The 144,179-nt window shown below is 36.3% G+C and overlaps 5 protein-coding genes and 1 long non-coding RNA gene across 6 annotated transcripts in view; 5 read left to right on the forward strand and 1 right to left on the reverse strand.

Moving 5' to 3' along the window:
• LOC117315559 overlaps window positions 1-5,787 on the forward strand; it is a 10,189-nt gene extending 4,402 nt beyond the window's left edge. The window contains exons 2-4 of the long non-coding RNA XR_004529719.1: window positions 4,314-4,410; window positions 5,051-5,137; window positions 5,703-5,787. This is a non-coding gene — a long non-coding RNA (uncharacterized LOC117315559). The remainder of the gene's footprint in view (window positions 1-4,313; window positions 4,411-5,050; window positions 5,138-5,702) is intronic.
• Window positions 5,788-9,650: 3,863 nt separating this feature from the next.
• Window positions 9,651-29,579, forward strand: LOC117315560 (ankyrin repeat domain-containing protein 50-like). Its single transcript, XM_033869799.1, has 13 exons — window positions 9,651-9,730; window positions 14,567-14,650; window positions 20,437-20,520; window positions 22,895-22,981; window positions 23,257-23,340; window positions 23,830-23,913; window positions 24,615-24,698; window positions 25,436-25,519; window positions 26,200-26,283; window positions 27,645-27,711; window positions 28,419-28,849; window positions 29,205-29,264; window positions 29,464-29,579. The coding sequence occupies exons 1-12, from the start codon at window positions 9,710-9,712 to the stop codon at window positions 29,220-29,222; spliced, it is 1,212 nt and encodes a 403-aa protein (XP_033725690.1). The 5' UTR covers window positions 9,651-9,709; the 3' UTR covers window positions 29,223-29,264; window positions 29,464-29,579.
• Window positions 29,580-30,778: 1,199 nt separating this feature from the next.
• LOC117315561 lies at window positions 30,779-33,537 on the forward strand. Its single transcript, XM_033869800.1, has 5 exons — window positions 30,779-31,589; window positions 31,770-31,797; window positions 31,920-32,228; window positions 32,587-32,893; window positions 33,181-33,537. The coding sequence occupies exons 1-4, from the start codon at window positions 30,891-30,893 to the stop codon at window positions 32,634-32,636; spliced, it is 1,086 nt and encodes a 361-aa protein (XP_033725691.1). The 5' UTR covers window positions 30,779-30,890; the 3' UTR covers window positions 32,637-32,893; window positions 33,181-33,537.
• An 11,651-nt stretch (window positions 33,538-45,188) lies between these two features.
• On the reverse strand, window positions 45,189-64,010 carry LOC117315879. Its single transcript, XM_033870289.1, has 11 exons — window positions 63,857-64,010; window positions 63,659-63,757; window positions 60,515-60,643; window positions 58,246-58,367; window positions 57,699-57,795; window positions 57,109-57,270; window positions 48,649-48,897; window positions 47,599-47,720; window positions 46,608-46,704; window positions 45,532-45,693; window positions 45,189-45,193 (listed from the first exon to the last, which is right to left on the reverse strand). Exons 1-11 carry the CDS (start codon window positions 64,008-64,010, stop codon window positions 45,189-45,191), a joined length of 1,398 nt encoding a protein of 465 aa, XP_033726180.1.
• Window positions 64,011-76,048: 12,038 nt separating this feature from the next.
• Window positions 76,049-81,795, forward strand: LOC117316028 (angiopoietin-related protein 7-like). Its single transcript, XM_033870524.1, has 4 exons — window positions 76,049-76,177; window positions 76,686-76,782; window positions 77,297-77,461; window positions 79,423-81,795. Exons 1-4 carry the CDS (start codon window positions 76,073-76,075, stop codon window positions 79,677-79,679), a joined length of 624 nt encoding a protein of 207 aa, XP_033726415.1. The 5' UTR covers window positions 76,049-76,072; the 3' UTR covers window positions 79,680-81,795.
• Window positions 81,796-89,206: 7,411 nt separating this feature from the next.
• On the forward strand, window positions 89,207-96,072 carry LOC117314988 (angiopoietin-related protein 7-like). The gene is made up of 6 exons (XM_033869111.1): window positions 89,207-90,223; window positions 90,545-90,598; window positions 91,293-91,414; window positions 94,321-94,417; window positions 94,605-94,766; window positions 95,258-96,072. Exons 1-6 carry the CDS (start codon window positions 89,977-89,979, stop codon window positions 95,503-95,505), a joined length of 930 nt encoding a protein of 309 aa, XP_033725002.1. The 5' UTR covers window positions 89,207-89,976; the 3' UTR covers window positions 95,506-96,072.
• The last annotated feature ends 48,107 nt before the right edge of the window (window positions 96,073-144,179 follow it).

Consider the following 144,179-nt stretch of genomic DNA (forward strand, 5'->3'; position numbering starts at 1 on the left):
AATAAAAACAGATTAATATAATTTTAGTTGGTACACATAAACATGTGCAGAAAATTGGCAAACAGAACAAGAAGTTTTTACTATTTGTACCTGTATGATCATATACAAATGCATATAATATACTGATGCAAAAGTAGAAAGTTTGAATTAAATTCAAAGGCATCAATATTGACAATTCTGATACAGACTACACAGCAATCATAAAATTTGGTGTAGCACCCCTCCCATCCCTAACAAACAAAAATAAACAAAAAACAAAATCAAAATTAAGAATAAAACAAAAACTAAATAGACCAGTTTTTTATGAATAAATTTTCAACTGGTCAGATTTCATTTGGACCCAATATATACCTATCTTGTAACACAACAAATAAAATGAACATTAGGCCTACATGTAGATACTTGTGACAGGTTTTTCCTTGTAGTTGTGTCACGGGGGCATGTCTAGCTTTATATAAAAAAAATAGTCAGAAATATATATATTATTCATTGACAATAGGTATTTCTAACTATTTTTTAATATAAAACTAGACATGCCCCTTTGGTTTTGTAATGTAAAAATTGAGAGTTCAATTTTGAAATCCAGGAGTCCCATGGCTTTTTTTAAATCGACAAACTTATGTATGATATATATAACAATGTTGCCTTAAGAAATATGATACAGACACAATAAAATACTAGATCTAGAGTCAATTGAAATCAACTGTTATTTCTACGTTGTATGGCAGATTTTGCCCGGAATTACAATGCATCCCAAGTATGCACAGACATGTAGTTTGGGAGTTCTCTGAGGTTTATTCTGTGCCAGGAAAAACACTATCATAAAGATATATATATATATTATATTTATAGAGTTTACATGTAGGATATTGCTGGCACATTTTGTATTCTCCTGATAAAACAACTTTAATTCATTATTACTTAATTTACATTGACTGTTTCGTCTGTTTTTTGTACTTAACTCTTCACAATGTCCAGTGTCACTTCACAGTTTGTAAGTTTAGTTGACGATGACGATTTGTATCAGTAATATGTGAGATCCACGAAAACAATCGGCACCAGTCACATGTCTGTCAACCATTTAGCAACCGATCATCTGGGAAATACCCGATTACAATAAATAGCTTTTGCTGTCGTCGGCTTTATTTATTTATTTATCTTTTTATTATTATTGTTAACAAAATACGTGCTTTTATTTTAATCATCTTGTTACAAAAGTAATGTTTCCTGATGAAACTAAGACCATTTAATGTGTCATGAAAACGACAAAAGTTGCAAGTTGCTGTCGATCGTATTCGCGCAGGTGCTTGTGTTATCAACTCGCTCTTGCATGACGTCAAGTTCCTGCGATGATTTGTTCAAATAATACGGATTTCTGGAAACTTTGATCATTTTTAGGTACGTTATGAATGATAGTATTGTGTACTTTAAACAGTTTTTTCTTGGCTTCCAAATGTATAATGTAATAGTATTTTGAATGTGAAAATCATTACAATTTGTCGATTTGTGTTACTTACATTCCTACTGTATCTCATCAGTAGGTAGCCTAAACAATGGGGATGCGACCATTGCTCTAACGCCGACGTGTTATTGGCGTAGAATTCTAGGTGGGAGTTAAGGGGTTAGGACTAATGCGTGATTGTTTTGGGATAAACAGACCACTGCCGCCATTTTGTTAAACACTTTATATTTTACCCCTAAGAATCACACTTACGACGAATTTTTCATCGTAAGAGTGAAATTTTACACTTACGAGTGGGTTATGTGCTCTCGAAGACTTACGATGAATTTTGCACTTAAGATTTTCGTAAGTTCCTTTGTGAAAACCACCATAATCGTAAATTTACACTTACGATCAAAATTACACTTACGAACTTTCGTGAAAAGGTCCCCAGGTCTGCACGGCTTAATCCGATTTCGGTAATTACGGACAGATAAGAATATAGCAGTTGATGTTTTGTTAGTACTTATCTAACACGTGAGTCAAGGTGTGTGTGCAGTCAACCTTATGAGAGATTCTGTCATAAATGTTCATAGAGTCGCATTTAATTACAGCTTTTAATCATAGTACCGTGTATTACACTTCATGTGTGTAGGTAATCAGGCCGATGTACACAATACAAAGTTGTATAACAGTCAGCCTTCATAACATAAAATCGCTATAAATAGCATTGTCACCATGTATTTTGTGTATATATAAATATAAAAAGAAAAAGAAGAAACAGAATTTAGTTTTTTTCTGGATAGATAGAAAGATAATCTTTCCTTTTGTACATGTTTCAAGCTAGTTCGAATATCAAAATACATTTTTATTACTTAAGATAATATTTGATCTATTAATATTATAAATTGCATTGAGCTGCATAAACATCAGCATCAGAAGGTCTATTTACATCAAGGTATGTATTAATATTTTGTATCAGTGTTGATTTATATCCAAGGATCTTTAGGGATTTATAATTAGCCCTGTCTAAAAATGCCATTCACTAACATTGAATAAACTGGCCTGAAATCACAGTGTTTATAGGTTATAAAGATTCATACAGTGTAAATGATTGCTTAATTTTTAGGGCCGCGGTGGCCCAGTGGTTAAGGTGTCCCGACATTTTATCACTAGTCCTCCACCTCTGGGTGGAGTTCGAAACCTACGTGAGGCAGTCTCCAGGTACTGACGGTAGGTCGGTGGTGTTTCTCCGGGTACTCCGGTTTTCCTCCACCTCCAAAACCTGGCACGTCCTTAAATGACCCTGGCTGTTAATAGGACGTTAAACAAGAACAAACAAACAACAAGTTTGGTTACCATTTGTACCAGACCAGGTTTCTGCAATAAAGGTATCAGTACTCACTTTGTCAGTATTGGAGTATACATTGGCATCTAGGAAAGCCGACGGCCAATGCGGCTGTCGCAGGACCAATGCATAGGGCAATACTGCTAAAGAACATTTTAGTCGATTGAGTGTTGCTCTGAAATAAAAATAAATGACTTGTTATTCTTATGACTATCTAAAGACTGTGTAATGTTTAAAGTTTAATGTATACACTAGCAAACCTCGCTTGGGAATTTGTTTTCGTAAACATTACATAGGTCCCAGTCATTACAGTGAAATCTAGCTGCGTGCATACGAACTCCGGGTCATTTAAAACCCACAAATTTTTATGTAAACAAAAAATTATAGATAACGCCGGGAGAACTAAAGCATTCGTCATGCTTTAACTCTACAAAAAAGTGTGTGAAATTAACATTTAAAAGTATTTTAAATGACATAGGGTTCAATGCATCGAATTCATTGATCTCGTGTTTGTTTGCTTTTGAAATTCTGTCATTTACACATCTTCAATAGAAGACAATTATTTCCAGCAATTACCCTTCAATAAAAAATTAAGATAGATAGATAGTTGGCTTATGATTGCATGTATCAAATATCGTAAACATCACGAGGTTCATTGATTATACTTTAAGACTATCTTAGCGCAATTGGTAATGTATGATGTCAAAGTTGATATAGACGATGCACGATTGTTCCGATATACACACGTACCGTCGACATTGGCCTGTGTCATATAAAAGTTGAGGATTTGACTTACATTTTCATAAATATGAGTTACATTTGTAGCCCTCATGACTTCATTATATGTCAAATTCGGTCACTGATTTGATTTGACGCACATCTTATGACTAGAGGCATGGGCATACTGAACTAGTGAAATCAATTCCATATTATGTATCCATTCAGGGAATATACTTTATATTGGTGTACTCAGCCTGTTTGTTGTGAAAGTAGGAACTACTGAAGAAAACTAATCAAGTGTAAACTTGCATACATGACATAAGGCATTGCACATTGGCTGTATAAGGATTTTTATCCTGCAACTTCCACCGCATTGTCGGAATACACCCACCACATATATATATTTTTGCTTTATACGACAGTGACGCAAAACAGCTGTATTTTGGAATCTTAGCTCGTGCGTCAATTCGACTGACCTACTTCCAAGTGAAACAACGATTAAAAGGGGAGCATATTTGGATCATTGTTGATGCCATTTCACTTCAAAATGATTATTTTTGATAACTGTTGCAGGATAAACAGAATAAATAGTCAGTGTCTTAAAAATATAAGCTGTATTTTTGGTTCAGGACAGAAAGACAAAAGTGGCTTGCAAGGCTGGCCACTTTTGTCTTTCTTTACCCTCGCCAAAATACAGCTTATATTTTAAGACACTGACCATGTATTCTCTATGTTCCCGGATAATATATTTCAATTGACATGAGTTTTGCGCCTCATTCGTTATCATTGTATTATTTCTTGTAGGTTGAGTTGTGTAACTGGCGACATTGACGGAGCTTGCAATAGGACCATATAAGCGGCAAACAGGAAAATAGTAACACAAAGTATGGCAGAAAACAAGGTAGGTTGTTCATTTAAGCTTTCTAATATTTCTCTTCATTGTTTGTCTCTAACGTCTGTGCTATACATTCCTTGGTTTAATTATTATAAATATCACTAAGCAATGTTAGCATGGATGTAGTTTCATTAACTCCCCCACCCTTAAAATAGGTCGACGCAGCTTTTTCCCCGATAATAAGAGATTAGAGATGTTGGTCAAATGGTAACCAATGTCAATTAAATTAACCTTGATCTATGGGAGCAGTTAGAAAACAAGTTTGGATATCGACATTTTGCTTAACTATTGCGAGTCGAAACTGCTACCACCCGATAACAAGCGTTATTTTAGATTATCAGCAGTGGCCAATCGTAATCTTGCAGTACAATATGCGTAAAAAGGTTGGACCACGTGCATTATTATTCCGTTTATTAATGCTGCCATAGTTTTAATTGTCCCCCCTCCCAAAATGAACGATAACATTGTGTATTGCAGATTGATTCACAACTGTGATATATCTGGGGGCAGTATGTGTGTATTTTATCAATATTTATTTTTTAATTCGAGAGTATGGCTGTTTCAATTGTCACTGATTTAAATTAAATTTAAACTGAAATTGTGTACAGGTATATATGTCTTGCATGGACCTTGTAATGTTATTCAGATCAACGTAGACCTGGAAAAAGCTGCTAATAACGGTGACAAAGCCACGGTTCGAGCCCTTTTAGACTGCGGTGCAAACCCAAACAAGGTAAAAGCTCGCGTCCGATTTTAAACACAATGGTATCATCAAGTAAAATGTGATGCTGTATTTTCATTCCAAAAATGCAAATTGTGGTTAGAATAATAATGCTTTGTATCTGCTTTCTAGATGATATTCAATTCAAGCCACTATCATCAAGTTTATATTGATTTAAAACCATAATCAACGTTTTTTTTTTCAATTTTACACTCCGGTTAAATAACGTACGCACAGCCACGCTGCATTTTATTTGGTCTTACAATACCGTTTTTCCAATATCCATTATTACACAAAAGGTGATAATTGCACTTCAAAGAAAGTTTGAAAACAATTTTTTTTTTTGATTTTTGTGATATCCCAGAAGAACCTAAAAGACATTTTCCGAAATATTCTTTCTTTCTTTATAAAATTGTTATCGACCATTCCGGATTAAAAAAGAAGAAACTATGTTATAATTATGTCTTGTTTTTAGTAGAATGACTGGAAATTTAAAGACACACATTCCTGATAAGCTAATGAGTATATTTTTTTTATTATCCATACCTTTCCTCGGTTTCCTGTAATCCTGTTCCAGGTATTGGCGTTGGAAAAGGCAGCTTGTAACGGTCATACCGACATTGTGAAGATGATACTTGCAAGAGGCGGGAACACTAATAAGGTGAATTTTAAAAAGGAATTCTATCTAAAGATTGTCACCAACGAAGCCAACTTGTACGGCAAACGAGTAATTTCTATTTTACCAATCGCAATTATTCCGTTTCTAGTCAAATTTCTGATTTCCCAACTTTTGTCTTAAAATATTCCAGTCGATGTTGTTACTTAAGATTTATTGGCCTTAATAACTAAATCTGAGAGGTAAAGAACTAACCAAAGGGGGAAAGATTTCCTAAATACTTTTTATGACATGCCTATATCACATTCCATATTTGGTTTATCGTTTCCTCAAAAGTATACCAAATTATTCGGGGGAAATAAAGAATTTTGTAATTTTAAAGGCATCTGTTCCTGATTGCCCATACATTTAAGCTTATGTATCGTCCATACTATCACACTGTTTCATGACTATGTTTGTTGTAGGAAATAGCATTGCAATGGGCAGCAGAAAATGGTCAAAAGGAAGTTGTGGAAATAATGTTGGAGAACGGTGCGAATCCTAACAAGGTAATTAAAGAAAGAAGGGTTTGTTTTATAATGAAATCATATATTTTCTTAAGCAAAACGTAGAAATTGAAGGACAACCTAATGGTTTTTTTTTCAGTTATAAATTGCAGTGTAAGTGCATACGAAACGTTCTGTGTTATTTAATTTAGATAGTTCTGAAAGTTTTTTTTCACATGATAATGCTAATTGAAATAACAACACCACAATCGAGAAAATGTCAGTAAATCATGATGTTTTAATTGATATTAGTATGGTGTTCTTCTTGGTCTGCGACTTTTGCCCAACTTTTAGGAGCTATTTTGACACTATTCTAATTCCAGCTGTGAATACACAATTTTATCAATTTTATAATACTTGAATTTGCATATCTGAAATGTATGCCGTATGTTTAGTTGTCTATTAGAATAATGTGTCATTTTGGTAGTGATTACTTTAGAAATAATTAACGATGATTCGTGTATTATTGCAGGATATACAACGAGGACGAGGCTATTTTGCAATTAAATTAATAACGAAGGCCGCAATACACGAGTCAAAGTTGATTATTTCTATTCTACCATGTACTGTTTAGTTCTGAGATCGACCTCTTTCTAATAGAAAAACAGCAAAGAAACCCCGGGAAAACTTTGTAATTTATTTCTTGAGTATTGTATTATTTGTTGATGAAATATACATGCAATAGAGTATACTATCTATCATATGGCATTGATTTTGAAAATTAAAAAAAAGGATAAAAAAAAAAAGAAAAAAAAAAGAAAAAAAAAAGGGGGGGGGGGGGGGGGGGGGGGGGGGCTTCCGTAGGATTCGAACTCGCGTCGTGATAAAAAATTATTGAAAGACTAATCCATTAGCCCACTCGGCCATAGTAACCTTTTATGAAACGGGTGAATATTGGATATTTAAAATTGTAACAGCCGTGACTCACGACCGTGTATTATTGGCACGAGCGTGGGTTATTGGAAAATAATACATGGTTTTAAACCAATAAAAACTGGCGTTACATAGCAAACATGATAGAATTGACAATCATTAATACTGGCATGAACAAAAACAAATATGGCAAGTTATACCATTTTAAAGTTTATTTTCCTTATTCGCATACATGTACATTAACTGGTGTAAATTTTATCTAAATTAAAATTAATATCGATATTCAGTTTCATCATTTTTTTTTATTATTTTAAACGCTACAAAATATTTTTATTTTTGAATTTGAAGAATACTACAAAAAATGTTTTGAAACACTGTCTTTCGGCAACACAAATACGAAAGCTATATGTCATATGAGGTTCATACGGTGGCTTATTAAGGACACAAAAATATTTGTTTCTATCTTAGGGCACTAACTAATTAACCTAGGGCCCTAACATAGCTATGTTAGGGTCCTAGGTTACTATGTTAGGGTCCTAGGTTACTAAGTTAGTGCCCTAACATAGCTATGTTAGGGTCCTAGGTTACTATGTTAGGGCCCTAGGTTACTATGTTAGGGCCCTAGGTTACTAAGTTAGAGCCCTAAGATAGCTATGTGAGGACCCTAGGTTACTAAGTTAGGGCCTTAAGATAGCTATGTTAGGGCCCTAGGTTACTATGTCAGGGCCCTAGGTTACTATGTTAGGGCCCTAGGTTACTAAGTTAGGGCCCTAGGTTACTATGTCAGGGCCCTAGGTTACTAAGTTAGGGCCTTAAGATAGCTATGTTAGGGCGATATGTTACTATGTTAGGGTCCTAGGTTACTAAGTTAGGGTCCTAAGATAGCTATGTTAGGGGGCTAGGTTATTAAGTTAGGGTCCTAAGATAGCTATGTTAGGGCCATTTGTTACTATGTTAGGGCCCTAACACAGAAAAAAAAATCTTTGTATGTCCCTAATCAGCCACCGTAGGTCCAAGCTGAAAGTGACGTAGAAATATATTCGTATGTAAATCTTCATTATGATAACGATATTATTAGGGAGTGAATATAAGTCTGTTTGTGAAATATTTACAAGAACTGTTGAACCATTCATCAGAATATAAATTTTCGACCAATGTGTATAGTATTACATTATTCGTAGTTTATGTCGATGAGAAAATTTAATTATATGACCGGTAACTAGTTATCTGGGTTTTATAAATGCTGATCATTTCGCCATGACAACAATTAAAAAAGCAAAATAATCAAACCAACACCGTTACGCTCTTACTTACGAGAATGATACCGGGGACTGTGTGTGTTACTACAGGAGAAAGGATGAAATACCACCAAGGAGTGAAATGCATCTGAAGATTTACAATGATGCGTGCGATAATTCTCATGAAAATCTACATATCTCATTTTATATTTTTGCCGGAGACAGAATATATGTATTGCAAATACGTTAATACCTAATATTATGTCAATGGTTATAGTAAGGGGCCGCGGTGGCCGAGTGGTTAAGGTGTCCCGATACTTTATCACTAGCCCTCCACCTCTGGGTTGCGAGTTCGAAACCTACGTGGGGCAGTTACCAGGTACTGACCGAAGGCCGGTGGTTTTTCTACGGGTACTCCGGCTTTCCTCCACTTCCAAAACCTGGCACGTCCTTAAATGACCCTGGCTGTTAATAGGACGTTAAACAAAAACAAACAATAACTATGGTTATAGGAACCACTGAACCAAATGATTTCCCATAGACGATAATATTAACCTTTACCACTGTCTTGCTTAAATGCACTTTTCAACACTAGTCCACTAGCCTTAATTTTGAAGAATGTCATCTCGCAAACCCGTAAATAGAATATTTCAAAATTCTACCAATTTAAACTTTTTACATGAGGGCCACCATCTTGTACTGAACTCAGCACCGAAAACTCACCTAAATTTAAAACAAATTACACACTTGATTAATTCTCCTTAACGAAAACAGACTAAATTTTGTTTCTATATATTTGACATCTACATGCATTGCCAGCTCAATCATAAAAGTTTGGAAACTTCTCTCACCTGAATAATCAGTAGACCCCGATGCATTCTCCTTCCTATTATATCTATTTTTGATTTGGTTCTGTGATCCATATAGTATGTGTATTATCCGTATGGTTCTACTAATCCATACTATCCTACTTTCCTATATCAGCCTATTATGTCATACATTTCCATATGATCCTTCTTATTCAATTGTATCAATATGATTCTACTTTGCTATATCATCCTATTATTCTATAACCTCCTACTTATCCAACCATCCTTATCATGGTTTCCAACTTATCCTTAACTTTGTACGCATCCATATCATCCTACTTTTTCATATCATCCTACTTATCCGTATCATCCTCCTGTTTTTTTTATATCATCCTACCTTTTCATATCATCCTACTCATCCGTGGTGATTTTTGTTTCAGTGTGATGCTTTGGGAGCAGCAGCATATTGTGGTAGTATAGAGATTGTTACAATATTGCTGGACATGGGTGTAAACCCTAATAGGGTAAGCATGCTAAATTGTTTAAACTTTATTTCAAAAGATAATGCTATATATAGCAAATCTTGATAATGAATTAGTTATATACATGTATATATATGGCAATTGCAGATGTTTTACAATATTAAAACGAAATTATTAAATGTATTTGAATATCACTTGAAACACCGATTGTATAAATAGAGGTTACACAACCAGTGGTTGTTGTATACGGGATTTCTTAAACTCGAGTTAGTTATTTTTCAAAAGTTACAAAAAACACGAGCTTTAGCGAGTGTTTTTTGTAACTTTTGAAAAATAGCTAACGAGAGTTTAAGAAATCCCGTATACAAACAACCACGAGCTTGTGTGACCTGTTTCTACCACAATACAAACGTAATGCCGAGGAGGGAGTTACCTTATTTACACACGGGTGTTGTTTACGTTTATATTGTATGGGGCACAAGGATATGACCTGAAGTGAAATACGGCTAATTAATATGCAAAAAAGACAAATGCGAAAGTGTTCATAAGTGATATACTTCATGACATTTAATAAAATCTACATCATGGTTATATCAGCCAATAATAATAATGTTAGCAGAAATTAGAATAAAATGTTCCTTTCATACAAAAGAAACTGCGCACTATATTTCGCGGAGTAACTAGCTGCGTGGAGCGGCTTTCCCGCCCAACCGCCCATTCAATCGCTGTCACTGTCACGACACCGTTTGCTTGGTGTGATGGTAGGAGTGGCGTTGTTAATGGTCTCATTGAATGTACCACCATAAATCGGGCCCCCCAAACAGGAATGGTGTGGCGTTGAAGCCTGTGCCTGTCTTCGTCATCGACCCCGACGAACACGAGGATAAAGAATTCACTGTAGGCATTGTGACAGCAGGTTGTTGTGATGACAATACCCGTGATATCGTCCGTTGTTGACTGCAGTTTATTGTTGAGTAGCTGTTGACACTCTGCAGATTCTTATGACCGCTTATCTGAAACAGGAATAATGATTGCATGCATGGTTATCGTGAATTTAGTTTGGTTTATTGTGAGGCATTTAAATGTATCGGATTATTGTGCTTGGGATTTATTTTCGATAATAAAGGTGAGTGTGATTTTCCATTTCATTAGCATCGACTTGATTTTTACATGTGACTTGACGTGAAAACGAACCCGTATATCGATTTAGTGTTTAAAAGGTAATGTAGTGTCTAATGGTTGGACACAATTGAAGTACAATCGACCAATTGCAATTAAAGGCTTTCAAACTGACCTGTACGATTTGATTTGGAGGCGGACCTGTATCATTAAGTTTTTGGACCAAATATTTACTATGGTTGGTTAAACCTTTCCCTACAGCAACGGTTCCAGAATCATCTGATGATTTTTTTGTTAGACCTGACAGTAAATCAGCAAAACACAAACCCATTCTATGATTAATTGATAAAAAACATCGCATTTATGAATGAACCAATCAATCGTAGGTATGCGCGTGGTAGTAGGCTATGCCGTGACCGACGTTTTATTATGTGGGTCGACGTTACGATTGTTAACATAAGATCACGTGATTAAGGAAGCCTATTGACCTATATTTACCTGCATTCTCCGCCATGATGCGCATGAAGCATCCCAGTTTGTTTACACCAACTGGTTGACATTTAAACCATTTGCTGGACTTTTCCGTGTTGGTATTCGTTGATATATAGTAGGGATCATCAGGATTACAGTATGTGGATGGTCGACGTGACTTGTACGTTTTGCAGTTGACGACTGGACAGCGAGTCGGGTTCCCGGGGTTAGTCCAGGCACGGGGAGGGACGGCTCTTACATTTTTTGGATTAGACCCAGGTCTGGTTTTTGTTTGTTTCTCATTAAATTCTATGAATTCATGACCATCGGTATCACGACATAACTTAACATCCCCCCACTTCATATCGCGATGTTCTGTGACCCCCCTCATGCCAAAATGAACAGTATTTAATAGACATCTCCAGTTATAGACGTACGCGGACTACGTGCGCGGAGACGGAGACGTACTAGGTAGTTTCTGGGGGTCGTATCAAAATAAAAAGTAAACAAACACGTGGTGTACGTAAGAATAGAATATTTCCACATTACAATACATATAAGTCAATTAACACAAAGTATAAAATGAAGTTTTCCTAAATTACATTAGTAAATGTGTATATCCGAGACACACATACGAATAATTATCATGTATACTTGGCTATTAGACCTCCTACGCATATGCAAGTCTCCGACGATTTCACATAAGGACTCGGGAGTTTATAAAAAAAAATGTGTATTTTATTCTTAATCTGTTAAGAATCATCATGTTCGATCTTTTCAAAATTAGCTATATTGTTTAGCTACACCACTATTTACCACGTGGGACTGTTGCGGAGATCGGTTTTTTCGGGGGGTCCTCCGGCTTTCCGTCACCTAAATAACCTGACATGCCATTAAACGTCTCTTGCTTTTAACCAATCTAATTAAAATTTGAGATGTTAATAAAATAACTATATCCCATTGAGGGTCACGTAAGGATGAACTTTTGAATTGACCAATCAAATTGCTAATTCCAGAATCTTAGAGTGAATTTGGTCTGGCGAAATGAATTGCATAGACAATATGAATCATATTTGTTTGTTAAGTCATTCCAAGTGGCATATGCAGTTATCTGCAAGTGTTTACAAAACAACTTAATATGTGTGACATTGTCAAACACAATTTCGTCTTCTTAGTGAAGTCATCCTGACATGACTCGTATGGGATGTTTTTAGATGTCCATACGCCGATACGGAGTTACGGGTTACGCTGCAATAAGAAGAAGTGAAACTTTTTTCTATACAAATATCACATATAACATTGAAATTCAGAATGCGTTTACAGGAAAGTGTTCTTCACTATTGATACGACCCCCGAAATCTGCCTAGTACGTCTCCGTCTCCGTGCACGTAGTCCGCGTACGTCTATAACTGGAGATGTCTAATAGCCATACTGTTCGTAACAAGGTTTCTGGATGTTTTGTTCCAAGTTGTCCAGTTTGATATAACTTGTCAATATCTGTATCAGAGATTGCTTCTGCCCTCTTTGGTTGATTCCCCTTACCCTCCCGTTTCAACTGTTTTTGTTTACATCTGATGAAATAGATACAAAGTAACTTATTTAGATGGTGAGGAGGGATGTTTTCAATTTGAAGTTTTTCTTTCAGGTTATTTTGTAAGTATCTGTGGACATTACTAACATCGCTGTCAGTTTTTCTTTCTAGTGTTTTTGTTAAGCTCGTTGTCTAGAAAACCACCAATGTCAAAATCGGCAAGGGAGTCGTCAGACTGAGGGTCTGACGCATGAGCCGATTGAGCGTTGTCAGATTGTACAGGTAGTGGGGATTGAGTATGTGATTTATCGATACCCAGAGACACGTCTTCGGTTACAGAAGTAACTGGTTCATTGAAGCTGTTATTGACATTAGAAGTATTATTAGGCCTATACGAATGTGAAGCAGTTGCGACAGACAACGACGGTGACGTTATTGTAACTGATGGGTCCCGTCCAGGACACGACGGTATGACGTCAAACCTGTGCCGTGGTTCAGTTAATAAATGGCCAAAATCTAGCTGAATTTGATACCTGTCAAAACCGAACTGTTCACCTTTTTCTGAAATTGCTTTAATGACACCCCTTTGCCCACCGACAAGCCTGATTATGTCGCCAACATTGACCACAGGAAGTCCATCTTCGCCCAATTCGGCCATTGTTTATCGAGCAGACGGGCGATGTAAACATCAGCACGTGTTATTGATTCACGTGATTAAAAAGTAGTCCCGTTCAAAGTTCACCGTGTTAGCCAATCAAAATGCGTACAGAGTTTATATCACGTGTGGTATAAACAGATTGTTAATCAACAGCTGTAATGATTAACTGATGGTCTGAGAGTTGAATAACACAGGGTATTGTGGTAGAAATTAAATGTAAACCGTCATTATCTGAAACACCTAAAGGAAATACATTGATGGATAAGCTGTGAGATACATTTCGATCATTAAATCATATTATTGAATGAAGAATTAATGAGTTTGTGCGATCATTTTCGCGTCTTATCCTGACCGTTTATCAGATAAATTACCAAGTTCTTCGAAATCTTCGGCAGGTAATTTTTATTAAAGATATATTGAAACGCTTTTTATCTCTCGATTTAACACAGCTTAATAATCCATAGTTATATTAGATTTAAAAAAAATTGTTTTCTCTTGATGTTGATAGGAAAAGCTCGTCTAAAAAAATCTTTAAATGTTTCATAATATATATACTTATCTTGAAATAAAATGCCTCTAACCCATTGTTATGAAATATGTGCGATTGTACATGTAATGCACTTAATGCAATACAAATTTTATGTTCAGTTAATAAACGAATTTAATTGATTAAATATTAAATGTATATTTTATATATAATTGGAGATGTATAGTAATAAATGATAGGTGTTTCTCATGACGCCGATCTTGAAAAGTTGCATGGCTAGGGTATTCCAAATTCATTCATTGTCATAGTAATGTCAAAGATTGATATTATAATATATTCCGAACCAGTGCTATGGAAACAACATTAAGATGGTATAACTAACGTCATCAATCCAAAGCCTATAAAAAAATAGGGAACGCCCTAAACAAGGAACGATATTGGTAATTGTCAGATATCGCGCATATCGTGATCGTAAAAATAAAATGCATGAGGAACCTTTTAAAAGTTCGATATCGGAACCCCGTATTAAATATAAAAGAAAACCCCATTAGATAATTTATCAAATCTATCTTTTTTCCTCAAAAGAGATTTTCATTATTATTTTTTTTTCAGGGCGATGCATTGGCAAATGCAGCAATCAGGGGCGATGCGGACATTGTTACTTTGTTGTTGGACAAGGGGGTTGACCCTAATAAGGTAATTATGACATGCATCTGTTTCAAAACAATACCTATGTCCTTATACATTTATATAGCCAATAATTTATTTTAAACAATATATCATTTGATGGATTAGCCATTAAACACTTGTTTTCAGGAACAATATCGAATAAAGACCAACGGAATTATAAAATGTGTAATTGCTTCAGACAAGAAAGTAATATTTCATTTTGCTTGTCACAATTATTAATGTGTGTGCAATTAACTCGTATATTGATAAAGGGGCACATTGCCTAGAAAATCCGGCCATTTACTTATCGGTATTACTTCAGTTATGATGTAACTATTTCCGGTAATGCGCATTCAGCAACCACCTGTTTATTATGATCCAGTACCTATAGTGTACCATACTATCGCTATTACTTACAAGACCTTCTAGGTTTTGTATTTATGCTTGTTTTTTGTTGAAGACTTTTATTTTTTTTTTAATTCAGCAATACAATTATCCGGTTAAGCATTACTCACTCAGCGTTTGCTATTCGACGACCATACATACATGTGTATCTTATCACAGACTTCCATCGTCCATAAATCAGTTTTAAATTATTTAATTGGGAATTGACTTCTTGCAATCATCAGATTTATTTTGGTAGACCCTTATAATATAACGTGCTTAATTCAGCAATAAAATTATCCGGTTAAGCATTACTCACTCAGCGTTTGCTATTCGACGACCATACATACATGTGTAACGCAGTGGCGTTTCGCTCGTTTATTTTTGGACTCGTTCCGGAAAATTGTAACATCCGGTTACGCAAGATACCCGTGCTGCTCTGGGGTCAATCACTTTTCGTCCGGGTGTCAGCAGGGTAAGTGGTGTTGACTTTTAATCTGTGAAATTAATTAGATAACCGTCGCCCATCCTTTCCTAAATTTCATATTAATTTGTCTGCTGGATATTATTTGCCACTATCGTACATGTATTTTTATTTTCACGTGTAGTATTTTGATGTATTTTCGATGTATAGAACTTTGTTTAATTTGAGTCTCGTGTGCCTGTGTCATGTCGGAAGTCAGGTTGTTGCTTGAAGGGATTATTCCATTTTGAGAGCACTCGCGGAGTGGCTAGTGAATATTTCCGCCTCTCGGGCTGTTTCTATACCGGTTAAGCGAGGGATGGTTGTTGGTAACCTCGTAAGTAGATACGGGAGAAAAGACGGGTGGTTAGCAAATGTTGTATTCTGACCGGACATGCCACGTGCTTGAGACTCGGGGTAAACTACATTTATTTCATTTATATGGTTAGTTGTGATTAAAAGATGGTTGGTAAATGTTTTAGGCTAGACGTATATAATTGTGAATTCCTCACTGTGCCTCGCGGGTATTATTTTGGTACTTTGTTATTTTTACACATGTTAATAAATTGTTGAACTTTATATGACGAGTCTATTTTCTTTCTCATCAGTTTACTAAATACTGTCTATTACTTGAAAATTCATTTGTGTTTGGAATCTGCAAGCGAAAGCGGCAGTCGAACCCTGGGCAAAAACTTGGTAGCAGTCCGACACACGTGGCACCCCTGCGGTACACGTGCTGCGCGTTACAATTGGAACCTCCGGCGGGACCGGTTTATTTTTGTGATATTGCGGTCTCCGTTTTGTAAAGTAGAGCGGTAGATTTTCTTGTAAGTAATAAATTCGGAAGTAATATTGTAATATTGAGCTTGCAGGGATAATTTTAAATTTAAAAAAAAATTGGTGAGAATGGAAGGTTCTGAAAGGATGGACGACGGATTTATCGAGGGGAAGCCACTCGTTAGTAGTAGGGGGTGGGGGTAATAGATAATCCTTTGGAACTTAAGCCGGAGTTTGAATTTATTGGGATGTCCAGCCCCTTGGACCGGGGGAACGTCGTAGGCGTCCGCCAACTGGATGAGGTCTGGGGCCTATGACCTCACCTAATTAGAATTTTCACTTCCTGTAGTGTAGGATCTTTATCATGTGAGAGAATGTTTTAAGTCATAATTATACAACTAATAGATTATTTGTTATTTACTTTCATGTAAAATCCTGTGTTGCTGGCACCCCCTCTGACCTGGGGGAGGGAACCACGGAAGAGGACCCAGGCCCCTGTGACCATATGGAGCTCCAACACGACTGCATGCAGTAGACCTGCCCGGACATAGACACTCGGCTTCCAGAGGTACCATGATCATGACCTTAGACAGCACATGGCGTTTGATCAACTGATGGTGCATGTGAAATAACCACATAGGAATTGCATACAAACTTTTTCAAAATACCTTGGACGGCCGCCAGGGTTGAGCTGTATGGTGGTGGATGTGAACACAGGACATTGGGGTAGTCAACTTTGCCCCCTGGTTGACCGTGACCCCCAACCGCATAGTGCTTTAATATATATATGTAACGGGAAAGTCCATCGGAGACGTCTGGAGGAACTTTCATAAAAATATAACGGGTACAGTTGTTCTAATACATGTGGTGGTCGAGTGAAGTTGTTCGCACGGGCAGGCAACATCGGCAGGGGCCTGGAGGACACTGGAGTCGACCCCTGGAATTCCTTCCCTTCCCCAGGAGGTGTGTCGGTGACATTTTAGTGACAGTAATACCGTGGACAGTAATTATAGTTGTATTTCTTCAGTAATCTGGATGTGAGGAGTATGGTAATGTATTGAAGTGAATTCTGTTGTATTGTGGGTTGAAAGCTTAGGTTTTAAGGGGGGGGTCTGAAGTAGGTAGAATGGGGGGGGGGGGGGGGGGGGGGGGGGGGGGGGTAGACATAAACTGGATACTGGAGGGGGAAAGAATTTTTCAATAGTTGGTGTATGGAGTCACTTTATTTGTAGTAGTGTGTAAGTGATCACTAAATGTATTTACTAGATATTGGGGCTCAATCAGAGATGACGGGGGGGGGGGGGGGGGGGGGGGGGGGGGGGGGGGGGGGGGGGGGGGTGTTCAGTAAGGGTATTGTAGATTCGTGGGTTTTGGGTTTTTTTCTTAGCTGGGAGGTCACCGGTTTGGGGTTGTCCCTTCGGTGGCTAGAGTTGATATGACCAACACTGAGAGGCAAACTCAACCAAGACACTCCCTCCCCTAAATTGTTCGGGTGGGTTTTCTTTGGCACATAGGTTAGTGTAACCGTTGCAGGAGCTCTGGTCCTTGTGGCTAGAGTTGATATGACCAACACAGGGTATGGGCGACTGCATGGTTGTAGATAGGTTGGGTGGGTATAGTCTGCTACCGTGTCAACTCTGATCGGGCAAAATATTTAGTTCAAGGAGGAAGTTAAAATTGTTTTAGAATGTCTATAGTGGTTAATTATATATAATGGGAGTGGCTTCCCCAAATTTAGTCAGGGAGGGGGGTTAAGTGCTGACACCGGACAAAAGTCCATGTTTTTTCATGTTTTGGGGTTTTATGTTTGTATTGAGCATGTGTAACTAATTTTTTTTATGTGACTAGCTGTTATATGGTTACTATATCCCTATTGAAGAACAGGCTGGAAAATAGAAAAGAAATGTCAATATTCATTTTTGGGATTTGAAATACTTATGTGCTCAGGAGTGAATCAAAATGCTCAAGGCTCAAATATTCAATGCTCAAAATGCTCAAGGCTCAAATATTGAATCTCAAAATGCTCAAGGCCAAATGTCAATGCTCAAGGCTCAAATACTAAACATATACTTTAATTTGTTTATACTTGAATCTCAATATGCTTGAGATCCAGAACTTGAATGGAAATGCTCAAGGTCTACATATTTCATGCTCAGAGTGCTTGAGGCCTAATAATCAATGCTAAACACATTTATGCATTGTTTGATACTGGGCCTAAGAAATGCTGCCAGGGAAAAAAAACAACAACAAAAATATTGTTTTATACTAGGCATAAGAAATGCTGAATCATGTAAACTGGCAAATATAATGGGCGAGCATGTTTTATATTAGGCATAAGAAATGCTTAATCATGTAAACTGGCAACTATAATGGGCGAGCATCTCGGATGTAAAATCATAATTTGGAAGAAAATTTATGTGAAAACAAAAGGATGTTGAGTATGTCCACTATACAGAATTGTGTAATCCGAAATGACACCTTGAACTAGATTATTCCCAGGAGCTTGAAAGAAAGAAACACTGTATAAAAAGCAGCTGAACCTTTAAAATTTAACATTCTCTGAATAGACATTTTATGGAAAGTTTGTCATTTTGTACAATTTTTGATGATCATGACTTAGGGTGCTATGATCACCCCTGTACTAATTGCCTGTAAAACTAACTTTGTCCTTGTAGATTGACAATACAAAGGAAATATAGGTATAATTATTGATCATGAATTGATATTGTGCTAACTACAATGCATTAGAATCTAATTTAAATGATACAAATGTATATGTGTTGATATTACTAAAATTGTGTGGTTGTAAAACCTGATTGCAGGGAGTCGCCTCCATTTTTCTTTCAATATGTTGTACCAGTTGTTACCTGGTGTATTTTTGTGGAAAATGAAATGTATCGTGGGCCAGTGAGGAACTTCTTCTCTTGTGAACTTAATTTTGTTTTCCTGGTAGGCAGTTAGGTAACATGTTGATGTGGCAACTGATGTCCAGCATTTTCACCTAGATTATCTCCCTTTGGCTGTTTGTAAATTATCTCCCCTTTGACTGTTACCGGCTACGGGTCGTAGCCTATTCAGGTGGTTGGGGGGTATGTAACGCAGTGGCGTTTCGCTCGTTTATTTTTGGACTCGTTCCGGAAAATTGTAACATCCGGTTACGCAAGATACCCGTGCTGCTCTGGGGTCAATCACTTTTCGTCCGGGTGTCAGCAGGGTAAGTGGTGTTGACTTTTAATCTGTGAAATTAATTAGATAACCGTCGCCCATCCTTTCCTAAATTTCATATTAATTTGTCTGCTGGATATTATTTGCCACTATCGTACATGTATTTTTATTTTCACGTGTAGTATTTTGATGTATTTTCGATGTATAGAACTTTGTTTAATTTGAGTCTCGTGTGCCTGTGTCATGTCGGAAGTCAGGTTGTTGCTTGAAGGGATTATTCCATTTTGAGAGCACTCGCGGAGTGGCTAGTGAATATTTCCGCCTCTCGGGCTGTTTCTATACCGGTTAAGCGAGGGATGGTTGTTGGTAACCTCGTAAGTAGATACGGGAGAAAAGACGGGTGGTTAGCAAATGTTGTATTCTGACCGGACATGCCACGTGCTTGAGACTCGGGGTAAACTACATTTATTTCATTTATATGGTTAGTTGTGATTAAAAGATGGTTGGTAAATGTTTTAGGCTAGACGTATATAATTGTGAATTCCTCACTGTGCCTCGCGGGTATTATTTTGGTACTTTGTTATTTTTACACATGTTAATAAATTGTTGAACTTTATATGACGAGTCTATTTTCTTTCTCACCAGTTTACTAAATACTGTCTATTACTTGAAAATTCATTTGTGTTTGGAATCTGCAAGCGAAAGCGGCAGTCGAACCCTGGGCAAAAACTTGGTAGCAGTCCGACACACGTGGCACCCCTGCGGTACACGTGCTGCGCGTTACACATGTGTATCTCATCACAGACTTCCATCGTCCATAAATCAGTTTTAAATTATTTAATTGGGAATTGACTTCTTACAATCATCAGATTTATTTTGGTAGATCCTTATAATATAACGTGTACAGTTAAATGACGGTATGAGTACAACTGTTGATATCTACTTATCATATGTAAGTTTCAGATTTTATCTCGATCATGTAACTAAAATAGCTAATCTGAACTTAATGCTACCTTTGCTTTAGGGTGATGCATTGAAAGGGGCAACACTTCATGGCAATACGGACATTGTGAAAATGATACTGGAAAGAGGAGGTGACCCAAATAAGGTGATTTTTAGGTCAAGCTGCTTTAATTGCTCCACTGACCTTGGCTTGTCTCATTAGGAAGAGTAATATCTGAAAAACGACCTATATTTTTTAGTAAAAATCTGTATAGTGAAACAGTAATCAGCTATGATTTGGTCGGTGACGACACGCTGGCCTATTTCTTAAATAAGAGATGTAAATGAGTCCTTATTGAAAAGATATTCTCTGTCTGAAGATTCTGCATATAATAATGTGAATGTTTTGACATTATAATATCAATTGACGATCTTTTGAACACATTTAATCACATGTAGACTTCACAATGATGCAATTAATTCTATGTTAACCATATATATATACCATACACTATGAAAATCGGTGCGTCAGTCAGTTAAACCTTGATACTTCAGTTGATATGATCCTCATTCAGATTGGTAGTTCCAGCTAACCTTTGATGCTATTTTATGTATATGTTATATTTTAATTGTTAAATGAATGAATTTCAGCTAAAGATGATTTCGACAGCTTAAAAGAAACTGTTCATCTGTTAGTAATAATTTTGTCTAAGGTGTTTCCAAAAAAGCTTTCTCTTAATTACAACCAAAGATATATGTTTTACATACCAACGTCCTAATATTCATCGACAGGGTCAGCGTTGCCACCAATTGTTTTCTTACGGCTTGGTCAACGAATTGTCATATTGTATTTGAATGACACCGAAGAGTAGCTTAGCTGACTACGGTGTGCTTTGTTCTAAAACGTACGGCTAAAACATATATATAAAATTCTCTAATTCTGTGGTGTAACTGTGAATGGGAAAACGCTGACAGATACATCACGAAATTATTCAATATAAACCCTATCTAAGTAAATGAATTGATAATGCCACAGACTTCATAAGCATAGCGAAGCAACAGTATGTAGTTTCGACGAATATATTTCACTTTTATATTTTACGGAGTGTGTGCATATATGTTAAGGAAACCTAAGAAGCAAGATTGCATTTAATGGTTGATTCCATGCTATTAGAAAATTACACATATTTTCGGAAGCTAGCATTGCGTAAAATCTATATGAAGACAATGCTATTTGTTTTTGCAATTTCACCAGATCATCTTACTTCGGCAATCACCATTTTAAAACCGTTTGCCATGTCCAAATATGATGCTCTTTATTTACCCTTTATTTCTAATTGATTGTACGGATAATGATTAATTCTTGTAATGGTTTATTGAAAATCGGCTAGCTTCCGGAAACAACAATATATCCATTTAGAAATTTAAAGTCAATGTCCAACATTATGAAACATTATTTCACGTATATAATACTTAATCTCAAATATTGCATCTTAGGTGACATTAACAAATCAAATCTAGGTCAAACCTTCCATATTACTGGGACAATGGACCCACCAAGACAATGGACCTGCCGAGACAATGGACCTGCCAAGACAATGGAGTCACTAAACTCATAATGTAGACCACTAAAAACATCATCAACCAAACTTTAGATTTTCTAAAACATTCTGATCACCTATGTATTGGAAAATTTGAGAGATAAATACAATGTCTATATAATTCATATGCATCCGACATTGTTCACTCGAGGATAATAGTAGATATACCACACATGCTGTCCTCGTTTAAATACATCTTTTACTTCAGGGTGACGCATTGGAAGAGGCAGCAAGACATGGCCATGAGGATACCTTTAAACTAATGATAAAGATAAGCGCTAACCCTTTAAAAGCGAGTTGATACAGTGCATTTTACTTAGTTCCTTGTAATTGTAATACACAAAGTATGCCTAGTTAGATCATTAGAATGTCAATCCTGTATTTGTATCTCAATAATTCATGGAATCTATCGACGATGACACCAAGAATGCAAATTTAGGTGAAAGCAATGTTGCGTCTTACTATGTAAAATAATGCGAGGGTGGTAAATTGTATACACATCATTACCAAACTCGTTTTTTTCCATTTCGACAAGGAAATATAATTAATGGTTTCAACCGCACAATGATAATACTTAAAAAAACAAAAATGAAAAAAAAGACAAAAAAAAAGACAAAAAAAAAACAAAACAAAACTAAAAAAAAAAAAAAAAACAACAAAAAAAACAACAAAAAACAAAACAAGCAAACAAATAAACAAACCTAACAAAAACAACATACAAACAAAAAACAAACAAAACAAACACCCCTTATTATTATCATGATAAAATGTAAATAAATTTCCTGTATGGTATCCAACGTGTTTTTTTTTTACTGTTTCCTGTCACCGATGTAAGGACAATTTCAGATGTGTATTAAATCTCTATCATAAGGCGTCTCATTCGGATAAACAAATAATGACATCTGGTATATCACCCCTGCCTTATATTTTTTGTTTCAGATGAGTGACTTATTGGAAGAGGCAGCAAGACATGGCCATGAGGGCATCGTCGAACTGCTGCTTAAGAAAGGCGCTGACTCTAATAAGGTGAGTTTATGTGGTGAGCCCACATCTAATGATTATATGTTTTATAACAACCGCTTTGCTGTCTTAATTGTTGTTTAAAAAACAACAACAAAAAACAGCCCAGAAATTAGCGAAAGTGGCACATTGCATCAATATAGCCAAGCACGTAGCTCTTCATATCGAACAATGAAATGTAATTTTCCAATTAATGCATGATTAACCAATTAATATACATGTACAAATGTATATTAGAAAGCACCTATGATATATTTGTGTTTACTTATCGCTTGTTTCAGGGTAATGCATTGGAAGAAGCAGCAGAAAATAGCCATGAAGGAATTGTTAAACTTTTACTAGGGTTGGCATCAGAACCTAAGAAGGTGAGATTATCAAGAAAAGGTATGGGATCACCTGTCCGACCACGGGAGTTTCTCCATGGGTCCTCCGGTTTCCTCCCACACTAAGACCAATCGCTTGCTTCAATCCGGGCTAACAAGCGTGATTAATACAAGTTGATATCACTTATTTTACAATTGTTGTATAATAAATGAAGTTGACACTTTTACAGTTAAGATTAGAAAATGCGGCCTAATTTGTTGATTCTGTATATTAGATGATGCTATGATGATAGCCATCAGACATCCCGTTCTGTATATTGCGTCACTATATATAATATTCCTAATCAATTTTCCTAGGATTCAATCAATCTAACTTCATAGAAAACATTTCTTTCATCTATGTAAAAACCTTTTGAAAGGTATATAGCATATCCATAATATAAAATGATCTCGTCTTTCACGACCAATGGTCATAACTCAGATTAGCACCGATAGTTTCTACATGGTTAAAGCTTAAATTTGTTTTTGAAGGCTTACGCTTTGACAAACGCAGCACGTAATGGCCACGAGGGCATTGTTAGGATGATGCTCGAAAGGGGTGCGGACCCGAATAAGGTGCAGTCGATTTTCATTATTTTGTGTTTCATAGCAACTGTTTTCCCTTCCCAAATGCTGTTTAGCCTTCTGAGTTTGTCTTGTTAGTTAAGCATCTATCTTGAGTCAACTGCAAATTATTCTTATGTCCTGTTATGATTGCATCATTTGATTTAATTTGTAAACGTATGTAGCTGAATTGTCATACCCCAAGAATATATACAGGGCTTTTCGGAAAAGGATATTTTGCGATTGTTAATTGACTGTCAGTTGATTGCAACAGAAGTGAAAAACACATTTTTTCCAGTAACAACATTTCAATGCTTTTATCATATATTTGCAAATACTCACTCATATAAATATCACCTTAACGCAATCAATGCATTGTCGAATGACACCCGAAAAGCATGTGTAGGTCAGTTCCTAGTTATATCATGTTCTCAAAGATACCACAAGGGTGGTAGTATATCAACGGGTCTACCAACAAAAGGATTGGTTTTGTCAATTAAGATAATAGTGTAGACAAAAAAAAAAAACCCCAAAAAAAACACTTTCTAATGGTTTCATTAATATTCTTTTTTTAAATGCTGATCAAACATGTCTTGGTCGTTTGAAAAGTATTTATTAAGTATTAAAGACATCAACTCTAGATATAAAAAAAAAATATCTTAATTGATCATTGACACCTATTGTCTTCATTTTTATGGTGCCTTTTGTTCCAGGGTGACGCGTTAGAAAAGGCAGCAGGGCATGGGCATGAACGCATTGTCAAGCTAATGCTAGAGAGGGGTGCGGACCCTAATAAGGTGAAATGTTCACGTAAAATCTTATTAATTTCAAAAAATATTAATACTTTCTAGCATCAATCAAAAGCAGAAACGTTCATAATTCAAATCAGCTCTCCTCGAATTCGTATTATTTATCTAGCACATATTTAAATATCATGTGAGAGGCAGTATTTGCTAGTTGCGTGTTTTCCATAAACCTTTATAACAGGGCATCTTCCTGATAGGCCTATTAGGGAACAACCAACCAATTGAAAAAATAGATTTTTGAAACAGCCCCTGTGTATAGAAAGTTGAGCCAAGGATAAAATGTCTGGCAGCCACTGATTGGCCAGTATGTTATGAAGCGAGAAAATAGATATGTAGCCTGATAGGTAACTATCAATAAGAAATGTTGATATTAATTTCGTAAGTCCGATTGATTTTTTTCCCAAAAGTTCAGGTAATAACAATTAACAGGTAAACATTGAAGATTTTTGAGAATTTTTACTGCGAAATTCACCCATTTTCAAAATGGCTACCCTGGAGAAAATTTGAGCTGAAGGACCCAACTTTTTTTTTTGATTAGGTATTATATCAGACCCTAAACTTTTGTTATAAACCATAATTGTCATATTGAATTCAAGAATTTGAATGAAATACTCCAAAACGTTAACACTAAAGTCTATGGGAAAACAATTGGTTGGTTGGTCTCTATATGGTAACATGGTTACCATACGTACATGCTAACGCAACACTCTATGTTAATTTTGTTGCAGGATGATGCTTTGAGATGGGCATCATTTGGTGGCCATAAGAACATTGTAGCACTGCTTCTAAAGAAGGGGGCCGATCCTAATCAGGTGAATTATTTATATTGATGAGTCTGTATGCTATTAATATATATGTTTATATTGTAAATGTTTCTCTTTCAACTTTGTGTTTAAGAATGCACATTAATGATTTGTAGTTACATTGTTAATGTACACGTGATATTGATAAAAAAACACATATTGATATACTCGTATGTTTTATGAAAAAAAACAATTGCTGTGTAATACATAAAACACTCGTCGCGTTCTCTGCCCCCCCCCCCCCCCCCCCCCCCAAAAAAAAAACAACCTTAGATTCCCTCGCTGACCTCTCATACATGTTATTGTTTTAGCATATCATATGTTTCCAAATCATTTTTACTTTTGATATTGACATAGTTTCTTGACATAAATTGTATCATGCAGCCTTACTACATCAAATAGGTACCTTGGAAAGTAACGAACGGATTTTCCTACAAAACTGTATGTGAAAACAAAATTATACTGATTCAACAGGTTGCAAAAATATATCAATAGGCATCCTTCTGTATCCAAATTTACCGATGCCGCATCACTTGTTGAATGATTGATTTATAAATTGTGATTTTCTGTTGGCATGTTATTTCATCTAGTATGATGTTTCAAAACATGTAAGGAATTTCATAAATGAAATAACTCATTCATGGTTGAAAGGATTTTAAATGAAATATTCCCTGTCAACCATAATTCAGGGAGATGGTCTGATGGAAGCAGCAAGCAGGGGTCACAAAGACATAGTGGCACTACTCCTTGAGAAGGGAGCGGATATTAAAGAGGTAAGTGATTTAATGCTTTGTCACATTTTAGAACACTATCTCACCTTTAAAATCCAATTATGTTCAACTTAATTTTTCAACATGAGTAATTCTGCCGGAACAGTTGAATCAGATCTCTCCTAATTTCAAGTATTTATGGTCGTTGAGCTCTTTGATGTTTTAAGTTTACGTAACAATATTTATTAAACGATTTATATTTTAAAACAACGTACAAAGCATATCATAGTTAAATTTCCCCCATTTTGTTTTACAGCTTCAAACAAAAATTCAAATATCAAGACTCTACATGTCACTGACGCTCCATAAAAAATCTTTAAAAAAGATTTTTTCCCCAAATAATCTGTGTATTCGTAATCTTTACCGTGATCGGCAATGATGCATTAGCATCAATTTGGGCAGATGTTTTTGGTACAGTTAGCCCGCCCCGACTTTTCAGAACGACATAATATATTACATGTAAGTGAGCGAGATTTTTCTTAGTTTGATACTAAGATTATGTAGCATAGCCCCCGCAGAGGCGTTACTGAGATAACTCAATCTAACGCCTCTGATAATGTGATGTTGAGGGATCTTAGCCACAGAAAAACTGATAATTGATACAGGTTTGGTAAGGGATATCGTAATTATACATCCACTTAGTAAGGGGGCGTATAGTCATCACTTTGTCTGTTCGTCCATGCGTACACGTGCGTGTCTGTCCATGATAAGAGTATTACCTTTATACAGCTTTTTATTCACACCATATTATCACACTATTAAGGTCTAAACCCGATTAGAGTTAAAGGTCATCGGTCGCGCTTTACCACGTCACCGTATATGTACAAGATTTAACAACAAATTAGCATGTGTACCTTATTTAATTTTAGTGGACATAGGTTAGGGTGAAAAGTCAAAGACTCACTTGACCACTTTAAGACACAGTTCTTCTCAATCTGATCAAACATGGATGCATTATTGACCTAGTGAGACCATGATATTTGCCTAATACAGACTTTTCTCAAAAAAAAAAGAATTAAATAAAAAGTAAAAAAAAAAAAAAGTGAGATTAAAAACAAAATTGCAGTCCTATATCTATTACTGAGATTAAGAAGGGGCATCTATACAGTTTAATGAATGAAATTATCCACTAAAAGGCTACAACAATACATGTTTTGTTCTATTGACATTTAAAATGTTCCTCATTATGATAAATAATCACCAGCATTATTTCGATAATTTGATTTTCTCTTCATACATTTATATATGAATAATGTGTCTCTGTTAACGATGGATGGGATCATCAGGTCGATTTTGGATTTTTATGCTACCTGCATTTTATTTTCATAATGATATTTCAATCCAACGAATATTTCTATTTATAGCTGGCGGTCGAAGATAAAAAAGCCTCGATCAAAGGAGATATGAGTGAATTAATTAAGAAAAAGCAAGGTAATGTGAAAACACATTCCATTCAATACCATCAAAAATAATACCCATTGTTTGCTTGGGGATTAATATTACAGCCTTTCTGTGTCTAATTGGTGTATCAATATGAAAAAATACATAAGTGTTCGTTGTAACAAACTCTACATTCAAATGACATAATTCTGTTCACATGTTGTGTATGTACCTTATGCCACGAAGGTTACATTCAATGTTCCTTATTAATTAGTTATGATTTTGCTTATTAGCTCATTTTAATTTGCTATGCATAAACGTAGATTTCCGGAAAATTTTATATTTTACAAGAGACTTTTGCTTTTATTAGTCACTATCACAACAGAGTATTCAACAAAACAGTATATTTCCGAAATTAACATTCAGCATCAACTCCCTAACCGTAAATGTAAGAGATTCATTATGTCGACGACAAGAACGGTGATATGCGAGACCAGTTACAAGAAATCCTTAATCAAGTGAAAAGTGCAGCTTTCTGAGGGACTAAGTACCTTTGTGTCGGAACCGGCTTACTGTTTCATTTTATCGCAATTTCTCAAACCTTTGAGAAGGAAAATGTTATAATGTTATGTATATTCACCTTCGCGTCCAGGAAAATTCCAACATATGTATCACTTGATTATATATTGTAAACATGCATAGATGGTTATTTTGCGATTATAAACATTTTATTAGATGTTAAATGTTATGTTTTTTAGAACAAATACGGAAACACCAGCAAGAATTCAAGGCAGGAATCACGGAAAATGATGAAAAAATCCGTAATATTACTATTACGGTCGTTGGCCATAAAGGCGTTGGGAAGTCGTGTTTCGTAAGACAAATTAAACATGAAAGCATACCGATAGGTGGGCCGAACTCGACGGATACCGCCGATTTTTACGTAAACTACATAGCCTACAACCCGAACACCGGATATCGACAAAAACTCGACGAAGAAGGAGAATTGGACTGCGGTCGTCATCGACTGAAACGAATTATCGATCGATATCGAAAAGAGAAAAAGACTACTGGATCGGGGCATGTCCGTGAACCAGAGCGTGGAACCGAGGACAAAAGAGCTCCTTCATCTATGTTCGCAACCGCAACATCTCTGATGTCATCTACGTCCTTAGAAACAGAAAGAGAGGTAACTTTTTAATATAATTTTGGAAAGCATTTAAGGATGTGCCTTGTTTTAGAGGTAGATAAAAGCCGGTTTTCACTCGAATAGCATGTGTGTATTACACAAGAGTTTAATGTTATCTTATCTGCTTACCTTCTGTTGAACAAGAATGACCACTCCTATCTCTAACCATTTCGCAATTCAACGGATTTGTGCTTTCAAAAAAACAATTACAAAGAAAAAAAATATTGAAAAATTAAAAACATTGTGTCAATAATATCAAAATTATCTATTTTGAAAACGAAAACAAAAACAAAAAACAACAGAATGACCTAATTGTCTTTTATGTTACAATAACAATGTATTATTTATACAATAGGTTTGCACCAGACACTAAAACAACTGTTACCGAAAATAACGTTCTGGAAAAGAATAAAAGGTAAGAGTCTATAGCTAATAGTGGATCTCCAATAACGTAGTTATCAGCCTTTCAGGTCATGAAACAACATGCTGGCTACATAATGCAGGATTAGCTGTTAAAACTGAATGCATGGTTTAGCCCGTAACCTCAAATTTGAATGAATTGTTTTGCCTGAATGGATATTGACAATAATGAAAACAATGTATTGATATTACAGAATTATCTGCGGAAGAAAAAGAAGTTAAAACTGAAATAAAGCACATCGAGCCAGTATTATCTTCGGAACAAAGACAAGTTATAGATGAGATCATGCACAGCGAACCAGAAGAAAGTGACGAGGAACTGAAGGCTTTCGTCACAATCTATGATTTCGGGGGAGAAAGGGTTTTCTACAACACACATCACTGTTTTATGTCCAGCAACATGATTTTCGTCCTGGTGTTCGACGTGGCGATGTGTCTGGATCCAGCTAGATCAGTGGAAGGCTACGGTAATTCGTAAACACGTGTTGTTTTTTTTACTTACAATGTTTCGCGAGGTACTTTATTGCTTTAAATGATGCAATGCTTTTACGATAAGACAATTAATCGTTTGGGCTTCGTTATCTATGTTGACAGAAATAACCACATATTGGTTGAAAAACATCGCTACCTATGCGACTGACGACGAAGCACATGACAAAAGAACGCCACCTATAATCCTGGTCGGCTCCCACCTGGACCAGGTGTCATCAGATGTAAGGTTTTAAAGCTATCAATACATCATGAAATATAATATAACGTCAAATCGCATCGATTAATTTGCAGATTGAATAAAAACTAAAGATTGTAATATCCAATAAACGATGATGATTTTATTATTTTCACTATATATATTATTCACTACTGATAAATAAGTTTTTTTACACTTTAGTTATCGCAGTGCCAGCCCAATGTGTTTGTATTTGTCTTAAAGTATCGGTTAAAATCCATATTATCTTCAAAATGAAGTCGATATTAAATTAATTCATTTCTAACGTAGGAAGAAGAACAGAAAGAACTGTTTGCAAAGGTACTGGAGAAGCTTTACGCTGATCCGCAAATACGTGAAGTTATGGACAGCCATGTCCAAGAGATATTCCCAATTGCAAGCTTGAATGATTCCACAAAAAACCAAGATATATACGAATTCGTTTGGAACAAAATAACACAGATCGCTCCACTTCAGTCACAGTGGGAAAAGGCGGTGCCAGCAAGATGGATCGCATTAGAGCACGAGCTACTGCGACTAAAACAAAGAGGGCACATAATCCTGACATATGAAGAGTTGATTAAACTCAACCGCAAATTACCAGTTCCATTAGAAGAAGGAAAAATCAAGGATTTTCTTAGGTGAGTAGAAATATCACAAACATGCGTTTGCTATTACTAATTCGTTGATGTGGTTTATTAAATTTCAAATTCACATATTTTTGCAGAAATCTGAAATTCACACCATCATTCCAATGCTTTGATCTTCATGGGAAAAGTCCATTTATAGTTTTGCAACCGCAATGGACAATTGATGCCTTTAAAGCTATAATCACAGACCCGAAGTTTAAAACCAGTTTATCGACCCTGATGAAACTTCAATGGGAAACTATACGAAAAGTCCGGCGTCCTTCAAATGGAATTCATCACACAACTTTGGGAGGAAAGATTCCTCGAAGACAAAGAAGCACTCTACATTGTCTTGGAAACTCTTAGTCTCGTAGCGAAACCAACTTCAGATGATCCAAACGTCGAGGTTGATTACTTCATAGTTCCAAGTATGCTACAGACAGCGAATCCCGAGGTGATTCATCATGTACTTGATGATCCTGATACAGTCACAACTTCAACACTTTGTCTGAAATTCAACAATCCATTCATCCCACAGGCAGTGTGGGACAAGATGATTGCCTCCTGCATCCACAGATTCCAGCGATTAGATGAATATGACCAAGGTTGTTTTAAATCAATTTACCGCGGCTTCGCTTGCCTGACCGTGGATTGCCTGTGGAACATGATAATCAACTGCAGGGACAATGCCATGAAGATCACGATGTTCAGGAAGGATACGGACAAATCATCAACAACAGGAGCTGGGGTAAACTTACTCTACATTCTCGAATTTCTCCTCCGACATATTCTCGAGTCGAATCACCAAAGTCATCTAGGATTTCAATTTTACCTCCACAGCGACTTCAGGTTCACATCCGGTGACAAGATGGTAAAAGTGGATGACCTCCGACAGAAGCTACGCCTTCAAAGCTTCAGTTCGAATGGGAACAGATGGCTTGATATGGACGATCTTCACGTCTGGTTCAAAGACCCAGACAAAAAGGTATATATATATATCATAATCGTAATTATAACATCAGAATATGAATTATGTAAATAAAAACGATACTGAAATCTTGTTTTATTTCACGAACCATGTAATTCGCGGACTGATTTACTTTTTGTCAACATCATTTATCAGTGATTGTTCTATTGTTCTTCAAGGTTTGTTTCTATTTTGCAGGCAGAGCAAACTGGAACGCGTCAGACGAGTAAGTAGACGTTTTCCAAAACTTTGATGAGGAAGATGCAAATTTAATTTAATCTGCTTCTTTTGGTCCTTATTTCAAGCATCAGTTAGTATTTGATATTCAATGTTCTTCACATGTTGCAGACAGTGCGAATGCTGTATCCGATAGAAACCTCTCCTTCAAAGAAATCGGAAGAGTTTCTGGATACATCGGCAAGTCCTACCAGATGTTCCTCGTGGAACTAAACTGTCGTATGGAGACACTTGAACAGGGGATGGAAGAGAACCGACACCTTGCCTTTAGATCCCGCATCACAAAGGTTTTAATCAAACTTCAAAAAATGAAGCGAGACATTACAGTATCTTCTGTAGCTGATGCAATGTCACTGCATGGGATGGATCCCTCGACGATTCCCACAATTTTCGACTGCAACAGGGCTACCGTGTTCAAAGGTATCGAATAAGTCCCGGTTTACGATTTCTAACAAGTTATGAATCCACAGACTAGATACATAGCAGGTGTCAACGAAATATCATATTTTGTTAATCAATAATTTCAGGAGTAACCGATCATCAGTTGACTGTTACATTAAAGATCATTTTAATGTTTGAACAAGTGCAATGGCTGCGAAGCACACCTGCATCGCCCTTTTGTCTTTTGAAAAGTGAATTTCCAAGATTTCTTTTAACATTAATGGCGAGGAAATATCTATTTTAATCACTTTCACCTTTTTATGTTTATCTTTTAATTTTTAATTTTGGAATTTTGGATACGATTACGATACGTTTTGACATAATGTTGTATTTTTAGATGGATCCTTGCCGGAGGGCTGGGTACAAACACGCCTCTCTGTAAAGTGATGCCGCAGTCATTGCCGAATATGTAGACATCAAGCAATACTTCAATCTTTTCCTTGAGCTCGGATTCACCCCTGAAAAGATAGACGACTTTGACGACGATTACATTTAACAAGAAAAGCCGAGTAAAAGTCGAAGCCATGTTAGAAGCATTCATCAACGATAATAAGCCTCGCCCCACTGTAAACGTCATTTTGTTGGCGATGCAGGAATACGAAATGGACACCAGCGCCCTCATCACTGTTTTACTACCTGTATAGGTAAATGCATTTGCACGAGAAAATATATATCATTGCTAAAACTATTTCTGTCCTGACCAGACGCCTTATGATCATACATACATTGCAGTTTCCCCATGTTTAGTTAAGCTTTATTTTTAGCAAACCCTTGTTGTATGACTTGGATGTTCGTTTAAATTTCAAATTTAATTAGCGTATTATTCAAACAGTAGTTAACGGACAATATTATCGGTATCAGATTGGAAATGTATTACATGTGGATGATATCACTCTTGAAATAAAAATATTAGGCTTTAATATGTTTGTAGATTGCCACCATGTCCTGAAATGGATACATTTGTCTACAGCAATGGACATGTGCCTAGCTACGCTAGAGGTTCTGCTTCAACAAACTTTGCTGGAAGTTCACAAACATAGCCTCAATGCTGACGCTTAAACTGAAAGAGCTCCTATGTTGTGACAAAAATAAAATGTTAATAGTGACAAAGTAGCTGGACATATACTTTCAATGTTATCGGGATTCGGAAATGTAAATAGTTATAACCCAACTGGACTTTTTCTTTGGTTATGAGAATGGTGACATGTAAATAGCAACCGTATGACTGAGATATGTGTTATGATATCAGTATGAGAAATGCAAATAGCATTAATGTGACTTAAATATGTGTTGTAGCATTAATTTGACTGAAATATGTGTTATGATATCAGTATCAGGAATGTAAATAGCATTTGTGATATCAGTATGTGGGATTGTCAATAGCATAAATGTGACTGAATGTGTTTTGCGATTTCATTATGAGAAATGTTAATAGCATTAATGTGACTTAAGTATGTGTTGTGATATCAATATGGTGAAATGAAAATCGCATTACTGTGACTGAATTATGTGTTTTGATATCGTTATGATGAAGGAATATAACATTAATATGACTGAAATATGTGTTGTGATGTCTCAGTATGGGAAATATTTATATTTACATTCCTAATGTGGTTTGCTGATATGAACATACCAAGTGAAAACAACAAACATATGGCCATGAATACACTATGAAACCCGTATGAAACATTGTCTCTCGTGCAAATCACCTGATTAATCGGGTCATATTAATACGCCATCGACAGTAAGACAGGAAGAGTAGCTTCCCTTGGATCGATAACGTTGGTACGGGATAAGTGTTAAAAATATTGAATGATTGTATTTAATATTATTTTTTACTTTAATACTTCTTTCTTTTTGTTTTATACAAAATTAAACAAAAAAGACCGGAAAATGCGGAACGACATTAAAACAATGGCGTGGTGCATAGGCGGGATCTCCCGGCTGTTCTAATAATTTGGCGTTTCGTCGTATACATGTCAAATTTTTCTTTTTAATAAAATGTCTCGTTTTCTCGATATAATTTTTTAAAATCAAGGTTATGTAAATATATTAATTGAATAGATTTTTTTAATTTTCATTGCGGGTATGAATACCAGTAGCTAGCTACATATCCTCCGAGGCGCGCTACTGCGCGCCACGGGATATGTAGCTAGCTTCTGGTATTCATAGCCGCAATGAAAATTAAAAAAAATCTATTCAATCCATATATAACACAAATGTGACTGAAATATGTCTTGTGATATAAGTATGGTGAAGTGTATATATCATTGATGTGACTTTTACAATCTTTCTATCATAAGGATGATTAAATGTAAATACTCTTAACGTAACAGGGACAGTTTCTGTATTACGGCGTTGGTGTAATACACATAGCAATGGTGCTATGAAGATTGTGAAACGTAATTGTGCTGCGTTTTCAGAGAGTTGTAGTACGTGCACTTAACAATGATAAGAGTAATGTGCAAGAAACTTTCGATTTCGTCACTTTAGGATAACGAAACGTATTCCCTTAATAAGCTACATCTGATTCTGTAAAGTTGTGATTGTGAGATGAGATCATATCTCGATTTCGTTTTTTTGGTTTGTTTTTGTTTAACGTCCTATTAATAGCCAAAGTCATTTAAGGACGTGCCAGGTTTTGGAGGTGGAGGACCGGAGTCCCCGGAGAAAAACCACCGGCCTACGGTCAGTACCTGGTAACTGCCCCACCAAGGTATCGAACTCGCAACCCAGAGGTGGAGGGCTAGTGTTAAAGTGTTGGGACACATTAACCACTCGGCCACCGAGTAATTATCGAGTAATTACTGAACAATTACATATCACATGTAGGTATCATGAATATATGATTTAAGTAGTCTCCAGTCTCTGTGTTTATATATAGGCCCGGAGTCAAGGACAACGGGTCGACGCTATATATTGTGACGTCATAATACCAGAGTAAAATCCCTTTGTGTACTCTTCAGTCAGTTCGCAGGGAGCGGGATACAGCAGAAACGCTCCTTGAATGGTGTTGAATAATTGTAACATTAACTTTTACAACAATTAAATAATTACAAAAAAAAAATTAATTTATTAATTTCTAAGGAACTCTCAGGATTTTTGTTGATTGACTGTTTTGTTACAGATTAAATTGTTTATGAATGAATACCTAATGGTCTGTTTTTATTGCATATGATGTGTTCATATTGGATAGATTCGGTATATTATAACAAATACTGCATGGCTTTGAGGGCAATACGAGAGTTTATCAACAGGTCAGTCGCCCTCAAAAATTATATTGACCGAAGGTAAGGTCCATGTACATATTTTTGGGTAGCTGACCAGTCCATTAACTCCCATATTGCCCTCAGTGCTATGCGATATATGCCAATTATGTTACGAATGTTTCAATATCAATAATAGTTAACATAGTTTCGAGTCCCGCATTGTGATTACTCAATCACCAATGAACATACTGTTATAGTAATTTCCGCTTTGTTTAATTTACATAATAAAGTATCTATTACTTGAAAGTTCCCACTCCTTTTTTAAGGCTCACCTGTAAAAATGGCCGATGAGCTTATGTAATTGCACAGCATCCGTTGTCTGCAATCCGTCTTCCATCCGTCGTCTATCAACAAACCATTGAAGACGCTTTTAGACCGGAACGCCTAAATGGATTTCAATGACATTTGACCTTGAGCATCATTGGACAATGACAATCCAATGCTGTATAAATGAAGCGTGTGGCTTCACAGAAGCCGAAAGGATGGGGCTCAATAGGGGAACAGAGGTTATATTCTTCATTACAAATACTCCTCAAAGACCAAATGGATTTTGATGAGATTCGGTCAAGATAATTGCGGACAAATAAGATATAATGTTATATAAACGGAGGGTGTGGCTCCCTTCAGGGCAGATGGTCGGGGCCTAATGAGGGCTAAACGATTTAGAATTTAAATCGCTATTGATCCACCAATCGATAATCACCATGACATTATATAATGTCATACAAATACCAGTCCGGATCGCATTATTGGGTTGATCAATACACAAAATGTCAGATTTTATCAATCAATATATCTGGCAACCTAACCTTATGGCAGGTCAAATACCTTAGTTGAGACTAATTAATGAGTATTCAGAGTATCCTCTTAGCCGAACACCGGAAGTTAGACACTGACAAGCTCTAATATAGTTGTTGAGTTTGGTTTAGGAACACATTCTCAAATGACAGATGATCACAAACTGAATAAAGGGTTGGATTTTCACTAACTTGAAGAGTTGTGACCCTTTGTTTTCTTTCCTATACATCTTATTCCAGCAGTTTGCCATTCATATTTGTTTACAATTGTTCTTCACCTACAAGATGGAGAGTACATTGGGTCTCACTCCTGATCATATGTCGCCACTTCTGCAAACGTTAACATCAGTTAACATTACCACGTTAACATCAGTTAACATTACCACGTTAACATCAGTTAACATTATCACGTTAACACCAGTTAACATTACCAAGTTAACACCAGTTAACATTACCACGTTAACATCAGTTAACATTACCACGTTAACATCAGTTAACATTAACACGTTAACACCAGTTAACATTACCACGTTAACATCAGGTAACATTACCACGTTAACATCAGTTAACATTATCACGTTAACATCAGTTAACATTAACACGTTAACATTAGTTAACATTACAAAGTTAACACCAGTTAACATTGCCAGGTTTACATCAGTTAACATTACCACGTTAACATCAGTTAACATTACCACGTTAACATCAGTTAACATTACCAAGTTAACATCAGTTAACATTACCACGTTAACATCAGTTAACATTACCACGTTAACATCAGTAAACATTACCACGTTAACATCAATTAACATTACCATGTTAACATCAGTTAACATTACCACGTTAACATAAGTAAAAATTACCACGTTAACATCAGTTAACATTACCACATTAACACAAGTAAATATTACCACGTTAACATCAGTTAACACTATCACGTTAACATCAGTTAACATTACCACGTTAACATCAGTTAACATTACTAGGTTAACACCAGTTAACATTACCACGTTAACATCAGTTAACATTACCACGTTAACATCAGTTAACATTCCAACGTTTACATCAGTAAACATTACCCCGTTAACATTACCACGTTAACACCAGGTGACATTGCCACGTTAACACCAGTAAACATTGACACGTTAACACCAGTTAACATTACCACGTTAACATCAATTAACATTACCACGTTAACACCACTTAACATTACCACGTTAACACCAGTTAACATTACCACGTTAACATCAGTTAACATTACCAAGTTAACACCAGTTAACATTACCACGTTAACATCAGTTAACATTACCAAGTTAACACCAGTTAACATTACCACGTTAACATCAGTTAACATTACCACGTTAACATCAGTTAACATTCCAACGTTTACATCAGTAAACATTACCCCGTTAACATAACCACGTTAACACCAGGTAACATTGCCACGTTAACACCAGTAAACATTGACACGTTAACACCATTTAACATTACCACGTTAACATCAATTAACAATACCACGTTAACACCATTGAACATTACCACGTTAACACCAGTTAACATTACCACGTTAACACCAGTTAACATTACCACGTTAACACCAGTTAACATTACCACGTTAACACCAGTTAACATTACCACGTTAACATCAATTAACATTACCACGTTAACACCACTTAACATTAACACGTTAACATCAATTAACATTACCACGTTAACATCATTTAACATTACCACGTTAACATCAGGTAACATTACCACGTTAACACCATTTAACATTACCACGTTAGCACCACTTAACATTACCACGTTAACACCATTTAACATTACCACGTTAACATCAATTTACATTACCACGTTAACATCAGTTAACACTACCACGTTAACATCAGTTAACACTACCACGTTAACATCAGTAAACATTACCACGTTAACATCAGTTAACACTACCACGTTAACATCAGTTAACATTACCACGTTAACATTAGTTAACATTGCCACGTTAACACCAGTAAACATTACCACGTTAACATCAGTTAACATTACCACGTTAGCACCAGTTAACATTACCACGTTAACACCAGTTAACATTACCACGTTAACATCAGTTAACATTGCCACGTTAACACCAGTTAACATTACCAAGTTAACATCAATTAACATCAGGTAACATTACCACGTTAACACCATTTAACATTACCACGTTAACACCATTTAACATTACCACGTTAACACCATTTAACATTACCACGTTAACATCAATTTACATTACCACGTTAACATCAGTTAACACTACCACGTTAACATCAGTTAACACTACCACGTTAACATCAGTAAACATTACCACGTTAACATCAGTTAACACTACCACGTTAACATCAGTTAACACTACCACGTTAACATCAGTTAACATTGCCACGTTAACACCAGTAAACATTACCACGTTAACATCAGTTAACATTACCATGTTAGCACCAGTTAACATTACCACGTTAACACCAGTTAACATTACCACGTTAACACCAGTTAACATTACCACGTTAACATCAGTTAACATTGCCACGTTAACACCAGTAAACATTACCACGTTAACATCAGTTAACATTACCACGTTAACATCAGTTAACATTACCACGTTAGCACCAACAAACATTACCACGTTAACATCAGTAACATTACCACGTTAACATCAGTAAACATTACCACGTTAACACCACTTAACATTACCTTAGGATAAGGTTCTCTCACGCTTCAATAGTTCGAAATAGTTTTAAATTAACTAAGGGACAGGACTCCATTATCATTCAACAGAAAAAAATCCCGCTATGGCCCTTAGTTGATAGCATTCACTCCATATTGCCTTTTGATAAGGTCGATACATGATTTTATTAACATGAAAAAATATATCGACCGGCTATCATTAATGCTATTCAGGTGTTGTACCGTGTCACGTGATGTGATTCTAACCAACAGAATCAATTGAATTAGAATATTAGATATAATATATATTTTAACTAACATGAGTTTTATTTTATTAAATCAATAACGATGATTTATAACACGCATTTATCACTGCCATACAGTTTGTTGTTTGAAGTATATGCCAGTAAATATCTGTAACTTCGTTTTACAAAAAAAAATAAAAAAAAAAAAAAAAAAATTCTTTAACAATGTAGGGTATTTCGTTTTACAAAAAAAAAAAAAAAAAAACAAACTTTCTCTAACAATACAGGGTATTTTTGTTGTTTTTCATTCCTTAAATCAGAATGACTTGTCTCCTTCTAATGGATTTGAGATACTAACCAGTTAACAGTAGCTTAGGAAAGAGCTCTTACAAGTTTTAATGGTTGAATAGCGTAAAATCAGTTAAAATTACCCCCTCCCCCCTTTGATTGATCATTTCTGTAGAAAAAATCAAAAGTTCTGGAGCATGACATGTTTTTATCTATGACAATGACACATAATTATAGCTAAATTATCCCTTTGAGTACAACTGAGGTGTTTACTAGTTGTCAAATGTGTTTTCATTGAAGTCGAATAGGAATATAAACGTGACCTTTCTATGAAAGATAACTCTTAAAACAAAAAGATTTAAACTGTATTGTAACGAATAAGCATTGTAAAATTAAAGATGATAATAATAATACAACTACCACACTGATATATACATAAAGATGACATTGTATATAAAGGAGGTATTTCAAGTCCTATTACATCCCATTATGTATTTTTTGTATTTAAGGATTGAATCTTGATTTGGTCGATTTCATGGGGTCATGAATTGAGTTGCTCTTGAGACAAATTTAATGAACTGCGAAACAGTTCATGCTGAATTTGTCTCAAGAGCAACTCAATTCATGACCCCATGAAATCGACCAACTCAAGATTCAATCCTTATATTTCAATTATTTGGTGTGTTTTTTTAATAGAAAAGTCTGCCTAGAAGCTTGTGCAAGTCCAAATGGGGAAAAGCCCGAGGAGTTCCGGATTGTGCATGTCTAGTCGGTCGAGTAAAATAGTCCGCAATTTTAGGATTAAAAACAGCATTATTTTGTCAAAATAGAAGTATCTAGCATATCTGGTCTTTCATAAAATACAAGAATACATTATCATTTTGATAATTTTAATAATTGTTCTATGTTTATAACAACAATGTATAAAAAGTGAAATAGTTCCGCGGAAGGATTTTAACCATGTATTCATATGCACTGTTCAGTGTTAATCTGGTCAAATTCATGAGCAAATGAAACAGATTAAGTTTGGTAGTTTCATTGAGTCCAACTTGAGTAGAAATTGAAATATACTGTATTACATTTGTTTAGAATTTAATATTATCTGACGTGCATGAATGTTGTGATCTGCATTCTTCTAGATATCAAAAAGACATTTCTGTATACAAAATTGTATCATTCTGACATGCATCACATATACCAACAATGTATATTTAGTAATTGTATATTGTATTAGGAAACATGATAATAACATTAAATAAATCAGACATTAATATCATTTCGACATACTGATCCACTTCGTTTCTATTTTTTTATCCGATATCTTGACATCAAACTTGCAAATTATATTATGCGGTTAGCTATGTGCCTGTATGCACCTTTACATATAGTGTATTTTGGTTTAATTGTGCACTGTGCCTGTTTTTATGTATCCCATCTTTTGATGCTACATATTAACAGAAGTCATTGTACTTTATAATATTATGATATACATCATATTTGAATTCATTGAAAAATTGCGCACTTGCAGTGTCACAATTATAAATGTCATTAATAAAACGACATTTAACAACATTCCAATACCTTGTTGTTTTTTCCCGTGATGTGCAACAAAACAAGCTTCAGTTTCTGAACAAGTTATATAGCTGCCATAAATAAATATATGATTGCACTGAATTGCACATGAGGACTTGCAACAGCGCACAATATAATGTTTATCTGCAGAGCTCTGACATTATAATTCACCATAGATACCATATCAAGACATTGTAATGCTTCAAATTGATGCATCAATCAACTCTCATATTTCTACATATGACTGAATTTATTCATTATGATCATTGAATTATTTATTTTTTATTTTTTTTTGCAAAACACTTTATTTCGTTTGGTGATTTCTCTTTATTCAATGCATATTTTAATTCTGATGATTGACAAACGATCAAGCTTCTTCCAAGCGCATACATTTTTAAATGATTTATTTCTTATAAGCTGCGTAAAAATTAGATACGATTTTTTATGAACTAGATCGTGTTTTTAGTTAAATGTTTTTTCATGTTCGCGTAATGGTTTTGGTTCTATTTACACATAAATCCCCCGTGCCGATTTGAATTATGAACATATGGTTTGTACGTTTCCGAAACAATGAATTTAATAACTCGATCAGGTGTATTTTGATCCAACGTCTTAAATTATTAGTTGGCACAATGATGTAGCTTTCTGTTGATAGCAATAAAGATTGTCAGTTAAGCTTAAAATGTTGATAACTAAGTCATTACCTCTAATATAATTATAACATTATTTGAGAAAAAAAAGTGCAATATCTATAACATCTTTGTACAAGTCAAATATTTGAAATCTTAACATCGTATAACAAACACAAACGAAAAAATGGCAAGAAGGTGACAATACCCATTTCGCCGAACAAATATATTAAATATAAATATAGCAAATAGATTGATGGTTATACCAAAAGTAGAATATTTACAGAGGTTTCTCAAAGGAAAACCGCACGATGTTCATGTTAAATATTAACAGAATAACGTGACGTAACCAAGAACTTTTTTTTCTACATATGTACACTTTCTATATAACTATATATGTACACTTTCTATATAACTACATATGTAAACTTTCTACATAACTACATATGTACACATTATACATAACTACATATGTACACTTTCTATACAATTACATATGGACACTTTATATATAGTTACATATGTATGCTCTACACAATTACATATGTACACTCTCTATACAATTACATATGTAACTCTCTATACAATTACATATGTACACTATATAAATGGAGGATAAAGAAATACAACTTCTTTAATTGTAGAAAAGTTGCATTGAATGAACATAGCCGTATACAAAGTAACCTAATAACCTATTAAATATTCAAAACCCTAATTCACCCAAATACATCGAGAAATAAACTGCGACATTCAAATTTACGCTCATGTAACTAGACCGGAGCAATCTCGATTTACGTTATTTCGATCAGATGTCCGTCAGTGTGTGTATCGTCGTCGAGTGGACGTTTTGCAAATACTGTTAATGACTTATGGGTTAACGACATATTTAGTGATCATTAACGGGAACTTAATTGCTGAACCCTATCGAGATGAGATCCTTATGTCGTATGCTGTACCTTTCATTAGCAGGCAGCATTTGGCATTTCAGTATGATAACGCTAGGCTACACGTTTGTATGGACTTTCTAGCAACCAGGAACACAAGACAGAAGAGTTCGGAATCGGCTTAACATCCAAATTAACCTTCCAATTTTTTCCAACCGACATACCGAGGAATGGAATAATATTTTATAATCACGGACACGAAAAGTCTTAACATCTCCAATGAAACTCTTTCTCTTTTTGTATCATTATATGTGTACCATATTATAACACATGGAAGCTTTCTGTATATAGGTATTACACAGATACATATGGACGCTTGCTGTATATAGGTATTACACAGATACATATGGACGCTTGCTGTATATAGGTATTACACAGATACATATGGACGCTTGCTGTATATAGGTATTACACAGATACATATGGACGCTTGCTGTATCGTTATGTATGTACTATGTATTTACATACGGAAACTCTCTGTCTCTCTCTCTCTCTGTCTGTCTCTCTGTCTCCGTCTGTCTGTCTGTCTGTCTGTCTGTCTCTCTGTCTCCGTCTGTCTGTCTGTCTGTCTGTCTGTCTGTCTGTCTGTCTGTCTCTCTCTCTCTCTCTCTCTCTCTCTCTGTATCTCTGTCTCTGTCCCTGTTTCTGTCTCTGTCTCTGTCTCTCTCTTATTATATATGTACTATGTATTTACATACGGAAACTCTCTCTGTATCATTATATATGTATTATGTATTTACATACGGAAATTCTCTCTCTGTATCGTTGTGTATGTACTTTATACTTACAAACGAAACCCTCTCTTTGTATCATTATATCTGTACTATATAATTACAAACGGAAAAGAGAGTTTCCGTATGTAATTATATCATTATATATGCACTACAGTATATAATGACATATGAAAACTTCCTTTATCATAATATATTTACTATGTATTTACATATGAATACTTTCTTGCTAATCATTGAAGCCTTGATCTGTAAACAATGCTTCGCGCGCCTTTATCCCCAAAGTCTTATCGCATCGAAACAACTCAGTTAAGGACTTTTTCGCAACATTATCTTAGAAGTCTTCATTGGAGCACGAACCGATTTGACAAAAAAGCTCCGCCAATACATCACTTCTTCTGATGTCAGATAGTTATATACGTGTAAGCCATTTGGATTAATCCAGGTGCAGGCTTTGTGCCACCATGGCCCTCGACGTAATTCAGCGCAATTGTATCTATTCTTTTTGTCGTTATCTCTGTCCGGTGTGGTAAACAGCTGATCATTGCTCCCTTTCAAGACGTCGGCTATAAATGATTAAAAATCGACAAATTATAAAGCTTTATTTAACTGAATGTTGGAACTAGTTAGAAGAACATATGAAAGAGGCTATTTACATTACCAGCCCTAAGAAAATTGTCCAGAATACTCTAAGAACATTTAATACACCACTCCCGTTGCCTCAGGTGAAAGCACGTTGTGGTCTTGAGGAAAAATTTAAAAAAAACTCGTTTTCTTGTAACGGTCTGGCGCCCAATGAACTGAGAACCCGGTCTCCTCAAACATAGGGAATACTTTATATTAGTTTAACTTGAGTTTGAAATAAAAAAAAACGAATTTATAGATAAAATTTTGGACGATATAGTTGCATCGACCTAAGTAAATTTTGGTTTTTTTTTTTTTGGAAAACAAAAATAAAACCATGTTATTTCAGGTTGATTGCCAACTAAATCACACAGTCCAAACAATACAAAACGGAAATGAATATCTTTGTAATATTATCTACATATTGACCAAATAATGAGTTTGTTATCAAAGGCTTTTCCGTATGATTTACCGAATTCAAATAATTTTGAGATATTCTTTAATTAATGAAACCAAAGTTCAATGATTGTGTACGGAATTGCAATCAAGCGCAACATGATGACAGGTGTTTGCTCTGTTTTTTAACAATACTTTCTTTCGTATGATATACTGAATTAAGATAATTTTGATATATTCTTTGATTAATGAAACCAAAGTTTAATGTGTGTGCACAGATGTGTATTCAAACGCAACACAATGACAGGCGTTTGCTCCGATATTCAACAAAGACATTTTTTGAGTGATTTGATACATGTATATCAAAATTATGTTGCAATATTTGTATGTGTCCAGATTTTGAAGCAGTATAGAAGTTATCTTAAGAAAGCTCATTCGTATCATTTAGAAGGAAAGAATATATATCTAATTAATACGAATGGGATAAAAAGACGTATGGACAATATAAAAATTGTAAAACGAAAGAAAAAAGTCATACGTACGAGTGTAAAACCGAACGAACGAAAAAAATGTAGAACGAGGAAAATTATAGTAAAAAGATATAAAAAAAGTAACATTGACCAAAAAAGTTGTATATGTATACAAATCAAATATATAGAGAATACATAGTCAGTGTCTTAAAATATAAGCTGTAACAAAGGTGTCGAGCCTTGGCTTATATTTTAAAACACTGACCATCAATTCTATTTATCCTACAAAAGTCATAAAACAATCTTAAAAAATAATCATCTTGAAGTGAAACTGTGTGAAAAATGTCAGAAATATGTTCTCCTTTTAAACGTTGTTTCTCTTTGAAGAAGGTCAGCCGAATTGACGCACGTGCTAAGATTCCTAAATACAGCTACTTTCCGTCACTGCCGTATTCAGCAAAACTATATATGGTTTGGGTAATCCGACAATGCGGTGGCAGTTGCAGGATAAATATATATATAGTATATCAGTAAATCAGCCCTGCACGTTAATGATCTACAGAATTAACTCGTGGAATTCTATCCGACAAACCATGGAGATATAGGAACTATCAACTTACTGATATTTCCTCTATAGCCATCGACGGACAGTTTGTAGCCCTCGACCTCACTGGAAATCTGGAAAGATGTGTATTCGGCGTAGCCTACTGTCCCATTCAAAGATTCCATTTCTAACCGGAAAATACACGGGGTCTTGGTCAGTGTATGTATACGTTCGTTTCCTGGATAAATAGAAAAAAACAAAAAACAAAAAAACTTGATGGTTTAATTAATATTTGTGTCAAATGTATTTGATACAATTTCGCCATTCTCCTGTGGAGGAAAAAGAGAGATATAGTTTTGACTGCCAACAAAAAGGCCATTTAAGCATTTAATTGTACAAAAATGACATATATGGTCGATTTAATATTGCAAGCCCAAATATGACGTTTGAGTCCAAAGCTTGGTCACTAGAATCGACAATCGATATAACATCAAAATATTTCAACATATATCTGTACTTGTTCGGTTTACAAATATTTTAAGAAAAAATAAATGGATTTTAAGATATGATTTAAAATCCCCGCCTTTTCGACAGCTCTGATATTTTGATTCAATAAATAGAACAATCTGTTGTCGCAAGTAGATTTGTCCATAACATGTGTTATTCATTTAAGATGATATAAATTCAATAAGTTTCCACGTTTTACAACAGAAGAATGTTATTTATTAAGAGTTTTTTTTTTTTTCATTGAACAACATAATTATTGTTTACAGAGATATTTTTTTTTTTCGAATACTCATCCGGAGCAAATTTCGTTTAAGGATGATTTAACTTCACATAAAATAACCGCCATTTGACAACAGCCGCGTCGATTTTCGGAAAAACGGAACCTTTGTGTTTGAATTTACGAAGCTATCAATTAGGTGTCGCATCTGAAGATTATGATAGATCACAAATTGAATGGATCATGCGCTTAAATAAAAAAAAATATTCATACGTGTGTAATGACGTCATGGAATTAGTGTCAGTTATTGCCTCATACATCGCAAATCTTTCGATTTAATTGATATCGTGGTTGTATCATCCAACTTCAAATGGAGTTATTAATTAACAAAGATGTAAATTATAATAATTGAAAAAAAACTATCTCACCCAGCCAGAAGTTCCCGAGAAGATCACCAAATCCGTTTTTGTACTGATCCCAGTTCCTGTAGAAGTCCACCTCTTTGCTTTGACGGTTCTGTATGACCTGTGTTTACGGTAATATGTGATATTTTCATATTGGTATATAAACCATTCGGTTTAAAAAAAATAAAAATAAAAAAATATAAATAAATAAATGAATAATGATAAAAATAATAATACAAAAATAAAGATCGTATCAAATGAATGACATTTCGCCCTAAACTATGAAAATGATAAATGCATAAAGAATAAGAACATGAAACTCCAAAGACACTTGAACCGAACAAAATTAATGGCCATTAAGTAAAATATTGCGAATATATCAACGTTATATTTGTGTCGATTGTCAAAGTGTGAGTAAAACCACATACATAATTATCTATACCACAGTGCACTGTACAATGCTGCTTATATTTACAGTCCAAGGACATCCGTCAAAAGCCATCTTACAATATACTAGACAGTTTGTAATACCTACAGTCCAAGGACCTCCTTCACTATCCATGTCACACTACACTAGAGAGTTTGTTATACTTACTGTCCAAGGACCTCTCTCACTTTTCATGTCACAGTACACTAGAGAGTTTGTTATACTTACAGTTCATGGACCTCCATCACTATCCATGTCACAGTACACTAGATATTGTGTTATACTTACAGTCCAAGGACCTCCCTCACTTTTCATGTCACAGTACACTAGAGAGTTTGCTATACTTACAGTCCAAGGACCTCCATCACTATCAATGTCACAGCACACTAGAGAGTTTGCTATACTTACAGTCCAAGGACCTCCATCACTATCCATGTCACAGTACACTAGAGAGTTTGCTATACTTACAGTCCATGGACCTCCATCACTAACCATGTCACAGTACACTAGAGAGTTTGTTATACTTACAGTCCATGGACCTCTCTCACTTTTCATGTCACAGTACACTAGATATTGTGTTATACTTACAGTCCATGGACCCCCTTCACTATCCATGTCACAATACACATCAAATGTGTTTCCTTGTATTGGTGTGATACGATACACTCCAGATTTCATTGTGGGATCGAGATCTCCGCACGTTTGCATATCTAAGTACAAAATATGAGAAAATAAGAATAAGCATTCATATGCTCCGAATTCTTGCTCCTTTCTTTAAAACACTTTGCCGCTCCACCACACTCTACAACTTCACCGCCATCAGTAAACTGCCCAACATCCCAATCACCACATATAACCACAAACCATCTTCACCACCACCAAACATACCACCACAGACACCACCACTACTACACATAACCACCACAGGCACCACCACCACTGCACATAACCACCACCACCAAACATAACCACCGCGATTATCACAACCAGCACGCAAAACCATCACCAACACCACCACCACTACACATAACCACCACTGACACCACCACCACTACACATAACCACCACAGACACAACCACCACTACACATAACCACCACAGACACCACCACTACTATACATAACCACCACAGGCACCACCACCACTGCACATAACCACCACCACCAAACATAACCACCGCGATTATCACAACCAGCACGCAAAACCATCACCAACACCACCACCACTTCACATAACCACCACCGACACAATCACCACACATAAACACTACCGACACCACACATAACCACTACCGACATCACACTTAACCACTACCGACACCACACATAACCACTACCGACATCACACTTAACCACTACCGACACCACAAATAAACACCACCGCCAGACAACGACCACCACCACCACACAAAATAATAAGCTACACTACAACAATACATCAAAATCACAACAACCACCACAGCCACCACCTCAACCCCAAAAGACCTCCACTACCACTATGGCCGCTGTATATCAAAACATATCGTAAACAGTGGCTAATTAAGAATCAATGACATAATTTTATAATTAATTGTTTGTTCGTTATTCAAAAGATCATTGTAAATGGAATCTGTCATTGTAATCCTCATTGTTAGCTTACCCTGTATATAGAGGACTCCCATCCCGTCAGATATTTCTGTCTGGTTGATGTCGTCATACATTAAACACTGGTGTAACGACCTGTCGTACAGCGCCAGTGACCGGTTATACGTCAGAGCGGTCACTGAACACTCTATGGGCGATATAGCCATCATACTCAGATCGTCGCTGTTCTGTAATGTTCCGTAGTCAATTGTTTTTACCTCCAATAATTTGTGGATGGTGGTAAAGGCAAAGGCGACTTCAAAAACTGTAATAAATGTATAATTACGATTAATACAATTATGAAATTTGGTCGGAAATTTACTTTGCATTTTTATGTTTTGATGATACCCCCCCCCCTTCCACCGCTCCCGCTAGAATATTGACATACAACGTAATAAGTTAGTAAATTAGAACCAACCAGAAATATTTACCTGCCAACACGGAAAAGACCAGCATCCGTACCATAGCTACACGTGCAGAATACTTTGTATTAACGACCTTCTATAGAAAAAAACATATCGTTAGCGCTGAAGGATACTTATCTTATAACATATCTTGTTCATTAAATATAAATTATTTTCTGTTTCTTATCAGTCCCCTGTGTCCTTACGTATATACTCTTGATAGTTTTTATTAATTTGTTTCATGGTAATTTCCGTAGGAATCTATTAAATTGGTTCGGTTCAGTGTACGCCAGACCATTGTTTTTGTTAATTAATAGGAATTAAACATATCTTTCCTTTAAACATTTATCGATGAAGCTATGCGTTAATGAATTCTGAAGAAAAGACTCATGCATAACTTACCTCATTAATCCCGCTGTGTATGATAATACCCCCCTCCCCCCGCCACACACACACAATGTACCCGTTAAGCAGAATCAGCATCAGCAGCAGTAATGATAAGTAGATGTTCTTATATATCAACACTTTATGACAACAATATGACCGTCTTATTATCCATAAACATAAACCGACGCCTTTATCATTTTTATGGGGAACCTGTAGCCGGTGCTGCCATTCGGCCATTTCAGAACTGCACTGTCTTAACAGTTTTGTAGACTGGAACACAAAAATGTTAAGCATCTTGTTAAAGGTGTAGCAAGCAACCATTGCCGAAACTCGAAAAAGCGAATATTTGGTATAATGTGAAACGATCAACTCTGGCATGATGTACAAGAGTTCATTCTATTTTCAATTTTATAATGAATACGTTCCCCTTCTGTTAAACTCTCTCAATAATTTAAATGCAATTCTTATGTTTAATTTATGGACTAACACTTCCCATTATTAATAAGAAACTGAATTACCAGTACCGGTTATAATAGTATATATAATAATAGTCAGATACTGAATTACCAGTACCGGTTATAATAGTATATATAATAATAGTCAGAATTTACGCTGTATTGAGAAAAATAGAATTTAATACATCTTAGGAAACCAGACCAGTAGAAAATAATTCCCATCATCCGAGAAAATTATTTTTATGATATACGTCAGTAAACTATCTATAGTAAAGATGAATTCCTTAGATGAGCCCTGAACCATAAATGACCATGACCCATATTAAAAAAAACCTCCTCTACGCAATTCAAATTATACTTTCAAGTAAACCATTTTCCCAGGTTTAAGTAATAGGTATCGTCATTAGAATTAAGACAATGCAAAACCAAGTTAATTATGCGTATACATTAATTTTGTTTGTTATTTGTTACGTCACACTACTTAAATCATTTTACGGGGTTTTAACTTTGAGAGGGTCTGTGCTAGGACGAATTAATAACTCGATCCCAGCAAAATGCGTTGAAGCATTGAGCACCAGTTGAAATTTGACTCACTTCATCATTTCTTAGCACATCACAGCCTTTCTTACGGGGTCTGTTAAATTTACCTTGTCATAGATTTCATCACGGGGTCGGTTTGGTGTACTCTAGCCTTTTTCAAGGGTTTTAATTGAGTTTGGCATACTTTTCTGACATGATAGGTTTGGTTTGGCGTGCTTTTCTCATGGGGTTTTGTTGGTTTTGCGTCCCTTAACCTTTCTCACGAGGATTTATTGGCTTGGCCTGCCTTAGCCTTTCTCATGAGTTTTTTTTTTAGTTTGACGTGTCTTTCTCACGGGGTTTTGGTTGGTTTGGTGTGTCCTAGTATTTATCGTGGTATTTTGTTGAGTTTGGTTGCCATAGCCTTTCTCAAAGGTTTTTTTATTGACTTTTGCGTGTCTTAGCCTTTCGCACGGGTTTTGGTTTGGTTTTGGTTGCCATTGTATTTCTAACGGGTTTTTGTTAGGTTTGACGTGCCTTTCTCATAGGGTCTGATTGGGTTTGCGTGCCTTTCTTATAGGGTTTTATTGGGTTCGGCATGCCTTAGCCTTTCCCATGGGTTTTGGTTTTGGTTTGGTCGCCATTGAATTTCTAACGGGTTTTTGTTAGGTTTGACCTGCCTTTCTCATAGGGTCAGATTGGGTTTGACGTGCCTTTCTTACGGGATTGTGTTGGTTTGGCGTGCCTTTCTCATGGGGTTTTATTGGGTTTGACATGCCTTAGCTTTTCTCACGGGTTTTGGTTTGGTTTTGGTCGCCATTGCATTTCTCACGGAGTTTTGTTGGATTTGACGTGTCTTTCTGTCGGGGTTTGGTTGGTTTGGCGTGTCCTAATATTTATCGTGGTATTTTGATGAATTTGGTTGCCGTAGCCTTTCTCACGGGTTTTTTTATTTATTGACTTTTGCGTGCCTTAGTTTTTCTTACGGCGTTGTGTTGAGTTCGGCGTGCCAAACGTGTTTGATGCCTATAGAAATGTCTGGATTAGATAGAAGAGGTATCCCGTTCTGAACGATCTACTTTTATTTCCATTGCTTTTCGTTAATTATCCTTATGCAAATTTACTTAATGAACTAAGAGTTTTAATACAATTTCGTTTGCGTGCATATCTTGTTTATGTCTATGAGGGTAGCAGGTATGATTTTTACGTTCCATTTACAGGGAATTAAAGTTCACTTTCATGTATATATATATGATATACAATTACATATTTATGATACGCGTGTCATGTATCAGTAGGTTAATGCTTGATAATAATAGGTAATGAAGCATACAACCTTAGTGATGTTCATTGTTTATGAATTTTCGTCCTTACAACAGACATTTCCATATTAGGACTGGTCTCCATGGTGATAACGTAAACAAGAAACACGAGTAAAAATTCGTCATTATTGATTAGTAACCCTTATTGATTGGATAAACAATATATTTATTTTGTTACACATCTCGAACCTATTCTACACGTTCTTTCAAACAGAGAAAATTGTAAAAAGATTCATTCAAGTCAAAGTTATATTGTACATGAAAGACAAAGTTTTCATTATATCTGTGTTCATTCTTCTATCATCAGCAACAACCTGGTTAGCTTGTAGAACCACTTAACTAGACAATATGCCTGGTAGTAAAGTTCCCTTCGGCATATCCTGTTTACGAAATATTATTTTATTGTGTGTTTTAGATTTTTTTATGTGACTGTTTATAACAAAAAAAAAAAAGATTGTCATACCATTGTTGTGATGAACGGTTTGGAACATAATCTACCTTAACATTAAGCTTCATAGAAGATACCAAGTACGTATTTGCAGTTGTCAAGGGTTTCTACCTCCCCAATTGTTTATAGGAGCACGATAAGTTAATACAATGGAATGTTATAATTAATGAAAAAAATTCTCGAATAAACAAAATATATTGAAACAAAAGAAGTAAATGACATTATTTTTTAGGATAGACAATATACATGCTGGCACAGCTAAAAAGTCAACTGTTTTTTTCTTCTTTTTTCTAAATAGGTCAGTTCCATATCATTATCAAAATCGAACAATTAGCATTGTCTGGTAATTCAGATTATGATTTTTGTTTTGTTAAGTACAATAAATATATTCATTAAGATACTTATCATGAGTGGTTAATTTTTTTTTCAGCTGTTATGTATATTAGACATCAAATATTTAAGGATTGATAGTCACTCTTGTTGCTTGCAAGGGCTGATGAAGGGAACTGACCCTCGTGCAAATGAAGTGAACTGCCAAGTAGTTCATCTGCCCATTGCTCGAGATATATTTCGCTAAAAACAACCAAAGTCTTACTTTGAATACTTTCCTAATTTTGATTAAGACTGATTATCGAGAGTCAAGGATGTGGTTTTCAAGATATATATCTATATATGCCAGTGTAAAAACGATGGCGCCTAAGGGTATTCCCCTCCTATTGTTATTGCTTGATGGTCAATAGATATATATTTTACCAACCCTTGATCTATGTACACAACAGCGTAAACTTTACTGACGCGAAACATTTATTTCCTTCAATGTAGGGGCCGCGGTGGCCGAGTGGTTAAGATGTCCCGACACTTTATCACTAGCCCTCCACCTCTGGGTTGCGAGTTCAAACCTACGTTGGGCAGTTGCCAGGTACTGACCGTAGGCCGGTGGTTTATTCCGGGTACTCCGGCTTTCCTCCACTTCCAAAACCTGGCACGTCCTTAAATGGCCCTGGCTGTTAATAGGACGTTAAATAAAAACAAAAAATCCTTCAATGTTAGACTACGGCAGAGAGATGAGTTTAAGGTTATGAAAAAGTATACACTTGTATTATTAGATGTTCAGTTTTATTCTCGGCATCTTTTTTCGTTCTTAGCAGATTAACAGTACAAAACCATCATTACAAAATGTATTTTAAGACATATCTATGATATCATCCATTGTTTATATAGACCATTATATCTAAAATTGACAATTATCAGTCCATTATTAGGACAAACTGCCCATTATTTCCATAAATAATGGACAGTTCTTTGGACAGATGGAAAAATGATGCAAATAACAAAAATGTACACTTCATCTTTAATAATCAATTGATAATGTAATCCAATAGAGTTTCGATATAGTATCAGAAATTGTATATAACCCGACAGAGTTTCGATAGAGTATCAGAAACTCTATATAATCCGACAGAATTTCGATACATTATTATTTGTACAAGCTGTATACATCATCCGACAGAATTTCGATAAAGTATCACAAACTGTATAATCCACCATAATTTCGATATAGTGTCACATGAGGCATTTTCAATGTTTCACATTGATTCCGATACCTGCAGATTAATGTCCTTACTCTATTTTCACTTTCCTTTCTGGGAATTTTAACACTGTAAGCGTTGTTTTCACTAAGAATGTCGCTCATGTCAGACTGCTGTTGGTCACTTGGTGCGTTTTAAGCACGTGCAGAGCGTTTGAACTGAAGATATTGAGCTTTCAAGGGGATTCGGACTCTAGTATCCATTCTCTCAATATCCATTGAGCACTGAACAAGGTTTTCATCATTAGCAGACGAAATGTCCGACAAAAGACTGTTTTTCAGTTCAAAATTTAGGCGGTTATTTTCCTGCATGTCTAATACATCATAATGATTAAGAATAGTATCGGTATCAGAACCTTTATTTGATTGCTCACCGACAGTCGACTGTGTTATAAAAATGATCAAAATCAGACTTGTTGTCTCTTCAGTGTTCACCTCCGAAATGGCTATGTATAAAACGACATTGCATGAAATGCTCAAGCAATCACTATATATAGCTTGTTATATTATTACCTTTACCTGTCCAAAAATAGTCATGGTTGATTAAACACACATTGCTCACAGCTTTACCTGTAGCAGTCCAATTTTATTCAAGGTTGAATCAAAATACTTCCCCATACCATCATAAATGTTTTCAACAGAAGCAAGTCACGGAAAAAGAAAATGTCTTAAAAAAAGAAAAAATAGAAGCTGTTTGAAAATTTCACATATTCCTGTGGGAGATTTAATACCCCGTTTCAACATTCATATGGTTTTACATGTTAATGTAGTTCGCCGAAACGTAAATAAAAATATGGCTATTGTATAAGTGCACTTTCCATGATCTGATTATTGGCTTACGTTCACAAAAAGTCAACGATAGAAAAAAAACCCACTCATTTGATCTCACTGTAATATTTAGTCTCTTCACAAAGTCTGACAGTGAAGATTCATGTACATGTTACGGTATCTTGGTATCACAAACAAACCGCGGCAACTTTGTTAAGATTTTCTCAGCATCATTCTCGATGTCCTCAGTGGCGTTCGAATACGGTTTCCATAAAAATTCCGCCAATACATCGCTTGCTTAATGTTAGTGTATTCGTATAAACCGTTCAGATTTACGTAAGTGCATCCTTTGTGCCACCATGGTCCTCTTCGTCTATGAACACAGTCTTTTCCATCGTTGTTCCTGTCTGGTGTGGAAAACGGCTGACCATCATTCCTCATGAAAGCATCGTCTCAAAGGAAAAAAAAACAGAAAATGCAATAAACAAAACTCAAACATGAAAAACTGATAACATTGCATATACAGTACGTCTTGATTCCGAAGTAAGATTCATTTAATATTACTAATAGAGTCCATAAGTAAAATTTGGGGTCCGAACCGAGGCTTGCCTTGGTTCTGACCCTCTAATTCTACACCTGATGGTAACATTTCCCTATCTCACATACCTAGCATATGATTGACTATTTTTCTCACACCGTTTTGTGAAATGCATTGGGAAATAGATCAAACATAGCGAAACTATAAAAATCTTTGACCGACAATAAAACCAATTGCATATTTGGGAAGATGAAACAAAAAAATTCGGTAAGCTCACTGTCAAAGTGTTAAGATAACAAAAAAATATACATTAATATTTGTCAGAGACGATCGGCTTTCCGGAAACTGCCGACTGACGTTTGACATGACGTCATATTCATCCTTCTATGCTTGCTGCACGACAAAAAATATCTAATTTTCAGCTGTAAAAAAAACAAAAACATTCTCGACAAACAGTTACAGAATTTACCGAATTAATAGGTCAATGATCATAATTAAACAAAAATCAAATGACACTTCAAAAAATGATATAGTGCATTTGTTAAAGGTATTAAACATATAAACAAACAGAAGGGTTTCTCAGTGACGACACACAATTAAAAAGTAGTCCTGGACATAGGGACACTCGGTGCACATATGCGGGATAGGTATCCCACATGGTTGTTCCACGCAGAACAAATGTATCTTACATATGCAATGGTGTGGGAATATTTTATTATATAGTATGCTTAAACATAATTAAAACTAAATCATATACAGTTTTAAAGTTTATTGGTTATTATCATATCTCTATTTTATTTACTCTATATAAAAATTTACTGATTAAATAGACTACTTCCCTCCTTTTTGTTTAAGCTCGCTTTGCTGTGGGCTAGTCCTGTGCGTTAGTCTTGAGAACTAGCACACCCCTGAGCTAACACACACCTGAATGTTCAGGTATTTCCGCCGAGCCGATCAGACGCGAGGTGGGCGAGCTTGTTTCCGAAGATGACTTTAGTAACTAGCGTATACGTAGCCAAGTGGGCGGGGCTTGCTACTGAACGCGCCACCTACTTGCAGACGACCGGTAAAATGAAATAGCACTGTCAAGATTTTAGGAGCTAGATGAAAATGATTTGAAGTCCCTACTTTAAGAAAAAGATTCCAAAAGCACTCGGAAAGCAGTAAAGGCCTCTGTGGCAGTGTTGGTGCATTATTTGGAGGCAAGGGACAAAACAATGGAGGGGATTGCGAGTTGACTGCCGAAAGCATTCAGCTGTAAAGAAAATTTTACGCTGAATTCCAGGTGTTATATTCATTGTAGCAGATGATGGCTACCTTAATGAAAATTTAGTTTTGGTATGGGAAATATTTGAAACCATGTCCACTGCTTTGATTGGAGAAAGGCATATTATCACTTGGCCCTTTCTACAGTGTATCAAAATGATTGCTAGGACAGTCATATGGAAGCTTGTTTCACAGCTTATGGTTTTAACAAAAATCTGCTTAAAATAATTTATCCAGTTTGTATCGGTATGCTAAAACGGTAAAAGTATGTAGTTGAGGGATATAGCTAGTTTCTGGTGTCCCTTGACCATGCCTATTTCCCCCGGCTTGGCCTAGAGAAATAGACATGATCTCGTGACCCCAGAAACTTGCTATATCCCTCAACAACATACTTTAACTGTATAGCATTCCTATCCGAGGTGGAAGTAGGCTGTGCGTTAAACTATGACAGATTACCAGGAGAAAATGTGCACTGACGGTCAGGGGACCCCCCATACGTTTCAGAGGAATCAACTCCGTGTTGGTTTGTCGTAAGCCGACCATTTTATCCATTTTCCTACTGAAACCTTCAAACAGAATTTGATGACGATACACTTGTTCAAATAAAAAAAAATGAAATTAAAACATAATCACCTTAATACATCAATATAATGATTTAATATATTTTTTTTTCATTCCATTTTTTTTATGAAAGCTCAACAATGTAACATGCATGTAAATATGTAGATATTTTCAATCTATCTCAGCATGCTAATTTATACAAACAAACACACAAACTTACTGACGTTTCTACTGAAGCCAGATAGCGACAATTTGTAACCTTCGGCCTCGCTGGAAATCTGGAATGTCGAGTATTCAACATACCAAAATGCTCCACGTACAGTTTCCACTTGTACACGGAGAATACATGGGGTCGCGGTCAGTGTATGTATGTGATCGTTTCCTGTTAAATAAAATGATTACTGTATATAAAAATCAATTTCATGTAAACATTTCAAATGTCAAATGGGAAAAGGCAAAATAATCTAATCATGTCAAGAAATTGCCAGAATTTGACCTAACATTGAAATGGATTTGACATTAAAAAAACAACAAAAACAAATAACTTTCTGGTCGAATTCTGATAAATTTGAGGTAAGTTTTCGGTCACTGTTTTTTTCAGGGGAGATTTCCTGAAGACCTAGGATTTCACCGTACGTTATATATACTCAGCTCAAAACAAGTTTTGTTTAAATATTAGGTAGAATATACAGTAAAATAATTTGAATATAAAATTAGATCAAACAATACAATCTCTATACCACCATTTAAATACGAAAATATATAATGAAATCCGGAACATAAATAACGATGTTGACAAATTAGTCTCACCTAGCCAGAAGTTCCCGAGAAGATCACCAAATCCGTCTTTGTACTGATCCCAGTTCCTGTAGAAGTCCACCTCTTTGCTTTGTCGGTTTTGTATGACCTGTGTGTTTAATCAATAAAATGTTTATCTCTTTTCAGTTACTCTAACAATGTTACACCACTATTTAACAACGCTTCAAGATAATTTGAATATCATCGGAACACAAAAAAGTTATTTGACAGGATTGGTTATAGATATTAAATATCGAATTACACTTACTATCACTGTCCTGACAGTCCAATGATACACTAGATATTGGGTTTTACTTACAGTCCAATGACCTCCATCACTATCCATGTCACAGTACGCTAAAAAATTAGATATACTTACAGTCCAAGGACCTCTTTCACTATCCATGACACAGTACACTAGAGAGTTTGCTATACTTACAGTCCAAGGACCTCCTTCACTATCCATGTCACAGTACACTAGAGAGTTTGCTATACTCACAGTCCAAGGACCTTCTTCTCTATCCATGTCATAGTACGCTAGAGAGTTAAATATACTTACAGTCCAAGGACCTCCTTCACTATCCACGTCACAATACACATCGAAGCTGTTCCCTGGTATAGGTGCTATACGATACACTCCAGACTTTCTTGCGGGATCAAGGTCTCCGCACGTTTTCATATCTAAATACAGAACGATAGAAAATTATCAAATTTATCAAAATACATTATACAGTACCATATTGCTAATTCGTGTATAAAAACACATCAGCACCAGCAGCAGCAAAACCAACACCACACACTACACCAACACCACCACCACCACCACCACATTCCACCACCACCACCACTACCATCACCACCACTACCACCACCACACATTTCCACCACACCACCACACATAACCACCATATCACCAACCTCTACCACAAAAGACCATAACTACCGCCACGGCCGCTATATACCACAAAAAGTTTTGAGGCATTACGGAACATTGACATACTTTCAAATATAATCGTTGATTTTTTGTCAAGAGCAAATTAAATGAATTTCTCATTTGATTCCTCATTACTGGTCAAACGTTATTGTCAGATTACCCTGTATAAAGAGGACTCCCATCCCGTCAGACATCTCTGTCTCGTTAATGTCGTCATACAGCAAACACTGGTGTAACCACCTGTCGTACAGCGCCAGTGACCGGTTATACGTCAGAGCGGTAACAACACACTCTACGGGCGATAAGGCTAGCACGTTAGAATATTCATTGGTCGGCAATGTTCCAGCGCCAAAGTCTGTTTTTACCTTCCATAATTTGTTAGTGGTTTCAAAAGTTAACGCGACTCCAAAAGCTGTAAAAGAATATTTGACAAATGAAAAAAAAAAAAAAAAAACACACAAAAAAACTAGCATTTAACATATATCCAGCAAACTATCTACAAATCCTTACCAGCCAAAACGGCGATAGCCAGTGACCGTACCATAGCTACAAGTACAGACATACACTATACCGTCAGTCTTCTACAAAAAATCAAAATGTCGTTAGCGCTGAAGCAACCCTTCTTCATATTTCATAATGTTCACTAAGCATATCTTGTTCATAAAATATAAATTCTGTGCTGTCCCTTATCAGTCCCCTGTGCCCTCTCTATGCACTCGCTATAGCTTTATTCTGGTGCTTTATTGAAACTTCCCTTGGGATCTGTTGTAATTTTCCGTTTCACTGTGCACCAGAACAACATCTCCTAAAATATATAGGAATTTAAAACATTTTTTGTTTTTTAAAAATTATTGATGAAGCTATGCGTGAATGAAACTGAAGGAAAAAAATGCATAGGTAACTTCATCAAACCTTATGGGTACGTTCTACCCAGTAATGATAGGCTAAAAAAAGCTCGAATACGAATGAATAAGTTGACGTTTTGATATATAGCACTTTCTAATAGCAATATCCATAAATGTCAGTCCTTTAGCTAAGTACACCTTCATCATCTTGATGGGGAGAGTACGGCCGGGGCTGCCATTCGGTCATTATTTTTTTTGTAGACTAGAACACAATGGCGTCATGTGTCTCGTTCATGAAATATAAATTCTTTCCTCTTTCTTATCAGTTCCAAGTGCACTCATGGATGAACTTTGAAAGCTTTTATTAAGGTGGTTCATGTCTGAATCAATACACATGCTTTGGCTCAGTGTACACCACAACAAATTCCTAAAGATAAAAAAAAATTAATCATCTGTATTCTTTAAATATGTATAGATGAATCTATGCGTGAATGAATCCTGGAAAACAAAAAGGCTCATGCATAACTAATGTCATGAATTTTGTTGTGTACGGTCATACCCCCTCCAATGTACATAGTAATGGCCGAACCAACAGCATTAATAATGCTATGTTTATCTCCTTATAAACCATACGTTATAACAACAATATAACCGTCTTAGGATATCCTTGGACATCGGGTCCATAGCTACCTATATATTCCTCATCTTTTTCGGGATCGTACAGCCCGTGCTGCGATTCGGCTATTTCAGAACTGTACTGTCATTGATAGTTTTGTTGACTTGAAAACAACTGAGTAAAGCATCTTGGTTAAGCAGTAACCGACAACCATTACCGAAACTTGAAAAAAACGAATAGTTCCTCATATAGCCATGTTATATACCACTAGGCCAACACCGTACCAAAATCATACTTGTATGACATGGAACCTGGCATATAATAAAACTGGAATTTCTATTCTTACATGCAAGGCATCCACGGCTAAAAATAAAATGAAATTAGGTATAAATTGAATATTAAGTATATTAGTCATCACAACTGATAGACAGACTTGCGACATCATAAAGAACTAAAGGTTTACGAGTTCCTCCTTTAAGGCGAGGCTGCGAATCGAGACGATTGGGGCGACATGCTCGAAGACGGGAGACACGGCGTTTATCAGCACCACATGATCTAGGAACTACAATCAAATACGTTGTTTTATAAATGAGGTAGTACAATATTTATTTCAGAAATTAAAGCGTCTTTCGACGTGAATTGTGTCGTAAAGAAGGTTCAAACTGTAATTTATTATGATGATATGAACACTGTAATTGAACGGCAGCGGTTCGTTTCTGATAGTAAAATGGTACTGATGGTCACTGTTGTAATTCGCAGGATAAATAACATAGTGCTGATTGATTTATAAAATGATGTGTCAAAAATCTAATCTAATAAATCTGATAATTACATTGACAATAGGACGGTATTATTGTTACTATTGTTCTGTTGAAAATAATGCTACTGATGTACTGATGTCCTAACAGTTCATTACGCAGGCTAGTTTTGTATACAGATGTATTTGCGTATTGTTCCTAAAAACCAGCTGGTTTTATGCTGATGCATCTTAATTTGGCCGTTCTATCAACTCTGAAAGTTTGACGTATTCGGATGTCCATGGTGCCTTAACAATATCTGCCATCTGACTCAAGGGTAAACTGTTCACCTAGTGTAACACTAAATCCAAACATTTACCATATGATATGAATTAATGAAAAGCTTCACTAGTGAACTAATTTGCAAAAAACGAATGTTAAGACATATCCGTAGTAAGATATGTTTCCTTGATATACAGAATTGCCTTTTTAGTGAATACTTTCTCGGGCGTTCCATTTGTATTGACCTATACACAGCAGATCCGTTACTTCATTCCCCTGATTTTAATTTGCCAAATATGCGTTCAAAGACATTGACATAATCCCTAAACAACGGACTAACTTAGGTGTAAAGAACAAAAATAAGAGATATGCATCTCAATTACCCCACACTCGGCGTTAATGCATTATATACCAAGGGCATATTATGCTTGAAAAATACTTTCTTCAAATAGCCGTGTCAACACCTCTTTTGGCTCGTTGTGTAAAAAAAATATTATAGATGATGCTGATGTTAGCTGTGCTATCATTGACGGCGAAGGACTGTGCATGCATTTATTACAAAATAACATCACCATTGACCCTGGTAGTAAGACAATGGTACAACTTATCTTCTTCGGCAGATAAAAGGGAAAGTCTTGTTTTTGTTTTATTTTTTTTTTCTATTGTTTGTTTGTTTTTTCTTCTTCCCAAATCGAAAGGTATCTGACAAAATTAACTAGCATTGTATCAGGTCTCCAGTTAGCTTTTCATTAAGTTCTTGTTGCCAAGAACCTCATTTACAAGCTCCACAGAGCTTCTGCTGCACATGTTCAACACATTTGACATTAAGTCAATAGGTTTGTATTGTATTGACTTGCATATGAAAACGATGCTTGTCTGCAAAGCTCTGACATTTAAATCGGCCATATATACCATATCTGGTCAGTGTAAGGCTCAAAAGTGATTACTATTGCACTTGTGGATATGCCTTTGATTTTTTGACCAATGAATCCATTTGTTGATGCAACCATATATGAAATCGTCTTAAATATATTATTTTTCATGAATGATCTAAGATTCAATGTATATTTCAAATAACTTTCAAAACTATTAATAATGAATGAACAATTGATAAATGCCTTTAAGAACCCTTTTTATTCCATACATAATAAGCAACTTAGACAGTTAATGTTATTTTACACTATCTTCGTTAAATGTTTTTATGCTTCTGTAATGTTTGAAATCTAAACATCGTATATCTCACAAACATAGACGAAACAATAGCAAAGGGGTGATAGTACCAATGCCGGGTCACCAATTATATTTTTCCGTTTTATCAATTGTCAAAATATTTCTATGTCAAATTTATATGTACACTTACCATAAATTACACATCAACACTTTCTGTAAAATTACTCATTAACACTTTCTATATAATTATACATGTACACTTTCTATATAAATACACATTGACACTTTCTATATAATTATACATTTACACTTTTTATATAATTACACAAGTATACTTTCTATATAATTATACATTTAAACTTTTTATACATTTACGCATTTACACTTTATATATAATTATACAAGTTCACTTTATATATAATTACACAAGTACACGTTCTATATAACTATACCTGTACATTTTCTATATAAAAACTAATGTACACTTTTTCTATAACTACACATTAACACTTTCTATATAATTATACATTTACACTTTTTATATAATTATAAATTTACATGTTTTTAATAACTACTCATTAACACTTTCTATATAATTATACATTTACACTTTTTATATAACTTCACATGAACACTTTTTATATAATTATACATTTACACTTTTTATATATTAACACATTAACACTTTCTATATAATTATACATTTACACGTTTTATATAATTACACATGAACACTTTCTATATAATTATACAAGTACACTTTCTATATAACTATACCTGTACATTTTTCTATATAAAAACTAATGTACACTTTTTATATAAATACACATTAACACTTTCTATATAATTATATATTTACACTTTTTATATACTTACACATATACACTTTCTATATAATTGTACATTTACACTTTCTATATAGCAATACAAGTACAATTTCTATATAAATATACCTGAACACCATCAATATACCTGAACATCATCTACATTTACACTTTCTATATAGCAATACAAGTACAATTTCTATATAAATATACCTGAACACCATCAATATACCTGAACACCATTTATATAATAACAAATGTACACTTACTATATACTTACTCATGTACAATCCCTATATAAATGGTTTACAACTGACATTTCAATGCCGAGTACGTCGTTTGTGGTGGTTGTCGTCATATATGCCAAGAGGTCTAAATAAGATGTTAGAGGTCCATGCTCTTCACGGATTGATCTCGATTAACGACATTTCGTTCCTTTTATAGGTGTGATATGATACACTTTGACCTTTCTTGTGGTGTCGAGATATCTGCACGTTTGTAACTCTAAACACAAACAAGAATAATTCTTCTTTGCTATAAAACACTTAACAGCTCAACCATTACCTATAATTTCCACTTCTCCTCCATCATTAAATATTCCACCATCCCAATCAACATCTCCACCACATTTCTGTCGACACAGTGATGATATCAACTCTCCATCTACCACATACATAATATCAAACCATTTTTGTCAAGAGCAAATTAAATGAATTTCTCATTTGATTCCTCATCACTGGTCAAACGTTATTGTCAGATTACCCTGTATAAAGAGGACTCCCATCCCGTCAGACATCTCTGTCTCGTTGATGTCGTCATACAGTAAACACTGGTGTAACGACCTGTCGTACAGCGCCAGTGACCGGTTATACGTCAGAGCGGTCACCACACACTCTATGGGCGATAAGGCCAGCATGTTCAAATAGTCATTGGTCGGCAATGTTCCGGCGTCGTAGACTGTTTTCCCCCCTCATAATTGGTTGGTGATGGTAAAAATTAAGGCGACTTCAAACACTGTGATAAATAAAGATATAAAATAAATGTCAAAAAGTGGTCGTAAATTGAACAGTTATTGAAATTTAACATAACTGCTACCAGATATATTTTATAGCTAAACGTCTTAAACTCTTTACTCGCCAACATAGAAAGAGCCAGCATTCGTACCATAGCTACACCTTCAGACATATTTTGTATTATTGTCCCTCTACAGAAAAAAACAACAACTAAATGTTGGTAGCGCTGAACGCAATATTCTACATACTTAACAAGGTTCACTACGCATATTTGTTCATTAAATATAGATTCTTTACCTTTTTCTGATCAATCCCCTGTGTCCCTACGTATAAACTCTTTCCAGCTTTTATTCTGGTATTTTATGGTAATTTCCGTTGTAATCTATCAGAATGTTTCGGGTCAGTTTACACATAACTTACCTCTTGTTAATACAATCAAACATCTATTGTCTTTAAATATCCATCGATATAGCGATGCTTGAATGAATCATGTAAAGAGGTTCATGCATAACTAACCTCATCAATGATGTTGAGTACGGTGCACGTGATGCCCCGCTCTGTACCCGGTTATGGCCGAATCAACATCATTAATACTGATAAGTAAAAGTTATTATATACCACATATTATAACAGCAACATAATCGTCTTCAAACGGTCTTAATCGCTATCCGTGTTTATCGGGCTTTTAAGTAAAGCTACCAACTATCGCCTTTCTAATCTTTATGGGGAGCGTACAGCAGAAGTCGCTGCCATTCGGCGATTTCAGCACTGCACTGTCATTTATAGTTGTGCGGACTTTCACAAACTAGAGTAGGGAATCTTGTTCAAGGATCTAGCCAAGTGCGAATATTTGGTCATATAGCTTTGCGTTTCACTGATTGACCGGGGCCGCGGTGGCCGAGTGATTAAGGTATCCCGACACTTTAACACTAGCCCTCCACCTCTGGGTTGCGAGTTCGAAACCTACGTGGGGCAGTTGCCAGGTACTGACCGTAGGCCGGTGGTTTTTCTCCGAGTACTCCGGCTTTCCTCCACCTCCAAACCTGGCACGTCCTTAAATGACCCTGGCTGTTAATAGGACGTTAAGCAAAAGCAAACCAAACCACTGATTGACCACCGTGTTGGAACACAAAATCTGACATAAAATGAAGCTTGTGATTTCAATTATTACATTTAAGAAACCCAGACTAAAAACAAAGGAAAGATTGGTATGAACTGTATATTAAGAATAAAAGTCATCACCGCCATTACGATATCATACAGAACTAAAGGCTTATGAGCTCATCCTTGAAAGAGAGGCTCCGAACGGTGGTGACACGAAGGGGTCAATTCAGTTCGTAAATCGAAGGGACGTTGGATGCGAATCATGTCGTAAAGCTCACAATGTATATAATTAGTTAAAATTAACTCAAAAGTAGTTAAGGTTCTTTATATAAGCTTCAATCTACACTGTGTACATCTGACTTTATATATGCTTAAAAAAGCAGTAATATGTAATTTGAATAATTCTGGTTGGGATACTCTTCGAACGGTTGGAAACGACAGAACTGTTGCTATAACTGAACGATTGGAACTGTAAGGATAATGTCGAAAATCCTATCCAATGCTAGTTTGGTGTCGGGAAAGTTTCGGCCTATATATCCTAAAAACTCGGTGTTTTTTTGTATATCATATTTAGACGTTTAAAGCAAGCCTATGTCAATTTGTGCTATTTTCCGATGTCCCAGGTGAAATTCCGATATCTGCCATCTGAGCTGAGGAAAAATGTTCACCTCCTGTAACACTATCATTTTTTCATGTGCATGCTAATAAAAGTGTTTTACTACATAAGTAATCGTAAGAGTTACCTCCCTTATAACAGAGTCTTCATCTTAAAACAAAACCTTAAAATTCAGAACACCTGATCATGACATATCTCTTGGTTCTCATCAAATTAAACCAATATTCAAATAGTAGGAACATTTCACTACTTGACCCCGCTCCAAATAAAAAGTTTTCGAAATAATTCGAAATATCCTAATTTATGGTTTATGTTTGAGGAGGATTTCCCTGTATTTCAGTGGAACAGGAATCAATACATTGTAAATATTCCTAATCATTAAATAAAAACGTACGTGTTATCGAAATAAAAGCTTCCTATTAATGTCTCCCCAAGTGAAATATTCGTTGGTAGTACTCTACCCTTATATTTATAGTTAATGAAAAACTAATGATAAAAATATCTAGTTAATATAACCTAAAATATTCATCAATATTGAGATGAAAATTGCTGATTTCCAATTTTTAATATTGATGTACATTTTATGTGCATGTTTGACATGATATTGGGAAAAAAATAGACATTAATCAAACAAAGCAAAAATATCTTTAAGTGGTCTATGCCTGTTATAGCAATGTCAATCGGCCCGTGTTTATTTAACATTGATAGAGAATACGAAGTATCATTCAGCCAATGTTTATTGCAATATCAACAGCGAATGCCAGTCTAGTATTTATCTATAAGCCAGTGTTTATAGTAATATTTACAGAGATTGCGAGTATAGCATTAGATCATGAGCCAGTGTTTATTCAAAGAAGTACATAATGCGAGTCTAGTATTTATCTATCAGAAGGTGCTTATTGTATTTTCTACAGAGAGTTCTAGTCTAGTATTTATCTATCAGCCAGTGCTTATTGTAATATTTACAGAGAACGCGACTCTAAGTATTAATCTATCAGCCAGTGTTTATTGTAATATATACAGGGAACACGAGTCTAGTATTTGACTATCAGCCAGTGTTTATTGTAATATTTACAGAGAACGCGAGTCTAGTATTAATCTATAAGCCAGTGTTTATTGTAATATTTACCGAAAATGCGAGTCTAGTATTTATCTATAAGCCAGTGTTTTCATTGTATTTTTTAAAGGGAATGTCAGTCTAGTATCTATCTTTCATCCAGTGTTTATTGCAATGTTTACAGAGAACGCAAGTCTACACAGGCAAAAGTGCCACACATGTGCCACATGCGTAGCATTTTTCATGCGATTTTCACACGATTTTCATGCGTATATCATATGATTTTCCACACGCATGATTTTCGCATGAAAAGTTCATGTCATCCACATGCGATTATCATGCGATTTACATGTCTACTTGACACGCATGAGAATCGCATGTTTTGTTGCTACATGCGAGATACATGTGAAATTTACATGCGTGTATCACATTAAAGATTTTAAGCATCAGAATCATGCGTAAACAAATATTTTGTTGTTTTTCATTCATTTTTATTTTCTATTTTCATTTATTTTCATTCTTTCAGCACTTACAGTCTATTCTAATGCTTATGTGGGTTTTTTTTATCACTTTTCATATAAATGAGGACTGATTTTCAAGTGAGATCTTTTAATTGTTTTAAATTTCACATTAACCAGAAAAAAATGAACAATATATACTATTTGAACAAATTCTTTTAAACTTGAAAACAAATTTCAAGACTTATACATAACTTCACTCAAATGGTATAGATTAAGAAACATGAATACATATATACAGTACTGTACATATGTATTTCTTTTTCTAAATAAATTCAAATAATCAAGATTACCAGGTCAATATAGTAGAACATTTCTGGTATACACCAATGTAAATTTGACTAAGTTAGACTAAAGAAGCCATGAATGCATAATGATACCATTTTTTTAATTAACAGTAGCTATATAATTGCTCTTGTTGCTCATGCTTATTTCTATTGTTTGTCACAAATGTCCTCATGTTACACATGTGTCTGAGTGTATCTATAAAAATCTTGAAATCTTGTTAAATGAAGGTGTTTACATCTTTTATTATAAATTGACAATCGACACTTAATGATCATAAAGACATTGACAAAATATGCACATAAATCAGTTAACATATATTTTGATATAGGCCTAAAATTATGCAAAGTACATTTAAATATCATCGGCTGTTTCATTTGATAAATATTACGGCAGTAACCATGATCCATAGCCAGGCTGCACATATATTGAGACAAATATCGCGAAAACCACTAGAAACGGATACCTGCATCACGTCCACGCACTGTATCTGGTGCAGGGCAGAGCGCACCACTAGATATGAAAACAATTTGGTGTCGCTAAGAATTTGGTGCAAATACAATAAAATCGGGTGTGACATAACACCTAGCTTACATATATAGATAAATGAGATATTTATTTACCTCAGAACACATATTTAGTCCCATCTAGGTGTTTTAATTCGTCCGCATAGACCCTCGCTTTCGCTAGTGAAAATTTCATACTTGACTCGACGCCATATTGCTACCGGCGGGGCGGCCTAATTACCCTAATCAGTACCCGATGGAGCGAAAAGAAAAAAATACAATGTCAACATTTATTTTCATATATTTTACCGCTTATAATTAATAGATAGTAATTTTTTGAATTGAATAACAGGTTTTGGGAAATAATATGCTCAGTTTCATTAATTTAAACTAAGTAAGAAGAAACACAATAAATGATATGTGGTCTTTTCGATCCATTGCGTTTGGATTCGGGTGGTTAGTCGTACTGTCACTTACAAAGCGGAAAACCAAATTGGACAGAATCAGAATTACAATCGCTAGCGCAGTCCGTGGCAGAGAACATATCTGTGATTCACGGCGAATCCTTTTCCCTTCACGTAACCAACGAGGCGGACAAAGATAACAGATAGGTAAGTGAAATTCGTTTGTGTGTTGTTTTTTTCAGTAGGGTCTTCTCCGGATGTTACGTCGCCAGTGACGTCACCAAGTTTGTTGCTGCGCCTGTCTCATTGAAGTTCTGTGTTGTATTTTACTGTCACTGCCAGTATTTCTTACAATATCTGAATATCAGAGACGATATTCCAAGATATGGATGTTTTGTCATGATTGTATGTTGCTTTGCACAAGCACGCGTGCAAAAAATAATCAACCCAGCGTTCAGAATGTCAAGCAAAGTCCCGTAGCCTCGAGCTCATCGGCAGTACCAGTACCGCTGACTGTAACTTGTAAGTAAACTTGTTTGTTGACATTGATGTAAACAGGCGGCGCTAAATATGCACGAAGAACAGATCCCGTTTATTTTATATTTACGATTTACGTGCGTGCTCTTTTCTGCTTAACCACGCATGTAAATTTCATATGATTTTCATGCGTTTTACGCATGTGGCACATGTGTGGCACTTTTGCCTGTGTATTGTTTACATATCAGCCATTGTTTATTTTGTTGTTTACATATAATGCGACTATACTATCTATCTATCTGCCGGTATCTATTGTAATATTTACAGAACTCAATAGTCTGGTGTCTGTCGTCTAATAGCCCCAAATCATTGCAATGTTTACAGGCAATAAGTATTTGATAATGATTTGGAATTATATATCTCTTTATCATAGCAACTTCGCCATCTCAAGCCGGTAAACAAATCATGTACCGTGGCTTCTTAGCCTTACGCAACCTTCCATAATCTTCCTTCACTTTCTAGGGATCATGCAGCCGCATATACCATTGCGTTTCATCTAAACTAAGCCCACCACCTACTCACTTAAAGCTGAGTCAATTTGAACGCAATAGAGTACAGTGTCTTGTTCAAGGGTACAACACAGCGCCCTTGGCGGGACTCGAACTAGAGACCCTTTGGTAAGGTGGCCCCGCGTTCCATCACTAGATTAGTTACTGAAGCCATTATCTGTCCAGTCGTTCATTTCTATTGTAATAACAATAATTAAAAAACAAAAACAAAAACAACAAAAGAAAAACAAACAATTATAAACAAAATGTTTTAACAATATCATACCACACTTAAGTGTTTGAATGTAGTTCGGTGTCACTGACAACGACATTAACACCTAAGTAACAGGTTATCTACAAAATAAGAATATCAAATAAACTTTGCTCTGTATCACTATAATGATTTATCAAAAGGACCAATTCTTCCAGGCTATTGGCTAATAAGACGAAACAAACGGAAATGTATTTCTTTAAAAAATGCAGAAACTAAAAATGAAATGATTAACTTATGATTTTATTATCAAGGAATAACTACAACGTAGATGGGGATTTATGTAATAACAAAGCATGGATACATTATATAACCGTAAAATTCCACTGTTCTGTTGCACTTGTGAGCAATTTGTTAGCGTGTACAATTCATTTTAGTATGTTTAAATCATGCTGTAGTGGCCGCTGACGCTTTTCAGGTTTACGTCAGTGTTTCATAAAAATTCCCCAAACATCAAAGAATATATACTATTGTTTTCAAAGTTCAATGATTTAAGACGTTCAATTAGTGCATGCCCAAAGATACACATCATATTAACACAATTTAAAGTTTAGCACTGGAAACAGCCAAATTTTTCTTTCGAAATAATTGTCCGTGTTTATTGCATTATTTAACGTCAGAAACAGTGAATATTTAACGTTTTAAGATATACAATCGATATGTCGTGTTGATACGATGTAAGGTCTGCCTAAAAAAGTCAGTATTTATTAATTTCTTCTACGATATATAGCCCAGATGAAATGAATTCGGTCAGTGACTATAAAGTATATAGTATATATATTTATAGTCCTATTAAAGGAAAGAGGAGCTATCTCGATTTGTGATTGTTTTGAGAAAACGCCAATTGAATCATTATGGCCAGCACTTGAAAACAGAATATGTTTCAATTTTTGATCAATAGTTATTCTATAGATCCATGCGCTAGTCAATATAAAATGCGAAGGTAGAACATATATTTGAATTGAACATATCTATCAGGGTCATTTATGCGATAGAACCTTGGTGCACAGCTACTTTGAAGCAAGTTAGCTTAAAGTTAAAGCAACTAGGTGCCTTCTTGTGATGTAGAACCTTGTATCATTGTCGAAGTCACAATCAGTCACTGATAGTACGACTGATCTAACCTTAAATAAAGAAATGCGGTGTAGATTGAAGATGTATAATATGTAATCTGCTTTGTAAAACTTGATATGATTTCTTGTTTTGTGCGAGTACGTACATATTGGACGGGATCATTAGGGTATTGCGTTGTCCGTCCACCACTTTACCATTTACTTTTGTTTGTGCAGTTTTATTACCTATTTATGTATTCTTTATCATCGTGGTATGAAGTTTTGTTTCCAAAAATTGAATTTAAATTTTACTTTTTTTGCAACTACTCATTGTTTATCTCAGTACTTAAATTGTATCCAGAGATCGTCTTCATTTTTTCAGCCAACCTCTTTCAAACTTGTTAGGCTTATTATTATTATATGTAATTGTGTTACCTTGAATGACATTTTGATTCGACTACAATTACAAAAATATTGCATTTTTTAGTATTTGAATCTTGTTTGGATACCTGCTCCCACATTTTTTATCCGATCTCCTAAAAACTTCATAGGATTAATAATTGTGATATGAATTTGAATTTTTCTGAACGGCAATTGTATTAAAATATTGTTGCAAACATCATTACCCTTTGTTAATATCTTAAGCACAGAAACTATATCATATTTGCTTTTTTCCGGTCACTTTGGAAATCCCTCCTTATGCTATATGTTAAAAGCATCTATATTTATTTTGTGACTGTCTATTGAACTTCGTTGACTAGTCGTTTCAGTAAATATATCCGCTTTTATAATTTTAAACAAATATATATGTTAAGTTCTTTGATTTTATTTAAGAGCGTGATAATGAAACGTCTAGCCTTTATATTTATAAATATATACAACAATGTCACCATCATCATTGATTAACGTATCACAAAGATATATTTCAGCTGGATTGTTCAATAAGTGTAAATTCCAATTATTTGAAAGATTTGACTCGATATATTCGTCAATTCGGCATTATAATGATAGCAAACACCATTATCCTTTTCAAATAAGTTACTTAGCTCAGCAAATACATGTAATAGTCTAGATTACATAAATCAATAACCAACTTAAACATCAACGACCCAAATTACACATTATTCTGGAAATGTATTGTAGGATAAGTATACCTATTGTATTGTTAATTTAGAGGACGGTTGATTGTCATAACCATATATTGATTCTACTCGTGTATGTATGTATTTTGACTACGATAGCGCTACATAGAATATGCCCGTTGCCTAATATTACATCAAACATATCGTTAAACACCGCAACAAGAAAATAAACATCGGAACTTCAGCGAATGTTTTAAAATAGCTGTACGCTTAAGTAATTTGTTGTTAGCCTACCTTGGGGAAATATGCAACCAAATCCGAAATACTCAGTTGGGTTTAAGACAAATACTCACTTAACGTAATCTTTTTTTATCATTGGGTAACAGGAAGAAAACGCTAAAATTGCGTTAATCAGTCCATTCATAAAAGGCGCTATCTAGTTGACGTTTCGGAACGTCACAAAAAGACGACTTCAAAATTATGTTACTGATTCCCGTGCTTATGAATCCGTTGGGCATTTTCTCACTGCGTATACGCTAATTTATACGCAGTCAGAATTTTACGTTTTCTTGCCCTAATTATAACACCAGCACTAAAAAACCATAATTCGTGCGACATAGTAAACAACATAAAAACAATATATTAATGATAAATAGTTAAAATTGTTGTTAGGTTAGTTATGGGGAGAGAGTGGAAAGGGAAAGGATGTTTGTGTTGTTTGTATTTGTTTCTTGTTGTTTATTTTTTTATTAAACAATTTAGCTACGCCATAATTTTTTTTTGTTTTTTTTTGTTTTTGTTTTTTTTAAATCTTTAGCTCCTTAACCAAATCATACACTATACGCACGCTTATTGATATATACTGTGGTTTAATTTTTTGACATACGACATATAATTACACAAATAAATGTTTGTTTCAATTTTTTGTCTCGTGATGTATAATGTTAAGCCCTTACCGCGCTTAAATAGTGTTGTATTATAAAACTATATCAAATCGAGAAAAATAACTCTGGTTCAGGCTATCGCGAGGACGTTTAATTTACCAACTTAAAAAGGTAGCTCTGAAGATAAAAGAAATTATTTTCCATACACAATCGTTTTTGGAAAGGTTAATATTTCATATTCTCACATACTTCACAGGGTGATCCCAAGAGTATTTTGGATGGGATAAATAGTTCTCTTACCAATGGCAGTGATATCGACATGTTTTCTAGCGTAAAATTGTCTTATCTTGAAACAAACTTTACGTGCTCTTTGCGCGTTTTCGACAATTGTATTGCATCGCGGCAACAATAAAATGACGTCACGGCAATAACACAATGACCTAACTTCGAGAATTTGATCGCTTCACGTCAACTGTGTCTTCATTGATGCAATGTCAAACCAGTCCGTTAGTAAACTTCTTTTTTACCCCGTTTCTGATTAACATGTTGTACACAAACAAATGAAAAAGGTCAACTAAAGTGTTTTCGTGCACATTGGGATACAAATAATCAGATTCACGTATATTATAAACACGTTTCTGAAGCTCCCTTCCATAACCTTCTTCCATTGCCCTATCAATCACGAGCCTGCTTCAGCAAATTAGAAAAATATGATCAATCCTTCTAGAAAGTTAAATAAGTATAGTATCTTTTAACCAAAATATACACACCTATCATTTCATTGGGAATAACGCGTTAGTATGTCTTTAAATATATCGTAAATTGATGGCACAGAAAATCGGTGACTAGAATGGGTATGTTAGAAGTAAAGCCAGTCAGAATATAGTATTGATTACTGGAGAGATGGAAAGGGAAGATCAAACAAAGGTTTAGGCTTTAGGTTTAGGCGAGCGGAAAGATCATACGGCAGTTTAGGTTCGTACTGCGAGGTGAAAATCAGAGAGGAGAAAATTAGAGAGGAGAAAAAATCTGACGGCAGTATAGGTTTGTGGCAAGAGGAGAAAATCAGACAGGAGAAAATCATACGGCATGGTAGGTTTGTACCGAGAGGTGAAAATCAGAGGAGACAATCAGACGGCAGTGTAGGTTTGTGACAAGAGGAGAAAATCAGACGGCAGTGTAGGTTTGTGACGAGAGGGGAACATCAGACGGCAGTGTAGGTTTGTGACGAGAGGAGAAATTAATACGGTTGTGAAGGTTCGTGACGAAAGGAGTAAAGCATTGGATTGTGAAGGCAGTGTAGATTGGTGCGGAGAGAAATAATTCATAAAACGATTTATTTTCATGTTCCTGTCCTCGTCGATGTGCACAAAAAAAGGATTGTACAATAGTAACATAATTTTTTCCCGACGTAAAGTCGATTGCTTAGATATATTTTTTGAAAGAATCACTCGTTGATATTATGTTATTCGTGAGTTTCTTGCTTTGGATAATTTTCTTTCTGCATATCCCCGGTCATTCGACATCTTCTTTCACACGGATCCTTCGAGCCTCTCTTGTGGATTACGATAACGACACCCTCTTCACTTACGATAATATCACGCGCCATGTAGACTGCGCAAAGGTTTGCATCTCAAACTGTTTGTCCTTCATCTATAATCCCAAGACAAAGGAGTGCAGGACTTTTCCCAGGAGGTTCTGTAGAGATGACACTGTGTCAAACTTACCAACTGCTACCTGTATGCTATTTGTCAAAGTGGAAAACGAATATAGTAAGTAGTGTCTATTTATGTTCAAATTTTGATTTAACATGTCTTTTCATGTGATACCATGATATATGTAATGACACTTCGTTTTGAGCTGCGAGAAGAAAGGGTAATAAACTGACTTAATTCTCCAAATTCTTAGTAGATCTTCAAAGAAAAATATTATTTGATAGATTATGATCCTGGTTAAAATACTACCTGTTAATTCCTGACGCCAAGTGATAAGGTGATACACAGTGGGTTCAAACTGTGCTATTCTGTTTTAAGGGCATTCCGTCGTTGAAATGTGTTCAGCTATAAAAACAAAAGTAAACGGGAATCTTGTATTTTGCTCAATTAGAAAAACAGTTTCCGAATTTTCTGTACAAATATGATATTTATTCCATCACAATTAATCATAAATATATGTTCTTTTATTCATCATTCGTATAAACTACTGTACACCACACAACTGGTGTTCGAAAGAAGGTAATACAATTCAATTGGTCGTGGTCATATTTAAGAGATGTTTCAACAATAAAAGCAAATTCCATATAAAGATACAAATGTTGAGATAAATTTTTATTGGATAAGAACGAGTAATATAATCAAATATTTACTCCCTGTCGTTCTAAATGCGATGTAAACGACACCTTCATGACTGGTTAATACTAGATTCCTTTTCAACATTTCAATTTTATTTCATTTGATATACGTAATGTTGTTATAATACGTTCACAACGCACAGCCAACCAACGGACCATAGTGTTCTGTTTTAATAATTTAAAGGTGACAATGCATAACTTTATTAACGCTGTACGTGGCCTTGATCAGTATAAGAAGAAAACGACCATTATTCTTTGTTATTGATAAATTTCCGAAAATTCTTCTTTAACCTTTCTCAATCGTCATATGTTGGTTATTCCATTACCAAGTTATTTAGTGATTAAGAACAAGAGGGGAAAACAGGAAAAATAAGAGCAAACAAAGTTTTTTTTATTAGTATTATTTGTACTAGTACAGATAATGGCTTTCATAGCGGAATATAAAACCTTAAAACCACGACCACCCTGCTACTGTATGACATGAAATGTTTTTCGTGTATAACTTCTCAATGTGTTCGTGGTTGTAAGAAAACAATTTGAAAGCCCTAAAAAGAACTTATGAAAATCAAATAATATACATTGTTATGGACACTGTAAATTGATGTTGATCTTTCCTGACTGGATGAGCGAATCCATACGGTCTACTAAACATGCATCAGATCTATTAAACGTGACCATGATTATTAAAGCGATTTCATTTAAATATGCTACTAAAGATATATCAAACTAGAAATATAATGAAATAACAGATTTATTATAGTTTCTGACTTCTTGCCTGCAGCACCCTGCCAATCCCGCCGATTGTACCGAAATGGATCCAGATGTCTTCTGCTCTGGTGTTTACCTAATTACGCCTTCACAGGGAGTCAGCTTCAAAATGTACTGCGACATGGATATAGCCAACGGCCCGTGGACGGTAGGTCACTAAGGTTGTTTTTACGACCTAGTAAATTGTCATGAAAGTAATTTCATCTTTATCGCAGAGTTCAGTTTAATACTTTGTAAAGTCCGCGCCTAATGTAGGCAAAAATTTAGCATTATCTTGCGGGGACAAGGGTATTGTAAGCAAATGCATTCGGCGGAGACGTAGAAAATACGATAAATTTCATAATAAAAAACTTGTTTTCCTTGGGGTTTAAAATCACAGAAAAAATTTCATATTATGGCAAAATGTATAATTATATATAATGCAAACGAGATAGAAGTAGATCAAGCAAGGGCCAATGATAGCAATATTTAGGCATAATTCATTGTTGTTTATCCGAACTGACCAGTGAGTAACTTATGCACATAAGGACATCAACACAATACGGTTTAAATAAGCCCGATATTATGATGTATTACTTTCATACTTTAAAAATCCACCAATTTCCTATATTTTGGTAATTTAACACCAAAAAAAAAATCATTTTGAATCATTTTAGGTGATACAAAACAGACAAAATGGCAGTGAAGAATTCTACCGGCCCTGGGATGACTACCGAAAAGGTTTTGGCAATCTGCTTGGAAACTTCTGGCTTGGTAGGTATCCACCCGGTCGCCGTATAGTTGGGGAAACGAATGAAACATCATTACATTATTAGAAATAATCTCTATATATAAATCTATAATAACCGCGATCGTGCTTAACATTGGTCCAAAAACATTGGCCCAACTATTAAACTATGACCGTACTATAACATTGGCCCAATAATTTAACTATGACCGTACTATAACATTGGCCCAATAATTTAACTATGACCGTACTATAACATTGGCCCAACTATTTAACTGTGACTGTACTATAACATTGGCCCAACTATTTAACTATGACCGTACTATAACATTGGCCCAACTATTTAACTATGACCGTACTATAACATTGGCCCAACTATTTAACTGTGACTGTACTATAACATTGGCCCAACTATTCAACTTTAATCGTACTATAACAAAGGCCCTTTCATTCAATTGTTACTACCCTAACAAATAACGGAGTATGATTTGAATTGGGCAACATTTAATGAACCATAGATTTATATATTTTTTTCAACAGGAAACGAAGCTATCCACTACATCACCGTTTCACCTTCAGTCCTCCGTATTGAATTGGTATCATGGTTAGGTGATGCTAGGCATGCGGAGTATTCAACATTCAGAGTTGAAAACGAGGCAGACAACTACAGACTGACGGTCTCCGGATTCTCTGGGGATGTCCGGTGTATGTATATCGAGATTATTTTTAATTCTTTGAGTCTTGACAAATACATTGCAGTAAATATGTAAATAAATCATCCAATAAATGTATAATTATTAATCAATCAATTAATCAACTAACTAATTAACGAAAAGGGAACATTATTTTTGTAGTTGAGAGCGCCTTGACCTATTTTCAACAGAAAGCTATATATGCAATTGACGATCAAAAAAATGGAAAATACACATGATCAGCTTTTGTATGTCCACGCACTCAATCTACTTCTCAATCGACTACACAAAACATTATCCCAAACCGCAAGACCGATTGTTCACGGATTTCTGGTTAAACATGACGTCATCAAAACATTCAACAAGTATTGCAAGGAAAGCGTATTCGTGATACTTGTTAGAGGAAGATATGAAATTGGGTAATATCAACGAAATTAAAAATCGTACAAATTTGGAAACAGTCGCACGAAGGAGATTAAATGTGTGTCAGTGCCCTAAGATACTACATGTATTTAAGGGCTGTATACGACACCTTGTTAATATCCTAGGTTTTTGTTTAAGAGTCCTTCAGGACACTTTGCTAGGGGCATTAGTAACTATTTGAAAGCCCTTGATGAAACCGTGTTAGTTTTATAAATTACTATTTAAGAGCCATTTAGGACAGTTTGTAATTGACATAACTTACTACTATATCCAACAGCTCCTCAGAACACTTTGTTCGTGGTATAATCTACTATTTAAGGGCTTTTTAGGACAGTTTGTTTGTGACATAAGTTACTACTGTATCTAACAGCCCCCCAGAACACTTTGTCAGTGGTATAAGCTACTATTTGAGAACCCTTAATGAAACCGTGTTAGTGTCCTAAGTAACTATATAACGGCCCATCAGGACACTTTGTTAGTGGTATAAATTACTATTTAAGGGCCCTTTATAACATCGTGTTAGTGTTATAGTTATTATCTATGAGCTCTTCAGGAGACTTTGTTAGTGGCTTAAAGTTACTATTTAAATGCTCTGAAGGATACCGTGTTGACGTACAAAGTTAGTATCTAAGGACCATGTAGGACAACGTGTTATTGACCTTAGCTACTATACAAAAGTCCTATAGGACAGCTTGTTTGTGTCCTTAATTACTATTTAAGGGTCCTAAAGCGCAACGTGTTATTGACCTAAGATGCTATTTAATCGTCATATAGGACACCTTGTGATCTCCTAAGTGCGACTTTTGATCTCCTTAGTGCGACTTTGATCTCGTTATTACGACTTTTGATCTCGTTAGTGCGACTTTTGATCTCCTTAGTACGACTTTTGATCTCGTTAGTGCGACTTTTGATCTCGTTAGTGCGACTTTTGATCTCCTTAGTACGACTTTTGATCTCGTTAGTGCGACTTTTGATCTCGTTAGTGCGACTTTTGATCTCGTTAGAACGACTTTTGATCTCGTTAGTGCGACTTTTGATCTCGTTAGAACGACTTTTGATCTCGTTAGTATGATTTTTGATCTCCTTAGTGCGACTTTGATCTCGTTAGTACGACTTTTGATCTCGTGAGTACGACTTTTGATCTCGTTAGTGCGACTTTTGATCTCGTCTGTGCGAGTTTTGATCTCGTTAGTGCGTTTTTTGATCTCGTTATGCTACTTTTGATATCGTTAGTGCGACTTTTGATCTCGTAAGTACGACTTTTGATCTTGTTAGTGCGACTTTTGATCTCGTTCGTGCGACTTTTGATCTCGTTAGTGTGACTTTTGATCTCGTTATGCGACTTTTGTTCTCGTTAGTTCGACTTTTTATCTCGTTTGTGGGACTTTTGATCTCGTAAGTGCGACATTTGATCTCGTTCGGTCGATTTATTTTATCTCGTTCGGTCGATTTCTTTTATCTCGGTCGTGCGATTTTCTTTTTTTAAACATGGCACGAATAAGCTTCCGTAGATGTGACAACAAATATGTGTTTTATGTTTACACTCGACAGATGATGCTATGGATTTTCATAATGGCATGGCGTTCTCTACTTACGACCGAGACAACGATTTAAATAGTGGAAACTGTGCTGCAGATTATCAGGGCGGATGGTGGTATAGAAGGTGTTACGATGCCAATCTTAACGGCAGGGTATATATAAACGGCAGTGACACCTTCCAGTCCCTGGTCTGGGATTACTTCTACCAGGATGGTCAATACCCGCACATGATGACGACAAGAATGCTTGTCAAACGTTCGCTGCCATAACAGAGAACTATCCTTATGTATCGTGAATGTAGCACATCTATTGTCTGTATAACAAATGACAGGTGCCCTGGATAGGACGTTCGCCACAACGGGAAACGATGAATCCGTATTGTGAATGTTTCATCTATCCTATTCATATCGTAGCTGGACAAAGAGAGCTTTTGCTTGAGAGTATTTCTGACATGAATATATATAATAGTTAGTCTTTATAGTGAAATAGAAAGAGTGCATAAGACAGTTTCTTCTGGTCTCACCACTTAATTCACTTGATACTGGATTGACTTATACGATTCATGTTTCGAAGAAAAATAGCTTTTATTTAAAAAAAAAAAAATTCTTTTGCACGATCATTTTACTTGTATATATATTTTTCAAAACTACTAACATAGTCAGCACGCCACACGAAATGGATCTTAAAGAGCTGAAATAAATATGGTGACCCCATTCATCTTTGACAATAAAATGCATATATGCCTAAAATGTTATATTGAAATATTGTTTGCATCTTACAAAGGATATGATAAAAAAAAACAGAACAAAACAAAAAATCACAGTTATTTTTACTGGTTATAAGCTTGGTCGATTACAGAAGGGATATTGAAAAAAACATGAAATAAAAATTAATGAATGAAAATGATTTTTTTATTTGACAGTTTTAATAGCATGTATATATATACTGAGAAAAAAGTTCGCCTCAAAATTATCTTGAAATAAAAAGATCTTCGTAAAATCTGTATCACAAACGGTATGTGAGTGATGGACATTAATTTAAGTTGTGACAGCTTTACGGCCATATTGGATCTTATTGCTCTTTTTGATAAAAAATTCTCAATCAATTCATGTTATCATTATGAAGACTCTTGTATCACATTAAATGTTATCGACCCCCTTGTTTCATTCGCGTGCACTATCATTTTGAACTTTATGCTTGAAACCTTTACGCAAAAGCTTGTATTTATGGAGTTGTCTATCCCCAGTTTCCTTTCATTTAGTTATAGCCGCTGTTCTTGTTATTAAACAGAATGACCAACATATCACAAACTATAAAACTGAATAATCAAAACCAAGTTATTAAACATATATCTGTTACTGTCAATCCTCTTTGTGATTAACAGAAATGTTCAGTATTGGTTTTTGAACAAAACATAATATGGCAGTGATGAAATGATAGACTTGGTACATTGTATAATCATTTCGACACCTTGGGATAAGTCCCGTATCATAAAAAACACTGTTTTGAATGATATATGATTCATCTTAAATGCATACAATGTATTCGTAATATCCTGCTAATGATATCAGGCTGCTTTATTCCATTGCTCTTTAACTTTGCGCCTATTTGAAACAGAACTATTTTTGTTTAGGCACAGTGACGATGTTTGGTCCAATGATCAAATTATATAATTTTAGCACTTATCATAATATAACAAAACAAATGTATATAAATATATATCAAACAAACAGACAAAACAGCGAAGCAGGTACCGTGAAATTAGCATAGTATCTTTTTATCTAATATACCTTTATTTTGCTAGTTCAATGTTTGATGTTTCTGTTGATAGTAGATAATGCGTCAACCATCAACGATGTGAGTCCGTTATATACTTATAGTGTAACATATTAAATCAATTAAAAATGAAACTCTTTGTATACTGCCTCGTCTTGGCGCAAAACCTATCAACCATGTCACGTGGTGATGTTAAGATGTGTTAAATGTTGATTTGCCTTGCGATTCCGTGGTCACCATCCATGTTACTTTGATAGCCTGTCGTGAAGAGGTATTTTTCCAGCTTTCAAATCATTGACGCGAAGGTTTTTCGATTTTCTACCCAAACTTTCACCATCTTGTATATTCTATTTAAAAGTGCTCAAAATAATTGCTTAGTTTGGTATACATATGTATTAATTTTCTCACATGTAACTAACTATTTTCATTTGATATCATGCTTTTCTTGAAGGCATATAATAAGAATTTTGTCCTTAAAGCTCCCCATTTATCGCTTTATTTCAAACATGGTATTTCGTATGAAAGAAAATACCATATACACTGCCATCCAAAAGTCACGTTACAATTATTACGTAAACTACAGCCAGTTCATCTCTGAAGTCTTTATCACAATGTGTCAGAATTATAATTTCTTAGGATATTTTTGTTTCTTGATTTCAAATGTTCATGTTCATGTGTCAACAATGCATATGTTTTGTTACAACGGAAATCCTCAAAATACAACATTCTAGAAATTTGTGTCAGTAAAAGAACAATATTCATTTTTTAACATTATGGAAAATAGGACCCTCCATTCCCTCTCCCTGCAACTTCAAAGAAGTGAGGTATTTTTCAAATAGTTTGCACTGTCCCTTCCAATTGACTATCTGACGGATATTACAACACCTTTTCTCAAATGTTGTTGTCTAGCCATACAATTTATACGTTCAAAGCGTAACAGAACCTTTGGAGGGCAGTGTTTGTTTTCAGGCCAGATTGGAAACTCCGTCTTATACACATATATCAGTATCATAAGTATTAAGAGTTCAGATGATTCATTCTTTAAGGATAAATCATGGCTAAAATGTAAAATCCAAACAATACTAAACGCAATTTTTAATTTCGAAAACAATATTAATTACATACTTTATATTTGATAACATCTGAGAGCTTATGTAATCTCTGCCATGTTTTTTATTTATAACTTTGTCACTAGCCTTATGGCCTTCCTATCACAATTATATATTTGATTGGAATGTTTGATATGAATAGAATGAACGGATTCAACACATTTGTCTCGATAGTATTATTACTGGGGAATTATAAGGATTGTAAATATGATATCTGTTTTTAAATCAAGATGTATAAAAAATATAACCAAGCAAATAACAGTTTAAGTCATATCAAACAATGCTCACCTTCATCGAAAATAACTCTAGAATGATTGTATTGGATTCGTGAGGCTAAATTTGATAAAGAGGACATTTCCCGGTTGATTGTCACCTGTAGACGTACATGTATACACAGTTTTACTTGTTTCAGTCACAGGTAGGTGAACACAGCAGGTCGATCTTTAATGTCGCGATTTTTTTTATTTTTTTTTTTTTATTTAAGATCTTATAATTGTCGCTGACATTGAAATATGAGTATCATAGACCGAACGTCAAATCAACTTGTAACTTCATATCACACTCAAAAATGCAATATTTCCGAATTACTTTGCCAAATGGCAGAAATTACGTAAATCAATTTAATAAAGAACAAGTTATTGCTACGTTATTAATAATTAATTGATATGTTTTAATAATCTTGGTGTTTTTTATTCCTTTACATTTTCATGGCTTTGATTAAGTAACACACAAGGCAGTTTAAAACAACATTTTCGAAAGTGAATGATTTATTTTAAAGCGTTCTCTCCCTAAGCATTACATACACAATGTCAATTGTAATTGATGTATAATGATGATATAAGCGTCACCTACATCAGTAGGCGATACTGATATATAAGAACACAAAACAGGACGACAATATAATACACATTTGAGAAATTAAAGAATCTTCCAACAAGATTTTTTTCCAAATCTGGTTAGGTCGAGACGCTGTCGTGAAAAAAAATCAGTTACTGTAAACATGGGAATTTACGCGAGGGGATATTTACGCTAATTTCACGGAGTCTTTTTAATCGCGAAAACTCCCCCACGCGTATTATTTTGATATCAATTTGCGCAATCTCGAACTACAAACGAATGTGGATCGATCGCAAAAATTACCCCAACGCGTATAGTTTACATATCGAAATCGCGAAATTAACACCCCGCGAAAATAACAACGTTTACAGTATATAACTGTAGAACATTAATATTTTCTCCGAAAAAAAAAAGAAAAAAAAAAATCAAAAATCAAAAATCAAACAAGTCATCATGTGTCATAAGCTTTTCTCGGTATCCCTAACTTCTACTGGACAGGTAATACTGTCTATTTGAAGGTCAACTAACATTGGAATAAAGATTTGTGGTGGCCTATTCGAGTGACATACAAACTACCAAAAGAGATCAGGGGAACTTATGAGATCTCCTTCTTCCTGTATTTTCTTTCCTTCTGTTATCCGATTTTGTATTGGATACTTTACATACTTTCCGTAGCGACAAATAATCAGATATACCTTCAGTTCAAGTCGTGTGCGTTTTTTTTCCTAGTGATGTTAGACCTATATATATGTTCTTAAAATTCTGAAATTAAAATATTTTACAAAATTAAAATGCAATATACATATTATTTTGTTCTTGTTGTTGAAATGAATACTCCTGCGATGGAAAAATCAAATAAAAATCATATATCAAATTAGATGCCTTGTAAACGTTGCTTTTGAAAACGTAGATTGGTTTTGTACAAAATTGAATGCGAAATACATATTTTCATTTTACTTGTTGTTGAAATAAATACTCCTACGGTGGAAAAATAAAATAAAAATCATATATCAAATTAGATGTCATGTAAACGCTGATTTTGAAAAAGCAAATTATGTATAAAAGATACCTCTACTTTGTCTTTCGGTTTTATCCCTTAGCCGAGACTTACGGCTATAACATTCCAACATATATTGCTTTCTTTTTATGTTCGGGTTTCTTTGCTAGTATTACTTGGAAGTATTCTGTGACCTTGAACTGATTGAGTGTCATACTGTAGTGTCGGTATACGGGATGCATTATTTTTTTTAATGAAATTTGAAAATAATGTCTTTCTTGCGATAAGTTTGAACACGCTAAATTTGTGGAAATAACTCACTCCAGGTTAATATGTAATCAGACAGGCTAGATAAAGAATCTGGTCTAGGCACCGATCTGAGGGCTAATGCTATTATATGCAAGTGATAATGCTGTTCCCTTATGATTTCGAATGGGATCACAAATCTATAGCCTGAAAAGGTTTATTTCCGGTCGATTGTAAAATACACTCGTTATGTTGCGTGTGCTACATGGACAGTAGGGAATAATAGTCCGTGTAGCCAGCTATATGACGTGCCCTAAAACAATATACCAGGGTACCACATGTCGTTCTTATTGTGCTCTGTTAGGGCTAAATTTCCAATATCGCTCCATCGCTCCTTCGCTTCTGCGCTCCTTTGCTTTTTCGCTCCTTCGCTTCTTCGCCCCCCCCCCCCCCTCCCTTTCGTCATCGTGTTTTCGCTCCATCATTCCTTCACGTTTAGGTCGAAGGAGAGAAGGAGCGAAATTGAAAATTTGGCCCTAACAGAACACAATACGTTCGTCCATGTCGATGATACGAGCCGCACAGCAATCCTAGTCACGTCCCAACCCTGCGGTTTATTCCACCACACAAGCTCCATTGGCCTATCATACAAAAACTTATCGTTTACTTTCACTTTACATCTACTTTAACATTATATCGGTATGTATGTGACCCCGGAAGTAAACTAACCTACGTGACCTTTCGTTTTCCCTTTCAATTACAAAAAAGATAATATATAGTCATAGTGTACACTAACACTTTCATATCGCCTATTCTGTACAGCAAACAGTTAATTGGTTTTTACACAATGCTCGGGTGACTCGCTAAAGTCTCACTCCGCTCACAAGAAAAAACCCAAGCATTACGAATACAACGATTGACAGTTAAAAATACAGGAATGCATAGTTGTATCATAGAGAAATTAATATATTTCGTACTCACATTTCCATGGTGTCTACAGAGACTTGATTGTAACGCAACTCATCTCGCTGCTCCAAACAGCGTACTAGCGTATAACATATCATATCTTGACTTATCTGGTAACCTGCACGACCATGTGGATTTACCCTGGCTACGCCTATTTCCTCTCAGAGTAAGACCCCATTCGGGCAAAAATGAGTGATACACCTAAGTTGTTTATTTGTATGTGGTATTTATCTGGTGGTAACTTTTCGATAACGTCAACAATACGTAGATGGGATTTCTTTTCTATAAAATCAGTGATGTATGACACTAAGAGGTGTTTAAGATGGGAAACAGGGCCGATCCGTATGCTGTATGAATCATGTACTAGAACAACAAAGCATACGACAGTGTAGGTTTGTGACGAAAGGAGCAAATCGTACGACACATTTGGTTTGTGACGAGAGAAGCAAAGCATACGGCAGTGTAGGTTTGTGATGTGAAGAGTAAATCATAAGGTAGCGTAGGTTTTTGACGAGAGGTGAAACTCATAAGGCAGTGTAGGTTTCTCACGATGTTAGCTTGGGGTGGCGTGCCTTAGTTTTTTTCGCGGAATTGGTTTGGTTTTAGCCTTCCCCAAGTTGCTGGTTTGTTTTGGCTTGTCTGAGTTTTTTTTTTCTTTCGATTGGTTTGGTTCGCGAGATTACTTATTTTTTTCGCGAGATTAGTTTGGTTTGGCGTGCCGTTGCTTTTCTCATGGGGTTTTCGTAGTTACTTTTATCTCTTTGTTCAATATCAGGCCAGACCCGCTCGATGCTCGTTGATACGCCTGTCAGCTCCGTCGTCTCCCTTGTTATCATTTTGGTGTTGTGTTTTCTAGATTTGTTTAGGACTTACATGACGCGCCTTGGAGATAAGACAAAAGAAGGCTACCGTTCATGGAGATAAATGACGGGTTTTGTTGATTAGATAGAAGATGCCTACCCTTCTCACATGAAGGGTGTTGTTGATTGGACAAAATATGTTTACCCATTTAGAAATGACCATGCCCGTGTTGTTGATGAAACAGAAGAGTCCTTCGGCCGTCCTGGATCTGGAGCTTTTTGCTTTAATCTCTTTGCCTTCCGTTAATTATTACATGTTAATAAACAAAATGACCTTGGAGTTATGATAAAAAATCGTTTGCGTGCCTGTCTTTTTATGCCTTTGCGGGTAGCAAGTACAAAATGTACGATTGTTACGCCCCATTTACTGGGATTCAAGAGCTAACTTTCACATAAACACACATATATATTAATTAGCATATGCAATTATTTATTCATCATACTAGAGTCATGCCCCAGAAGATTAGTACTTGATAACAGTAAGGACTCATTATTTGACTGACGATCATTGTTTATTAATACCCACCGCCACCAAAACCACCACCGCCACCGCCATAACCACAACCAATACGGAGGTACTTCATATCAGCACGGGTCTCCAGAATGATAACTTAAACAAGGATCATAAGTAGAATTTCACCATTATTGATTAACCCTTATCGATAGAATAAACCATTATTTTATTCCGTTATATATCCCGAATTATTCTTCGCGTCTATCTCAACACAGATAAAATATAAAGGGGAAATCTATGTCATTACTTCTGTGTGCATATTTTTATTATGTCTGTGTTAAATCTTCTATCGTCAGAAACAAACTGCTTAGCTTTCAGAACTGAATTAGATATCCTGTCTAAAAGCAAAGTTCCTCGAGCATATCCTGTTTAACAAATAACATTTCATTGTGTTTTAAATTATTCTTATGCGTCTGTTTTTATCAATAAATATCGTCTCATATCGTTTTTATGATGTATTGGTAAGGACATGAAACTTTATTACAATCCAGCTGAATAGAAAAGACTGAGTACATCTTTTCAATATTCAAGGATTTCTAACTACTACTTGACAATAGGTGCAGTGAAAAAGAGGCCAATACAGTAATACGATGGAATGTTTAAATTAATGAACAAATAGCTCCATTAAACAGAACATAGTGAAACAGAAGTAATTGACAGGGATCATATCAAATAGACAACAGCATATTATTTCGGCTTTAAAGTCAAAATGTTTTTATTTATCTACATAGGTCGGCTCCAAATAAGTATAATAATCGAACAACAAAGCATTGTCTAATATTTTAGATTAGGATTTTGGTTTTCCAGGTATATTTACTTAAATATTAAGAGTTGTTTCTCTTATGAACAATGTGGTTGATTTAAACTTAACACTCATTACAAGACGCCAATTATTGCTAATATATCAAATTATCAATCAAGTCATAATCAGTCAAAACACTGATTAAATATGGACTTATGTATATCGATGGTGCAAATCATGTGTTTGGCGAGTTTGATTTCAGCTATGAAGGAAATTGGACTTCATATATTTCACACTGGTTGCTCTTGCGAGGAAGGTTACACATGACATCTCTAAGTTTGATTATTTTATTTTAGTTTCAGTTTCAGCATTTAGGGGATTAAACATGAGATATTTTAGTTCGCTTTCAGTTTCAGTGGTGAAATGACTTCAAATCAGACCTTTTAGATTGGTTTCAGTTTCAGGAGTGATGGGTTTTCACATCAGAAATATTAGATTGGTGTCAGTTTCAGTGTTGAGTTGACTTCAAAACATATATTTTAGATTGGTTTAAACTGTGAGGAATATTTCCCATTTTAGTTTTCTTTTTAGTTTTTTTTAGTAACGAATGTTACACATAGTCAACGCAAACAATTGAATACATTACTGGCTTAACCAAACTTCATGACCAATTGATTCTTCATTCTCAAGACGTCATCAGTGGTTTTGATATTCGTCAACATAATGTGGAAAAGGCCTTTTTTTACACAAGGGGTTAGAGTACATCTTTTTTCTTAATGAAAAACGGGTATATGTTGATAAACTGAAAACAGACCTGGACGGTGAAAATGGTTGATGAACACTTGTTGGATACCAAATTTACTTTCCCACACAAATATCTTAGATAAAAAGGCTTCCCTGGCGCAAAACGCGAAATCAGAAATGTTTAGTAATATATATTGATAACACTTATCAAAATAGTAATTGGCTTTTCTCCTTCAACCAAACTGCGAAATCTTAAATCTCAAATAAGGACTTTTAGTTCTACTTAGATAGGTTAGATATATGTAACAATGACTATCGGTATACATACACCGAATAAACTTGAAGGATCCCCCCCTATCCTACATCACTCTAAATATGTTCATTAGAACTCATATACCATTGCCGCCATGTGATTTTAAAAAGAAAAGCGGGGAGGGTAATATTCATGAAATATCCAGGTTTGCCGAAGCGCACAATGAGTACCACAACGTTTGTTTTCTAAATTCCGCTCTAATAGATACACGTTTATTGTCGTTGTTTGTGTTGTAAAAACCTACTGACTGGTATTGATTTCCATAGCGTTATCTGCAAATACCTTAACCACCAGTTAATAATGTCTTTTTTTGTCTTTTATCGTTAAGCACGCTGAAAGTTTCACTGCAAGAGAAAAGCAGAAGAACAACGTAGGCGGCACGGTCATATAGGACCATCAAATTCCAGTCTACTTTTGAAAAAAGTAGATTTGTATATTAGACTCTATTTTTTTTTTTTTATTAATTGGTGATACTTGGAGAGGTTTCAGATGTTTCAGGTGCAATTAATCATTTTTTCCGTTAAATTTCCATAAAATTAACATTTGCAATTCGTACTGAAAGATCGGAAATATCCAGATTGTGATAAAAAAAATATACATTAATATTGATCCTACGATATCGACAATTTTTTTTCAATTTTCGACGAACAAATGTATTATGTATGTGACATCAAAAATGTATTATTGTTCAAAAGAGTACGTGGATTTATATGTTTTGCAAGAGCAATGCTACCAAAACCAGCAGACTGACTTGCTATAAATTGGCGACATCTGGATACGGTTTCGAAGAAACATAAAACCCCACATATTATAAGTTCATTTGGTGATTCGTCACAGTGATAAAATTACCGAAGCGGTGCAATTCGTCCTGTGATCTATTAATCTCGATCTAAATTATGCACATTGTCTATGTTCGGATGTCATTCTTTAGCGTGTTATCAGATTAGAATATATGCATAAAACGAACGGTTTTTCCATAATTAGATGCGGTACATATATCATCAGTAGCTTATCTAGTGTAGACTTTTACAAGATACTCATTTCGTTTTCGTCATTACAAGAAACCAGATGTTGCTAAGTGTGAATGTACGGATAGCATTGACATGGATGACGGTTTCATCCCTTTTGGCAGGTGAGACATTCATAAGAGTGAGATAGTAAAGCTTATTGATATTATATATTTATATCATAGGCTTACCTTGTCAATATATACATTTTGTATTGGTATGATAATTGATAAAATAAGTATTCTATATGTTAAGATTGACTGTTTTTGCTACAAAATATGTAATGCAATAAGACAATATGCATGTGTATGATAATAGATAAAATTTGCATTCTACATGTTAAGATTTACTATTTTTCTACAAAATATGTAACTCAGTAAGACAATTAAAATCCTACTGATTATATACTTATTTCAGTGTTTGGAACTGTTTTAACTTTTGAAACTATCTACAAGATGTGGGAGTTAAAAACAGTCCATGACGTCAGAACATTGCGGGCCGATTCCGATTTGGAAGTGGTCGCCGTATCGTCCATTTTGTGTGTGGTGACCGCTCTGGAGTACAATCGATCAACGGCGTCTTATAACGAGTCATCTCAACAGTGTTTTCTCCATGAATCTAACAGCGAGAAAGACATGGTTGACGGGATCGGTGTGCTTTACTTACAAGGGGACATACAAACAAATGCGATACTATCGCATGGTGAGTAATGTATTCAATTGTGTTTCAGTCTAACGCAATGAACGATATTTTTAAATAAAGTCTGTATATTAGGATGGCAAATATATATCATTATAGAATGCCATTTAATATAAGCTAACAAATATTTAGTATATAGAACATCATAGCAGTAAAACTGAATATGCAAAATTAAATCGTACGTATACAAATCATCCGTCTAATATTTGTCAGGGGTAAACTCCGTAATACTGAACAGATTTCCATTAAATATCTTCCTATCCCATACAAACAATACAAGCAGTAGGGACGGGATGCTTTGTGATTTTTTACTTCATTTTAAAGGTGATGACATTGGCGTTGATGGCGGCGGCGGTGTTGGTAGTGGTGGTGATGGAGGTAGGTGGTGGCGGTGGCAGTGGTGGTAGTGTTGTCGAGAGAGGAAGGTGGTGGTGGTGGTAGTGTTGTCGAGGGAGGTAGGTGGTGGTGGTAGTGGTGGTGGTGGTGGTGGTGGTGGTGTCGAGGGAGGTAGTAGGTGGTAGTGTTGTCGAGGGAGGTATGTGGTGGTGGCAGTGGTGGTGATGGTGGTGGTAGTGGTGGTGGTGGTGATGATGGTGGTGGTGGTGTTTTCGAGGGAGGTGGTGGTGATGGTGGTGGTAGTGGTGGTGGTGGTGGTGGTGGTTGTGGTGGTGGTTGTGGTGGTGGTGTCGAGGGAGGTAGTAGGTCGTAGTGGTGTCGAGGGAGCTAGTAGGTGGTGGTGGTGGTGGTGGTGTCGAGGGAGGTAGGTGGTGGTGGCGTGACGATGGTGGAAATGGTGATAGAACGGAGTAAACTGTAGGTAGACGGTGTAAGCTGTCGACTTGTGTAGGTTGCTATGCGAATGTGTAGGCAGTAGCGGAACGATATACAAAGAAGTAATTCTTGGATGATGTACGATGTAGTGGGATGGTGTATGATATTGTTTCAAGGTGTATGGTGTTGTGGGCGGTGTATGGTTGTTGTTGGAAATTGCGCTGCGGTGTAAAGAGAAGTAACTTGAAGTTCTTTATTTGCCATGTAATGATTAAATTTTCAATAATTAAATGTTTCTCAGACATAAAAAGCTGCGGAGATCTCAATCCATCCAGCCTATCAGGAGTGTACCGTATCTCATCTGTACCAGGGAACAGCTTTGATGTGTATTGTGACATGGATAGTGATGGAGGGCCTTGGACTGTAAGTATAACAAACTCTCTAGTGTACTGTGACATGGATAGTGAAGGATGTCCCTGGACTGTAAGTATAACAAACTCTCTATTGTACTGTGACATGGATAGTGAAGGATGTCCTTGGACAGTATGTATAACAAACTATCTAGTGTACTGTTACATGGATAGTGACGGAGGTCCTTGGACTGTAAGCATAACAAACTCTCTAGTGTATTGTGACATAGATAGTGAAGGAGGTCCTTGGACTGTAAGTACAACGAACTCTCTAGTGTACTGTTACATGGATAGTGACGGAGGTCCTTGGACTGTAAGCATAACAACCTCTCTAGTGTATTGTGACATAGATAGTGAAGGAGGTCCTTGGACTGTAAGTATAACAAACTCTCTAGTGTATTGTGACATAGATAGTGATAGAGGTCCTTGGACTGTAAGTATAACAAACTCTCTAGTGTATTGTGACATAGATAGTGAAGGAGGTCCTTGGACTGTAAGTATAACAAACTCTCTAGTGTATTGTGACATGGATATTGATTGAAGTCATTGGACTGTAAGTATAGCAAACTCTCTAGTGTACTGTGACATAGATAGTGAAGGAGGTCCTTGGACTGTAACTATAACAAACTCTCTAGTGTACTGTGACATAGATAGTGAAGGAGGTCCTTGGACTGTAAGTATAACAAACTCTCTAGTGTACTGTGACATTGATAGTGATGGAGGTCCTTGGACTGTAAGTATAACAAACTCTCTAGTGTACTGTGACATTGATAGTGATGGAGGTCCTTGGACTGTAAGTATAACAAACTCCCTAATGTACTGTGACATTGATAGTGATGGAGGTCCTTGGACTGTAAGTATAACAAACTCTCTAGTGTACTGTGACATGGATAGTGATGGAGGTCCTTGGACTGTAAGTATAACAAACTCTCTAGTGTACTGTGACATTGATAGTGAAGGAGGTCCTTGGACTGTAAGTATAACAAACTCTCTAGTGTACTGTGACATTGATAGTGATGGAGGTCCTTGGACTGTAAGTATAACAAACTCTCTAGTGTACTGTGACATTGATAGTGATGGAGGTCCTTGGACTGTAAGTATAACAAACTCTCTAGTGTACTGTGACATTGATAGTGATGGAGGTCCTTGGACTGTAAGTATAACAAACTCTCTAATGTACTGTGACATTGATAGTGATGGAGGTCCTTGGACTGTAAGTATAACAAACTCTCTAGCGTACTGTGACATGGATAGAGAAGGAGGTGCTTGGACTGTAAGTACATATATAACAAACTCTCTAGTGTACTGTGACATTGATAGTGATGGAGGTCCTTGGACTGTAAGTATAACAAACTCTCTAGTGTACTGTGACATGGATAATGATCAGGAGACATATATTGTAAGTAAACATATATGTCTAATGCACCGTGAGATGGATGCTGATGGACACCCTTATCTGCTGTAATGTGACATCGATAGTATTACAGGTACTTTGACATGGATAGTGACGGCGGTCCATGGACTGTTAATAAAACAGTTATTTACTGCAATGTGGCATACGTATGTACCATTGGAAGGCATTGGACTGTAAAAAAATCCGAGCTCGACTGTACTGTAACATGTGTAGAGACGAGGATACTTAGACTGTTAATACAGGTGGTCGATTGGTTAAGGTGTCCCGACACTTTATCACTAGCCAACCACCTTTAGGTTGTGAGTTCGAAACCTACGTGGGACTGTTGCTAGATACTGACCTTAGGCCGGTGGTTGTTCCCCGGGTACTCCGGCTGTCCTCCACCTCCAAATCCTGGCACGTCCTTAAATGGCCCTGGCTGTTAATATGACGTTAAATGAAATAAACCAAACCAAGTTGTTAATACATTGCATTATGATATATCTGGTGTACTGTGACAAAGTCACACATTTCCTGGAACTCAGAGTAAAACAGATATATACTTTAACTGTTACATGGTTAGTAAAGGAGTTCCTTGAACTGTCGATTTAACAAATATCTAGTGAAGTGATCCATGGGTAATATTGAATTCTACCACGTTTGCTATGCAACGCCAGTTTTAATTGGTTTAAAACCGTGTATCATTTGCCAGTAATCCACTCTCCTGTCAATAATACACGCTCATGAGTCACGGCTGTTACAATACCCCCCTCCAAAATCGTACATTTGTAAACAAACATGGCGGTGCCAAAACGTTTGAACGTCGGAGTCCGTGTATATTACAACGGAGAAATTTGTCAGATTGGCTAATTTCTATCAACCCAGAACAGACTTTGCTAAACAATATTTTGTTAGGTCAATTTCAACAGGCAACCTTTGGAGAGCATTTCTACATTAATTGCTGGCTGACATCTCCGAAAGTTCTCATAATGTTGCCGTAAACTGGCTTGGGATTGACGTCAGCTTTTGAATATTCATTAGCACGCGCGCCTTATTGTTTCTTGTAAATTGTAACAGCCATGTAGCGACACTTTTCCCTCGGTTTCTTTGCCGTTTTTCAATTAGTAAGAGGTAGATCTCAGAACTAAACAGTACATGGTAGACTAGAAATAATCAACTTTGACTCGTGTATTGTTGCAGGATATACAACTCGGACTCGGACATTTTGCAATTTTAATTAATAACTGCGGCCTTCATTTAAATTTAATTGCAAAATATCCTCGTCCTCGTTGTATATCATGCAACAATATACGGATCATTGTTAATTATTTCTTAAATATTTACTTGGTGGTCCGGGTTATTAAATAACTTTACATATGTCGAAATTGAAGTTTGCAGCGCCAATGAAGATTCATGTTTATACATTATGAAACAGTTTCTGTTTATTACCTATATATTTATTTCTTTTATCTTTATTCATATTTTCCTAGAATTCTTCTAACAATCTACAGACATTTATTACGCAGGTCATACAGAACCGCAAGAGCAAAGAGGTGGACTTCTATAGAAACTGGGATCAATACAAACATGGATTTGGTGATCTTCAAGGGAACTTCTGGCTTGGTGAGGCTGAGACTGTCAAGTGTAGAACATAAATATTGAAAGTACAACTTATTCTGTTTTAGTTGTCGTATGACAATGTTACAGGTCTTGTTATCTCGATGTTGTCCTCAGTAGGTACACACTTTATATCAAAGTTCTCATATGGTAAAACAAAAATAACATGTGCAATCTTTACGTGTTGAAACAGGAAACGACCACATACATACACTGACCAAGACCCCGTGCATTCTCCGTGTCCAACTGCTGTCTTGGAGTGGGTCATTTGGGTACGCTGAATACTCGATCTTCCAGGTATCCAGCGAGGTTCACGACTACAAACTGTTGATAAATGGCTATCGTGGAAATATCAGTAAGTCCCTGTTTTTCGTATTTGTTTTGAAAATAATGCAGTATAAGGACACATCTGTGATTATCATATTCAGATGAATTTAATCCACCAAAATAAGTTGAATGTCATAAAAATAGTTTTTTTAAACTATTTTTTAGTCATTTCATTTCTGTTTTTATGTCATTATTTTTTTTTTAAATAGTGTGACGTCATCAGTTTATCTGAGAGGCAGCAATTTCTGCAATCGTCTTCCAACATTACGATGTTGATTGTTTGTCCTTACATAATGTTATGTCCGATGGATGGACGGTTACTATTACAAGCGCTCAACTCATAGGTATCGAGCCTATCTTTTTTTTCTGCAATAATCAGGATTACATCCGGGCCATCATGTATAATTAAGTTACGTTCAACAACTCGCTGTTATTTCTTGTAAAATCCGTCTATAAATCAGGTCTTGGCTATACTATCATCAGTTATTGATAATGATGTTAAATCGGTGTTATTTACAGGTGACGCCTTAAGAAAGAACAATGGTTGGCCATTTTCTACAAAAGACAAAGACAACGATGGGACAAAATATATTGATTGTGTTAAAAATCGAAGAGGACCTTGGTGGCATGAAACATGTACTCACGCGAATCCTAATGGTCTATACGAGCCATCCACATTCAAACAATCAATGCACTGGTTGGATTTTTATACAAACATTGACAATGGACGAATGAGGGAGACAAGGCTAATGTTAAAAAGACCTTAAAGCTTTGGTGGTGTGTCCATGATAGACAATGTACACAGATTTGCTCTTTCTTATGTGTTGACGAAAAAGAAAAATCTTAGAAATGAGACATATCTGATTGCGATGAACTATATATACATTATTTAAAACAATCTTAACTTCGAACGAAAGAAAATAACAAGGATATGCTATCAGTTAAAGGACTAAAACCAGCAATGCATTTATTTTTGTTTCATTGGCTTGTTAAAGTGATGTGTTAAGCACAACGCATTAATGAGATGACGATTTTCACGAATCATCGTGTCACTGGACAAAACCGCCTGGTACCAACTCGGGATGGTTAAATAAAAAGGAGGAAGAGACAGAAAGACGCATTAGATGTCTTGGTACACCTCAGATCCAAGCCCTTTGGATATATTGTCTTTAACCTGGCACAGAAACGGGTGTGTAATATGCTTTCCCTTAATCATTTTTCATGTAGACCATTGTAAATATCGTCCTTACTCGTGTTTTGTCCTTGTTTCAATAATATGCTAGGTGTAGTAATGATCGTGTTTAGATTTCGAGTAATATCCTTTGCAGAGCTCAAGGTAACGGTTTAGATTGCTGCTTCGGTAGTCATGGTTTCTTATGAGCTAAAAGTACTATGTTGTCGTAATCAGTGAAGACAAGTGTGAGTTTCACACCTCTCTCCCCTAGAACATAAATTGAAGGTACATGCACACTGACAGTAGGGGTGGCGACAGCTTGGTTAGTACTGTCTCCACCGATGGCACGTTTGTTTACCCTTACGGTTCCCCACCAACTCCCAAAATAGCATAATTGTATTTCCTTGAAGCGGCGTTCTTTATCTTTATCATAATTCTATAAATGCCACCAAAGACGTTTCAGCATTGTCTTTCCTTCTATCAATCTCTTTTTGCTTCCTTCATCTCCTGGTGTCATTAAGACTCATGTCCTTCTAAACGCCGGTTACAACATCGTTAAACCTCGCACAATAATGGATTTTAGGTAGGGCGACGACGATGAGGAGTAGGTTAATTTTTCCTCCGTTTCATTCTGATTTCATACTGTTTCAATATGTCTGTTAAATTATCCAATTACTATAACATTTGCTTGCCATACTAATTTGTATTAGAATAACAGTTTCATTTTGCAATAGCATTTTTGTATTTCCTGTGTGCAATTTTACAGTTTTTTGTGTTCATTTTGTTAATAAAGTTGAAGTAAAAGCGCAGTTATTTGATATGTCTTTGTGCCGAGTCGTCCTTTTAATACAAAACACATACGTTTTACATGGTGGAAGGGATAAGTCAACAGTTATGTATCTGATACCTTACTTTGATGGCACCGATATCTAAAAGGCTACCTCTCAAGTCAATTGATCAACCGTTACCTGTCAATGATGATGTTTTAATCAATAGATTAACATTTAACCAATTAAGTAACATCTTTCTTGCTCCTCCATCGGATCAAATGACGTATAAACACTTTAACAAAGTAAGGATTTTACGGTCATGTATATCTAGGGAGATTCGGGATAGTCACTGCCACAAAATAAAAAAAAAATGTGAAAAACTTAAAAGCCAATCAAAATTGAATGTAGAGTCTGCCCCACATACGGCATACGACAAAAGGCATTTAACATCCAGTATTTCAATGTTGAACCAGTTCCATAAACAACGTTCAACATTAAGAATTTTGAAAGTCGAGTCCAGCCGGGTCGACATAATACATCCAACAATCAGAATTATATTGTCGTTGCAGTTCGACATGCAACAATCAAATTCCAAATATCAATTACGAAAGTAAAGCACTTTCCGGATGCATTTGCTTTGAATCATATTTTGAACCATATAGTCATATATCAAAGTTTTAACGTCCGTGTATGGTAACTGAGATGCGGGTCTAATTTTGTTTTGTTTTACAGTTTAACAGATTCCGGATTTCGCTTTGATGACGGAAATATCCTTAGCCATGCAGGCCCTCTGAGCCACTTGCTTGAAAGTATTTAAATGAACCTGTCTCATTTCCATAGGTATGATCACATAAATCAATAGATTACATTTCCGTAGTTTGAACAGAGCGAATTAGACCGATATTAGTTTCCTTTATGTGGCGAGTTTTCGCATAGGTTGTGTGGTTGTAAGTATTGCACGAACAGTTTATCGAATTAAATACGTGTCATTCAGCAAGGGTAGACTAGAGACTAGACACGTGTTTCACTTAGATCAAGACTTGTTTTACTAGAAGCCCCTTTGTTAAGAAATGGTTCCACAGGATCTGCAGTACGGCGTTAAGTGTAATTGTTTTAGTCAGGGAACTTGTGGACGTGATGGTGAGGATGCTGTTGGTGATGAATGTGTGGGCGTGAACCCAACGCCATCATTATTGTCGTCGTCGTCGTCGTCATCATCATCATCATCATCAGCAGCAGCAACAAAGTCGTCGTTGTTGTCGTCGTCATCGTCCCCCTACATTCATGTATATTTTAAAACAACCTCATTAGCAAACTGTTTGGAAAAAAAACTTAAGGGTTTACAATTATTGATGCTACAGTTTATTTATATTTATCTATAAGGAACAGATAAAAGAAATCATAATTTCCACGTGATTCAAGATTGGTGATTGCTATAACTGTAATAATTCTAAAAAAAACCAGCATAACAAATTGTTTGTGAAGATGTTGTAACGTTTCCCTCTTAGTGTGTTAGAGTTCTTTCCCTTCCAACTGACTAAGTGTACCGACGAACTTGACGATCCTGTTATTTCTAGCTTATAGTCGATTTTCCTACTGATGAAAATTTACTTAATGAATTAGCTCTAATACCATTTCGTTTATGTCTATTAGGCTAATAGGTACACTTTTTACGTCCCATTTACAAGGATTATATTAAACTCACTTTCATTTAAGCATTGATGTCATTTTTTGTTTTAGTTTCATCGGGGTATGAAACAAATTGTGTTTGCAAACTGTAGCGGATTCTTACAGAAGTTTGTCAAGCAAATTTAATGGAAAATATATTTCTTGCTTGTAGTTTTTTTCAACAGTGAGAGCCTGGCTAAGTTCGCGAAAAGAAATGACATTTATTAATATGAAAAGTATCATGGACCAAATTCGTTAAAGTATTCAAACAGTTAACATTCTCCATTTGAATGAGGTCAAGTTTTAAGATATCCTACTGATAGATTCCTCTGATAATACCCAAAAATATATGAAAAGAAATGACCATAATAACATATTCGACGTCACAGGGTCAAGCTTGATACTTGACTACGTAAGGGGAAACATACATAGAATCATCAAAATAAAAAATGAGTTCCATTGGGCAGTTAAAATGAACAGACTGTGCTTAACAAACCTACATGATATCAACAAACCTGATATAGGCAACATATAATGAAAATATAGATAAACTTTAAGCAAACTCATCAGTAAAATGTCAATTTGCTGCGTTTGTGAATTTTTTATCGTCTTCATTTATATTTACATCAAACATATTGTTTGAATACAGTACGAAGAAATTTGAATTCAGGGTGTGTTTCAACGTTGGTAGCTACAGCGGCAGTGGTTGCTAAGATAATTTAGTTTCAGTGATTCTAAGAAAAGACATCAGCACGGTTAACAAAATTAAAAACAAAAACAAAAACAAAAAACAAAAAACAGCTCAACCTTTTTGTTGAATACCTGTTAAGTTTTTTTTTTCAAATTTTTCAAAATTTCCGTCTCATATTAACTGTGGTTGTCAAGCACAGCGTGTATTTGCACAGATTCAGTTATGACGGGGTCAAATGTTCTGGAGGAAATGTACGTTTCATCCATTTGTTGTTAGTTTACTTCGTGTAGAAGTTAAATATGCACAGGCTTCTGCAAAATTCAGTTTAGTTTCTGACAACATTCTCACTTGACGTTATATCATAGGAGTAACAGGAGAAAACGGTAAAATTGCGTTGATCAGTCCTTTCAAAATGGCGCCGTCTGGTTGATGGTTCCGGTAACCTCACAAACAGACGACGTCATAATTATGTTATATATGCATGCATAGCTATGTTTTAATTAAATCACGAAAAGTGAGCCTTTGATAAGATATCTGTATCTGTACCCTATGAATACTTGACATTGCCGGTAACTCCATCTTTATTCCTCCGGGCGATATATCATGATATTGATGTTTTCGTTACTTTTATCCTGACGGCCTTATACATACAGGTATTAATTGATAACTGTAATTTTTATGATTGTAAAATAAAGTGATGATTTGACTCTCCCGAGGTTTACCAAGGGGAAATACGATTCGTTAACTTCTGTAGAAAGGAGCTTAAGCAGTTCGTATAAATATGATGAAATATTAATTAGTTTGTTTCTGATTATTGGAATATGATACACCTGAAATGGTTAATGATATAATCAATTAGATTTTACCCTTTGTAATTTTCGTTTGAACTCATTCCAATTTTTATAATGTGTAGCACTGGGGAAATGACAAAACGGAACATGTTTCATATTGTCAAAAAGTTCAAAGGGGTAAACTATGGCGAATGCCAAGATGTTTCGACTTTAAAAAAATACTCACAGTAAGGAGACATTGATGGCTACTTGATATAGAGACAGTAACGGAATCATGATATAAAGACAGTGATGGCTACTTGATATAGAGACAGTAACATAGTCTCGATATCAAGACAGTGACGGCTCATCGGTACGGAGACAGTAATGGAGTCTCGATATAAAGACAATAACGGTTCATTGGTACAAAGACAGTAACAAAGTCTCGATATAAAGACAATAACGGTTCATCGGTACAGAGACAGTAACAAAGTCTCGATATAAAGACAGTGACAGCTCCTCGGTACTGAGACAGTGACGAGTCTCGATATAAAGACAATAACGGTTCATTGGTACAAAGACAGTAACAAAGTCTCGATATAAAGACAGTGATGGCTCCTCGGTACAGAGACAGTAACGGAGTATCTATATAAAGACAGTGACAGCTCCTCGGTACAGAGACAGTAACGGGGTCTCGATATAAAGACAGTGATGGCTCCTCGGTACAGAGACAGTAACGGAGCCTCGATATAAAGACAGTGACGGCTCATCGGTACAGAGACAGTAACGGAGTATCTATATAAAGACAATGACGGCTCCTCGGTACAGAGACAGTAACAGAGTCACGATATAAAGACAGTGACGGCTCCTCAAGACGGAGGCAGTGACGGGTTCTCAACACGGAGACAGTGACGGGTCCTCAACACGGAGATAGTGACGAGTCCTCAACACGGAGACAGTGACGGGTCCTCAACACGGAGACAGTGACGGGTCCTCAACACGGAGACAGTGACATGTCCTCAACGGAGACAGTGACGTGTCCTCAACACGGAGAAATTGACGGGTCCTCAACACGGAGACAGTGACGGGTCCTCAACACGGAGACAGTGACGGGTCCTCAACACGGAGACAGTGACGGGTCCTCAACACGGAGACAGTGACGGGTCCTCAACACGGAGACAGTGACGGGTCCTCAACACGGAGACAGTGACGGGTCCTCAACACGGAGACAGTGACGGGTCCTAAACACGGAGAAATTGACGTGTCCTCAGCATTGAGAAAGTGACGGGTCGTCCCAAGACGCACTGTACTCACTGACCTTTATGATGACGAAGTCACCGTCAGATCCACTATGTGTCATTCCAACATCACAGAAAACCAAAATGTCCTTTTGGATGTTAAAATTTTCTTTTCAAAAATGAGAAAGCTGTTTTGAAAAATCAACATAATCTTGTTGACACCTTATTAACAATCCCATGGCTTTACCTGCTTACTTTCTTCGCGAAAACTTCAATAAATATGGATTTTGTATAAAAGCACTCCTTATGTTTTCTACCGATGAAGTCACTGAACGGAAACACTCTGTTAATCTCATCCTAACAAATAGACCCTTCAAAAAGTCATTGAAGGTTCATGTTAATGGTACGGTGTCTTTGTATCACAATCAAACCACGGCAACTTTGTTAAGGTTTTCTCAGCATCATTCTTGATGTCTTCAGTGACGTTCGAGAATTTTTTCCATAAAAATCCCCCCAATACATCCCTTTGTTAAGGATTTTGTACTCGTATAAACCATTCAAGTTTACGGAAGTGCACCATTTATGCCACCATGGTCCTTTTTTTTTTTACTTTGCACATCCTTTTCCATCGTTGTCCCTGTCTGGTGTCGAAAAAAGGTGTCCATTATTCCTCTCCATGACATCGTCTAACAAAAGATGATAACATGAATAAATAAAATAAAATAAGATATAAAAAGAAAGAAAGAAATAAAAAAAACTCAAACATCAAAAACTAATAACGCTGTGTATTATAATGTATCCCAAAGTTATTTTCACTTAATGTTGATGCATTATTTTACTCGACAATAATCAATAATCAAGAGCAAGTCAGACACGTAATCAATTACTTGTATCAATCTCCATTCCCATCTAAGATGGAAACAAGCTGTTTGTCAAACTATTACAAATTACAGGATAAAAAACTCGCACGGGACCCCTAACCCTTTTAGAGGAATCAAGTTTCAGTCGGTGTGTCGAAAGAAACAGTGTTTTATCCATTGTGTAAACAGTCAACCACAGACAGAATCAAATCTGATGACGTCGCATTTGTCTAAATATAAATTAGATATACATCATAGCTAAATGTAACTGCATGCATACAATTCTATGTGCATAAAACATATTTAATAATTATCTCGCCATAGATTAACACTGATTAACACGTAGATATTGCCATTATACTGCAGTAGGTCATTTTATACATATAACAATAGACTTACTGACGTTTCCACTGTAGCAAGATATCGACAAATTGTAACCTTCGGCCTCGCTGGAAATCTTGAAAGTCGAGTATTCAACATACCAAAATAATCCACTCCCAGTTTCCACTTGTATACGGAGAATACACGGGGTCTCGGTCAGTATATGGATATACTTGTTTCCTGTAAAATGCAATAATTCTTTATATCTTGTTATCTGACTAGTTCGAGCTCTACAAAGGCAAAATGTCTGCATGCCAATTCCGGTCAAATTCATTTCTATCTCATATGAAAGTGTTAAAGTCAAATTGACCTGAAAAGAACAAAATAGTCAATTCATTTTAAGAAATTTAATAAACAATATACAAGTCAGGTCAGTTTCAGATAAATTTCTTGACCTGGATTTGACTAGAAATGCTTTCACGTGATATTTAGGTAAAATGCAGGTCAATATTTTGTTCAGGTCAAATTTACCTCAAGACATTTAACTTGTGTATGGTGGCTTTACCTAGTGTTATATATGCTAAGATCACACCAAGTTTTGTATATTAGGTAGGGAGAGGACGCATGACAATAATGTGAGCAGAAAATCAGATCTAACTATAAAATATCTACATTACAAATTCAATACGAAAATATATAATAAAATCTGTAATATAAATAACGATGTTGACAAATTAGTCTCACCTAGCCAGAAGTTCCCGAGAAGATCACCAAATCCGTATTTGTACTGATCCCAGTTCCTGTAGAAGTCCACTTCTTTGCTTTGTCGGTTTGGTATGACCTCTGTGTTACATTAATACAATGTTTATCTCTTTTCTCTTTTCTTTTGAATTCAGTAGAAAATGCAATTTAATAAGTATTTAGTTTTTCTTCCAGTCCAAGGACCTCCGTCGATATCCATGTCACAGTACACTAGAGAGTTTGTTATACTTACAGTCAAATGACCTCAATTACAATCCATGTCACAGTACACTAGAGAGTGTGTCATACTAACATTCCAAGGACCTCCCTCACTATCCATGTCACAGTACATTAGAGAGTTTGTTATACTTACAGTCCAAGGACCTCCTTCACTATCCATGTCACAGTACACTAGAGAGTTTGTTATACTTACAGTCCAAGGACCCACTTCACTATCCATGTCACAGTACACTAGAGAGTGTGTTATGCTTACAGTCCAAGGACCTCCTTCACTATCCATGTCACAGTACACTAGGGAGTTTGTTATACTTACAGTCCAAGGACCTCCTTCACTATCCATATCACAGTACACATCAAAACTGGTTCCTGGTTCCGCTGTGATATGATATACCACGGAAAACCTTGCTGGATTGACATCTCCACATGTGCTGTAAACTGATCCAAAAATGCATAGTAAAAAGGACAGTTCAATTATGTACATTGATTTTATAACATCACCAAATTTACCTCCTTCCTGTAAAACAACATATCTCAGGACCTCAATCTTCAGTTCCAGCTCTGTCGCCTCACCATATCCGCTCGCACCACAATATAATCCACAACCATCAACCAAACCCCACAACTATATCACCATCAACATCAAACCAACTCCATCCACATATCACTATAACTGAACAACAACAATCACATCAACTCCTCTATCATATTGTCATGGCCATCACCGTAACTCCACAATCATATCACTACAATCATTAATCCAAATCAACCACCAGCATCCCAACTTCACAATCATTTCAAAATAATTCCACTATCGCATCAGAACCCCCCCCCCCCCCCCGTTATCACTCCATCCATCATATCACTATCATCATCATAACAACTCAACCGCAATCATCCCAAATCCACCACTATATCACCAGCAATACAACTATCACTACAACTCTACAACTATCTCTCAACTCCACAACTATCACTCGACTCTTCAAATATCTCTAAACTCCACAACTATTACTCAACTCCACAACTATCTCTCAACTATTATTCAACTCCACAACTATCTCTCAACTATTATTCAACACCACAACTATCTCTCAACTCTACAACTATCACTCTTACTCCATCACCATATCACCAGCACCAAATCTATCACTACAACTCTACAACTATCTCTCAACTGTACAACTATCTCTTAACTCTACAACTATCACTAAACTCCACAACTATCTCTCAACTCATAATAATAATTCCACTATCGCATAAGAACCCCCCCCCCCCAACCCGTTATCACTCCAACCATCATATCACTATCATCATCATAACAACTCAACCGCAATCATCCCAAATCCACCACCATATTACCAGCAATACAACTATCACTACAACTCTACAACTATCTCTCAACTCCACAACTATCACTCAACTCAACAACTATTATTCAACTCCACAACTATCTCTCAACTCCACAACTATCACTCAACACCACAACTATCTCTCAACTCTACAACTATCATTCTAACTCCATCACCATATCACCAGCACCAAATATATCACTACAACTCTACAACTATCTCTCAACTCCACAACTATCACTCAACTCCACAACTATCACACAACTCTACAACTATCACTCAACTATACATATATCACTAAACTCCACAACTATCTTTCAACTCTACAACTATCACTCAACTCTACAACTATCACTCAACTCTACATACATCACTCAACTCCACAACTACCACTTAACTACAACTATAACTCAACCCCCACAACTATCACTCAATGCTACATCTATAACTAAAACTCCACAACTATCACTCAACTCTACAACTATCATCGAACTCCACAACTATCACTCAACTCTACAACTATCACTCAACTCTTCTGCTATCACTCAACTCTACATCTACCACTTAACTCTACAACTACCACTCAACTCTACATCTATCTCTCGACTCTACAACTACCACTCAACTCTACATCTATCTCTCGACTCTACAACTATCTCTGACCTTCACATCTATCACTTAACTCTACATATATCACTCAACTCTACAACTATCACTCAACTCTACGTCTATCACTCAACTCTACGTCTATCACTCAACTCCACATCTATCACTCAACTCTACAACTATCACTCAACTCCACAACTATCACTCAACTCCACAACTATCACTCAACTCCACAACTATCTCTCAACTCTACAACTATCACTCAACTCTACGTCTATCACTCAACTCTACGTCTATCACTCAACTCCACATCTATCACTCAACTCTACAACTATCACTCAACTCCACAACTATCATTCAACTCCACAATTATCATTCAGCTCCACAACTATCATTCAGCTCCACAACTATCACTCAACTCTACAACTATCACTCAACTCCACAATTATCATTCAACTCCACAACTATCACTCAACTCTACAACTATCACTCAACTCCACAACTATCATTCAACTCCACAATTATCATTCAACTCCACAACTATCACTCAACTCTACATCTATCACTCAACTCCACAACTATCACTCAACACCACAACTATCATTCAACTCACCAATTATCATTCAACTCCACAACTATCTCTCAACTCCACAGCTATCTCTCAACTCCACAACTATCACTCAACTGTACAACTATCACTCAACTCCACTCCACAACTATCACTCAACTCCACAACTACATTGTGTATCACCAAACTCTTCAACTATCACTACAACTCTACAACTATCACCAACACCACCGCTATCACTCAATTCCATATTTATCGTCCCAACACCACCACCATATCACCAACACCATCACTATCACGCAACTCCACAATTATCATTCAACTCCACAACTGTCACCTTAACTCCACAACCATATCACCAACAACACAACTATCATTCAACTCCACAACTTTCACTCCAGCTTCACGGTTATATCACCAACAGCATCACCCAAACCCGTACCCACATCCTCACGCCAACACAATTATTACATCACTATCGTCATCGCAATCTCCCCAAACGGCATTCACATATCACCAAAACCACTATTATCGTCCCAGCCATCATCACCATAACACCTGCATCACCATCATACCACCCAAACAATGCTGGAATTACAGCAACAACAATCACCACAAAAATAGCAACATTTATTTAACAACAATAATCATGACAACAATAATCACATCCATCCCACAACAACAACATAACCATTCATCACTACCACAGCAATCACCACCACAACAATAACCGTATTCATCATCATCACACCAATTACCACCACAGCAATAACCGTATTCATCATCATCACACCAATTACCACCACAACAATAACCGTATTCATCATCATCACACCAATTACCACCACAACAATAACCGTATTCATCATCATCACACCAATCACCACCACCACAATAATCGCATTAATCAACACCACAGCAATCACCACCACAACAATAACCGTATTCATCATCATCACATCAATTACCACCACAACAATAACCGCATTCATCAACATCACAGCAATCACCACCACAACAATAACCGTATTCATCATCACACCAATCACCACCACAACAATAACCGTATTCATCATCATCACACCAATTACCACCACAACAATAATCGCATTCATCAACACCACAGCAATCACCACCACAACAATAACCGTATTCATCATCACACCAATCACCACCACAACAATAACCGTATTCATCATCATCACACCAATTACCACCACAACAATAACCGCATTCATCACAATGACAACAATCATCACCACTACAATCATCACTACAGCCACAATCACCACGACAATCACATTCATCACCATAACAACAATCACCATCAAAACAATCATCACCACCATCACCAAAACAACAATCATCATCACCAACATTACCAACACTATAACAACCACCACTGTTATCACAACAATCATCGTCATCGTAGCCACCACCATCATCAACACCAACAATAACAGCCAGCACTACCTTTATCATACATCTACCTTTTTTATATCAATATAATTGGATGCAGTCGTTATTTTTTACTCAATGTTGCATTCTCCAAAATAGATTCAAAATAGTTTGAATCATCTTTATTCTGAAATTAGTTTGGCTCATCATATAATATATAGATATGAATGTTTAGTGCACAACATCAATGGTGGCTTATATTGAGTTTTAAATTCCATCCCACTGGTCATATTTTTGTGTCTCTTACCCTGTTCATAAAGGACCCCAATGTCGTCAGTCATCTCTGTCTGGTTGATTGCTTCATGCAGGAAACACTGGTTTGACAACCCGTCATATAACGCCAGTGACCGGTTGTACGTCAGAGCGGTCACCACACACTCTACAGGGGATGCGGTCTCCATATCCAAATCGGAATTGTCTCGGAACATTTGTAACCTCCCATAATTTGTTGGTGGCCCCAAATGTTAAAACAGCCCATGTCACTGTATAAACAAAAGAATGCATGTTAACTTAATAATTTTATTACAGAGTTTATCCTTAATGCGATAATAACAAAATAAATTCATAATGGTTTAGAAATTATATTGCAATAAATAACAAACAAACGAACAAATAAAAAAAAGTAAACAAAAAATTAAAAAGGCAATAATCAAACACCCCCACCCCAATAACAAACCAAAACCAAAAATCAGGAATCACAGAAGAAAACGAATTAAACATAAAAAATAAAACACAAAAAAGCATAAAAAACAAACAAACAAAGGAAAGCAACAACAATGCACTAACACACAAATAGCAATGGGTCTTTATGTATTAAGAGTCAAGTAGGACCAAAAACAACCTACGTGTAATGGCCATACCAAAATAATTTGATCATGTTATAAGTAAGCGTCTTGATTATTATTCCAGAGATAATTATTACCCGCCAACGTGAATGTGGCCAGCATCCATCCTAAAGGTGCACACACAGACGAATTTTGCATAGCGGTTTCTTACAGAAGTTTGCAAACAAAATGTCTTTCATACCCCAATGAAACTAAAAAATAATTGACACCAACGCTTATAATTAATTTTTGAAAATGATTTTCTAATTTAAAACATGTCAATACGCAACGTTAATTGTCGTATTGTGACGTCACATTTTTCGCGCTATTCTCAGAGTTTCTTTCATAGAAGAATGAAAAAAAATCACATTTGAGTATTTACCATGAAAACAAAGAAAAATTAATTATCTAATATTGATATGTGACAAACAGAACAGTCACAACACAGATTTAGTGAGCCTGGACTGGGCTAAATGCCGGTTTGCCGTGTAGCTCAAATTTTTAGAGAGTCTATCTATAATTCGGAGAATGCGTATACATTACAAAAATACTCATCACAGTACATCATCATGATTATGATCATTTCAGGGTATCGAGTTGACAATCACTACGCAATTGTAACGTTCCTTGTAGAAAATGAATGTTGCGCACCGGTATAAGCTGCAAGCTTTTTTGTTTATGCGACTGGGTGCCGTTGATCGTGAATTCAAGGTCCGAGTCATAAAGTTGACTTCCTTCGTTATAAGCACAATGTATTATATCCACTATATGTGTTTGTGATCTGAAGATAAAGATTTGAATTTCCTGTTGTGGTTGGTCTGTGAAGGACATTTATAATATGTGTACAATTTGCATCAATATATGTAAGTATATTGTGATCAAGGTATTAATATCATACAATAGACGACTTGTCACTATGGTCATGTCAAAGTATCGGGCTGACCATAAATTTGGTATGGATTTTTTTTAAAGAACGTGTATGTCCCACAGCGGTATAATCTGCGGGTATTTCTGGCTAAGCGATCAGATGTCGTAGATCGTGAGTTTCATGCCCTGAGTGGGTACGAGTCATAAAGTTGTCGTCCCTCGTCATTTGTGTTACCATGTTTAATCAAGACAAGATTAAATAACAATAATAAAAGGTTTAAAAATAACAGCGCATGTGATGCCAGCGCGTGGTATGTAGTTGTTGTTTATCTCCTCAGTTGGTTCAGTTCGTCCTATAAAACTCGGCCAAAACTGCCGTAACTAAACAATACGTCTTTTTTGTAACACTTATGTTAAAATGGACAATCAAATTATCACAAACATTTACTATCGATTTGTGGGTGTGTAGCGTTTATAGAAAATACTAATTACTGTCTCGTCACTTGTACTTCTGTAACAGCATATGTCATCATCTATATTATATATCGTACACTATGTGGACAACAGATATTCGTGGGCTTAAATTAAAAAGGAAAAAAAATATATATTTTTTTATTCCCCTTTCATTAGCGGATATTATTGTGTCGCGGTTTGTTAAAACATTTCTCTGGGGAAATTGTTTGCAGTGGTGCATGCGTTTCATATCGACGAGGAATCAATAAGAAATCTAAAATGTCTCGTTTGCTTTAAGTTATGTGCTATTGATCACATTTTACAGCTGCATAGTGCATTACATTGTATCAATAGATCTCTGGAAGACAGCCAGTCATATTGTCGATCAGGTTTGATTAAAATCTTACATAGATTGTTAGTCTAGTATCTGTCTATCCGTCCGGGTTTATATAATGTCTACATTAAATGTGAGTCTAGTTTCTGTCTATTAGTCCTGGTTAATCGTAATTTGTACATTGTATAACAAAAATTCTAGTGTACTGTGATATATTTACATTCTGTGTTACAGTCTTCCATTACTACTGTGCTAAACCAGATGGTATTGATCACCGTATAAATGCAGCTTAGGTCACATGACGTCACTTCCGTCAGCGTCAAAAAATATTTAGCGATGCGTAAATATGACGTCAATTTGGTCCTTTTTTATCATAGTCACGCCGAGGCATTGTATTACTCATCAATTTGAATGCAAACCAAGCACTACAATGACACCATGTGCCGTTCTTTCAATTGAACAAACAGGGGAATAGTTGAACTTAAACCTCATATTTAGCAAGGAGAATGTGAAGTTAAAGGTATCTTAATGTAGAATAATAATTAAACGCTTGTTAGATTGTATTTATTGTCAATATCAAAGTAATCTGGGTGACAGATAAATATTCATAACGGGCGTCATTCTATCTATCTGTCACCCTGATTGGATTGATCTTGCCAATGAATACAATCTACCAAGCGTATAATTGTTGAATATATAGTGGTCCAATCCTTGGACTGTAAGTATTACAAACCATGAAGTGTAGTGATTTATTGGAATATTTGTTTTCTGTTCAAGGTTATTTAAATCGCAGGTGTCGAATTTTCCGTCTATGTGCTCTTAATGCATTACGACAATGTTTCTTGGTTTTTCTTATATTATTATTATTCTTATTATTCTTGTATTCTCCGTGCCCAACTACAGTCTTGGAGTGTGTCATTTTGTTACGCTGATTACTCCACCTTCAAGGTATCCAGCGAGGTTTACGACTTCAAACAGTTGATTGGTGGCTTCAGTGGAAATATCAGTACGTCAATGGTCTCATAAAGTTTTCAATTTTAATTCCTGTAATTTTATGTTATTTTATTTGTGTCATCATGTCATCACGTCATCAGTTTAACTGAGAGGCAGTAATTTCCGCATTTAACTTCTAACAATGCGATACTGGTTTTTGTCTTTGCATATCATGATTATAGAGACTTTGATTTGTGATGTAATCGATATGTTTAAGACAATGAATTAATAAGATGACAAATTTCACGAATGATCGCGTCGCTGGACACTTCGTTTGGTTTTCTTTTGAGTAACGTCCTATTAACAGCCAGAGTCATTTCAGCACGTGCCAGGGTTTTGGAAGTGGAGGAAAGCCTGAGTACCCGGAGACAAACCACCGGCCTACGGTCAGTACCTAGCAACTGCTCCACGTAGGCTTCGAACTCGTACCCAGACGCTGGACACAACGGCATGGTACAATAAAATCAGGAAAGGTTATATACATAAAAAAAAAGAAAGAAACACAAACGCATTTGATGGAAATTCTTTAACCTGGCACAAATTGCAGCATGTGATCTGTTTTCTCTCAATCATTTTTTAGATAAATTTCACTCGTATGCTATCCTAGTTTCATGAGTATTTAAGGTATAGTTACGATCGTGTTAAGATTTCACAAAATATCACATGCAGATACAAATTGGAAGGGGCAAGAAAGGTAAACTAACGGCGGCTTAAATGACTACTTCGATAACTACGACTGCTTATGAGCTGACAGCAGAATGTTGCCATGATGAGTGACAATAAGGGACTTCTTTTGTCGAACCTAATACCCACAGATTAGATTTTTGAAGCTTGGTTTTCATCCCACTCCTAAGAAGAGTTTCACGTTCTCCTTGATCAATGTAAGCACCCTTAGTTTTAAAGCAAGTTTGTACACAATTAAAGAATGTGTTTCCTTATTTAATGGTAATAAAGAACAACCATGTTGTGTTCAAATGTATATTGCCACCATTAAGAGGACAATTGGTATGCTAATATTTACAATCATTGGTGAATTTATTGTATAAATTTTGATTTTAACCAAAGGCTGATGAACTAAATGTCTCAATATAATTATTTGTTCACGTACACTATTGCAAATTGTACATTCAGATGATGTAAAATTGTGTTTATGAATTATCTGTTGTATCTACACTTCACATGTCATTTTGTCAGTAAATCCGCGATAGTGACCGGGATCATCTGGTCACGATTAGGACTGTGGTTTTGACGCAGTATTAAAAACTAGCATATTCTTTGAATACCCAAATACGTCCTACATGATCAAACATGTCTTCGGGAATCATATGAAAATAATAAATCAAATAAAATAAAATCCATCTTATTCGTGAGTACCTGTCTTATGCCTAATCAATATATTCCTAACATGACTTGTAGTGTTGGCTTTATGAGATATGGATCCACATAGAACAAAATCTATCAAATTCCACCATCATGTCATAATTACCCGACACAATGCTTACTGAATTCAAATTATCGAATTCGGCATTTAATTTGATCTTATCATAGCATATTATAATACAGGAAATTAATGTTAAATATTCAGATCGTATTACATGCACAAGCAATTAACGTTAGATAATCAGCTTTCTTTCAGTCCAAGTAGGCTAGATTCGAATTATGACTATGAAAGGACCAAGCGGTCGGCAGATGTAATGTTAGTGTAAAATTTTGTTTAACCAGGAAGAGTCGTGATATAATTTGTTACGTATTTGATCATAACTGGTGATTGCCAGGTAATTATTTGTGATGGCTTTCACACTAACTAATGTGATATTTATTATTTCTGATTTTATGGCGAAAACGTGTCCAAATAGAGCATAATTATACAGAACCTGAATGACACACACATATTGATTAATTGATAAAATTACTTTCTTGTGAAATCATGGTATCGTCTCTCAAGCGTATACAAGTTACCTAACCAATTCATCGGAATTCTGTCTGTCTAAATAATAATTACAGGAGAAAGAATATCAAATTCATAAATAATACACCTGGCGATAATACGTTCTAGATTGCCTGATTACCTGAGTATATGAGATAGCACAGCCGAACTGATAACGCACGAGACACATTCCTACAGGTATTTTAAACACTTTTGATAGCCATAAAGCCCTTTTTGTGCTGATTTATTCGTCAACAACCTACACCAAGCAAGACAGTCACTGACACTCTTGTTCCAAATGAGGGACTGATACAGAAGCTACTTGGAATATAACAGGTTATCTTGACATGAACTGCTGGCTCTGGTCATCGTCAGTATTGACTGGTAAGTTCAAATCTAATTTCTACTTGGCATCTTTAGCTTTAACAAATACCAGATTATTCTGCACATCATCATTGTACATTTTCTTATATTAGTTGAAATGTAATCGGTAGAATTGCATCGAACATTTTTGTCATTTTTTTTTTTAAAGTTTGGACTAGTAACATCATTTTTTCCTGTTGGATTTTGTATCAGCTTCAACAAGAATCTACCTTCTATTCATATAGTTGTTTTCCCTTCCTCGATCTGCTAACGTTGTCAGTTATATGATCGCTTCTTCGATATCTTTCCCCACCGTTCCTTGTCGTCCTTAGTCGTCATGTTTCCGTGTCCTCCCGCGCCCCAAGGTCCAGGTTATAACCACACAACAGGCGAGGTTCTTACCTTAGAATGTGTCTTGTCATCTTCGATCTACGTAACTTTGTCTTCTCGCGCAACGACTACATATATTTTCTTCCCTTCGACCTCACATTGCCAGTATATTTAAAAACATTATGTTGCACTTTCTATAGAATACGTCCTGTTATCTAGTTTTGTTCTTTGTCCACGTTTCTTATCCGCAGAGAAAGACCTGTTTTCCTTACGCTTTGGACAATCTAAACTTTGTTTTGTTCAAGATTTTAAAGTTGCAGTTCTCACTCAGCCTTATAAATTCACCTCTGATTTTTGACAGTGTATTGTAAAGGCCTGCCATACTGACAAAGCACACCATCACTTCTAGGTTTGTAAATGCTATTCCTTTTCTATGTCTTAACATACATCTTAATTCGAACCCATTTCTATTCGAACGCTTATTCATATTACCTCAGTTTTCTTGGTGCTAATATTAATTCATGTTACTCTTGCCTCTTCAACTAGTCTTCATATAAATCAAAGATTTACCACCGTTTCTTTTTATGATGAACCAGTTTCCTACCTCTCTTTGGTCTTCTAAAATACACTTAAACATTTTACATGATGATTCAACTACTCCTGAAAGTTTGTCCACTATTCCATACGTTCAATGTGGGATGGAGCCGGACGCTTTCCCTTTGCCTATAACGTTTTGATGCAATGTTCCATTTCACTCGTTTACCTGATTTTTGAAATTTTGAAGCAAAAGGGCATGTTTCCTGTGCCGTTCACTTAGCTCTGTTGTCTCCCCGTTTCCCCCCTGTTCTACTGTACCCCGGCCTTTTTCCATTATTGTTGTGGTACTTTCCTTCCTCTGTTCTGTTTTTTTTTTATCTAATTTTATCTTTTCTGTGGTGTTTTTCCTTCCTTCCGTGGTTTCCATTACTTATCGTGCCCTTATCTTTCCCCATTTCTGTCGTGCAGCTTCTGCCTCTGTTTTCTTTTTTTCTCTCCTTTCTGTTGTGTTTTTGTGCCCCTATCTTTTATCATTTCTGTTGTGTGCCTTTATTTCCTCTATTCGGATGTGTCACTCCCATTTCCATGTTCTGTTTTACCCCTCTTGCTCTTTTTTTCCTTCTGTTCTGTTGTGTCCCTTTCTTTTCTTTATTGTATTGCAACCCTCTATTTTGTCTGTTCTGTTGTGGACCTAGCTTTCCTCTGTTCTCTTGTGTATCTTCCTTACCTGTTCTGATATGCGTCTTCCCTTTCTCTAATCTTTTGTGCCCATACTTTCTTCGTTTCTAATGTTTCATTCGCTTCCGTCTTTCCCTGTCGTATCCCATACATGTATTTACCTCTGTCATCATGTGCCTATTGCTTGTCTTGTCCAAATCATTATCCGATTTCTGAAGATCCTAGTCTTTTCATCTTTTTTCTTGTGCCCCTTTCTTTCCTCTTTTCTATTCTGCCCCTATCTTTCCTATATCCTACCACCCGTTTTGCATCCTATTGTCTAGTTTCTGTTTCATTCGGTCAAGAATGATCTTTCCCAGTAGTTTCTCCCCTGCATATAGCTTTCCAGTTAGATTTGATTCTTGCAGAGCTTACAAACCAGTCCTTGAGGACTCTTCGCCTTACATAAAGTAACTGTGGAATGATGGAATTTGTTTCCTGTGACATTCCATTACTAAGCCTTTTTATTATTTTTTTTTTTCGCATTCTAACTGACGATTCGTTGACTATGGTTCCCTCTTTAAATTAATCTTATTCTATTTCCTCATCGCCCTTTGTTGCTTTAGCTTTATTTTGCATTAGGCTTATTGTACTTAAATGCATTTTACAGGTACAGCCTTTAAATCGACTATGTTGAGGATTTCGTGTTTCGTGTTATTGCTTGAAGTTGCAATAAGTTTCGAAATGACCCAGAAATTGTGGGAAATGAAACCAGTGGACAATACCGGACCTCTGATAAACACCACCTATCCAGCTTTGATGGCTGCATCGCCTATAGAATGCGCTGTGACCGCTTTTACCTATAACAGGTCATTGGCCATATACGACAAGTCATCGCACGGGTGTCATTTCCATGGTGTCAATGAAAAAGCAGAAATGACCGACGGAGCTCATACCCTCTACATACGAAGCGGAGGTAACTAGAAACAGTATATTATTCAACTTTTGATTGAGATTGTGACCCGGATTTACGTATAATTGTTTGTCAATTATCCAGAAGGGAACAGCCAACCAATTGAAAAAATAGATTTTTGAAACATCCCCTGTGTATAGAAAGTTGAGCCAAGGATAAAATGTCTGGCAGTCACGGATTGGCCAGTATGTTATGAAGTAAGGACATAGATATGAAGCCTGATAGGAAACTATCAATAAGAAATTTTGATATAAGTTCCGTAAGTCCGATTGATTTTTTTCCCAAAAGTTAAATAATAATAAACAACAGGTAAACATTTAAGAATTTTGAGAATTTTTACTTTTTTGATTAGGTGCTATATATGAGACCCTCAACTTTTGCTATAAACCATGTTTGTCATATTGAATTCAAGAATTGGAATGAAAAACTCCAAAACTTAAACAATAAAGTCTATGGAAAAACAATTGGTTGGTTGGTCCCAGAAGACGCTTTTTCTTCCGGAGCAAATGGTCTTATCGTCCTTCTCCTTTCTCTGGAGTCACTTTATATATGTGTGTGCATGATTTATTTATTATGTCGGTATCTGTGTCAACTCAACATTGACGAATAACTTGATTATTTTATACACATTAATACAAATGCTACCTTTACAAGTATGTTACTAAATAGTGGCACGAGATCAGAAAATCATAATTTAAAAGCGCATGTTTATTTCTTTTGTTACTGTTTTTTGTTAATTTTCATTTTTTGTTTTGTTTGTGTTTTTTTGCTTTTGTTCATTTTGTTTATTTTATTATTATTATTTTAATTATCTTCCTATTTCATTTTTTTCTGGATTTTACCTTACATTTCGAAGCATTTAGTGTGTACACGAGGACAGCAGAATGATACGTGGTCTTTATACATAGTCTCAGTTATGGTGTGTCTTTGATACGTCCGCATACACTAAAGTGCCTATGTACAATTGATTTAGATATAAAAACCTGTGGTGACCTTGATCCAGCAAGCTTGTCCGGAGTCTACCGTATCACACCTGTACCAGGGAACAGCTTTGATGTATACTGTGATATGGATAGTGAAGGAGGTCCTTGGACTGTAAGTAAAACAAACTCTCTAATGTACTGTGACATGGATAGTGAAGGAGGTCCTTGAACTGTAAATATAACAAACTCTCCAGTGTACTGTGATATGGATAGTGAAGGGGGTCCTTGGACTGTAAGTAAACAAACTCTCCAGTGTACTGTGACATATATAGTGAAGGGGGTCCTTGGACTGTAAGTATATCAAACTCTCAAATGTATTGTGACATGGATAGTGAAGGGGGTCCTTGGACTGTAAGTATAACAAACTCTCCAATGTACTGTGACATGGATAGTGAAGGGGGTCCTTGGACTGTAAGTAAACAAACTCTCCAGTGTACTGTGACACGGATAGTGAAGGGGGTCCTTAGACTGTAAGTAAACAAACTCTCCAGTGTACTGTGACATGGATAGTGAAGGAGGTCCTTAGACTGTAAGTATAACAAACTCTCTAGTGTACTGTGACATGGATAGTGAAGGAGGTCCTTGGAATGTAAATATAACAAACTCTTTAGTGTACTGTGACATGGATATATAACAAACTTTCTAGTGTACTGTGACATTGATAGTGATAGAGGTCTATGGATAGTAAGTATAACAAATTCTCTAGTGTACTGCGACATGGATAGTGAAGGAGGTCCTTGTACACAGTAAGTATAACAAACTCTCTAGTGTACTGTGACATAGATAGTGAAGGAGGTCCTTGGACTGTAATTATAACAAACTGTCTAGTGTTCTGTGACATTGATAGTGAAGGGAGTCCTTTGGACTGTAAGTATATCAAACTCTCTAGTGTACTGTGACATGGATAGTGACGGAGGTCATTGGACAGTAAGTATAACAAACTCCCTTGTATACTGTGACGTGGATAGTGACAGAGGTCCTTGGACTGTAAGTATAACAAACTCTCTAGTGTCATTTGACATGGATACTAAAGAGGTCCTTGGACTGTAAGTATAACAAACTATCTAGTGTACTGTGACATGGATAGTGATGGAGGTCCATGGACTGTAAGTATAACAAACTTTCTAATGTACTGTGACATGGATAGTGAAGGAGGTCCTTGGACTGTAAATATAACAAACTCTTTAGTGTACTGTGACATGGATATATAACAAACTTTCTAGTGTACTGTGACATGGATAGTGATAAAGGTCTATGGATAGTAAGTATAACAAATTCTCTAGTGTACTGCGACATGGATAGTGAAGCAGGTCCTTGTACACAGTAAGTATCAAAACAATCTCTAGTGTACTCTGACATAGATAGTGAAGGAGGTCCTTGGACAGTAAGTATAACAAACTCTCTAGTGTACTGTGACATTGATAGTGAAGGAGGTCCTTGGACTGTAAGTATAACAAACTCTCTAGTGTACTGTGACATTGATAGTGAAAGAGTTCCTTGGAATGTAAGTATAACAGACTCTCTAGTGTACTGTGACATGGATGCTAAAGGAGGTCCTTGGACTGTAAGTATAACAAACTCTCTAGTGTCCTGTGACATAGATATATAACAAACTCTCTAGTGTACTTTGACATGGATAGTGAAGGTGGTCCTTGGACTGTAAGCATATCAAACTATCTAGTGTACTGTGATATGGATTGGGACGGATGTACTTGGACAGTTATTATAACAAACTCTCTAGTGTACTGTGACATGGATATTGAAGGAGGTCCTTTGGACTGTAAGTATAACAAACTCTCTAGTGTACTGTGACATAGATAATGAAGGAGGTCCTTGGACTGTTAGTATATCAAACTATCTAGTGTACTGTGACATGGATAGTGATGGAGGTTCATGGACTGTAAGTATAACAAACTTTCTAATGTACTGTGACATGGACAGTGAAGGAGGTCCGTGGACTGTAAGTATAACAAACTCTCTAGTGTACTTTGACATGGATAGTGAAGGAGGTCTTTGGACTGTAAGTATAACAAACGCTCTAGTGTACTGTGCCATTGATAGTGAAGGAGTTACTTGGACTGTAAGTATAACAAACTCTTTAGTGTCCTGTGACATAGATAATGAAGGAGGTCCTTGGACTGTAAGTATATCAAACTCTCTAGTGTACTGTGATATATATAGTGAAGGACGTCCTTTGGACTGTAAGTATAACAAACTCTCTAGTTTACTGTGACATGGACAGTGAAGGAGGTCCTTGGACTGTAAGTATAACAAACTCTCTAGTGTACTTTGACATGGATAGTGAAGGAGGTCTTTGGACTGTAAGTATAACAAACGCTCTAGTGTACTGTGCCATTGATAGTGAAGGAGGTCCTTGGACAGTAAGTATAACAAACTCTCTAGTGTACTGTGACATTGATAATGAAGGAGTTCCTTGGAATGTAAGTATAACAAACTCTCTAGTGTACTGTGACATGGATACTAAAGGAGGTCCTTGGACTGAAAGTATAACAAACTCTCTAGTGTCCTGTGACATAGATATATAACAAACTCTCTAGTGTACTTTGACATGGATAGTGAAGGTGGTCCTTGGACTGTAAGTATATCAAACTCACTAGTGTACTGTGACATAGATATATAACAAACTCTCTAGTGGACTGTGACATACATAGTGAAGGAGGTCTTTGGACTGTAAGTATAACAAACTCTCTAGTGTACTGTAAGATGGATAGTGAAGGAGGTCCTTGGACTGTAAGTATAACAAAATCTTTAGTGTACTGTGACATAGATAGTGAAGGAGGTCCTTAGACTGTAAGTAAACAAACTCTCCAGTGTACTGTGACATGGATAGTGAAGGAGGTCCTTAGACTGTAAGTATAACAAACTCTCTAGTGTACTGTGACATGGATAGTGAAGGAGGTCCTTGGAATGTAAATATAACAAACTCTTTAGTGTACCGTGACATGGATATATAACAAACTTTCTAGTGTACTGTGACATGGATAGTGATAGAGGTATATGGATAGTAAGTATAACAAATTCTCTAGTGTACTGCGACATGGATAGTGAAGGAGGTCCTTGTACACAGTAAGTATAACAAACTCTCTAGTGTACTGTGACATAGATAGTGAAGAAGGTCCTTGGACTGTAATTATAACAAACTGTCTAGTGTACTGTGACATTGATAGTGAAGGGAGTCCTTTGGACTGTAAGTATATCAAACTCTCTAGTGTACTGTGACATGGATAGTGACGGAGGTCATTGGACAGTAAGTATAACAAACTCCCTTGTATACTGTGACGTGGATAGTGACAGAGGTCCTTGGACTGTAAGTATAACAAACTCTCTAGTGTACTGTAACATGGATAGTGAAGGAGGTCCTTGGACTGTAAGTATAACAAACTCTCTAGTGTACTGTGACATAGATAGTGAAGGAGGTCCTTGGACTGTAAGTAAACAAACTCTCCAGTGTACTGTGACATAGATAGTGAAGGAGGTCCTTGGACTGTAAGTAAACAAATTCTCTAGTGTACTGTGACATAGATAGTGAAGGAGGTCCTTGGACTGTAAGTAAACAAACTCTCTAGTGTACTGTGACACGGATAGTGAAGGGGGTCCTTAGACTGTAAGTAAACAAACTCTCCAGTGTACTGTGACATGGATAGTGAAAGCGGTCCTTGGACTGTAAATATAACAAACTTTCTAGTGTACTGTGACATGGATAGTGATAGAGGTCTATGGACAGTAAGTATAACAAATTATCTAGTGTACTGTGACATGGATAGTGAATGCGGTCATTGGACTGTAAGTATAACAAACTCTCCAGTGTACTGTGACATGGATAGTGAAGGAGGTCCTTGGACTGTAAATATAACAAACTCTCTAGTGTACTGTGATATGGATAGTGAAGGACATCCTTTGGACTGTAAATATAACAAACTCTCTAGTGTACTGTGATATGGATAGTGATAGAGGTCTAAGGACAGTAAGTATAAAAAATTATCTAGTGTACTGTGACATTGATAGTGAAAGAGGTCCTTTGACTGTAAGTATAACAAACTCCCTTGTATACTGTGACGTGGATAGTGACGAAGGTCCTTAGACTCTAAGTATAAAAAAATGTCAAGTGTACTGTGACATGGATAGTGAATGCGGTCATTGGTCTGTAAGTATAACAAACTCTCTAGTGTATTATAGCATTGTTAGTGAAGGAGGTCCTTGGACTGTAAATATAACAAACTTTCTAATGTACTGTGACATGGATAGTAAAGGAGGTCCATGGACTGTAAGTATAACAAACTCTCTAGTGTACTGTGACATAGATAGTGAAGGAGGTCCTTGGACAGCAAGTATAACAAACTCTCTAGTGTACTGTGACATTGATAGTGACGGAGGTTCTTGGACTGTAAATATAACAAACTTTGTATTGTACTGTGACATGGATAGTGAATGAGGTCCTTGGACAGCAAGTATAACAAACTCTCTAGTGTACTGTGACATTGATAGTGACGGAGGTTCTTGGACTGTAAATATAACAAACTTTGTATTGTACTGTGACATGGATAGTGACGGAGGTCCTTGGACTGTAAGTATAACACACTATCTAGTGTACTGTGACATTGATAGTGACGGAGGTTCTTGGACTGTAAATATAACAAAGTTTGTTTTGTACTGCGACATGGATAGTGATGGAGGTCCTTGGACTGTAAGTATAACAAACTCCCTTGTATAATGTGACGTGGATAGTGACGAAGGTCCTTAGACTCTAAGTATAACAAACTTTCTAATGTACTGTGACATGGATAGTGAATGCGGTCATTGGACTGTATGTATAACAAACTCTCCAGTGTACTGTGACATGGAAAGTGAAGGAGGACCTTGGACAGTAAGTATAACACACTATCTAGTGTACTGTGACATTGATAGTGACGGAGGTTCTTGGACTGTAAATATAACAAAGTTTGTTTTGTACTGCGACATGGATAGTGATGGAGGTCCTTGGACTGTAAGTATAACACACTATCTAGTGTACTGTGACATGGATAGTGAATGCGGTCATTGGACTGTATGTATAACAAACTCTCCAGTGTACTGTGACATGGATAGTGAAGGAGGTCCTTGGACTGTAAGTATAACACACTATCTAGTGTACGGTGACATTGATAGTGATGTAGGTACTTGGACTGTAAGTATATCAAACTCTCTAGTGTACTGTGACATAGATAGTGCAGGAGGTCCTTGGACTGTAAGTATAAAAAACTCTCTAGTGTACTGTGACATTGATAGTGAATGCGGTCATTGGACTGTATGTATAACAAACTCCCTTGTATAATGTGACATGGATAGTGAAGGAGGTCCTTGGACAGTAAGTATAACAAACTCTCTAGTGTACTGTGACATTGATAGTGACGGAGGTTCTTGGACTGTAAATATAACAAAGTTTGTTTTGTACTGTGACATGGATAGTGATGGAGGTCCTTGGACTGTAAGTATAACAAACTTTTAAGTGTACTGTGACATGGATGCTGACGGAGGTCATTGGACGGTAAGTATAACAAACTCCCTTGTGTCCTGTGACATGGATATATAACATACTATCTAGTGTACTGTGACATGGATGCTGAAGGAGGTCCTTGGACTGTAAGTATATCAAACTCTCTAGTGTACTGTGACATAGATAGTGAAGGGAGTCCTTTTACTGTAAGTATAGCAAACTATGTAGTGTAATGTGACTTTGATAGTGAAGGAGGTCCTTGGACTGTAAGTATATCAATCACTTTAGTGTACTGTGACATAAATAGTGACGGATGTCCTTGGACTGTAAGTATATCAACCTCACTAGTGTACTGTGACATTGATAGTGAAGGAGGTCCTCGGACGGTAAGTAAAACAAACTCTCTAGTGTCCCGTGACATGGATATATAACACACTATCTAGTGTACTGTGACATGGATAGTGAAGGTGGTCCTTTGTCTGTAAGTGTATCAAACTCTCTAGTGTACTGTGATTTTGATAGTGAAGGAGGTCCTTGGACTGTAAGTATATCAAACTCTTTAGTGTACTGTGACATAGATAGTGACGGATGTCCTTGGACTGTAAGTATATCAAACTCACTAGTGTACTGTGACATTGATAGTGAAGGAGGTCATTGGACAGTAAGTATAACAAACTCCCTTGTATACTGTGACGTGGATAGTGACGGAGGTTCTTGGACTGTAAGTATAACAAACATTCTAGTGTACTGTTGCATTGATAGTGAAGGAGGTCCTTGGACTGTAAGTATAACAAACTATCTACTGTACTGTGACATGGATAGTGATGGAGGTCCATGGACTGTAAGTATATAAAAACTCTCTAGTGTACTGTGACATAGATAGTGACGGATGTCCTTCGACTGTAAGTATAACAAACTATCTACTGTACTGTGACATGGATAGTGATGGAGGTCCATGGACAGTAAGTATAACAAACTCTCTAATGTTCTGTGGCATGGATGCTGAAGGAGGTCCTTGGACGGTAATTATAACAAACTCTCTAGTGTACTGTGACATTGATAGTAAAGGAGGTGCTTGGGCAGTAAGTATTACAAACTCTCTAGTGTTCTGTCAAATTGATAGTGACAGATGTCCTTCGACTGTAAGTATAACAAACTCTCTAGTGTACTGTGACATGGATGCTGAAGGAGGTCCTTGGACGGTAATTATAACAAACTCTCTAGTGTACTGTGACATGGATAGTGATGTAGGTCCTTGGACTGTAAGTATATCAAACTCTCTAGTGTACTCTGACATATATAGTGCAGGAGGTCCTTGGAATGTAAGTGTAACAAACTCTCTAGTGTACTGTGACATTGATAGTGAAGGAGGTCCTTGGACTGTAAGTATAACAAACTATCTAGTGTACTGTGACATTGATAGTGACGGAGGTTCTTGGACTGTAAATATAACAAAGTTTGTTTTGTACTGTGACATGGATAGTGATGGAGGTCCTTGGACTGTAAGTATAACACACTATCTAATGTACGGTGACATTGATAGTGATGTAGGTCCTTGGACTGTAAGTATAACAAACTATCTAGTGTACTGTGACATTGATAGTGACGGAGGTTCTTGGACTGTAAATATAACAAAGTTTGTTTTGTACTGTGACATGGATAGTGATGGAGGTCCTTTGACTGTAAGTATAACACACTATCTAGTGTACTGTGACATGGAAAGTAAAGGAGGTCCTAGGACAGTAAGTATAACAAACTCTCTAGTGTACTGTGACGTTGATAGTGAAGGAGGTCCGTGGACATTAAGTATATCAAACTCTCTAGTATACTGTGACACAGATAGTGAAGGACGTTCTTGGACAGTAAGTATAACACATTCTCTAGTGTACTTTGACATTGATAGTGAAGGAGGTCCTTTAACTGTAAATATAACAAACTCTCTAGTGTAGTGTTACATGGATAGTGAAGGAGGTCTAAGGACAGTAAGTATAACAAATTATCTAGTGTACTGTGACATGGATAGTGAAGGAGGTCCTTGGACGATAACTATAACAAACTCTCTAGTGTACTGTGACATTGATAGTGAAAGAGGTCTTTTGACTGTAAGTATAACAAACTCCCTTGTATAATGTGACGTGGATAGTGACGAAGGTCCTTAGACTCTAAGTATAACAAACTGTCTAGTGTATTGTGACATGGATAGTGAATGCGGTCATTGGACTGTATGTATAACAAACTCTCCAGTGTACTGTGACATGGATAGTGAAGGAGGTTCTTGGACAGTAAGTATAACAAACTCTCTAGTGTACTGTGACATTGATAGTGAAGGACGTTCTTGGACAGTAAGTATAACACATTCTCTAGTGTACTGTGACATTGATAGTGAAGGAGGTCCTTGGGCTGTACGTATAACAAACTCTCTAGTGTAGTGTTACATGGATAGTGAAGGAGGTCCTTGGACTGTAAATATAACAAACTCTCTAGTGTACTGTGACATGGATAGTGATCGAGGTCTAAGGACAGTAAGTATAACAAATTCTCTAGTGTACTGTGACATGGATAGTGAAGGAGGACCTTGGACAGTAAGTATAACAAACTCTCTAGTGTACTGTGACATTGATAGTGACGGAGGTTTTTGGACTGTAAATATAACAAAGTTTGTTTTGTACTGTGACATGGATAGTGATGGAGGTCCTTGGACTGTAAGTATATCAAACTCTCTAGTGTACTGTGACATAGATAGTGCAGGATGTCCTTGGACATTAAGTATATCAAACTCTCTACTATACTGTGACATGGATAGTGAAGGAGGTCCTTGGACAGTAAGTATAACAAACTCTCTAGTGTACTGTGACGTTGATAGTGAAGGAGGTCCGTGGACATTAAGTATATCAAACTCTCTAGTATACTGTGACACAGATAGTGAAGGACGTTCTTGGACAGTAAGTATAACACATTCTCTAGTGTACTTTGACATTGATAGTGAAGGAGGTCCTTTAACTGTAAATATAACAAACTCTCTAGTGTAGTGTTACATGGATAGTGAAGGAGGTCTAAGGACAGTAAGTATAACAAATTATCTAGTGTACTGTGACATGGATAGTGAAGGAGGTCCTTGGACGATAACTATAACAAACTCTCTAGTGTACTGTGACATTGATAGTGAAAGAGGTCTTTTGACTGTAAGTATAACAAACTCCCTTGTATAATGTGACGTGGATAGTGACGAAGGTCCTTAGACTCTAAGTATAACAAACTGTCTAGTGTATTGTGACATGGATAGTGAATGCGGTCATTGGACTGTATGTATAACAAACTCTCCAGTGTACTGTGACATTGATAGTGAAGGACGTTCTTGGACAGTAAGTATAACACATTCTCTAGTGTACTGTGACATTGATAGTGAAGGAGGTCCTTGGGCTGTACGTATAACAAACTCTCTAGTGTAGTGTTACATGGATAGTGAAGGAGGTCCTTGGACTGTAAATATAACAAACTCTCTAGTGTACTGTGACATGGATAGTGATCGAGGTCTAAGGACAGTAAGTATAACAAATTCTCTAGTGTACTGTGACATGGATAGTGAAGGAGGACCTTGGACAGTAAGTATAACAAACTCTCTAGTGTACTGTGACATTGATAGTGACGGAGGTTTTTGGACTGTAAATATAACAAAGTTTGTTTTGTACTGTGACATGGATAGTGATGGAGGTCCTTGGACTGTAAGTATATCAAACTCTCTAGTGTACTGTGACATAGATAGTGCAGGATGTCCTTGGACATTAAGTATATCAAACTCTCTACTATACTGTGACATAGATAGTGAAGGACGTTCTTGGACAGTAAGTATAACACATTCTCTAGTGTACTGTGACATTGATAGTGAAGGAGGTCCTTGGGCTGTACGTATAACAAACTCTCTAGTGTAGTGTTACATGGATAGTGAAGGAGGTCCTTGGACTGTAAATATAACAAACTCTCTAGTGTACTGTGACATGGATAGTGATCGTGGTCTAAGGACAGTAAGTATAACAAATTCTCTAGTGTACTGTGACATGGATAGTGAAGGAGGTCCTTGGACGATAAGTATAACAAACTCTCTAGTGTACTGTGACATTGATAGTGAAAGAGGTCTTTTGACTGTAAGTATAACAAACTCCCTTGTATAATGTGACGTGGATAGTGACGAAGGTCCTTAGACTCTAAGTATAAAAAAATGTCTAGTGTACTGTGACATGGATAGTGAATGCGGTCATTGGACTGTAAAAATAACAAACTCTCTAGTGTACTGTGATATGGATAGTGAAGGAGGTCTCTGTACAGTAAGTATAACAAACTCTCTAGTGTATTATAGCATTGTTAGTGAAGGAGGTCCTTGGACTGTAAATATAACAAACTTTCTAGTGTACTGTGACATGGATAGTGAAGGAGGTCCATGAACTGTAAGTATAACAAACTCTCCAGTGTACTGTGACATAGATAGTGAAGGAGGTCCTTGGACAGCAAGTATAACAAACTCTCTAGTGTACTGTGACATGGATAGTGACGGAGGTTCATGGACTGTAAATATAACAAACTTTGTATTGTACTGTGACATGGATAGTGAAGGAGGTCATTGGACACCAAGTATAACAAACTCTCTAGTGTACTGTGACATTGATAGTGACGGAGGTTCTTGGACTGTAAATATAACAAACTTTGTACTGTACTGTGACATGGATAGTGACGGAGGCCCTTGGACTGTAAGTATAACACACTATCTAGTGTACTGTGACATTGATAGTGATGTAGGTCCTTGGACTGTAAGTATAACACACTATCTGGTGTACTGTGACATTGATAGTGATGTAGGTCCTTGGACTGTAAGTATATCAAACTCCCTAGTGTACTGTGACATAGATAGTGCAGGAGGTCCTTGGACAGTAAGTATAACAAACTCTCTAGTGTACTGTGACGTTGATAGTGAAGGAGGTCTGTGGACATTAAGTATATCAAACTCTCTAGTATACTGTGACATAGATAGTGAATGACGTTCTTGGACAGTAAGTATAACAAATTCTCTAGTGTACTTTGACATTGATAGTGAAGGAGGTCCTTTGACTGTAAATATAACAAAATCTCTAGTGTACTGTGACATGGATAGTGAAAGCGGTCCTTGGGCTGTACGTATAACAAACTCTCTATTGTAGTGTTACATGGATAGTGAAGGAGGTCCTTGGACTGTAAATATAACAAACTCTCTAGTGTACTGTGACATGGATAGTGATCGAGGTCTAAGGACAGTAAGTATAACAAATTATCTAGTGTACTGTGACATGGATAGTGAAGGAGGTCCTTGGACGATAAGTATAACAAACTCTCTAGTGTACTGTGACATTGATAGTGAAAGAGGTCTTTTGACTGTAAGTATAACAAACTCCCTTGTATAATGTGACGTGGATAGTGACGAAGGTCCTTAGACTCTAAGTATAACAAACTGTCTAGTGTACTGTGACATGGATAGTGAATGCGGTCATTGGACTGTATGTATAACAAACTCTCCAGTGTACTGTGACATGGATAGTGAAGGAGGTCCTTGGACTGTAAATATAACAAACTCCCTTGTATACTGTGACATGGATAGTGAAGGAGGTCCTTGGACAGTAAGTATAACAAACTCTCTAGTGTACTGTGACATTGATAGTGACGGAGGTTCTTGGACTGTAAATATAACAAAGTTCGTTTTGTACTGTGACATGGATAGTGATGGAGGTCCTTGGACTGTAAGTATAACACACTATCTAGTGTACGGTGACATTGATAGTGATGTAGGTACTTGGACTGTAAGTATATCAAACTCTTTAGTGTAGTGTTACATGGATAGTGAAGGAGGTCCTTGGACTGTAAATATAACAAACTCTCTAGTGTACTGTGACATGGATAGTGATCGAGGTCTAAGGACAGTAAGTATAACAAATTCTCTAGTGTACTGTGACATGGATAGTGAAGGAGGTCCTTGGACGATAAGTATAACACACTCTCTACTGTACTGTGACATTGATAGTGAAAGAGGTCTTTTGACTGTAAGTATAACAAACTCCCTTGTATAATGTGACGTGGATAGTGACGAAGGTCCTTAGACTCTAAGTATAACAAACTGTCTAGTGTACTGTGACATAGATAGTGAATGCGGTCATTGGACTGTATGTATAACAAACTCTCCAGTGTACTGTGACATGGATAGTGAAGGAGGTCCTTGGACTGTAAGTATAACACACTATCTAGTGTACTGTGACATTGATAGTGACGGAGGTTCTTGGACTGTAAATATAACAAAGTTTGTTTTGTACTGTGACATGGATAGTGATGGAGGTCCTTGGACTGTAAGTATAACACACTATCTAGTGTACGGTGACATTGATAGTGATGTAGGTACTTGGACTGTAAGTATATCAAACTCTCTAGTGTACTGTGACATTGATAGTGAAGGAGGTCCTTGGACTGTAAGTATAACAAACTCTCTAGTGTACTGTGACATTGATAGCGACGGAGGTCCTTGGACTGCATGTATATCAAACTATCTAGTGTACTGTGACATAGATAGTGAAGGAGGTCCTTGGACAGTCAGTATAACAAACTATTAAGTGTACTGTGACATGGATGCTGACGGAGGTCATTGGACGGTAAGTATTACAAACTCTCTAGTGTCCTGTGACATGGATATATAACATACTATCTAGTGTACTGTGACATGGATGCTGAAGGAGGTCCTAGGACTGTAAGTATATCAAACTCTCTAGTGTACTGTGACATATATAGTGAAGGAGGTCCTTTTACTGTAAGTATAGCAAACTCTCTAGTGTAATGTGACTTTGATAGTGAAGGAGGTCCTTGGACTGTAAGTATATCAAACACTTTAGTGTACTGTGACATAGATAGTGACGGATGTCCTTGGACTGTAAGTATATCAACCTCACTAGTGTACTGTGACATTGATAGTGAAGGAGGTCCTCGGACGGTAAGTAAAACAAACTCTCTAGTGTCCCGTGACATGGATATATAACACACTATCTAGTGTACTGTGACATGGATAGTGAAGGTGGTCCTTTGTCTGTAAGTGTATCAAACTCTCTAGTGTACTGTGATTTTGATAGCGAAGGAGGTCCTTGGACTGTAAGTATATCAAGCTCTTTAGTGTACTGTGACATAGATAGTGACGGATGTCCTTGGACTGTAAGTATATCAAACTCACTAGTGTACTGTGACATTGATAGTGAAGGAGGTCATTGGACAGTAAGTATAACAAACTCCCTTGTATACTGTGACGTGGATAGTGACGGAGGTTCTTGGACTGTAAGTATAACAAACATTCTAGTGTACTGTTGCATTGATAGTGAAGGAGGTCCTTGGACTGTAAGTATAACAAACTATCTACTGTACTGTGACATGGATAGTGATGGAGGTCCATGGACAGTAAGTATAACAAACTCTCTAATGTACTGTGACATGGATGCTGAAGGAGGTCCTTGGACGGTAATTATAACAAACTCTCTAGTGTACTGTGACATGGATAGTAAAGGAGGTGCTTGGGCAGTAAGTATTACAAACTCTCTAGTGTTCTGTCAAATTGATAGTGACAGCTGTCCTTCGACTGTAAGTATAACAAACTCTCTAGTGTACTGTGACATGGATGCTGAAGGAGGTCCTTCGACTGTAAGTATAACAAACTCTAGTGTACTGTGACATGGATGCTGAAGGAGGTCCTTGGACTGTAAGGATATCAAACTATCTAGTGTACTGTGACATTGATAGTGACGGAGGTTCTTGGACTGTAAATATAACAATGTTTGTTTTGTACTGTGACATGGATAGTGATGGAGGTCCTTGGACTGTAAGTATAACACACTATCTAGTGTACGGTGACATTGATAGTGATGTAGGTACTTGGACTGTAAGTATATCAAACTCTCTAGTGTACTGTGACATAGATAGTGCAGGAGGTCCTTGGACTGTAAGTATAACAAACTCTCTAGTGTACTGTGACATTGATAGTGAAGGAGGTCCTTGAACTGTAAGTATAACAAACTCTCTAGTGTACTGTGACATTGATAGCGACGGAGGTCCTTGGACTGTATGTATATCAAACTCTCTAGTGTACTGTGACATAGATAGTGAAGGAGGTCCTTGGACAGTAAGTATAACAAACTTTGAAGTGTACTGTGACATGGATGCTGACGGAGGTCATTGGACGGTAAGTATAACAAACTCTCTAGTGTCCTGTGACATGGATACATAAAATACTATCTAGTGTACTGTGACATGGATGCTGAAGGAGGTCCTTGGTCTGTAAGTATATCAAACTCTCTAGTGTACTGTGACATAGATAGTGAAGGAGGTCATTTTACTGTAAGTATAGCAAACTCTCTAGTGTTATGTGACTTTGATAGTGAAGGAGGTCCTTGGACTGTAAGTATATCAAACACTTTAGTGTACTGTGACATAGATAGTGACGGATGTCCTTGGACTGTAAGTATATCAACCTCACTAGTGTACTGTGACATTGATAGTGAAGGAGGTCCTCGGACGGTAAGTAAAACAAACTCTCTAGTGTCCCGTGACATGGATATATAACACATTATCTAGTGTACTGTGACATGGATAGTGAAGTTGGTCCTTTGTCTGTAAGTGTATCAAACTCTCTAGTGTACTGTGATTTTGATAGTGAAGTAGGTCCTTGGACTGTAAGTATATCAAACTCTTTAGTGTACTGTGACATAGATAGTGACGGAGGTTCTTGGACTGTAAGTATAACAAACATTCTAGTGTACTGTTGCATTGATAGTGAAGGAGGTCCTTGGATTGTAAGTATAACAAACTATCTACTGTACTGTGACATGGATAGTGATGGAGGTCCATGGACTGTAAGTATATAAAAACTCTCTAGTGTACTGTGACATAGATAGTGACGGATGTCCTTCGACTGTAAGTATAACAAACTATCTACTGTACTGTGACATGGATAGTGATGGAGGTCCATGGGCAGTAAGTATAACAAACTCTCTAATGTACTGTGACATGGATGCTGAAGGAGGTCCTCGGACGGTAATTATAACAAACTCTCTAGTGTACTGTGACATGGATAGTGATGTAGGTCCTTGGACTGTAAGTATATCAAACTCTCTAGTGTACTGTGACATATATAGTGTAGGAGGTCCTTGGAATGTAAGTGTAACAAACTCTCTAGTGTACTGTGACATTGATAGTGAAGGAGGTCCTTGGACTGTAAGTATAACAAACTCTCTAGTGTACTGTGACATTGATAGTGACGGAGGTCCATGGACAGTGAGTATAACAAACTCTCTAGTGTACTGTGACATGGATAGTGAAGGAGGTCCTTGGACAGTAAGTATAACAAACTCTCTAGTGTACTGTGACATGGATAGTGAAGGAGGTCCTTGGGCTGTAAGTATAACAAACTCTCTAGTGTAGTGTGACATATATAGTGAAAGAGGTCCTTGGGCAGTAAGTATAACAAACTCTCTAGTGTCCTGTGACATGGATATATAACACACTATCTAGTGTACTTTGACATGGATAGTGAAGGTGGTCCTTGGTCTGTAAGTATATCAAACTCTCTAGTGTACTGTGACATAGATAGTGAAGGAGGTCCTTTTAGTGTAAGTATATCAAACTCTCTAGTGTACTGTGACATAGATAGTGGCGGATGTCCTTGGACAGTAAGTATAATAAACTCTCTAGTGTACAGTGATATTGATAGTGAAGGAGGACCTTGGACTGTAAGTATAACAAACTCTCTAGTGTTCCGTGACATTCATAGTGTAGGGGGTCATTGGACTGTAAGTATAACAAACTCCCTTGTATACTGTGACGTGGATAGGAAAGGAGGTCATTGGACTGTAAGTACAACACACTATCTAGTGTACTGTGACATTGATAGTGATGTAGGTCCTTGGACTGTAAGTATATCAAACTCTCCAGTGTACTGTGGCATAGATAATGCAGGAGGTCCTTGGACTGTAAGTGTAACAAACTCTCTAGTGTACTGTGACATTGATACTGAAGGAGGTCCTTGGACTGTAAGTATAACACACTATCTAGTGTACGGTGACATTGATAGTGATGTAGGTACTTGGACTGTCAGTATATCAAACTCTCTAGTGTACTGTGACATAGATAGTGCAGGAGATCCTTGGACTGTAAGTATAACAAACTCTCTAGTGTACTGTGACATTGATAGTGAAGGAGGTCCTTGAACTGTAAGTATAACAAACTCTCTAGTGTACTGTGACATTGATAGCGACGGAGGTCCTTGGACTGTATGTATATCAAACTCTCTAGTGTACTGTGACATAGATAGTGAAGGAGGTCCTTGGACAGTAAGTATAACAAACTTTTAAGTGTACTATGACATGGATGCTGACGGAGGTCATTGCACGGTAAGTATAACAAACTCTCTAGTGTCCTGTGACATGGATATATAACATACTATCTAGTGTACTGTGACATGGATGCTGAAGGAGGTCCTTGGACTGTAAGTATATCAAACTCTCTAGTGTACTGTGACATAGATAGTGAAGGAGGTCATTTTACTGTAAGTATAGCAAACTCTCTAGTGTTATGTGACTTTGATAGTGAAGGAGGTCCTTGGACTGTAAGTATATCAAACACTTTAGTGTACTGTGACATAGATAGTGACGGATGTCCTTGGACTGTAAGTATATCAACCTCACTAGTGTACTGTGACATTGATAGTGAAAGAGGTCCTCGGACGGTAAGTAAAACAAACTCTCTAGTGTCCCGTGACATGGATATATAACACATTATCTAGTGTACTGTGACATGGATAGTGAAGGTGGTCCTTCGTCTGTAAGTGTATCAAACTCTCTAGTGTACTGTGATTTTGATAGTGAAGTAGGTCCTTGGACTGTAAGTATATCAAACTCTTTAGTGTACTGTGACATAGATAGTGACGGAGGTTCTTGGACTGTAAGTATAACAAACATTCTAGTGTACTGTTGCATTGATAGTGAAGGAGGTCCTTGGATTGTAAGTATAACAAACTATCTACTGTACTGTGACATGGATAGTGATGGAGGTCCATGCACTGTAAGTGTATAAAAACTCTCTAGTGTACTGTGACATAGATAGTGACGGATGTCCTTCGACTGTAAGTATAACAAACTATCTACTGTACTGTGACATGGATAGTTATGGAGGTCCATGGACAGTAAGTATAACAAACTCTCTAATGTACTGTGACATGGATGCTGAAGGAGGTCCTTGGACGGTAATTATAACAAACTCTCTAGTGTACTGTGACATGGATAGTGATGTAGGTCCTTGGACTGTAAGTATATCAAACTCTCTAGTGTACTGTGACATATATAGTGTAGGAGGTCCTTGGAATGTAAGTGTAACAAACTATCTAGTGTACTGTGACATTGATAGTGACGGAGGTCCATGGACAGTGAGTATAACAAACTCTCTAGTGTACTGTGACATGGATAGTGAAGGAGGTCCTTGGACAGTAAGTATAACAAACTCTCTAGTGTACTGTGACATGGATAGTGAAGGAGGTCCTTGGGCTGTAAGTATAACAAACTCTCTAGTGTAGTGTGACATATATAGTGAAAGAGGTCCTTGGGCAGTAAGTATAACAAACTCTCTAGTGTCCTGTGACATGGATATATAACACACTATCTAGTGTACTTTGAGATGGATAGTGAAGGTGGTCCTTGGTCTGTAAGTATATCAAACTCTCTAGTGTACTGTGACATAGATAGTGAAGGAGGTCCTTTTAGTGTAAGTATATCAAACTCTCTAGTGTACTGTGACATAGATAGTGGCGGATGTCCTTGGACAGTAAGTATAATAAACTCTCTAGTGTACAGTGATATTGATAGTGAAGGAGGACCTTGGACTGTAAGTATAACAAACTCTCTAGTGTTCCGTGACATTCATAGTGTAGGGGGTCATTGGACTGTAAGTATAACAAACTCCCTTGTATACTGTGACGTGGATAGGGAAGGAGGTCATTGGACTGTAAGTACAACACACTATCTAGTGTACTGTGACATTGATAGTGATGTAGGTCCTTGGACTGTAAGTATATCAAACTCTCTAGTGTACTGTGGCATAGATAATGCAGGAGGTCCTTGGACTGTAAGTGTAACAAACTCTCTAGTGTACTGTGACATTGATACTGAAGGAGGTCCTTGGACTGTAAGTATAACAAACTCTCTAGTGTACTGTGACATTGATAGCGACGGATGTCCTTGGACTGTATGTATATCAAACTCTCTAGTGTACTGTGACATAGATAGTGAAGGAGGTCCTTGGACAGTAAGTATAACAAACTCTCTACTGTACTGTGACATGGATAAATAACACACTATCTAGTGTACTGTGACATGGATGCTGAAGGAGGTCCTTGGACTGTAAGTATATCAAACTCTCTAGTGTACTGTGAAATAGATAGTGAACGAGGTCCTTTTACTGTAAGTATATCAAACTCTCTAGTGTAATGTGACTTTGATAGTGAAGGAGGTCATTGGACTGTAAGTATATCAAACACTTTAGTGTACTGTGACATAGATAGTGACGGATGTCCTTGGACTGTACGTATATCAACTTCACTAGTGTACTGTGACATTGATAGTGAAGGAGGTCCTCGGACGGTAAGTAAAACAAACTCTCTAGTGTCTTGTGACATGGATATATAACACACTATCTAGTGTACTTTGCATGGATAGTGAAGGTGGTCCTTGGTCTGTAAGTTTATCAAACTCTCTAGTGTACTGTGACATTGATAGTGACGGAGGTCCATGGACAGTGAGTATAACAAACTCTCTAGTGTACTGTGACATGGATAGTGAAGGAGGTCCTTGGACAGTAAGTATAACAAACTCTCTAGTGTACTGTGACATGGATAGTGAAGGAGGTCCTTGGGCTGTAAGTATAGCAAACTCTCTAGTGTAGTGTGACATATATAGTGAAAGAGGTCCTTGGGCAGTAAGTATAACAAACTCTCTAGTGTCCTGTGACATGGATATATAACACACTATCTAGTGTACTTTGACATGGATAGTGAAGGTGGTCCTTGGTCTGTAAGTATATCAAACTCTCTAGTGTACTGTGACATAGATAGTGAAGGAGGTCCTTTTAGTGTAAGTATATCAAACTCTCTAGTGTACTGTGACATAGATAGTGGCGGATTTCCTTGGACAGTAAGTATAATAAACTCTCTAGTGTACAGTGATATTGATAGTGAAGGAGGACCTTGGACTGTAAGTATAACAAACTCTCTAGTGTTCCGTGACATTCATAGTGTAGGAGGTCATTGGACTGTAAGTATAACAAACTCCCTTGTATACTGTGACGTGGATAGTGAAGGAGGTCATTGGACTGTAAGTACAACACACTATCTAGTGTACTGTGACATTGATAGTGATGTAGGTCCTTGGACTGTAAGTATATCAAACTCTCTAGTGTACTGTGGCATAGATAATGCAGGAGGTCCTTGGACTGTAAGTGTAACAAACTCTCTAGTGTACTGTGACATTGATACTGAAGGAGGTCCTTGGACTGTAAGTATAACAAACTCTCTAGTGTACTGTGACATTGATAGCGACGGATGTCCTTGGACTGTATGTATATCAAACTCTCTAGTGTACTGTGACATAGATAGTGAAGGAGGTCCTTGGACAGTAAGTATAACAAACTCTCTAGTGTACTGTGACATGGATAAATAACACACTATCTAGTGTACTGTGACATGGATGCTGAAGGAGGTCCTTGGACTGTAAGTATATCAAACTTTCTAGTGTACTGTGAAATAGATAGTGAACGAGGTCCTTTTACTGTAAGTATATCAAACTCTCTAGTGTAATGTGACTTTGATATTGAAGGAGGTCATTGGACTGTAAGTATATCAAACACTTTAGTGTACTGTGACATAGATAGTGACGGATGTCCTTGGACTGTACGTATATCAACTTCACTAGTGTACTGTGACATTGATAGTGAAGGAGGTGCTCGGACGGTAAGTAAAACAAACTCTCTAGTGTCCTGTGACATGGATATATAACACACTATCTAGTGTACTTTGCATGGATAGTGGAGGTGGTCCTTGGTCTGTAAGTTTATCAAACTCTCTAGTGTACTGTGACATAGATAGTGACGGATGTCCTTGGACAGTAAGTATAATAAACTCTCTAGTGTACTGTGATTTTGATAGTGAAGGAGGTCCTTGGACTGTAAGTATAACAAACTCTATAGTGTAGTGTGACATATATAGTGAAAGAGGTCCTTGGGCAGTAAGTATAACAAACTCTCTAGTGTCCTGTGACATGGATATATAACACACTATCTAGTGTACTTTGACATGGATAGTGAAGGTGGTCCTTGGTCTGTAAGTATATCAAACTCTCTAGTGTACTGTGACATAGATAGTGAAGGAGGTCCTTTTAGTGTAAGTATATCAAACTCTCTAGTGTACTGTGACATAGATAGTGGCGGATGTCCTTGGACAGTAAGTATAATAAACTCTCTAGTGTACTGTGACATTGATAGTGAAGGAGGACCTTGGACTTTAAGTATAACAGACTCTCTAGTGTTCCGTGACATTCATAGTGTTGGAGGTCATTGGACTGTAAGTATAATAAACTCCCTTGTATACTGTGACGTGGATAGTGAAGGAGGTCATTGGACTGTAAGTACAACACACTATCTAGTTTACTGTGACATTGATAGTGATGTAGGTCCTTGGACTGTAAGTATATCAAACTCTCTAGTGTACTGTGGCAAAGATAATGCAGGAGGTCCTTGGACTGTAAGTGTAACAAACTCTCTAGTGTACTGTGTCATTGATACTGAAGGAGGTCCTTGGACTGTAACTATAACAAACTCTTTAGTGTACTGTGACATTGATAGCGACGGATGTCCTTGGACTGTATGTATATCAAACTCTCTAGTGTACTGTGACATATATAGTGAAGGAGGTCCTTGGACAGTAAGTATAACAAACTCTCTAGTGTACTGTGAAATAGATAGTGAACGAGGTCCTTTTACTGTAAGTATATCAAACTCTCTAGTGTAATGTGACTTTGATAGTGAAGGAGGTCATTGGACTGTAAGTATATCAAACTCTCTAGTGTACTGTGAAATAGATAGTGAACGAGGTCCTTTTACTGTAAGTATATCAAACTCTCTAGTGTAATGTGACTTTGATAGTGAAGGAGGTCATTGGACTGTAAGTATATCAAACACTTTAGTGTACTGTGACATAGATAGTGACGGATGTCCTTGGACTGTACGTATATCAACTTCACTAGTGTACTGTGAAATTGATAGTGAAGGAGGTCCTCGGACGGTAAGTAAAACAAACTCTCTAGTGTCCTGTGACATGGATATATAACACACTATCTAGTGTACTTTGACATGGATAGTGAAGGTGGTCCTTGGTCTGTAAGTTTATCAAACTCTCTAGTGTACTGTGACATAGATAGTGACGGATGTCCTTGGACAGTAAGTATAATAAACTCTCTAGTGTACTGTGATTTTGATAGTGAGGGAGGTCCTTGGACTATCAGTATAACAAACTCTCTAGTGTACTGTGGCATTGATGGTGAAGGAGGTCCTTAGACTGTAAGTATAACAAACTCTCTAGTGTACTGTGACATAGAAAGTGAAGGAGGTCCTTGGACAGTAAGTATAACAAACTCTCTAGTGTACTGTAACATGGATGCTGAAGGAGGTCCTTGGACTGTAAGCATATCAAACTCTCTTGTGTACTGTGACATAGATAGTGAATGAGGTCCTTTTACTGGAAGTATATCAAACTCCCTAGTGTACTGTGACATAGACAGTGAAGGAGGTCCTTGGACAGTAAGTATAACAAACTCTCTAGTGTACTGTGACATGGATGCTGAAGGATGTCCTTGGACTGTAAGTATAACAAACTCTCTAGTGTACTGTGACATTGATAGCGACGGAGGTCCTTGGACTGTATGTATATCAAACTCTCTAGTGTCCTGTGACATGGATATATAACATACTATCTAGTGTTCTGTGACATGGATGCTGAAGGAGGTCCTTGGACTGTAAGTATATCAAGCTCTCTAGTGTACTGTGACATAGATAGTGAAGGAGGTCCTTTTACTGTAAGTATAGCAAACTCTCTAGTGTAATGTGACTTTGATAGTGAAGGAGGTCCTTGGACTGTAAGTATATCAAACACTTTAGTGTACTGTGACATAGATAGTGACGGATGTCCTTGGACTGTAAGTATATCAACCTCACTAGTGTACTGTGACATTGATAGTGAAGGAGGTCCTCGGACGGTAAGTAAAACAAACTCTCTAGTGTCCCGTGACATGGATGTATAATACACTATCTAGTGTACTGTGACATGGATAGTGAAGGTGGTCCTTTGTCTGTAAGTGTATCAAATCTCTCTAGTGTACTGTGATTTTGATAGTGAAGGAGGTCCTTGGACTGTAAGTATATCAAACTCTTTAGTGTACTGTGACATAGATAGTGACGGATGTCCTTGGACTGTAAGTATATCAAACTCACTAGTGTACTGTGACATGGATAGTGAAGGAGGTCCTTGGACTGTAGGTATAACAAACTCTCTAGTGTACTGTGACATGGATAGTGAAGGAGGTCCTTGGACTGTAAGCATAACAAACTCTCTAGTGTACTGTGACATGGATAGTGATGGAGGTCCTTGAACTGTAAGTATAACAAACTCTCTAGTGTACTGTGACATGGATAGTGAGAGAGGTCCTTGGACTGTAAGTATGACAAACTCTCTAGTGTACTGTGACATGGACATTGAGGGAGGTCCTTGGACTATGAGTATAACAAACTCTCTAGTGTACTGTGACATGGATAGTGAGGGATGTCCTTGGACTGTGAGCATAACAAGCTCTCTAGTGTACTGTGACATGGAAAGTGAAGGAGCTCCTTGGACTGTAAGTATAACAAACTATCTAGTGTACTGTGACATGGAAGTATAACAAACTCTCTAGTGTACTGTGACATGGATAGTGAAAGAGGTCCTTGGACAGTAAGTATACTAAATTATCTATTTTATTGTGACAACGATAGGGACGGTGGCCATTGGACTGGAAGAAAACTAAACACTTATTAAATTGCAGGTTCTGCCGAAATTCAAATTATCTTGCAGTGGTGTAAGAACATCTAAAAAGAGATAAACATTGTATTGATTAAACACGCAGGTCATGCAAAACCGACAAAGTAAAGAGGTCAACTTCTACAGGAACTGGGATCAGTACAAACACGGATTTGGTGATCTTCTCGGGAACTTCTGGCTAGGTGAGACTAATTTGTCCACATCGTTATTTATGTTACGGATTTTATTATATATTTTCGTATTTAATTTGTAATAAAGATAATTTATAGTTAGATATGATTTTCTGCTCAAATAATTTGCCTGTGTCCTCTTCCTGACTAATATGCAAAACTTGAAGTGATCTTAGTATATATAACAATCGGTAAAGGCACCATACACAAGCAAAATGTCTTGAGGTAAATTTGACCTGAAAAAAATGACCTGAATTTTACCTAATTTTCACGTGAAATGTTTTTTAGTCAAATCCAGGTCAAGATTTTTATCTGAAATTGACCTGAATTTGACGTATATTGTTTATCCAATTACTTGACATGAATCGACTACTTTGTTCTTTTAAGGTCAATTTGACCTGAACTTTTTCACATGAAATTGACCTGAATTTGACCTGAATTGACATGAAGACATTTTGCCTTTGTAGTGCTCGAATTAGTCACATAACATTATATTAAGAATTATTGCATTGGCCAGGAAACAAGTATATTCATATACTGACCGAGACCCCGTGTTTTCTCCGTATACAAGTGGAAACTGTGAGTGGAGCATTTTGGTATGTGGAATACTCGGCTTTCCAAATTTCCAGCGAGGCCGAAGGTTACAAATTGTCGATATCTGGCTTCAGTGGTAACGCAAGTAAGTTTATTGTTATATGTATAAAATAACTTACACCTACATGTGTTCGTTGCAGTGTTAAACTATCGCAAGAGAATTGTTAAATATGTTTTATGTACATACAAATGTAGCTGTGATATGTATCTAATTTATATCTAAAAAAGTGCGACATCATCAGTTTCTGATTTTATGTGAGATTGACTGTTTACACGATGGGTAAAACACTCTGTTTCTTTCGACGCACTGACAGTTGATTGCTCTAAAAGGGTTAGGGGTCCCGTGCGAGTGTATGTCCTGGTAATTTGTAATAGTTTGACAAACAGCCTACGTCCATTGGGTAACTGTAAAGTGCGAAACGAAAGCAAAACTAAACGAAACGAAATCAAACGAAACGAAACGAATTCAAATGAAATAAACAATGAAACTTTGAAAAATAGATAGATAGACAATTTTAGACTTTACAAAGGTCTAAGTATCCAATTCTTATCGGTGTAAAAACAACACACATGAATAAATGTATTGCAATAGGAAGAAAGAAGCATGGCGAATGCTAGCCCTTATGTACGAGGACAGTCTTGTTTCTGTATCTCTACAAAAACAAAAACAAAATAATTGAAACTGAAAAAGTATCGCAGTATTCGTTTAGTTCTTTAAATATAAAATAACTTTATTTGGAATATATCTATTTATCTATTTAATGGGTTTTTTTCAGTCCGCTATTACGGCCCTAAGGCCTTTCAGAGGACGAGGATAGATAGGAAATTGAGTAGAATGGGAACAGATTAGAATGAAAAAAGAAAGTTGGGAGAAAGAGAGTCGCCTGTCTAATTGATGGTATGATTAATGTTTGAAAGCGACCCCCAGATTCGAATCAATGGGTCCTAACGTAGCATAGTTTAGTAGCAGTTACGCTTACCCTAGCGAAGATAAAGGGAGAAGAGAGACCCTACCCTGTGAATTTGGTTTATCAAGGTTTTTGACGTTCATCTAAACACCTAATAAATATTTCGAAATATTAAATATTGGCCTAAAAATACCTATCCTCTGTGTCGGCGTTATCACACCAAAAGACCGCTGAGGGATCTTTATCGTGCAAGTTAGATAATCTCACAGGGGACACCAATTTAACGGACTTGATGTTAGTCGTAAACGGTTAATTTAAGTAATAGTGCTTTATTTTTGTATACGCACTTCCTTCGATGTCTGATTCAGAATATAAGATTAATCCATTATATATAGGCATGCAAACCGCGTAGTGTATTGTGTGTACAAGAAGTGTGTCTATGAAACATGTGATTCTACCAAAAATAATCACAGATATTGGTAAAATATCTTCTTATCAATAAATGTATAATAATAAACTATATACTTTTTACACACCTGGTAATCAAAAATCACTGATAGCCAACTTGATTAACTTTCAATATGAAGGGACGTTACCCTTACAAGTTAAAGTTGTTCAGCTTGCTATAAACGTTATTTCAAGCATGCACGTTCAGCTACAGTAAATTATTTAATGCATGTGTCACCAGGGGTTTAGATGAAAAGAACAAGTGTGTCTTACGAAAAGCAAAGCTTAAATAAAATAAAACATATTCCATTTTCAACCACAGGAAACCCACTTAACTAATCCAGTATTTAAATATTGTCTAAAACATATCCAGAATTATTCACAGTTCATCAAAGTTACAGAAATAGCGTCGTCCTCTGATGCTTCCATTCTGTCTACACTCCCGACACCAGCAATACAGGGACAGCGCGTTATGCCGTCGTTTTTTTTACGAATCGCGCCTTTCAAGTCAAGCAATTTTTTCCGGAACTTAACTTTTCGCGATTAGATACACACCTGGCTTTCCTACCATAAACTCAGTTTCTTACAATCACCTCTCTCACGTGATTTTAGATCGAGCGTTCACCAATACATTACGCGATTTGCACGTCTATATATTGTGGACTAAGCATATTATAGAAATAGAGTCATTTTATATCTAAAAAACTGAGTGAATATTGCGATGAATTCATTTTTTCCTGCGTGTTGTTTTAACACCGATGAGAATGGAACACTTAGGCCTTTGTAAAGTCTTTTATTTTTCTCTAAATGTTTCAATGTTTTCATTTTTAGTTTCGTTTGATTTCGTTTCGTTTCGTTTTGCTTTCGTCTCGCACTTTACAGGTACCCGCTTCGATTTCGGATAGGAATGGTGATACCGTATCTGATTTGTTCTTGATTAATGTAGAGTAAAATAAAGTATCAACATTAATTGAAACTAACTTTGGCATACATTCTCATATACTGTGTAATAAGTTTTTGATGTTTGAGTTTTATTATTATTTTTTTTTTATTATTTTATTTATCTATTTCATTTTTATTTTCTTAGACAATGCCTTGAAGCAAAATAATGGACAGCTGTTTTCGACACCAGACAGGAACAACGATGGAATGCAATGTACAATGCTAAAAGGAGGACCATGGTGGCATACCTGGTGCACTTACGCAAACTTGAATGGTTTATACGAATACACTAACATTAAGCAAGCGATGTATTGGCGGAATTTTTATGGAAACCTTATTCGAACGCCACTGAGGACATCGAGAATGATGCTGAGAAAACCTTAACAAAGTTGCCGTGGTTTGTTTGTGATATTAAGACACCGTGACATAAAATGTATTTTCATTGACTTTTTGAAGGGTCTAATTGTTTCGATGAAATAAAGATTGAGGTAGTGCTTAATTTTTTTTTATTCATTTCTGATTACAGATTTTCAACCTTCAATACAAAAACAAACCAGAATATAAATTGTTTGGAAATCATTATAGATTTTGTGGTCTTAAACAAAAGAAACACAAAGCTTCCCTTTTTCATCTAAGTAAACTTTGCAAATAAATAAGCGTATATGCAGTATAAAAAGGTTTCAGCGGATTAATAAAAGCGGGAATCGGTAACATAAATATGACGTCGTCTGTTTGTGAAGTTATTGGAACATCAACAAGACGGCGCCATTTTGAATGGAGTGATCAACGCAATTGATCTCTGCACCAAACAACTAAAGTCAAGTGAGCATGTTGTCAGAAACCAAACTGAATATTGCATAAACCGGTGCATATTTAACTTCTACACAAAGTAAATTAACAACAAATGGCTGAAGCGTAGGGTTCCTCGAGAACATTTGACCTCGTCATAACTAAATCTGTGCAAATACACGCTGTGCTTGACAGCAACAGTTAATATGAGACGGAAATTTTGGGCTGTTAATTTATCAATAAATTAAAACAAAAAAAAACCTAACAGGTATTAAACAAAAAGATTGAGTTGTTTCTTTTAATTTTGTTAGGCATGCTGGTGTCTTTAGTTAGATTCACTGAAACTATATGATCTTAGCAACCACGGCTGCTGTAGTTACCAACGTTGAAACAAACTCTGAAGTCGATGTTCCACGTACTGTATTTAAACAATTTGTTTGATGTAAAGATAAGGATTGCACCAAATTTCGACTGCGTATACGGTAGTATGGCCGCAGTTGTCAACAAACATCCTAGCGTTAGAAAGTACATGTTGAATTAATAAAACGTTCAGCATCCATATCCACCGTTAAGGTTCGTTCTCAGTTGATAAACACCTATCCGTTGTTAACTAAAAAAGACATATTTAACACGTTTTGTATAAAGGCCGATTCATGAATCAGCTGGCTGAAGTTAGCAGCAGATTCGTTATTTGAATCCAAACATTAAAATGTCAACAAAAAGAAATATACTTTAAACATAAAAAAAATTGAATCCCCAATCCGCTGCCGGCAGCGGATTTGTTATTCGAATCCCCAATAACGAATAACGAATCCGCTGCTAACTTCAGCCCGCTTCTAAGCTCATTTAAAATCGCTATTGAAATCATGAAAATGAAAAAAAAAATCCTTGATCATTAAGTGTGGAAGTCAGTAATGTATTCCATTGCCTGCTTCCACAATGTGTAGCATCCGTTTCATCAAGCGTTTGGACAACTTTCGTGTTGTATCAAGTTCATTAGGAGAAAAAAATCCGCGTGCATTACAAAATAGATCAATTGAACTTAACAAAAACAAAATCATAACCTGAAATACCAGAAAAAAATAATCTTAGTTGCTCGCTTCTAAAACTAATTAGGAACTAACTTATTTAAAGAAATAAATTGTGTTGAATTTGAAGATAAACAAGCATGTATGTTTTCTATTCGATAAGATCCATGTGTTTGATTCTGTTCCAATATTTTCTATTTAGTCGAGCGCTTTGTT

The sequence above is a fragment of the Pecten maximus genome, chromosome 17, assembly GCF_902652985.1.
Source record: "Pecten maximus chromosome 17, xPecMax1.1, whole genome shotgun sequence".
Classification (NCBI taxonomy): domain Eukaryota; kingdom Metazoa; phylum Mollusca; class Bivalvia; order Pectinida; family Pectinidae; genus Pecten; species Pecten maximus.

Bases quoted from the DNA above. Each gene is read 5' to 3' on its own strand.
- LOC117315560 (XM_033869799.1), top strand. From the start codon at position 9,710: ATGGGTGTAAACCCTAATAGG. The intron at 20,521-22,894 runs GTGATTTTTAGG...TTTTTGTTTCAG, and splicing joins GAGGAGGTGACCCAAATAAG to ATGAGTGACTTATTGGAAGA. The intron at 22,982-23,256 runs GTGAGTTTATGT...CGCTTGTTTCAG, and splicing joins AAGGCGCTGACTCTAATAAG to GGTAATGCATTGGAAGAAGC.
- LOC117315561 (XM_033869800.1), top strand. From the start codon at position 30,891: ATGGAATTCATCACACAACTTTGGGAGGAAAGATTCCTCGAAGACAAA. The intron at 31,590-31,769 runs GTATATATATAT...TCTATTTTGCAG, and splicing joins TCAAAGACCCAGACAAAAAG to GCAGAGCAAACTGGAACGCG. The intron at 31,798-31,919 runs GTAAGTAGACGT...CACATGTTGCAG, and splicing joins AACTGGAACGCGTCAGACGA to ACAGTGCGAATGCTGTATCC.
- LOC117315879 (XM_033870289.1), bottom strand. From the start codon at position 64,010: ATGCTGGCCTTATCGCCCATAGAGTGTGTGGTGACCGCTCTGACGTAT. The intron at 63,758-63,856 runs GTAATCTGACAA...TGTATGTGGTAG, and splicing joins GGGAGTCCTCTTTATACAGG to ATGGAGAGTTGATATCATCA. The intron at 57,796-58,245 runs GTAAGTATATTT...TTAAACACACAG, and splicing joins GTGAAGGAGGTCCTTGGACT to GTCATACAAAACCGACAAAG.
- LOC117316028 (XM_033870524.1), top strand. From the start codon at position 76,073: ATGGATCCAGATGTCTTCTGCTCTGGTGTTTACCTAATTACGCCTTCA. The intron at 76,178-76,685 runs GTAGGTCACTAA...GAATCATTTTAG, and splicing joins TAGCCAACGGCCCGTGGACG to GTGATACAAAACAGACAAAA. The intron at 77,462-79,422 runs GTATGTATATCG...TACACTCGACAG, and splicing joins ATTCTCTGGGGATGTCCGGT to ATGATGCTATGGATTTTCAT.
- LOC117314988 (XM_033869111.1), top strand. From the start codon at position 89,977: ATGTGGGAGTTAAAAACAGTCCATGACGTCAGAACATTGCGGGCCGAT. The intron at 90,599-91,292 runs GTAGGTGGTGGC...AATGTTTCTCAG, and splicing joins TGGTAGTGGTGGTGATGGAG to ACATAAAAAGCTGCGGAGAT. The intron at 94,418-94,604 runs GTGAGGCTGAGA...GTGTTGAAACAG, and splicing joins TCAAGGGAACTTCTGGCTTG to GAAACGACCACATACATACA.